The sequence below is a fragment of the Delphinapterus leucas genome, chromosome 10, assembly GCF_059928025.1.
Source record: "Delphinapterus leucas isolate spDelLeu-1000000601 "Yukka" chromosome 10, BTC_Dleu_Yukka2, whole genome shotgun sequence".
Classification (NCBI taxonomy): Eukaryota; Metazoa; Chordata; class Mammalia; order Artiodactyla; family Monodontidae; genus Delphinapterus; species Delphinapterus leucas.
In genome coordinates, this window is record NC_143138.1 from 96,974,747 (window position 1) to 97,118,925 (window position 144,179).

The window sequence follows — 144,179 nt, forward strand, 5'->3', positions numbered from 1 at the left end:
GGGCAACAAGCATCCTGAAACAGCTGTAACACGCGCATCGGCCTCCAGGCCTCACGTGCTCACGCTCACGGAGGACTTGAGTTAGGACATTCTACCTTTCCAGAAACACAGTGGCTCTGAATGCCTCAACCACTCCTTGTGGTAGAGGGGTTAAAGGATCCTTTTCTGAAGTTGGCTTCTCCATGGAAGAGGAGAATGGCTTAAGGACATTCTGAAATTTAGAAACAAAATCAAACAAAACCCTTTTGCCAAAAAGTCTCTGTCCTCTGCAAAGCTGGTGAATGTGTGGATGCCAGTATTTTTAGAGAGAGATGTTTTAGGGGCAGGAGGTAACTGACCAAGTGAGGATGCTTTCTAAGGTTTTTTTTTTTTTTTCCTAGAAAGGCAGAAAAGAATAAAGATCAGTTAAACATAACATTTAGAATGTAACATCTTCACTTGGGCAATTATGAATATGAAATCACCATGGCAACAAAAGTACCATCTTCTGATGACTGCACTGGGAAAGTCAACAAACCCACACTAATTCCTGTTCCGCTTATTTCTTGGCTCGAGCTCAGCACTTTCAGCTGACCTCATTCGACGATTCTGTCTGGGACTTATTTCTGTGTCTTGAAGATCATATCTGAAAATGGAAGAAACAAAATGGCAGCTTAGAAAATGATGATCACTATTATTCCACAGCAGTTTCTAGTTTACAAGCCCCTTCCCGTGTGTTTTTATGTGATCCTCCAAATAGCCTTCTACTCCACTGACAAGTCTGCTATGATAATTATTATGACTTTTATTATTTCCACTGCACAACTGAGAAAACAGGTGACTTAGCAAAGATCACAGATCATAAGTGACAGAGTTAGGAATTGAACTCCTTTCTTCTGAATCAGAATCGAGCAGCTTTACGCTTCTGCTTCAGAGGCAGAAAGCTGCAGAAAATGTGCTTCCATGCTAACAACAAGACGAAGCCAGAGAGACGAACAAAATCATAACTTACCATGATCCTGTCAGACAGCTGAGGTTGTAAGGGAACCAAGGAAACAAAATCCCCTCCCAAGAGAGATGAGCCACACGCATCCTTTCACTTCGGGCAGAGCACTGGGGAAAGGGGCGGCTGCCGCACAAGCAGGTGGGAAGACGGAAGTTGACGTTTTCTGGATTTTGCAGCACAGCCTGGTGCTGCGGGCCCCCGACACTGGAGCCTCGGCAGCGCTCCTTGAGACACTGACAGAGGGCAGGACACTGAAGAGGGCCCACGTGGGGCACAGGGGTAAAGCAGGGGATGGGGAGTGGCAGGGGTCAGGCTCTGCCTGATTTCCCAGGTTTGTCAGTGGAGTAGAAGGCTATTTGGAGGATTAAATGAAAATGCATGGGAAGGCACTTATAAACTAGAAAATGATGTAGAGAATAATAAGAGATGATTTAAAGTATATGGGAGGGGCTCCCCTGGTGGCGCAGTGGTTAAGAATCTGCCTGCCAATGCAGGGGACACAGGTTTGAGCCCTGGTCTGGGAAGATCCTACATGCCATGGAGCAACTAAGCCCATGTGCCACAACCACTGACCCTGCACTCTAAAGCCCACGAGCCTCAAGTACTGAGCCTGTGTGCCACAACTACTGAAGCCTGCACGCCTAGAGCCCGTGCCCCACAAGAGAAGCCACTGCAATGAGAAGCACCGCAACGAAGAGTAGCCCCCGCTCACCGCAACCAGAGAAAGCCTGTGCGCAGCAACAAAGACCCAATGCAGCCAAAAATAAATAAATAAATAAAAATTAAAATAAATAAAGTATATGGGAAGATGTGCATAGGTTAAATGCAAATATTACACCATTTTATATATGGGACTTGAGTATCTATGGATTTTGGTAACTGCAGCAGTGGGGGGCAGGGTCCTGGAACCAACCCTCATGGATTCTGAGGGATAACTGTAATCTCAATATTGAGTCTTCCTTACACCTGCTCAAATCTGTTGTTGAGCCTCTTAGTGAAATTTTCATTTCAGCTATTTTGTTTTTCAACTCCAGAATTTCTATTTTTAAAAAATAATTTCTGGGCTTCCCTGGTGGCGCAGTGGTTGAGAGTCCGCCTGCCGATGAGGGGGACACGGGTTCGTGCCCCGGTCCGGGAGGATCCCACATGCCGCGGAGCGGCTGGGCCCGTGAGCCATGGCTGCTGAGCCTGCGCGTCCGGAGCCTGTGCTCCACAGCGGGAGAGGCCGCAGCAGTGAGAGGCCCGCGTACCACAAAATAAATAATTTCTATTTCTTTATTGGTATCCTCTATTTGGTGAGACACTGTTCTCATACATCCCTTTAGTCCTTTGATCAGGGTCAAAACAGCTGATTTCATTGGTTGCTTCTCCCCCGCCCCGGTGTGTATAGGCCACAGTTTCTTGTTTCTTTATGTCTAATATTTTGTTGAAAACTGGACACTTTTACCAATATACTGTGGCAACTATGGGAATTAGATTTTCCTCCTTCCTCAGCGTCTGTTCATGTTGGTGTCTGCTGCTGTTTGTTAAGTGACTTTCTGAGCTCCTGTAAATATACATTCTTTGCTGTGTGAGACCACTGACGTGTCTGCTACGTGAGCTTAGTGGTCAGCTAATGATTAGACAGAACTTTCCCTAATTGCCTGGAACCAATATAACACAGAAGCCCTTGTCACAATCAGTCTTTGCCAAGGGACTCTGTGTGTTGGGGCATGCATTCAGCACTTGGGGGACAACTCCGCCTTAGCCTCTCCTTTCAGCTTGCATGGAGCCTCATAGTCAGCTCAAGGTGAGAGATTAGGGTCCTCTCAGGTCTCTCCTGCGCACACACAGAGCCCTAAGCATGCGTGTGACCTTCCAGAGCCACAGGAATACATAAGAGCTGGTCAAAGCCCCGATGGAAATCTTATTTTCCAGCCTTTCCTTTAAGCTTTTTGCTTAACATATTGTTTGCCCCAACTGTTATCTACCTCACATGGCTATGAAGTTAATCAATTGTCTCTAATTGTTTTAAACAAACACCTCGGGGGAAAAAGAGGCTTTTCGCACTGGGTGAGCTCCAAGTCAGGTAGACAGTCTTGCAAGTGGGAGTCCTCCAGGAAACCACCAGACAGATCAAATAATAATTCTCTGGGAATGAGGCTGTGAAGGCGCTCCAACTCCGTTCTGCCCTTTCTGCGGGCTGCCAGGCTGCTGGTCCTCATCACGACAGCACACTACTGGCTCCCAAGGCCACTGCCAGGCTAGAGAGAGGGGGGTGGGAACAGGGGAAGTCAAATCACCACAAAGCTCTCTGTTTTAACTAAAATTCAGATATTTTTTCTTGAAGAAATGCTCCTTGGATTGTTGCTGTCTTTAGTTAATTTTCAGTTTTGAAAAAGTTGATTCTGCCAAGTTTTGTCAATTTTGTCATTGCTTTTACGGAGAGAATTTCCAGACGTCCTTATTTCACAACGTCTCCTGAATGTTTTCTCCTTTATCTTTTTAATTTTTTCCCCCCAGCTTTTAACTCATGGTCTTAATATCTCTAAACTTTCACAAGTCAAATTTCTCATCTTTTTTTTCCCTAAATAAATAAATTTATTTTACTTATTTTTGGCTGCGTTGGGTCTTCGTTGCTGCGCATGGGCTTTCTCTAGTTGCAGCGAGCAGAGGCTACCCTTCATTGCGGTACACGGGCTTCTCATTGCGGTGGCTCCTCTTTGTTGCAGAGCACGGGCTCTAGGCGCGTGGGCTCAGTAGTTGTGGCTCGCGGGCTTAGTTGCTCCGCAGCATGTGGGATCTGCCTGGACCAGGGCTTGAACCCGTGTCCCTTGCATCGGCAAGTGGATTCTTAACCACTGCGCCACCAGGGAAGTCCCAAATTTCTCATCTTAATATTTTATTGCCATTTATTTATTTGGCTTCTGGGTTTTTTTTTTAATGGGATGTTCCCCCTTATATTTAACTTCTATAAAAGTACTGTTTCTTTGCTCTCTTACCTTGTTTTTAATTTCCTTCTAAAATTTTAAGTAATGTGTTTCTCCCATATTTCCCCTCTTTGATTTGCCTTCACAATAGCTGGCAACAAACATGGCTATAGTGTTAGTGGAAGAAGCAGCCTCTACCATAAGCATGGGCTTGAAGCAGAGTCCCTAGCAAGCAAGGATCTCAAGGTTCTCCAAGAGTAATTCTCTAAAATACCTCATCCTCAAAGATGCAGGAATCCTAATAGGATAAACCACCTCAAGATTTTTTTCCAAGCATGTAACACACTTATTTACTAGAATGATGACACTTAATAACATGGCCCAAACACAACAGGCTTTTAAATTCTTAGCCTCTGGAAGGTATAATCAATGGATTTTTGAGCAAACTTTGCCAGCTGAATGCTGTTAGCCAATTGGGGATACTCCTGTGGCGGACCATGGTGAGAGGCATCAGGAAGCCCTGAATCTACTGAACACAGAAGCCATACCTGGGAGATGTGGCCATCTATGACCAGCCTGCTTCCAGTATACACTATTACCAGGATGATTTACCTGGGCAGAATAAGGGCCATTTAAAGAGGGAGAAGGTTTCTGATTCTTCTTCTTTTGTTTTTGGTTCTTTTTTTTTGGAAACACCAGATTGGTTGTTTCCCTGCTGTAAGTACTTTCAATTTTTTAAGCACCGTGTGGGGCAAAGGGCCCGTCCAGAATACTAGTGCATAAGCTTGAAGAAGGACCCAAAACGGACAAGTATTACATGGAAGGCAAGTTACAGGCCAGTTTCTCAACATAACAACAAAACATCTTAAACAAAATATTAAGAAACCAAGTCTAGCAACATACAAAAGAGTTAATACACCATCAACAAATTAGGTTTATTTCAAGAATGCAATCTTGATTTAACATGCAAAAGATCAATGTAATTCACCACATTAACAAAATAAAGGAGAAAAATCACATACTCTTCTCAATATATTCAATAGAAAACATAAAACACTTGAAAATATTCATCATCCATTTATGTTAAAAACTAGGAATATAAGGTAAAAATATTGAATGCTTTCCCACTAAGATTGGGAATAAGAAGAGGATATCCTTATTACCACTTCTAGTTAACATCTAAATAGCAGTCCTAAACTGTTCAATTAACAAAGACTTTAGAAAAGGTATTATATTGAGATGACATGGTTATAGATGCTGAAAAAATACACAACCCTATAGGGTATCAGAATTATTAAGTAAATTTATCAAAACTCGTGAATATTGGGTTAATGTAAAAATTTAATTTGCTTCATATGTTAGCAACAAGCAATTAGAGAATAGTAAACAAACAACAAAAGAATACTATTTTTAATAACATAGTTATCAGAGGAATGCAAATTTAAATCACAATGAGACGCCACCAGACCCTATGAAGGAGAATGACTAAAATGAAAAAACTAAGAATGCCCATCATTGATGAGGAAATGGAACTTCTGGGCCGCCCACTGTGGATGGGAGTTTAAACTGGCGTGAGCACTTTGGAAAAGTGTCTGGGAGAAGCTACTGGATACATGCACATCCTAACACCCAGCTATACCACTCCGCAGTATATACTCAAAAGAAACAAAAGCACATGCACCAAAGGACATTTAACAGTTATGTTCCTGACATCCTTATTCATGACAGCCAAAAACTCGAAAAAATATATCTAGCAAAAGTAGTATGGGTAAAAAAATGGTGACTTATTCATACAGTGGAATATTACAGAGCAGAGGTTCTCAAACTTTGGCCTGCAGCAGGATCACCTGAGGGCCTCTTAAAACACAGGTTGATGGGCCCCATCCCCAGAGTTTCTCATTCAGAAGGTCTGGTGTGGGGCTCAAGAATTTCCCTTTCTAATATATTCCCAGGTGATACAAATGCTGCTGGTCAGGAAACCACACTTTGAAAGCCACCGCTCTAGACAAAGCAGTGAAAAATAACAAACTACCGTGATATGCAACCATGGAAAAATCTCACACCTGTAATGCTGTCTCCAAGAGTGCACACTATACGATTCCATTTATAAGCAATTTAAAACCAGGCAAAATTAACCCATGGTGATGGAAGCCAGAACCGTGCTTACCTCTGGGAGGAGGCATGAGACGGCTCTTAGAATGCCAGGAATGTTCCACATCCACATCTGGGTGGTGACCTTGGTGGCCCCCCATGATCCACACCTCCTGCCTTTGTGCAATCCCCTTCCCTAGCGTCTGGGGCTGGCCTTGTGACTTACTTTAACCAACAGGATGTGGCCGAAGTGATACAGCACAAGTTTCAGGACTAAGTCTTAAGAAGGCTAAGAGAATTTTGTATTTGCACCTCTTGGGAGCTGTATCAGTCTGGGTCCAATCAGGACTATGATAACTTGAACAGAAAAGTTTAGTATAAAGAATTACTGACTGTAACAGAGGACTGGAGTAACGAGGGGCTGGCTAGTAAGAAGGAAAGAGAATCCTGAAAAATATATTATAGAAAGAGTAGAAATAAGGAACAGCTGCTACTCAGGGTTGAGATGCAGCACCCCAGGAAGAGCCCTCTCCCCAGACAGATCCAGACACCTGCGTGGAGAGGGCATGGCTGTGGCTAACTGAGTCAGAGCAATGAGCTGCTGGCCAGGGTACACTGTAGGACCAGGCACTGGGGAAGGCCTGCAACCAAGAGGCAAAACCCCTTCTTCCTGCAATGTCTCTCCAGTGCCCTTACTGATAAAACTTAACATCAGGAGAGCCGGCAAAGGAAAACTATTTAAAGGGCCCAATTCAGTTTTCACAGAGCAGGCAAAAAGGATGAATTTGGAGCTGAGGCAGTAAACTGATAACTGGCACAGGGGCCCTGAGCCTCCATATACAAAATCCCAGCTATCCTGCTGGAAAGACCACATGGAGAGACCATGCGGAGAAACCACATGGAGAAGAACAGGCTCCCAGACTACATGGAAAGACAGAGAAGTCCAGACACCTCAGCGGAACATCACCTCCGGCCGCCCTGCCAGTTGGCTACGTGCCACATAAATAACCACCAGCAGCCTGAGGCCAGCCCAGACTGAAGAATCATAAGCAAATGAAGTGGCCGTGGCTTAAGCTCCTAAATTTCCGGGTGACTTGTTACATGGCAATTAAAAACTAAACAGAAACTTTCTGTTCAATTTGTTTTGGTAATCTACTGCTACATTCTCATGAAATAGCACAATCCCTTATTTGGTCATGATTCTAGATCTGGGCAGGGCTCAGAATAGACAGCTTAACTGGGTCTGGAGGATCCACTGTGAGGAAGGCTCACTCACACGGTGGCAAGCTGGAGCTGGCTGCTGACTGGGAGCTCGGCTGGAGGGAGGGCTGGGCCTCCGTTCTCCTCCAGCTGTCCTCTCTCCATGCCCGGGGTGGGCTTCTCAAAGCAGAGGGGCTGGGTCCAAGAAGCATCATCCTAAAAGTGAGTGTTTGGAAAGGACAAGCCCCACTGTGCAAACGCTTACCAAACTTCTTCTCACATCACATGGCCAAACCCAGAATCAACGTGGGCCTCGGGAGTGTGAATACTGGAGGCGCGTGATTCACCGGGGCCACCAAAGTAACCCTAACCTCAGGGGTATTCAGTTGTAAAAATTCATCAAGCTGTACACTTAAGATGTGCATACATTAATAATAGTTATTAATAAGTAATAGTTAATAAAGTTCACTCCTCCAAAGAAGGACAGCCAAATTATTAACAGTCCTCCCTTAGAAAATGCGATGGGGTCATTAGCACACTGCAAATGGCTTCTCATGGGGTTAGGATGAAATGCAGATTATCAATAGAGAAAATGATTCTTCCTTTTCTGGTTTTATAATACTAGAAAAAGCTATTTGCTAAAAAAAGATTTTTAAGGCACTAAGAGAGAAAGGATTAAAAAATATTTGTAAGTGGCAATCCTCATCCATTCACAGATTCCTGAAGCCACGTAAGCCGTGTCACTAACAGCTAGAATCCACCAGGGAGTGTGTTCAGATCCAATGAATACTGACTGCCATATTCAATCCCTCATACGCCTACTGAGTGCCCACCATGGGTCTCCCCAGGCACCATGCGGGGCGTGGGGTATAATGAACATCTGCTCTAGGAAGCACGTCGGGTGGTAAGCGCCCACTGCTGCGGGAGCAGGGGAGGAAGAGCTGGGAAGGAAGGAATGACAACTGCCACCCGAAGAAAGGGGAAAAGGCAACTCAGGCGGAAGCAACAGCAGGTACAAGGCAGCATGACTTTGAAGCCAATGTGAGTAGTTCAGCCAGGCTGCAACAAGGCGGGGCGGGGACGGGAGGAAGGACAGTCCAGGAGCCAGCAGGTAGGCTGGGGCCATGGATGGAAGAGCCTTGGATGCTGGTGAGTCCCTGCAGGACTTTACCACAGAGAGAACACAGCGTATTTTAGGTCTCATGGGCAGAATGAAGCGTACTGACTAGAGGCGGAGAGGCAGCTGGATGGCTGTGGTAGGAAGCCAGAGAGAAGAGCGAAGGGCCTGCGCGGGCCGTGGCACAGAGGGGCCAACAGAGACAGTTCAGGGGTCGTCCACAGCCCCGCTACTCAACGTGGGGCCCCAGAAGCAGCGTCAGCAACACCGGGGAGCATGCTAAAATGTAAACTCCTGAGCCCCAGCCCAAATCTCCTGAATCCTGATCTCAGGATTGAGTGGAGCCCAATAATCCGTGTTTTAACAAGTCCTCCAAGTGATCTTGATGTAAATTTAAGTCTGAGGACCACTTATCTATAGGACCTCGCAAAGGCTGCAGGTGAGAGGTAAGGGACAATGAGAAGTTGAAGATGATTCTTAGGTTTCTGGTGGAACAGTGGGCCAGACGGTGATACCACCATTCACTGAGGGAGGGGACAATGGAAGAGGAGCAGGTCAGGAGAGAAGGGACTCAGACCCTCCGAGGAGACATTCCCCACATTTTATGGATAAGGAAGATGAAATCTGAAAACGTGAAATGATTGACCTGGACCATTTTTCTTCCTATTTTCATTCTGTTCAATGTAAATATATCCTGTAGCTCAAAATGGTAAGATGAACCAATATTCACAGATATAAGAACCCAAGACCAGTCTGCAGAAAACAGGGTTTTGTATTGGGTTTTGTTTTGGGTTTTTTTGCTGCTTATGAAAATACTGCTTTATATGGGGGCATTGTGTTGCTAATAGAACCTCTCAATCATTTATGGAATTAGGAGAACGTGTTGGGGCTGAAGTAGTATGTTCTAGAACTAATATCTCAAATATGCCACTTGTGGTACCACAAAATACCTGTAAGCTTAAGATGGGTATTTGTAGAGCTATCACATTTTGTTGAAAAGTAAAGCTGTGCAGCCTTTTCCTGATTCTGCTCCTAAAGCTACACTGTGGCATAAGCTGGTTTAAACTGCTCTACACTTGGCTGAAACCAGGAAGCCTGAATTCTTACCCCAGCACAGGCCACTAACTAGCTGTGGACCTCAACCTCATCAACTTACCTCTCTGGAGCTCAGCCTCCTTCTCTATAAAATGAAGGGACTGGACTAGATGAGCACTTACGTCCTTCCAGCTTTAACATTTATTATCTGTGAGGATCAAGTGATGGGATTTGTTTTCTAAGTGATTTCTTATAATAATGACTTTAAGAGGTCATCATTGCCAAGAATGGGCTTGGACTCAGGAATTTTGGGCTACAGCTTGTCACAGCCATTGACGTCAGGGTTTAGTTTAGCATAAACAGGGGGATTCCTGGTACAAGAGGAAGTAGTTAGCTAACGAGTGGCCTCCTCTCCTAGAATTCAAAGTTCAATAATGCTTAGGTGAGACTAATGCAGCCACAATCTCAAACTTTCATAAAATGCTACTGTTTGAGCCGCCAAATATCTCATTGGCCTGAAAAACCTACTCATAATGCTTTCCCTGGATACACCACACTTTTCCATTCTCCCAGTGATTCAGCTACAATACTACAAAATGTCAGCACAGGAAACCTCATTCTTGGGAAAGACAATTTAGCTTTAATGGTCCATAGAGCTGAATTTTGACATAGATTAAAATCTCAGCTCCATCGCTTATCACTTATTGCTAAGTGACCTTGGATGGAGATTTACCTCTTTCAGCCTCAGAGAGGCTTTCAGAAAGGTGAAGATGTCAAGAACATCAGATGCTGCTAAGAAGTCAAAGGAGATGAAGTCTAAAAAGTTGTCCTTTGGAGTTAGCCACATAGAGGTCTTCAATGACTTCAATGAAGGCTATTTCAGAAGAAGGATGGGTCTGGCTGAGGATGTTGATGAGTCAGTGGGAGGTGAAGAATGGAAACTGCAAGTAGAGGCCACCTACTGAGAAAGGAAGGAGAGACACGAGAGCAGCTTCAGGATGAGACTGAGTGAGGTGGTAGTTAGTCAGTTGGTTTCAAGATGGAAGAGATTCGGGCTCGCTGAAAACCTAACGAGAGAGAGAGAGAGAGAGAGAGAGGACGGGAGAGGGAGAGATGCCTAAATGAGAGAAGAGAGAACGTGTAACATTCCTGACAAGAGGGTAGGAATGAGGTAGGAGAAACTAGACTCTATAATAAAGAGGCAGCCCTTTATTATAAAATGAAGAAATTATAAAAGGAGGGATAAAATATGTACAAACACAGGCAGATTTATACACTTGGTGTTGGAAAGATGAGGATTCCCATACAATGGCTTCTATTTTCTCTACAAAGGAAGAGAAAAGGTCTTCAGCTAGGCTGGAGCCACTGAAAAGAATTGAGAAGGGTTCAAGTAATCCTTGTGAAGAACAAAACAAAGAAATAATCACAGAAACAGTAAAAGTGCTAGGCAGTTTTGAGGGCCCACTTGTGGTATGTGAGCTTCATGAAATTTTAGTGGAACAAATCTGCCCAGCTGTACTACAGTCTTATGACTGGCGACATTTAGGAAAGGGTTAAAAGTTTTCTAAAGAGTCTAAGCCAGTGCTTAAGGCCTGACTGTTAATTCCTGACTATTAATTGCCCATTGGAACAATTTATCTTTAGAAAAACAACTTCTGACAAGTAACTGGAGTTATTACACTAAGATTCCATTTCTAAGCAGAAATATATAGAAACAAGTAGTGAACTGGAAATCTTTACCTTGATTTTTGTGAATTATTACTTGCTTAAGTCAGTAAGCACAAATATTCTTTGGTTTGAAAATCAACTGTATAGAACTATAATTTATCAGGTCAAAGTACATGCTTATTTCGTGATTATGAGAACTCACTTGTGCGATGCTTCCCAGGCTTCCTCTTCTTCTAGAAGATCTCTTATGATGTCTGAACTGGAACTAAAAGGACATGTACATCAATATTACCAGACAATAAAAAGACTGTGGTTCCATTCATATAAAATTCTAGAAAATGCAAGCTAATCTCTAGTGACAGAAAGCAAACCAGCAGACCAGTGGTTACCTGCAGGGGGCAGGGGGTGGGCAAGGAGGGACTACAGAGTGGCCCAAGGAAACTTGGGTGATGGATAGGTGTGATGGATAGGTCATCACCTTGACTGTGCTGACGACTTCACAGTACACGTGTGACAAAAGTCATCAAATCGTGTGCTTTAAATATTTGCAGTTTATTATACATCAATTTCAATGAAGCTGTAAAAAAAACCTTAATTAATCAGCAATAATAAAGAAAAAAATATCCCTAAAGCTTAAATAAACGCCTCAGTAAAAAAACCTGGATTCAAATGGAATATAATCGTGAGCCTTTTCAATTTCAATTTATGGCAACCAAAGATCAAATCATGTTTTAAAAACTGCAGTTTAGTAATGAAATTCACAAGAGATATTAAGTTCCTAAGTGTCTGTTAGTCCCTCTGTAACCAAATAAAGTAAAATGTAATTAATTTGAACTGTGCTAATGCTGTAATTTGTTATAATGCAACTTAGCTTAAAGTGCTACGTAATCTTTAGCCTATCTGTGCAGGGCAGGGCGGGAGGCAGGGGAGCAGAGTAAATAAGGATAGAGAGGACAGGTATTACTTCTTTAAAAGAAAAATGTTTTAAGGCTTTTAGCATCTTGTTCTTACCCAACTAAATTCCTTATGTGTGTGTGTGTGTGTGTGTGTGTGTGTATATATATATTAGGAAAAAAAGCATTTCTTTAGACATCCAAGACACATAAGACACAGAATGTCATGGGCAGTGTATGGGACAACTCAAATAGTCGTCACAACCCCCAGGATAAAGAAGGCTCAAACAAAGGACTAACTCTCTCTCAGGCAAGAGACAACAGGTTTGGAAATGTTAGTGCCAATCTCATTTCTAGTGATATTCTAAGAGATAACAACAGTTTAAAAATTATGAAGATTTAAAGTGTCAGTGAATCATTCTCAACCACTTCTGAAAAACTACTCTGAAGCAGTGTTTGCCTACAGTGCCTGAACAACAAAAATAAGGGGCAACACTCAATAAACATAGTTCTGTACCAAACATTTTACTCAAGGGATTTCCCCAATTCCCAAGCCCCTCAAGGAGCTACACGCAGGGCGCCCCTGACTGTATGTAGCTTGTGTGTACAATGGCCTATGTGTAAGCGCTCCATTCGCATTGCAATGTAGTGACCCTCCAATACAGTGAGCACAATTCAGGATGAGGTTCCTCAAAGGGTAGAAGCAAAACTCCTCGTATTTGTGGATCGAGAAAACATGTAACAACAGTGAAATATTATAAATTTAGTAATACTGTTAATTTATATTTTATCCATTAGAGAAGCACATAAATACATTTTAAAAATAGTAGTACATACGCCTGTGAGACACTCTCGATTATGTCCATGGATAATTCTTGATATGCATATGCTTTTGCAGACCAGCTGCAATCATTCTTTCAGGTCCCTGGGACAGGAACCATTTACCTAACCTGTCAGGGTACCTAAGCATCTACTACTCTTACACTGAGGATGGCCCCCTGCTCAAATGCAAGTGTCCCTGAAAATAATAACACATTAATTTATCATCAGTCATTTTCACCTTAGTATATACAAGCCTATTATAAGCTTTCCCATTAAACAGCTAGCTAAATATAGTGTTCATTAGGAGAGGAGAGGAAAAAGCAGAAGACCCTCAGGGAGACACAAGGCAGATTTCACCAACTTCATTATTTTCCTAAGAGACAGACCCACCTGGCCACTCGCCGGGGAGGGCTAGCATACACTGCCACCCTTATTCCCATAGAAGAGGTCTAAACCTTTCCGTTCACAAGATCCCAACCTTTGTTAATCCTTACTTTGGTGGTAACTACACCAACTTTATCAAGAAAACTGAAGCTGTTTATGGGAGATTTTCATTTCCTTCTCTCTACGCCAAGTGATACTGAGGCCATCACCTGCTCTTCCCTACCTGAACGGAGATAGGGCAGTGTCTCTCAACCTTTTTCCATGACTGCCCCCACTCCCCACACCTAAGAAGTCCTTTCAGAGCTTTTTTTTTTTTCCCCTAATTGCCCCTCCATGAAATTTTAATACCACAAACATAATGTATATTTGTTTACATACTATGTGTGTGTATACATGCTTTACACGCAGAGTAAGATTTTCTTTTTAACCATCTAGCCGCCTCCCGCAATTCCCACCCCTTGGGGGGTGAAATTGCTCCTACTGAGAACCCATGAGCTAGGGGAATGGGAGAAAGGGGCGGTCATATAGCTCTAGGTCCTGGCAGGTATCACATCACTAGAGAAACAGTAAAGTCGGCTTCCTGCTGACACCCTCCAACACACACATACAATTTTTTTTCAACAGGAAGGTTACAAAGCATCCCTACTCTTCCAGCTAAGTAAGCAGGACGGCCAAGCCTGTCAAATAACCTATTAGTCTGTGATCAATTAACCTCCGGGCTTTCAAATCATCAGTACAAATCACCGATTTGTTGAAGGAAAATACTTGTGGAGCATTAAGGACACAAACCTAAGAGGTTTTTGCTACACTACTTCAGTGAAAACAGATGGTACAGGAGGTTTACAAGACACATCTCAGAAGTGGTCTGCAATCTCCTCTTCGTCTGCAACTTCAATACTACCAACTAGCACGACGCACAGTGCCTCGATTTCCTCAATTCTCATCACCTTTCCTTCTACTCCAGCTCAGTCACTAACCTGATGATAACCAGATCACTAAACTGAATGACAGAAAGTTTGCGAGGCTTGACGTTTACCTAAAATGAAGTTTCAGCATATTTTGCTATGTCTGCTGCTCCAATTCTAGTCCCCACTAAGAAACTGTGAGTTGATGCTGACTAATACAATTAAAATAGCAGACAGAAATGTCCATTCCTTTTTAAGGTAATGTACTTACTATATTCTACTCAAAAGCCACATTCCTGAAATTAAACATACTGTTTCACAAATAGGATTTTACAAAGAGACTACTGGGCAAAACAGGCAGTGTTACTAAAATTATCACTCTCAGATCTCTTCCTTGTGTATAGCAGTAATTAGTATTTTTGAAATCTTAATCATTTTAATATGCCTTGGAGATCAAAAATTCCTTTCACACACTTGCAAGACATCTAAACAATCCTCCACAGGAGAAAATAAATTACTCCCTCCAGTATACCCAGAGTCAGGGCACGCACAAGCCTACACAGCTGTAGCTTTTAATTCTCAGACAAGAAATTTTTTCAGAGTAAACTTCAGGTTCCCTACAATTTGGGTTTGAAACACTCCGGGAGACCATGATTTAAGAAGCCAGATGAGTGTGGAGTCTGGAACTTGAACATTAGAGCTCCCTGTGGGAGGGTGTTCAAATCGTGCTGTCTGATGTCACCATCCAGACCAGGCTAGAGTGGATATTATTATACAAATTAAATACATGAGATAAAGGTTTATGGGCAAAAAAAATATGAATCTTTAATTCTATGGAATTCCCAGCCCCTGTACAGGAAGAGTCTAGTAGCTCTATTTGGAACACCCACACTCAATTTTTCATACCATGTAGACTTCATTTTCAGCTCAAACTTTCCGAAGTGTAAGCTCAAGTGCTTTCTTCTTTGTTTGCTGGGTGCTGGCTGTTCTTTGTCCTAGTTGGTCCTCCTATAATATTTTACTCTTGTCATTCTCTGATCAAAAGTAGTGGCATAACATCTTATCAGGTGAAGGAAAACAGTTTCTTTGCTTATTTCTCTTGAAGCCTTCTATTTCTACCGGTCAAGATTTTACCACCAAAGCTGAAAAGTGACATACCAAGTTCCTCTGGCAAAGGGATGACTGCTCGTACTACCCAGAGGAAAAAAGTCACAGGTTTCAGTGTTGGACAAAGTCAAGGTTTCAGTCTTGTTTCTGCCATTTAGTGTACCCTGGGCAAGCTACTTAATCTTTCCAAGTCTCAATATCCTCACCTGTAAAGTCAGGATAATAAGACATATAGTTCAAAGGAATATTTTAAAGATTAACCAATATAATACACAGAATGTTTAGCATAGAGCTTGGCACACAGTAAGTGTTCAATAAACGCTGCATCCATTTTCATAAACCAGATTTGGGTCTGAATTACCCAAATAACTGCCTCAGCACCATGCTTCACTTTGCCCTAGGAGACCAGATCACTATGTGCTGTTTTAATCTTTAATCTTTGGTTTCTATGACACCAGGGTGCAAATTCATCAGAACTTTTTATTTATCCAGCATGGCAGGTACACAGGGTACTGTGGGGTAGGTAAAATGCAAACATCTGCTATAAAAATCCTGCGGATTAAAGATTACTTACAAGTGGAATTTTTCTGTTATCTACTAGTTACTCTCCACCAATCCCCACCCCACCCCCAAATCTCCCCTCATAATTGTGGCATTAATTTGAGCATGGTTGAGTATATCCAACTTAAAAAAATACTTCTTTAAGGGCTGATCACTGGAAGACTGATGGACAGCATATAAGCCCACTAGACAACGGTACTTAAATAAATGCTACCAGCTCCATGAATCCTTCCTCAGGCCCCTGTTTCAAATACTCTGTTCTACAGGGTGAGCAACAACTTATGTGCCAAGTATTTTAGCAGGTGGCTCACAATAACATTAGAATAGTAAACATCCTAGGTTGAAAAAAAAAAAATCACTCAATGACAAAACAAAAAATTACCATTTTGTTAGCAGTTACTTCTACAAATCACTGTGATGACTAGTTTATATACACTAGCTTTAATTCATATAAGCACCCTAGGTTTTATCCCCAATTGACAGGTAGACAAAAACTCAGAGAAACTAAAGGGAAAAGAGGGATGTTTTCATGCTCTCCACTAGATCTAGAAAAAGATAAAATGAAGAAAGCTCCAGATTCAGATATAAGAAAAATATAATAACAGAACGAACTTATTATCAAGTAATATGTGGAAAATCCTTAATAAGAGCTGAAATGTTCAATTTACAAAGAATTCACAATACACGATCACCTCATTTGCTTTTAGAAGCACCCAGAGAGGTTGGCAGGGCACAGGCACTATCATCCTATTTTATCAACGAGGAAACTGAAGCCCAGGGAAATTAATTCAATAATCTACCACGTGCCAGGCACCCTGCTAGAGGCGCAAATCCATGGCTGAGCTGATGAACAAAGATGAACAAAGATGAACAAAGATGGAAGGCTAGGTACAGGGATCTGATGGACGCATATAAATTTCAAGGACTCGATGTCATAGCATCTTAGGGGAAGATACAATGCCCCATTCATCCAAAGGACTGTAGATCCCAGGTACCACCCAGTTTAAGCTCTTTTGAAAATGCAAAAGATATGGGAACACGACTCCACGTTCCCACATTTTCTCTACAAGCTTTTCAACAATCAAAATTCTCCATCTGAAACAAGATGAACCATTTAGCTTTCAGGGGTATTCCGAAGTCCAGAAATGTTCCCAGAAAGAAAAAAAAAAAAACACAGTCTGTAATAAAATACAAAACAGTAAGGTATATTAGTAGAAAAAGATTTTGTGGCAACTTTAAATTCATTCAATGACATATTCTTAACAGTTAAAAACCAAATTCATTCAATGACACATTCTTAACAGTTAAAAACCAAATGTAATGTGTTAACCTTCCAAAAACGATTAAAAAGATTTTAAAAAATAACAAAGCTATCATTGAATTACAGTAAGATACTTACACCTTAGGTTCAGTTACTTTGACAAGGTTTTCTTTAGATACTGTTTTCTCTTAATTTGACCAGAAACATAAACACCTATTCAGCAATTTTCTTAATAATTCCAGTGCCCCTAAATTACAAAACCCCGTTACTATATCTGTCATACCTTACTGCTGCATCACGAACCTTCACGAACCAATTTATATAATATGACACTGACGAAGACGACGACGATTTCCAAAACTTTATTGTAAAGTACCTACTCTTTTTTTGGCTAAAGTAAATTCATATCTTTACATGGTTCAAAATCAAAATGACATGAGAAGATGGACACTGAGAGGTCTCACTTCCTCCTCTGTCCGCAGGCAGTCCGTTCCCCTCTGACTCCAGCACATAATCACTTACTAGTTTGTTGTTTATTCTTCTGATGTTTCTTTATGCAAAACCAAACAAATAAAAGTATACTCATTTCCTCCCCTTTTAGAAAAGAAACAGAATGCTATCTATGCTGTTCTGAATTTTGGTCTTTTCACTTGCAAACGTATCCTGGAAATCTCTCCCTGTCAGCATGTAGAGATTTTCCTTTTTGAACAATCACATAGCATCTCATTGTGTGGATGTACCAGAGTTTAATCAACCAGCCCCCAAGGATGAATACTCAAAGTAGTTTCCAACCTTCTGTTATGATAAACAATGACTCGATGAGTAACTCCAAGTATAGTCATTTGTACGGGTGGTGTACCTATAGGACAAATTCATGAGAATACTGGGTAAAAGGCCAAACAGTACTTTTGGTTGGTCTCACCAGCTTCCTCTCCTTAGGGACTGTATTATGTAGCACTCCAACCACTAATAAATGAGAGTGTGTGTTTCCTCATACCCTTACTGCAGAGTCTATTAGCAAATGTTAAGATGCTTGCCAACCTAACCGGTGAGAAATAGATGCAATTTGCATTTCTCTCTGGGCAAACCATCTGTTCAGGGCTTTTGCCCATTTTTCTTTTGAGTTTGTGGGTCCTTTCCTTCTCAGTCTCTAGGTGCTCAAAAAGAATATCAAATGTTGAATGTTTTTAAAAAGGTTCTATTAAACCTCTATACATGATAAGAAAATGTATTAGCATGTCTTCTTTCATAGTCAACAACATTTCTAAGTTATATCTGAAAGTAAAACACACTCGAAGTTTTTTCTTAGTGGACGACAAAGAATTCCAAAGCAAGCATCTACTGTATGGGCAATCCTCACTATTGGGTGATCCTACAGAACTTTCCTGGCATGTTCTGTTTCCCATTCTCAAAGGCTCACACCTCAAACTGCCTACCCACCAGCCCACCCCAATCTCAGCTGATGAAACTGCCTTAACTACATTAAGAAGATAAAAGCAGGGGAGCTCCCTGGTGGCCTAGTGCTTAGGATTCTGGGCTTTCAGTGCCAAGGTCCAGGTTCAACCTCTGGTTGGGGAACTGAGATCCTGCAAGCCACGCAGCGCAGTCAAATATTTAAAAACAAAAAAACCGGCAGGAACTTGCTGCCCCTGCAACTGTGCCTAGGTCCTGCCTTCCTTGCTGCTTCTATAGGTCAGTCAACCCCTCTCCTAACAAAGGCCGACCCTTCCACCTGCTCCCACCTCGCTGCCTCCTCGGGACTTCACTCACGCAGCTGGCTCCCCACCCCTCATCAGTGTCCCCTTCTCGACCGCATATTCCCATCAAAGCCCTCCCGCAATCCCGTGTTCCTCCACGTACAGTCCTAACCTCCGCCACCCTTCACAGCAGAAGTTCCCGAGAGCTGGTGAGAGTTGCTCTCTCCTTCGTCCCCTAAGGCTTCCCCTCAGTGCACACCGGTCAGTCTTCCAGGGAACCCCTTCACTCATAGCCACACCTGCTAAAACCTTCATGTTGCCCAAGTCCACACAGTCCCTGCTCCCTAGTCAAACAAGTCTTGTCTCATTTGACTTCTCATCTGTTTTCTTCTGTCAGCTTCCATGGTATCACAATGTCTTAGTTTTCTTCATCCACCACTGGTCTTATTCTTCCTGGATCTCGTTTGCTCAGTCTTTTCTAAATGCTTCTACTTTCTCAATGTTCAAGTGAGAGAGGGTTCAGTCCTAGGTGCCTTTTTCTTCTGCACATCTGCACTACAGGCTCAGAGCCAACACCATGCCTTTAAGTGTATCTCGGGCCCTGATCTCTCTCCTTACTGCCGCCTCCTTGTCTGATATCTCTACTTGGTCATCTCACAAGCCCCAAACAAAACCCCTGATTACAAACACGACCCCCCCCCAACCCTTGGCCAAGCTTTCTACTGCCTCTCTCAGATTTCCCCATCTTACTTAGCAAGTACAACCATGCACCCAGTTGTTAAAGCCAAAATTCACCCACAGGCTGAGCTTTTCCTGTCCTACCACGTCCAAACCACCTGCACATGCTGTCTATCCTACCTCCAAAATATATCCCCAATCCCACCCATTTCCATCTTTACCATGATGGTCTTAATCTGCTCTACCATGACCCCTCGGACGGACGGGACCAAAGCCTAACTGGTCTCCCTGCTGCCACTCGCTTCACCTCTAACCCCCCCGTTCACTCTTCACAGCATCTGGAGTCATCCTTTTAAACCATATAAACCAGACCATACTGTTACCAGATCAACATTGATAAGTCAGTTGGTCCCCAAAGTAATCTATAGATTGAATTTAATCTCATCCAAAATTCCAGTAGACCTTTTCTTTCTTTTTTAGCAACTGACAAGTTAATTTTAAATAGAGATGCAAAAGGACCCAGAATAGCCAAAACAATTTTTAAGCCCATGGCAGCACCTCTGGCCTCGGGCATCAATCATCTCTTTGATGGAAGTGTCTGCCACACAAATGCTATCATTTTTTTAGGTGGCAAGGAAAGGGTTAGGAAATATTGTATTCAAGAGAGAATCATACCTTTTAGGTCAATCATTTTAAATTCTTATAAAAAGTGAAGAAAAGTACTGTGTATTTTTTTTCAAGGAAGAGATAAAAGGACATTAGGTTAATTCCGAACACTGGAATCCTCTTGGCCCTCTGGAAAAAACTCAATTTCAAGGTACAATCAAACATTTGTGCTTATGTTTAACTTATAAATTTAAGGGAAAAAAAGAAAAAAAAGAAGACATTAACTCTGAGAGTCTAATGTAAGGGACAAATTTTTTTAATTAGCAAAATTTTCACCACTACAATTAGATACTGAATCAAAATCTCAAGTTAAGTGGGCAGGGGGACAAAATCACAATGCTTCATTTTGTTCTGACTCAACTATTAGCAGCATAAATGACCAACACAAAAAAACCCCAATACTAGAAGACAACGAGATCACAGTAACAGGTTACAATATTCAGCCCCGTAAGGAGAAAGGAATTACAAGACAAGCAGCATCTCAAGGTGAAAATTTCCTCTACCGCTGAAGAAGCTTTCATTCGAATACAAGTACCCTTGACAACAAGAGGCAGGGTATGAAGCTCGTGATGGGAGCAGCATGTCTTCTGCACAGCCAGGCCCACTTCTATATCATCTGCCCAGCTGCCCATGCCGAGGACGCATGTTCAACTGTACAAATGTGGGATGCCTGGCCAATACCAACCACCAAACCACAGAAACCCAGTATCAAGTCAAGGTTCAGGCCATAAAACTCTAGTCTTACAATCTGTTCAAGGAGGAGGAGAATTTTAAAACTGCCTTATACTGCTGGGTTTTAGGCAGTGGACACTGAACCGCCTTGTGACTCAGTTCCCACAAAAATGAGGCCTTAGACCAAATGATCTAGTGTATGAGAATTATCCCTCCAAAACTATATTGACTCCAAATTTTAATGTTGATACATATTTGTTAATTTTTGATCTGTACTATTACCCATACTCCAGTAGCAAGATGCAAAAGGCTCCAACGAAACGTGCTTACTAGGGCAGGGGCAGCGTAGTAAAGCACCTTCCAGGCTTCCACAAGTGACTTCTGCAGAATTACCTAAAAAATAACAAGCCTCCGCATTTGAGGCCCATCATACTTTAATGCTTGAGCCTCTCTAAGATACAAGAACAATGGGTACTACTTACGTGGTAAAATCAATAGGAGTAAGCAAAATCAGCAATTTAAAATGTACCCATGTTCCAGAATGTGACTATTTGTGTGGGACTAAGAGAACAAAGAAGACGTGAAAATAAACACGGCATGTCCCTCTGACAGGACAACCATATAATCTACCATCTAAACCCAGACACTGGGGAGAGTGATACAGGGTACTACTAATAATGATGCCAAGAGAATAAGTGGGAACCAGCCGATCTCAGAGACACCAGAACATATGGTCATTCTATGTCTAACTGACATTTTAAATAACTCAATTAAAATGCTGTTCTACTCACAAAGGAATCAATGGCACCCAAGATAAAAATTCTGACGCAATTCATGTTATAACGGGGCAAAATCTGGGCTGAGAATTACTGGCTTCAATTCTATTTGGTGAATGACTTGAGAAAAGTCACATCACCTCTCTAGGCCTCCACTTCCTTACCTGTGATATGAAGCTACTACATTCAGTGATTTCTCAAGGTACCTTTGAAATTGAAAATGTTTGTATTCTATCCTAACGTGCCTTCTTCCCAGGTGCTGAAGGTCTCCAAGGAGACCTCAAAACATGTGTTCTTCTGATTTAAAAGCAAAGATAGTATAAACTGAGAGGGCAGGAAAAAAGCTCTGACTTTAACTTTCAAGTTGACTATAACAAATGATAAACTTGAACAATTCACTGAAAATACAAAATTCCAACAGCATGATGTGCAAGTTACATACCATTTCTAGTTCATCCAATTTCATTCACCAGAACAAGACTAAAGGATTCTGATTCTGACAATTTGTGTTAAACTAGAGAAAGCTCTTAACTGCCTGCCTATGTTTGGGGGTCTAGGAGTGCTGATCCAAAATAACGATTGATCCTCTAACATTTAGAAGGAACTGGTAGTTCCTTCAAGGTCTCATACTTACTCTGCTCCAAGCATTCTGAAAAATACGTTCTCGCCTACTCTTTTGTTTTTTTTTTTTAATGAAGAACTAAACTCTGAACCAGTCAAGATTATATCTGTTTTATGAATCAAGCCAAATATACAAAGAAGCACATTGAAACAAGAATTCCTATATGGTTTACAAAATGTCTGAAAAACTAAAAAGGGAAACACATTTTTAAAAACGTCAACCTTATGCAAATAGCAAGTATTACCGCGTCATGCCAACCCAAACTCTCACAACTACAGTCATCGTACCAAAACCTCCGGTGACAATCAGACACTGCTACAAGCTATGACAATGAAGGTATCATGTGACAAGTGTGGAACCTAGAAGGGACTGCCAATTTCAACAAGCATTTTAGATACACAAGTTAGCAACCACTATGGAATTGTAAAACTCTATCCTGATGCAGAAAATTGAAGGGTGCAAAGTAATTTTACAGAGGGTCTTTATATCATGGCAGTTCATGAATTTGGTGAAAACAAAGAAAAATATCTACCACCTAGGGTTGACTCAGAATGCTGAAAAATCATGAATTTATTATAAAACAAAACCAAAAAAAGCTACTATAAAGAAGTCCATCAGATTACCCAGTGAAAATGCATTAAAAAAAAAAATCCCTAAAAGGTGCCAACATGAAGTATCTGAGATTAGAAGAAAGCCTCATTATTTAACAGCAAATACCCTTTGCCAATGAGAACGGGAGAAAAGATAAAAACTATCTGTACTTTCACATTGTTCTGGGAGGATCACTACTCAAACCACTTTTACAAGTATATATTCACTAATGAAAACATGGTAACTGAAGACGATGAGGCCTATCGTAAACGGTGCATGTTTTCTCTTTTGATGAAACGTAAAGGCCGGGTTAGCTACATCCTCTGAGGTAGAATCAGTCTATAAAGTAAAAACATTAGCACAAGAAAGCAAAACTGATAAAACAAGTAAGACAACCGAGAGGAAAACAGAATTCTTCCTTCACGCTTCATTTATGGATTAAATTTTAACATAGTACAAAATAATGCACTTTATGGAATGTACTACACAGGGCTTTATTAATTTATATGACTAAATGTAATATGTACTATTAAATGAAAGAAAAAAAAGAATTCAATAACTAAACTTACTACAACCTAGAAACTGTGCAATTTACCACTGAAGAAAATGTTTCGACGACTTTGGTTTTCCAGTATTCAATACATTCTTTGAATATTTTCATGCCACTATGTCTCCTTATTTTGATGTTGTAATGTACTTAAAAAAAAACTTTAATTTTAGAATAGTTTTATATTTACAGAGAAGTTGCAAAGATAGTACAGAAAGTTCCCATATGCCCCACACCCAGTTTCTTCTATTGCTAACATCCTACATTAGGTCTGATACATTAGTTACAACCAATGAAGCAATATTAATACGTTATTATTACTAAGGTTCATATTTGATTTGTATTTCTTTAGTCTTTACTTAATGTCCTTTTTTGGTTCCAGTGTCCCATTCAGGACACCACATTACATTTAGTAGTCATATCTCCTTAGATGCCTCCAGACAGTGTTGGTTTCTCAGACTTTCCTTGTTTTCGATGACCTTGACAGTTTTGAGGCATGCTGGTCAGGTCATTTTGCAGAATGACCCTCAGCTGGAGTTTGTCTGATGTTTTTCACACAGTCTGACTGAGGTTACTGAGTTTGGAGGAGGAAGACCACAGAGGTAATGTGTCATTTCCAGGGCATCACACCAAGAGCACACACGCCATCAACAGAACACTGCTGTTGATGCTGACCTTGATCTCTTGGCTGAGGTACGTCTGTCAGGTTTTTGTTTTCTCTTCTTCTCCCCTTCTTTTCCCTTTCCTTTCCTCTCACCTTCCTTCCCCCCTTTTCTGTCTCTTTTTCTAGCATTTCCCTGCTTCCTGCCCCAGCCCTGGATTCAGCCATTTCTCCAAGAAGCACTGGTTCCTTCTTCTGGAAAATGTTATTAAATACCAAGATCAGGGTACTAGGTGTGCTCCTTGCAGCTGTGCTGCCCTTGCTTCTGGGCCCTGGCAGCTCACAGAAAAAGGAAACACATGTGTAAAATAACTAGCTCACTTACACACACAGATCTATAAATATTTCTGTATGTATCCATCTGACTCTATATTAAGCTAAACATGAGTTCATTTTAAGGTCTCCAATTCTAATCCACTACCACATGGATAGTTTTAGCCTTATTTGTCTGTAGTCTCCCCTCCAACAGTCAGAAACCTGACTCCCATTTGCCATCCACTTAAGACAAAGACACACAAGTAACATGAAGAAAAAAAATATTACGCTAAGCTACAGATGAAAACGCTAAGCTACCGACGAGCAGAATTAGACAAAATCTTCTGAAATAAGTCAGGGAAAAACCCCAGCAAATACATATTAGAGAAATATTTAAGGTTCACACATCAGCGCAAATCAGAGTACAGAGAAGTGTACTTCAAAATACCTTCTAATTCTTAATTGTGAAGAAGCAATTCTGTGTAAAAAAGTTAAAAATAATTGCTATGAAATGTGCCAAATAAAAGGTTAGCTTTCTCCCCCCCTTTTTGTCCAAGGAGGATTCAAAGGCACACAATATTGTCACCTTTTAATGAGGTACTTCTAAAGACTTTCCCCAGAAAGACCAGCTGGCTTCTTCTGCCACACCCTGGAGAGTCAGGTCCGAAGCGGAGAGGACATCCACAGACATCACAAGGCCCACTAACAGTGCTCTAACTGCTGCCGAGGAGAAACAAACCAGGATAATGAGGAAATATTCCCGACAATCAAAGAACTCCCAGTTCCGTGCTTGTGATTTTCCTGCCTAAGACCCAGAGATTTTTATTTAGTATGTTGGTGAACTTCAGTTTGATAAAAAAAAGATTACTTCATACTTCAGTTCATTATCTATCACACAAGAGGAAAGAGTAAATTGTTTCTCATCAACAAACACATTTTCCTCCAGCAGTTTGTGGACCCATTTGTCTCAGAGCTTTCGAGATTATCTGTCCCTTTCTCTCCCTGGCATCTGCTCGTCTACCACTTATTCAACAGCCCCCAAATACCCTTACGTCTCCCCTTCCGGGCAGCGACGGGCAAGTGAGCTTGGCAAACAGGGGCACAGACGGGCAATGAGCTCTGGGGCTCCCCCCACCCCCGCTCCTGCCTTCTCTTGGGCCCGAGATACAGACAGAAGTCTACAGTACCCCATTTGCATTAATAGAGTCTACAGAAAACCAAACCAGTTTCCTGTCTTCAGTTGGAATCACGGCCTGGGCAGATCCCACTGGTGCCCTGCCCCTATCCCCTTGCCCTCATCCCCTGACGTACTTGATCTCCAAACGTAAGCGCCTTTGCCTGACGTGCTAGAGCCAGCTCTGTCGCATGAAAGGCTAGAAGCAGCAGGGAGCAGCCCCCAACCAAACGACATACCCCTGCCCCTTGCCTTGGGTGGGACAACTCAGGTGTGTGTTTTAAACCAGCTCCCAGTTCCCAGGAGGGATAAACCCCCGTCGCTCACAGGGACGTCTGGTTTGATAATATGCCCCTTAAATGCTATCTTCCCTTTCCTGTCGCACTTCCCCACTCCCTACAGTGTGGTTCTTTCACCTTCTAAATTAACCACTTCCACTCAAATCCTTGTCTCGGGGTCTGCTTCTCAGGAAGCCCAAACATTTCAAGCACTGCATGTTTGCACTCTTTCAAGAATGTGAAGAGCGAGCCGGCTTGGCCATAAGCATTATCAGTCAGGAAAACTTGGGCTCTGACGTCAACGAGACCTCGGCTCAAGTCCTGGTACTGCCATCTACCATGTGTACAACCCTAAGCTGCTTATGTGACCCCTTAGACCTTTCATTTCCACTTCTCTAAAATGGGCTTGCCTGTGGACTAAGTGATATAACACAGAACACTCCTAGCACTCACATATTGTTGAGTCCAAAAACCTCCTACAAAACCCATCAGCTTTTCAATAGCAAGCATCAAGGGACATACCCCCAAGGACTCTTTGAGCTCCTCTCCTCAGGAATCCTCATCTTGCTGTACTCACCAATTCTGAACTATTAGGTTTACCCAATCCTAACCAAGACCCGCACTGAAAGAACTGACTAAACCAAAATCGGAATCTCAACACACAAGTCAGCTTCGCCCCTCTGGCTGAGAGGCCACTTTGATGATAGAGGTAGTGTTTCCCATTCCCTTCAACAAGCAATAAACTCAGCGTGGTCTTATCAACAGGCTGATGGTGCCAGTACTCTACATTCCTCAGATGAGTGTCACAATGGCACTTTTTCTCTTACAATTTCCCCATCGTTCTCCAATTGACTCAGAATTTTAAAAAAGCTGAAATTTAACTACTCCTTAAATTTTCCAACAAATTGTAATCAAGATTTCTTCACATATTTTTGTTTTTTGCTCTCTTGCTCTTAAGAAGTCTGGACAGATAGCTCTTGGAAATATGACTGAAAAGGGAGGAAAAGTTGTACCAAAATCTATGAAATGCACGGCCCACAGTTAATGCGCCTCTTTGTCAAAGTTTCCGGTGTTCTGTGCCTGTCTGCATTGTAACTCCTACAATGATGCTGCTACTGACCTAGCATCAAAAAAGCGGTAATGGTTTGGGCCAGGAAGTGTGAAAAGTTAAAATGTACTCGTTCACACCTTATCTGACCCAGGTTCTTTTATGACCAGCACTTGGCATCTGCAAGAAGGTTCACGCAGGTTACAGGTTACCAAGCAGTGAAATTAGGTGGTCTCTGTGATACCCTTCATTCCTACTGAAATCAAAGTCCCTGCTTCATTAGCCCACACTCTCTAACACACCAAAGCTGAGGTAACCATGTTGGGTCAGTCCTGAACAGACTGACTGAAATAAATATGGTTTCAGCGACTGAAAACAATACTCAGCATCCCATGTAGATCCCAGGCTACCACTTTTTTTAGCCAATAAATCGTAACTATAAATCTTTCCTTTAGAAAATCTTCTGGTATAAACAAGCTTCTCTGATTATGGAAAATGACCCTTTCCAAGAATTTTTTAAAATTTTAACAATTTCACACTTACAAAAAAAATGACTCTTAGGCCCTTCACCCAGATTTTCCAATTGCTAACATTTTGCCACATTTGCTTTCTCACACTTTCTCTCTGTGTGTGTACACTCACACACATACACGTTATTTTTTTAAGCACTGAGAGTTTCAGCCATCATGTCCCTTTAACCCTTCAGCGTGCATTTCTTAAGAACAAGTACATTCACTTACACAGCCATAATAAAATTTTTAAAATCAGGAAATTGAATACTGATATAATATTACCTAATCTATGACATTACTCAATTTTTTCCAGTTACATAAAAAGTTTCTTTTTAACTTATATTGCCTAGAATTAAAGTGCATAAATATTTTTTTAAAATAATGATCTAAAGGTTCTTCCAAAGAACAGCATGACCACTATTCATCTCTACATGAAGATTAAAGCTTCCTCTCTAGGGTCATAATCAAAAGCATCTTTTCTTATAACTTAGCACTCAATAAAAATGGAGTTTTTTCTGCTTGCCAAAACTCAGGGAACAAAAGCCCTCTCTTCTTAAGAAGAACAATAAGTGAATTTACAGAAATTTGGACAAGTCTCTTGAACTCCCGGAAGTCATCTAGGGGGTGTACAAAAATCTAAAATTCTTATCAATTTTTTTATCATCTGTCTTCAAATTGGCAAGAAAGAATCAATATAACATTAATAATTAAAACTCTAAAAGAGGTACTTATTTACGAGTTAAGAAACAAATTAGCAACAAACAATTTCATCCTAGTAATTATTTGGATTAGATACACCTACTGGATCTTAAAGTAAGATTATTCTTAGTTGTCAATCTGGCATATTACATAAACTTAAATACTGCTCTAACACAAAGAAAACCAATAGTGTAATTCAATAAGATCTATAATCTGTATTACAGCATGACTACATGAATTAAAAAAACAACTCACAATTTATTTTCACTCACATTAGACCTAAAACAGCATGACTTGTCTCTTTAAAAGAGAAAAAAAAAGCATAAAAATTTACAAAATAGTATGATGCTTCTGTATTAAAAATGTTCCTCTAAGTATCCACGTACCCATACTGCTGTCTTTAGAAGAATGTACATATGAAAGTGTTAACAGTTCTTTCTTGCTGATAAAATTTTACTGGACTCTTACTTTTTGTTTACCTAAATTTTCTATTTTTCACAATAAGCATGCATAACATCTGAATTAAAAGTTGTTTTGAAAATCTAGGGCTTTACAGTGAAAGCAATAAAACTATCATAAAAAGAAAAAGTGAGAAAATTTTCGTAAAAAATGAACACTTCAATATACAAGGAATAAGCATAATTCTAGTAGGTTGATTCATGGTCTGCAATGGTCAAGCGGTAAAAGAACACAGATAATTTATCAACTATTAACCTGTCAAAAATAACAGGATTACAGAATGTTAGGGTTGGAAAAGATCTGAACAAAGTCACTGAGTGTCATGTCTCATCACCCTTCCATGCGATGTCTGAATTATGGAAAATAAATGTTGGACCAGACAAATAAAGACCACTAATCTCTGAAATGCTTTGATGCCACTAAAGGCATTTGGTTGTGATGGGTCCCTTTTCACTTTGAATGCTTGTCCTGATTTCTAAGGTGTTACTTATCCTAATCAGCTGTGTATCTCTCTTGACCATTTAGACTTTAGAGTCACTAAATCGCACTGGCATTAACCAATGGATCACTATACTTTGTGACAGTCTTCTGCCAGGTTACCACCAACTTTATGAGTGTTATGACCGACTTTATTAGTTTCCAACTAGGTGGTAAAATTATGCTTGAAGTGAGTTAGGGACCTTATTCATATTCAGATACTATATTTCAAAAATCTAAGACAACATTAATGGTAAGAGGAACCATTACTTTTAATGTTTACATATCCAGAGTTCTTTTAAACATATGTAGACATAGGTTTTTATCTTATGCCACTGTTGTACATATATTTTAAAAAAAACTGAAATAAGTTGGTTAAAGTATTCCTAAAACGTATTCAGATTCGGAGCCCTACGCTTCATCGTGTTTTTCTTTGTTTGTTTGTTTTTGTTTTTGTTTTTTTGCAGTACACGGGCCTCTCACTGTTGTGGCCTCTCCCATTGCGAAGCACAGGTTCCAGACGCGCAGGCTCAGCGGCCATGGCTCACGGGCCCAGCCGCTCCACGGCATGTGGGATCTTCCCGGACCGGGGCACGAACCCGCGTCCCCTGTATCGGCAGGCGGACTCTCAACCACTGTGCCACCAGGGAAGCCCTCTTCATCGTGTTTTGACTCAACGTCTACGATGTCTGTTTTTTCCCTCACAAAGTCATCCTCTGTACCACCAAAAGCACTGGAGATAAAGCATTTCTCCAAATTACCTGACAATTGTCTCCAGGCATTTCATCTAAGGCACTGACACCCATTCTGCAAACTAAACTCATAATTTTGTTTTTCTCAATCACATAACCTGTGACTGGAAGATGAGCAGCTTCTGTTCAAAGACAGCAAGAAATGTCTGACAAATCGATACTTGACACCCAAACAATAGTCTTTGCAACAGATGAATCAGTCAGGCTCACTGTTATTACTTTGAAATTTTTCTCATCTATTCCAAGGGATGTGACCATTTCTCCTGCCTTCAGTAGATCATGTAACAAACAAGCAATCCTTTGCACATAGCTCACTAACAAAACATAACAAGTCTTCAGACACTCGTGGGCATCTTTAGGTCTTGTAAATCATTTGACTGTTTTGCAAGAAAATACAGAAATATAGTCGTTCATCCAACAGTGAACACTACCTCGCTAACATCAAACTTTCACCCTGCTGTATTTTGTTACTTTCTTCGTACCCAACTTTTTTCTCATTATTTTGTTGAAGACATTTTAAATGACAAACCAATGTAATGTTAACAATACATGTAACTCAACTGAAACTCACACACTGGCAAGTATATCACAACTACCACCTGGCTGGCAGCAACTGTAAAACACCATTGATCACTGTACCTATCACAATTTCAGACATTAAAATGTAAAACAGAAAATGTACACCTTAGAATCAAGAAATCCTTCACTTAATAATGGTCGGGTAGTGACCCAAGGCAGGAGATATTTTTTTAAATGAGTGACAGACTCAATTCTTAAGGACTTTGATGAGTAATAATAGGAAGGACAAGGATAGTCAAGTAACTATAATACAAGGCAAGATTTGATTTAGACGAACTGCTATGGAATGCAGAGACGCTGCTATAGGAATTCACAGAGGAAGTCAAAATTACTTCCTGCATAGTGGGAAGAATAAGAGAAGAGCTCGGAGGAAGGGCTGCGAAAAAGGGTCATCTGAGAGCAAACTTAAGACATGAGTGATGGAGCAAAGTCTCAGAGGAGGTGGATGAATTCATCTTAAGAAAGAATATGCCTTTAGAAATGTATTAAGAAATATATCTTTCTCTTACAATTAACAGGAAAGAAGTGGTCAGAAATTACAAGAAACCTTAAAATGGAAAGGAAGATCTGGAGACAGGTCAGATTAGCTGCCTTGGTGAACTGGGAGACAAGGTGTTCATTCAAAGTGAGGAAACAGACACAGGCAACTGGGTAGGAAAGGCAATAAGGAGTAAATTAGGTGGTGAGCACCCAGCTGAGGCTGAATTAAATGAATTTTCAATGGAACTAATTAGCCCAGGCTCACAACTTTCTAAAGTTCAGAACGGAAGTAGGAAAAAAAATAATAAATTGTGGGATTTACTCTATGATATAATAGCTTAAGAATTAGAATGAAGGAATAGAGGACTATGAAAGCATTTATGAAATATCCAGTCCTAGAGACCCAAGTTTTCCAGTATTACTGAAGAAAATTCAATTGATTTGGTCTTTATAAAACCAGAATAATAATCATGTATTTATCAAAGACCCTCACATCTATTATCTCATTTCATCTTCCCAACAGACCTGAGACAGAAGATATTTATACATGCTTTTCATAGCTATGGAAACGGACTTCAAAAGATTGACTCCCAAATCACCCAGCAGATCCTGACCCGAAGCCACTCAAATGTAAGCCTGTACTTTCCTGCTGCACCACGGCTGCTCCCCCTGCACACTTCCTCCTCCACAGTCCACTCGGGAATCGGCTGCCCAGTGGTCCGCCCTGGTATCAAAGCAAATGCCACTGTACTCCCACTCTCCCTTTAGCCTGAGTTTCTAGGTCTTATATAAGGAACAGACTCAACATTTTAAACGTAAAAAACCTTAGACTGACAAAATGACAGGGCAAATTAAAAGGAGGGTATAAAAGCGTATTTAATTAAATTAAAATTTTAACATAGTTAATGTTTACTATGTGTGTAACACTTCTTTTTTTTTTTTTTTTTTTTGTAACACTTCTTTATACTTGAGATATGAGTACCAGACACTGACCGATTTCTCAAGGCAAGCCACGCAAATCCTCATATTCGGTCTCTAAAGCTAAGCTTCCAAAGTGTGCAAACAAAGTCAATGATTTTTGTCCTTGTTAAAACTACAATTAGAAACAACCCAAACGTCCATTAACTAATAAATGAATAAATAAAATGTATATCCATACAATGGAATATAATTTAGAAAGAAAGAGGAATATAGTACTGAAACATGATACAAAATGGATAAACCTTGCAGACAGTATACTAAGTAAAAGAAGCCAGTTACAAAAGACCACATATTGTATAATCCTGTTTATATGAAATGTCCAAAACAGGCAAATCAATAGAGACAGAGTAGATCAGTAGTTGCCAGGAGCTAGCAGAGCTGGGAGGAACTGTGGAGTGACTGCTAATGGGGATGAGGTTTCTTTTCGGGGTGATGAAAATGCTCTAAAATTGTGGTGATGGTGGCACAACTTTGGCAACACAGTAAAAACCAATGAACTGTCACTTAAATGAGTGAATTGTATGGTATGTAAATTATATCTCAATAAAGCTGTTAAAAATTCGCAATTAGCAGGTAGTTCCACTGGTCATGGGTGTATTGCGTGTGTGTGTGTGTGTGTAGACATATATACATGCATAACTAATTAAAGTGTGGAAGAATATAAGAGCCTACTTTAAAAGAAATTAAATGGTTTAATAACCCTCTCACAGTTCAGTGATGTCTATAAGTCTGTCTGAGGCGAAGACCTCCAACAAACTCATCCTGTTTCTCACACTCTCACCACAAGATAAAAATACATCTGGCTGCCATGTGCCTCCCCTTTCATTTTCCTCCATTCCACCCTCCACTCCAAATTTATAAAAATGTCCCATTTCATCCTGGCATTCCAGAACATTCGGGCATCTCATGACTATGCTTAAAAACTCACTCTTATTTCCCTGAACTCTGTTTCTCCTCCGTTTCTACCCTGTACTCTGATAAGTTTTGTGTTTAAAAACACACGCTACCCAATGAACTTACAGGAATGGCCTGATCCAGAGTAACTGTGCAGCAGAGCCATAGTCTTGCAGAAACTCAGGCTACCATATGTTCTGCCTTTACCCAACTCTGGATAAAACTGATCCCGATCTGATCTTGAAAATGTTCGGGGCAAAATGAGAAGATTTTCCCTTCCTAATACTTGATTCTGAATAACCTGAAGCTGTTTTCCAAGAACCCTAGGAAAGCAGAGGGTCCTTGGGTATATTCTTCTCAAAAAAAAAATTTCTTCTTAATTTGATATTTTAGACTAGACATTATCATTCTAGAGTACTGTGAACAATTTTTAAATGAACAAATACCAAAGATTAAATAACATGTTGCTGTTAGCATTTGAAATTGGTACAATTCATTCAGAAGGCAACAACACCACCTACCAAGGTCAAAATGATGCTAAAGTTAAGGGAGTAATTCGTTAGAAACAAAAGACTTCCTAGGGGGAGAGCTCTACCACAGCTTTAGGTGTGTAAGTATAAAAAACACTGGGGAAGATGTAGAAATACAATAGAAATTTAAAAGTTTGGTCAATTATGGTACAGAAACCCAACAGAATGCTGCAGCTACTAAAAAAAAGTTATAAAGATGAGGTAGAAACATGGGTAGCATTTATCATATAAAGTGAATGGCAAGAACACAAAATGGTAACTATAACACAACACTATGTCATCTTTCAAAAACACATCATCTTCTTAAATTGTCTTTTAAAAAATTTGGAAAAATGACTCACCTCCAAATCTCTCATTGTAAAAGGTTCCCCATCCATTCTATTTGCTCAATTAAATTTTTCTTTCTTTTGTCTTTCTGGCCACCTCTACTTTCTAGTATAGCTGTGTTTATCTCCTTCACTCATTCTTTTGATAAAAATTTCACTGCCAGTCAGGCTCTCTTTTCTAACTCTAGGAAAAATATCTATATAAAGGCTACATTTGCAGCAACATGGATGGACCAAGACATTGTCATACTGAGTGAAGTAAGTCAGACAGACAAAGACAAATACCGTATGATATTGCTTATATGTGGGATCTAAGAAAAGGGTACAAATGAACTTATCTACAAAAGAGAAAAAGAGTTACAGATGCAGAAAATAAACTTATGGTTACCATGGGATAAGGGGGAGGGGGAAGGGATAAAGTTGGAAGACTGGGATTGACATACGCACACTACTATATATAAAATAGATAACTAATAAGGACCTACTGTATAGCACAAAGAACTCTACCCAATACTCATAATGGCCTATATGGGAAAAGAATCTAAAAAAAGAGTGGATATATGTGTAACAGATTCACTTTGCTGTACAGCAGAAACTAACACAACACTGTAAATCAACTATACTCCAGTAAAAATTTAAAAAAATTAAAAAAAAAAAAGTCTACAGAGCAGAAGACAAAGTCCCCAGTGACTGCTGCACATACTCCCCACATCCTGCCCTGATCCCTCTGTGAACCCTACAAAGCAGCAGGAGACAGTGGAAGGAGATGAGGAATGGCACCAGGCCTCAAAGCTATTTTCTGGTTACTTGTGCTGGTCTCTTAGCATGCAGAGAAAACAGAAATTTAAAATAATAAACTACTGCAAGTTTCTTACCTATTGCATGAATCTGACTCTGGTGAAGAAAGAGCTTCCTCTTGAATATCAGTACAACTGGAAGAATCATCTGGTCTGTCAGGCTCTAGTTTCCCTGGGGAGTCCAGCTTTGACTGAGGGAAGTGGTTTGTTACCGAGGGTATACCTGAGAATTTCATTTTATTATCTTCCTGTCCTAAAAAGGAAAAAAGAAATGAAAGAAAGAAAAAAAAGAAACATTTAAGAGTACCTTAAAATTTACAACCTCTGTGTATTTATTATTTCCACAACATTTAATATTCCTATTTGGTAAAACAGAAGTTTATGGAACACTGATTCCAAAACTCTAGTGACAGCCAGAGAGTAAGAATTAGCACTACATTGGTGCTATCTGGTTATACTGTCCACCCAATGTATTTCCAGATTAATTAATTCAAAAATAAAATGTTCTTTAAAACCAGGAGCAGGGAGAACCTTATAATTCTAATGAGGCTTTTATTTACAGTATTACTAAAGAATTCCCGAATATTTCACAGATCAGAGAATAGTGATAAACATAAGAAACATGACAAAAAAGGATTAAAGATTCAATTAATAAGAGAAGCACAATATTTGTCACTGACTGCTGAATGGTAGTGAATCCATCTGGACATTTTTCTATATTTGTTACATAGAATCTAATATTCACTGGGGAAGAGAAAAACTAATCAGACGTAACCAATATATCTGTTTGATCCAACACATGTCACATTTCTACACATCCCTTGTCATATTCTCACTTTCCGAGGTCTCTTACTGCAGATAAAGATAAAGGCCCAGGAAAGCTGGGGGGATGCAAACACAGTGTTTGCAGGAAGATGACATGCAGATGTGACCAAATATCTGTGAATATGAGTGCAGAAAATCATCTCTGGGCAGGATTCTTCAAGTGTCCAGGCCCCTCCCTCACGATGTGTTTCAGGGCTCTGCTGGGACTTCACTTATGCTGGCTTTAAGATTCAGGGACCGAGTGAGTTCTTGACATGCCTGACACGTGCTACTGGGATACAGCCCCCTTTCATGGGTTTGCTCACAGAGAAGAAGAGCTTTCACACATCACTCGTGCACTTGTGGAGGCAAGTGACCTTTCACAAAGGACACCAACGAGAACTGTCAAGGTTTTGTCATAAAGATAAAGCTTATGGAAAAAGAATAAGACAGATTCTTCAAACAAACAAACAAAAACCTTTCCAACTCCATATAGTCAAGATTTTTCCAGAAACAATTATAAGTTTTTGTTATCCTCGCCAACAGCCTACATCACACAAGAGTACAATTTCTAAAAATAAGCTCCTGATGTTGTCTGGCTTTCGCTAAGCCTGCTCATTACCAAAACAAAACTGTACCCTCTAATGTTTACCTGGAAAAGGGAAACATGCAGTCAACTAAAAGGACCATCCAGGATCTCTAGGATATTCTCTTGTAAACAGACACCTAGGACCAGGTTGAGAGGAATCAATCACCCAGTAAACCCGGTGAACCCAGGCAACTCTATCACTCAACTGGCTGGGAGAATGCAATCAAGCCGGCAAACCACGGAGCAGGAATTCAACATAAAACTACCTTTTATTTTTGCACCTGATTTATATTCTTCTCTTACTTCTTCCTCTCTTATATAAGCTTCTACAGGATAAATTCCCTCTTGCAGACAAATGTCATTCAACAACTGGGGGCAATGGAAGTCAGTTATCCTTCATATCTGCCCATGGATCTCAGGACGGAACTCCAAATAAAGCCGAAAACATGAGGCCCCGACATTAAACCTCCCTAAAGAAACGTAAAGTAACAAAAACAGATGAAGGTTTTACTTAACAGGACACATACCTTGTTCACTAATATTGGCATTTTAATGAGCAAGTTTACTCTAAAGAGCAAAAGTTACACTGGTGGTATGATGCTATAAAAAGCCCAACCTGGGCTCCCCTGGTGGCGCAATGGTTGAGAATCTGCCTGCCGATGCAGGGGACACGGGTTCGTGCCCGGGTCCGGGAAGATCCCACATGCCGCGGGGCGGCTGGGCCCATGAGCCATGGCCGCTGAGCCTGCGCGTCCGGAGCCTGTGCTCCGCAACGGGAGAGGCCACAACAGTGAGAGGCCCGCGTACCGCAAAAAAATAAAAAGCCCAACCTTTCGGTCTGTGCCAGTCTGTCTGCCTCTCTCTCACACTCCCCACCCCTCCCAGACACACGCGTTCATGCGCAGCTATCTACCAGCAGCACTCATCGCTGAACCCCAGACAGAGCAATACTCATGTGCACATACACAAAGAATACACCACCCCTGACTACAAGCAATCAATCATTTTCAAAAGAGATTCAGCCAATAAACAAAAATATTCTCTTAAGCCAAGATATTGAGCCAGATTTTCTCAGGACCTCAACTACTCTCCGACAACGTCCTTTAACAACTGCATGAACAAAGTTAACTTGTTCACAAAGACCATAAAGTACATACTTATACTCAGGCAGCAGCCTACTACGTGACACCAAAAGAACTGAGGACAAAAATAAAGAATGTAATAGCACTGAAAGAATAAAACACTTAGAAATAAATCTAACCAAGGAGGTGAAAGACTTGCATGCTGAAAACTACAAAACATTGTTGAAAGTAATTTTTAAAAAGACAAAAATGAATGACAGATATCCTGTGTTCATGGAACAGAAGACTTAATATTGTTAAGATGTCAACTAACCAAAGCAACTCATCAATGCAATCCCAATGGCACTTTTTGCAGAAATAGAAAAATCCACTGTAACATTCACATGGACTCTCAAGGGAACCAAATGGCCAAAACAACCTTGAAAAGGAAGAATAAAGTTGGAGGACTCATACCCCAAGAGTTGGAGGAGTCCAACTCTTAAATTTGTTACAAAGCTATGGTAATTAAAACAGTATAGCACTGGCGTAAGGATAGACATACAGACCAATTAAATAGAACACAGAGTACAGAAATAAGCCCTCACATACATGGTCAATTGATTTTCAACAAGGATGTCAAAAGCATTCAACAGGGAAAGGACAGTCTTTTTAACAAATGGTGCTCAGAAAACTGGATTATCTACATTCAAAAAGATGAAGATGGACCGTTACTTACACCATATACAAAAATTAACTCAAAGTGGACCACAGACCTAAACATAAGAGCTAAAACTATAAAACTCTTCGGAGAAAACACATAGGAAAACCTTCATGACACTGATTTTGCAACAACTTCATGGCTATAACAGCAAAAGCACAAGCAACAAAAGAAAAAATTGATAAACTGGTTTTCATCAAAATAAAGCACTCTATGCATCAAAAGATACTATCCTGAAAACAAAAAGACAACCCAGAAAAAAGCTGAAAAATATTTGCAAACCATATATATAATGGATTAATATTCAAAACATTTAAAGAACTCTTAAAACTCAACAACAAAAAAACAAACAAGCCAATTAAAAAATGGGCAAAAGACTTGAACAGACATTTCTCCAAAGAAGAAAAACAAATGGCCACTAACCATATAAAAAGATGCTCAACATCATTAGTCATTAGAAAAATACAAATCAAAAAACCACAATGAGATACAAATTGACATCTACCAAGGTGTCTACAGTAAAAAAAAAAAAAAAAAAAAAAGGAAAATAACGAGTGTTGACACACATATAGAGAAATTGGAATCCTCAAGCATTGCTGGTGGGAATGTAAAATGGTGCAGCCACTATGGAAAATAGTTTGGTAGTTTCTGAAAAGGTAAACAAAGAATTACTATGTGAACCAGAAATTCCTTTGCTAGGTACATATCCAAAAGAATGCAAAGCAGAGACTTGAACAGATACATGAACACCAATGCACACAGCAGCATTATTCACAACTACCAAAAGGTGAAAATAACCCATTACAGAAGAATGGATAAACAAAATGTGGTATATAGATACAATGGAATTCAGCCATAAAAAATAATGAAATTTTTTTAAAAAAATAAAAAATAAATAAATAAAAATAATGAAATTTTGATATATGCTACAACATGGGGACCTTGAAAACATTATGCTTAATGAAATAAGCTGACAAAGAAGGACAAATAATATATGATTCCACTTATATGAGGTACCTAGAATAAGCAAATGCATAGACACAGAAAGTAGACCAGAGATTACCAAGAAATGGTGGGGAAAGTGGAAGAGTTATTATTTAATGGGTACAGAGTTTTCACTGGAAATGATGAAAAAGTTTTGGGTGTAATAGTGGTGATGGTGACACAACACCGTGAATGTACTTAATGCCACTGAATTGTACATTTATGAATGGTTAAAATGATAAATATGTTTTGTATATTTTCATCACAATAAAGACAAAATAATAAAGAATTTTCTTGTGCACTTTCCTCCATTATGATTGTTTTTTTGTTCACTGGCCCAAAGTCCTGGCAACATAAATATAATATCAATCTCAAATTTTAAAATGGGTTGAAATTGGAATGTGCTATGTATTAGCCTTAGATATTTTAGCAGAACATTCCATCCAAAGTTATTACCAGTGACCTATAATAAAAATAATTTATTCTCTTTGTAGGATACCTAAGGATCTGCAGCAATAAATCCTATACCTCAAGCTTAAACAACTAAAAAACTTCTGATTTCTCATTAATGGAAAGGAAGACAGATTTTAGAAACTGTGTCTTCAGGACATCTCCACGATCATTCTTCCCAGAGTAATAAACCTAGTTTATATCCAACAACTGCTATATGTCTAAAAGTACTTTTGCCCATTTCAAATACCAATTAAGTCCAAAGTAAATTCCTTTGGTTTTTCCCTTTTGATATTAAAAATTATAAAATTCCATATACTTCTGTTTTTAGTTAAAGTCTCTTACCCACGCATACAGATAATAGTTTTTCTGTAGATTCATCTTCTTCTTTTGTTACTTTTTTTTTTGACATTCCAACAGTTTTCTTATATCCTTTTTTGGCTTGATCCACCAGACGCTGAAATTCATTCTGATGTTTTATACCTGAAATTCAAAAGATCTTCTCAGTAAATCAAGGACTATAAAAGTTACATGTCTACAACCGATGGACTGAACACCAAGAATAACACAAGCTTGCTCAAGAACAGCACCCTTTGGACACACTTACAACGAATTTAAAAGGCCTGGAGAGCTGAGGAAGCATTCTTTTATATCTTCCCCGTTCCTCAGATACAAACTTGAAACATGATATTCCTAGTTCGCAACTGTAGTTTCTTCCCATATCCTGCTCTTTTAAAAAGGCTTTTTTTTTTTTTTTTGCCGTACGCGGGCCTCTCACTGTTGTGGCCTCTCCCGTTGCGGAGCACAGGCTCCGGACACGCAGGCTCAGCAGCCATGGCTCACGGGCCTAGTCGCTCCGCGGCATGTGGGATCTTTCTGGACCGGGGCACGAACCCGTGTCCCCTGCATCGGCAGGCAGACTCTCAACCACTGCGCCACCAGGGAAGCCCTAAAAAGGCTTTTTGATAAGAGCATGAAAGATGCTGTTTTCTTAAATATAACCAAAAGACACCATTCTAACTTCCCAGACACAACCGAGTACTAAGAGGAAGAACATTAACTGAGTATAAAAGCAGAAACTTCTAGGAAAGTTGGATAAAAACATAGGATACCTACTTTAATTTCCCCTTTTTCCTTCACATTTCTTGCCTGTTTCCTATCAGAACCCCTTTAATAATCTAAGATCCCCACCACCACCAATCTACCTTATCTTAGGATATTATAATTAATCAATCTTAATTTACTACTACTTTAACACCTCTGAAGATAATTTAAGCCTGACCTCCAGGTCACCATTATTAGTGTACATTAATTTACTCAATAAAGAGTAGCCGTTCGTCATTCGACCATGGACTTGAACACATCTATTTGTGATTCTGAACCATGGTTCAAACAGCTGAGGCTGTACTTACTTATCTAGCAACCTTAAACACTTAAGTCATGGTCCAAAATAATGTTGTAGATCCTATAAAAATACATTTTAGAAAGAGTCATACTGCAAGAAGTTAACACAAAGTTTTGAGACTGTTTTCCTCCAGTAACCATCATATTCCCTGTAGTTATTCCCATGAATAACTGGGTTTAGGGGAAAATTTGTGCTTCGGTTGAAAACTATGCATTTTCTAGAGCCACACTTCCAGGATTCCAGTCATCCACTGCCCTTGAGCTATGTTACAGTTCTGTAATTTGTAGATAACCAACCACAATGGAAAACAATTCTTGTCTATAGACAAGCAGAATCCTGTCTGGTGAAGGTTCGATGGACTTCCGTCCCCCTCTGGAAAAAGCCAGTTTTCCCTCCATTTGCATATTCATTTCAATATTCCTGATCTATACATGTGACTGTTCTTTGGACATTAGGGACAGAATGCTCCTAATTCCAACATATTTATGTGCACGGTATGTGTATGGAAAACTCCCAGTGAAACTAATGTGTTGGGTTGCAAAGTGTCTGGTAAATTTTAAATAAGAGACTGGTTAAAATTTCAGCAAAATATAAGCTGCCCATAAAGATTACTAGAAAAAATTAGCTCTTCAGAAATAGGTGAGATCTCATGTAGAATACAAGCTAGGTGATTTCTTTTAAGTCCTATTTAACTCTGTACATTTGAGAACAATTACTTCGTACTTGTTCAGCTCTCCGGAATCAATGGGCTACCACCACTGCCATCCTTATGTAGTTTGTCTTAGGCAAGGGTAACACAGCACTATGGGGTCTACATAATTTAAGCAGATCAGCCTGGGCCATTCTGCTAGTAAGGCTTCTCCTGCTAGTAAGGCTCCTCCGTTGTGTACTTATGGATTGTGGATTTAGAAAATGACTCAGGAAACTTGCTAAAGTAATCTCATAACAGCTAAGGAGGCTTAATGACTTTATCTTCTAAAGTAATAAAATCCCAGGTTTAGAAGAGATTTTCTTTTTAAATCTAATTACCCCTACAGCTAGGTTGGAAAGCAAAAAGTAAATGGCAACCACAGCTTTGGCTTTGGCCCAAGAAGTCCAATAACCCCTCAAAAAATGAACAATGCCAAGAGATTATCACTAATAAAATTGTTCCCACTCATTTTAGGAGTTCTGCCATTTGGCAAGGAGAACTTTAGAGTTTAAAGTCTCAGTTCTGCTGGCTCAATGCCCTGAATTTACCTCTTAAAAGTTTTAAGTGGTTCAGACAGTGGTAGGAGCTGACAAATAAGCCCACATTGAACCAAGTCATACTCTTCAAGATTTTTAATACTTGAATCATACCACCCTTTCTGCCTCACCAAGTTGAAATACCATAATCTTTTCTAGTGCCAAGTGAAGCCCTTCATGCCCTCACCACCTCACCTGCTCTTTTTTTAGAGCAGCGTTTACAGCCAGAGTATCTCTGGGTCTGCCCATGAACCCAGGGGTGCACCAAAACCAGGATCCCAAGAGTGGGACAGACTCTAGCCTCTAAAGTGATGTCACTGAGATACATACTCATTTACTTTAAATCACAGAGTGCGTCTGAAGTCAGTGTCTCCCAAAGTAAAATCTCATGTCTTTTTTTCCCCAACTACCTATGACACCCACGCAGCAAACATGGATGAAGAACAGATTAACACTAAAGGCTAACATTCACTCAGGATTCATTCATTTAACCTGAACTGACTAGCCTCACTTTAAATTCATGACCGTAAGTCAAACAAGCACTCAGCACTATCGTACAACATTTCTACATTTCTCAAGTAAACTTTGCTTTACAATTCTCCAAAATGTCGACTTCATACTTTCTCCAAACCTCCAACACTCCCATCTCAGTTGGGCTCACACTACTTTGAAACTACAGAAAACTTCTAACAGGAACTCTGTCGTCTTCCAACTACCACTACTTCATCTGTGCACACATGATCTATCTTCCTGGCAGTTAGCATGAAACGGTGATCCTTGCTGCAATTAAGGGCCAACTGCTAATTTATGCTCTGGATTCCATCACTAAGGCCTTCTCAGTGATACAGTATGTGCAATTATCCTTTACTCTATCATCTATTTCCCCCTCTCTTGTGAATCTTTCCCACTGCATACAAATAAGCCTAGGACGGGACCGTGCTTTTGAAACACAGTGTGGGTTGTGAAAACAACTTAGTAGATCCAGACCAGCATTTTTTTCTTAAAACAATAATAAGAATAGGATGGGGCTTCCCTGGTGGTGCAGTGGTTGAGAGTCCGCCTGCCAATCCAGGGGACACGGGTTCGTGCCCCGGCCCGGGAAGATCCCACATGCCACGGAGTGGCTGGGCCCGTGAGCCATGGCTGCTGAGCCTGCGCGTCTGGAGCCTGTGCTCCGCAACGGGAGAGGCCACGGCAGTGAGAGGCCCGCGTACTGCAAAAAAAAAAAAAGAATAGAATAAAAAGTGCCAGAGTGCATTAAAAATGGAAAGAGGAAACAACCAAGATGTCCTTCGTTAGGTTAATGGATAATAAACTGTGGTACATCCAGAGAGTGGAGTGTCATTCAGCTCGAAAAAGAAGTAAACTACTGGGACTTCCCTAGGGGCTCAGTGGTTAAGAATCCGCCTGCCAATGCAGGGGTCATGGGTTTGAGCCCTGGTCCGGGAAGATTCCACATGCTGTGGAGCAACTAAGCCCGTGCACCACAACTACTGAGCCCGCGTGCCACAACTACCGAAGCCCATGCGCCTGGAGCCCATGCTCCGCAACGAGAAGCCACCACAGTGAGAAGCCCACACGCCGCAATGAAGAGCAGCCCCCGCTCACCGCAACTAGAGAAAGCCCGCACGCAGCAACAAAGACCGAATGCAGCCAAAAATAAATAAATTTATAAAAAATAAATAAATAAAAATCTAGATGTGGACATATGCTTTCACTTCTGCTGGGTAAATAGCTAGGAGTAGAATTACTGGTAGGTAGCTTTATGTTTCCATTTATAACAGACTACTAAACTGTTTATCTAAGTGGCTGTATCATATTACATTCTCACCAGCAATGTATAAGAGTTCCATTAGCTCTACATCCTGGCCAGCACTTGGGATTATCCTTTCTTTCTTTCTTTTTTCTTTTTTGCCATTAAAATAACCGTATCTTTTCATGTGGTTATTTGGTATTTGAGTATCTCCTTCTCTGAAGATGTTTAAATATCTGTGCTTTTAAAAAATACATCCTAGGACTTATTGAATTTTAAGAGTTCTTTATATAATACAGATACTAGCACTTTGTCAAATATAAATTTTACAATATTTTCTCACAATCTGTGACTTGCTTTTTCATTTTCTTTTTTTTTTTGCCACACCATGCAGCATGTGGGATCTTAGTTTCCCTACCAGGAATCGAACCCACGCCCCCTGCAGTGGAAACATGGAGTCTTAACAACTGGACCACCAGGGAAGTCCCTTCATATTTGTCTTCTGAAGTGTAAAAGCTTTTGTTTTAATGAAATATAATTTATCACTTTTTTCTTTTTCTTTTACGATTCATACTACTTGTGAAAGATGATCATGTCAACTGTGAACAAGAAGTCTTATTTCTTCCTTTCAAATCTGAATCTTACTTCTCTTTCTTGCCTTATCACACTGGCAAGGACCCACGGTACAATGCTGAACAAAAGTGGTAAGAACAGACTTCTCTACCCTGTTCCTAGTCAGAAGAGAAGCATTCAATATTTTACCATTAAATATGATGTTAGTTGTAGGTTTTTCAGATATCCTATACCAGAGCGGTCCCCAACCTTTTTGCACCAGGGACTGATTTCATGGAAGACAAGTTTTCCACCGACCGGGGTTGGGGGATGGTTCAGGCGGTAATGGGAGCAATGGGGAGCGGCAGATGAAGCTTCACTCGCTCGCCCGCCGCTCACCTCCTGCTGTGCAGCCCGGTTCCTAACAGGCCGTGGACTGGTACCGGTCCACGGCCCAGGGGTTGGGGATCCCTGCTATACCAGATTAAAAAAATTCTCATTTAGTGAGAGTTTTTATTACTAATGGGTGTTCAACTTTGACATATACTTATTCTGCATCTACTTATAAAATTATAGTGGTTTTTTTTCCAGTCTGTTAATACACTGAATTATATTGATCAATTTTCTAACATTAAACCAATCTTGCATTCTTAGGATAAATTCCACTTGGTTATAATGCATTATCCTTTTTATGTTGTGCTGGATTTGATTTACTAAAATATTGTTAAGAATTTTTGCATCTATGTTCATGAGGAATATTGGTCAGAACTTTTTATTATACTATCCTTGTCTGGTTTTAACTTTCATGGAAACTTTAGCTTCATAAAATGAGGTAGGAAGTATTCCTTCCTTTTCAATTTTTTAGAAAAAATTTTGTAGAATTGGTATTATTTCCTTCCTTATGTGTTTCATAGAATTCACACCAGCGATGCCAACTGGATCTGGAGTTTTCTTCCTGGGGATGCAAATTCAATTCATTAACTAGATATAGGGCTATTCAACCTTATCTATTTCTTCTTGAGTAAGGTTTGGTAATTGTGTCTTTCAAGAAATTTGTCCATTTCATGTATGTTTCCACACTGACTGGCATGAAGTTATTCATAATATTCCCTTACTGTTCTTTTAATATCAATAGGATACTTAGTAATTCTCCCTCTTTTATTGCTGATATTGGCAATTTGTGCTTTCTCTCTTTTTGTCCTAATCAGGCTTGCTAGAGGGTTCCCAATTTTGTTGACCTTTACAAACAGCTTGTGGTTTCATAGATTTTCTCTGTTATTTTTCTGTCTTCAATTTCACTGATTTCTGCTCTTCACTGTTACTTTCCATCTGCTTACTTAGGATGGAATTTGCCCTTCTTTTCCTAGTTTCTTAAGATGAAAGCATAGATAACAAATTTAAAACCTCTTCTCTTTTTTAATATAAGCTTTTAATGCTACACATTTCCTTCTAAGCATTGCTTTAGCTGCAACACACATTGCTATGACGTCCTTTCATTCAGTTCAATTTATTCCCTAATCTGCATTTACCTCAGCCAGAATATTTTTCAATTCAAGTATGTATGTCATCTAAGGAATTCCATTTGTTTTTTTTGTTTTTGTTTTCGTTTTTTGGCCACACTGTGCGCCTTCTGGGATCTAGTTCCCCAACCAGGGATCAAACCCAGGTCAGTGAAAGCAAGGACTCCTAACCACTGGACTGCCAGGGAACTCCCTTTTTGGTCTTTTTTTAATACTGTCCATTTCTCAACTCAGCATGACCCTCCCTCATTCTTCCTTCTTCTAAAGAACATATTTGTAAATGTTGTTTAAACAGTTTTATCTACTAGTTTCATCGTCTCTGTCATTGCTGGGTCTGGTTCTATTAATTGATTTTTCTCTTTTCTAGGATGTTATGTTTTTGCTTCTTTGAATTCCTGGTAATTTCAATAGGATATTGTTAATTTTATATTGTTGTACCTATTTAGTGATTATTTTGAGGTTCCCCCACCTGGGACCTTAAAGCTGCCTGCAAGCTGCTGGACCTGTAGAGCTCACCATCTTATTTGTTTTCTTTCTCTCAGGGGAAACAGTCCTGTGCTACCTTTTTCCAATACCTGAAAATCTACTGATTTATATATTTCATCTGGTTTTCTAGCTTTTAAGGGAGAAAAGTAAATACAGTCTGTTATTCCATCTGGGCTAGGAGTAGAAATCTCCATTTACTTTGATTTTTCTGTGCTGGGAAAGTTATCTTTTTACCAAAATATGCCATTTATGATTTATGTTAATATAATGAATTTATTGTTGTTTTTAAATAAGTTAATAAATATTTTTGAAATTTCTCGGTTTTAATTTTTCTTAGACCCATGTGTTATTTGGAAGTGTATTATTTAGTTTCCAAATATTGGTGGTCTTCCAGAGGGCTTTGTGAACAAACTTTGTGCACTGAATGAACTCACAAGGTGACCTTCTGCAGACCCCCGGGGTTCTCTCTTCAGTGCAACTTTCTCTTCTCCACACTCTGTCTTGCAAACTTCAGCTCCTTCAGTTTCTCTGGTCTTTCTTTCTCCTCAACTCAGAGCCCTCCAAGCTCTGCCTAGGATCTCCCTGCCTGACTAGGAGCCTAGAAACTCTATTATAGGGCTCATATAATAAATTTTTCCATCTCTCAGAGATTCCTGTCCTTTGTTACCTAATGTCTAACGTCTTGAAAACTATTTCATATGTTTTGTCCATTTACAGTGGTTGTTTGTTGTTTTTTGGGGGGGGCGGGGGGGGTTGTTGTATATCAGGTCTCAATTATTCTGCCTTGGCCAGAAGCAGAAGTCCCCCAAGCTTTAATATGTAATATGATACATATCAACAACTATAACCCACATAAATGAAAGCTCTTCGGTGCCCTAGACAAATTTTAAGAGTGTACAGAGGCTTAGAGAACTGAGAATTGTTGCTCTAAAAGTTGGGGTGCCCCAGGGCTTAGCCTTAGGCTCTGTTCCCCACAGAACTCTTCTCCCAGCTAATTGTATCTAAGTATACAATTTTAAAGCACATGTCTTTTTAGTTAGATAGATTCATCCATTCATGCCTAATTCTCTTTTCCACGTGGATATCCACTAAAACCCAAAACTTAACACAGACAAAATAGGAATTTTGATTCCATTTCCCCATCCACAATCCTCACCCTGGTATCCATCTCAGTAAATGGCATCATCACTCTCCAGGTGCTTGAACCAAAAGTGCAGGGGTCATTCTTGATTCCTCTTTTATTCACCCCCTATATTAAATTCATCAGCAAGTACTATTGGTTCTACTTTGAAAGTTTACCTTGAATTGTGTATTTTACTTCTGCTACCACTCTAGAAATGCCACATGCCTGACCTAATTTACTAAAATGGCCTCACTTCATTCAGGTCTCTTCTCAAACATCACATCACCCTTCTTAAAGGAGCCCTTCTGGTCGAGCAGCTCCATCACTTTCTACCCCTACCTTAAGTCTCTTCATAGCATGTATCACTATCTGACACACCTTACTCGTTTGCTTACTGTCTGACTATTCCCAATACAGTGTAAGCTCCATGTGGGCAGAGACTTGGTCTGTTTCTTTAATGTTATATTCCCAATACCTAGAATACTGTCTGGGTGATCCATAAATGTGGCCTGCGTGAAGAGCCTTTCGGTTAGTTTTCTTACTATTTCTTGCCACCTTACAATTTATTCTCTATTCAGCAGATGCCATCTTTTTAGACATAAGTAAAATCGTATTACTTGTCTTTCTAAACTCTCCAATGACTTCCCACTGCAGGAAGAATAAAGCCCAGTACACTCTTACAAGGTCTTTCCTTCCGGGACCTGGCCCTGCCTCCCTGTACACCACTCTTCCGCTTCGCTTACTACACTCTACTCACACCCGCCGACGCTGTGTCTACCTCAGCACCTCTGCCCCTGATGCTCCCTCTGCCTGCAATACTCTTCCTCCGGCTCTGTGAATGGCTGCCTTTATTTTCATTTCAATTTTTTTTTTTTTTTTTTTTGTCTGCGCCTGACCGGGGATCAAACCCAAGCCCCCTGCATTAGGAGCGCGGAGTCTTAACCACTGCGCCACCAGGGAAGTTCCGCTAGCAATATTGTTTTGTTTTGTGTTTTGTAATTTTACGTCATTTTTTATTTATTTAATTTTATTTTTTGGCTGTGTTGGGTCTTCGTTTCTGCACGAGGGCTTTCTCTAGTTGCGGCAAGCAGGGGCCACTCTTCATCGTGGTGCGCGGGCCTCTCACTGTCGCAGAGCACAAGCTCCAGATGCGCAGGCTCAGTAGTTGTGGCTCACGGGCCTAGTTGCTCCGTGGCATGTGGGATCTTCCCAGACCAGGGCTCAAACCCGTGTCCCCTGCATTGGCAGGCAGATTCTCAACCACTGTGCCACCAGGGAAGCCCATTTCGATTTTTTTTTTACTTATGACTCATCTCAAATGTCAACTCCTCAAGAAAAACCTTTTCTTGACTACATTATCTAATGTCCCCATAATTTCTATAAATTACTCTGCTTTATTTTCTTTATAGCATCTGCCACCTAAAACTGTTACAGTCATCTGCTGATTTACTGTTATTTATCCGTCTGCTATTAGAATATAAGCTCCATGACGAGAAATTTATGTGTCTTGCTCACTGCTCTATACTCACTACCTAGAAGAACAGCTAGCACATAGCAGATGCTCAATAAACATTTACTGAATTAGTGAACAACCAAATTAAAAAAACAAAGGAACATATTAAGCTAAAATGCCTTGCCTACTTAACAGGATTAAGCTGGTGCTCTCAGGAAAAGTTACAGGAGGTAATCCCGGAGTGTTCACTGGAGGTTTGTCTTTTTTTTCTTGGCAGCGTATAAAACTATATTTTACCAAGGTGAAGAGCGTGAAGATCCCCAAAATATGTCTGTCATGGCAGTTAGGCAAGTAGAGTAACTTCCTTCAGGCTAAGATTCCGCCTCTTACTGGAGCAATTCAGTCTTAATTAAGACGACCTACCAAAAGCATTTGCAACCTGAAACCCACAGGTAACTCAATAAACTCATTTGATTCAACTCTGTATCAAATACACTTTCTACAGATCTGCAACTAAGCCTCAAATTGATTTCACTGTTTCTCTCCTCTTCTAAAAGAGGGACTCGTGAAGATAAATCTATCCAAAAGACTGCTAAAGAAAATAAGAAAGATATATCATCACAAAACTACCAAAGTAACTCATTCATAAAATTAAGCTTTTTTTTAAGCAAGATAACCTGAAACTAAAGCTTAGCGCACCCCCACCCCCACTCAAAAGAAGTTCTCAACATACAAGCTATTCACTCAGATTCAAAGCATGCTACAGTGCAAAGGGCTTCAAATTGAGCATGGGATGAATGTGGGTTTAATTTCCAGTCCTGCTTTTTACTAGCTATGTGGGCAATTTATCTACGCCAAATAATAAGTCAATAGTAAAAGTAATATTTCCAGCTATGTATGGACTCAAAAAGTATTCCTCCATATACCCTTTTTTTCCCCGAGAGACTTGCCTGGAAAAATGTATTCCACCAAAACAAGGAAAAAGAAGAGGCAGATTTGGATCCTGAAATAGGTGAACTGACACAGGAGGGAGGAGAGAATACCCAGAAGGCTGGTGAAAGGAAATTCCAGGGTAGCTATGAAGGAGGCCCAAAGCACGGTCACAGTAGCCTGGAAAAGGGCTGGGGGCTGCTTCAGGTAAGATGCTCTGGAGAAAACAGTGAGTTGATAAATAATCTATGAGTTTCAATGTAAATAGGAAGTCACTGACATTTCTCATGGAAAGTTTACAGATAAATTAATATCAGATAAATAGAAAACTAAGCAAATAAAATTACTAATTATAGAGAAAACAGAATGTTTTCCTAAAAGGAATTACAACTGTAAGGGCAGAAAAATAATCTCCCTTCTAACCTTCTTAGTTCTTAGCTGGGGCTTTATAACAAAAGACAAATTTACATGAGAAAAACAAACAGATGTTTTTTAACATGTATACCTCATGTATATATGGAAGATACCCAGAGAAAAATAAGTAACTCTAAACCACTTGGAGGTGACTTAGAACACTGGCTTAAATACCATCTTCAGCTAGATTAAAAAAAAAAAAAAAAAAGAAAGGTGTGTGGGAGGCCAGTTATGGGGAGATGGCCAGGAAAAACACAGTAAACAAGAGTGAAGTCTGCTATGCTGATTTAAGTCAGAGCCTTCTCCGTCAACAGGAAAGACTAACTTACTTCTAGGGATAGAGAGGGGAGGAGGGACAGACACCTTTGTAACTGTGTCCTACACTTAGGCAAATGGGGGAAGGCAGAGAGCTTTCCTTTCTGCTGCTTCTCAATTGCCTTCTGCTCAAAGCAACATGTCATGGTGGCATATTCTTGGGTGGTGGCATACTCTGACACACTTCATAACCAGAGTATTGTATGTTGCCCGGTTCAAACTGTATACAATGTCTCTAACTAATACTGACCTTATAAAAAATTATGACAATATTCAGAAATTGGGAGGGAGGAGAAGGTAAGAGTCAGGATGTACAAAAGAGCTAAATTTTCATTTTTCAAATTAGGACTTCAATCAATTGTTAACATGGAAAACTGAAACACTTCAAGAAATAGCAGAAAGAATAATCTTTTATAAACATGAAGGTAATTACTAAAACAAAAGCCAAAAGATTTGACAGTTGTTAATTCTAGGAAATGAAGACGGAGACAAGGAGGTGGCGAGGAGTCAGTTTTTAATAAGCCTTAGAGAAATGTGCTTAAAAACCACATACATGGGCTTCCCTGGTGGCGCAGTGGTTGAGAATCCGCCTGCCAATGCAGGAGACACGGGTTCGAGCCCTGGTCCGGGAAGATCTCACAAGCCACGGAGCAACTAAGCCCGTGCACCACAACTACTGAGCCTGCACTCTAGAGCCCGCGAGCCACAACTACTGAGCCCGTGTGCCACAACTACTGAAGCCCACGTGCCTACAGCCCGTGCTCCACAACAAGAGAAGCCACCAAAATGAGAAGGCCGTGCACCGCAACGAAGAGTAGCCCCTGCTCTCCGCAACTAGAGAAAGCCTGCGTGCAGCAACAAAGACCCCACACAGCCAAAAAGTAAATTAAAAAAATTAAAAACTCACGTACATTAAAACATTAATTAAAAGGTTTAAAAAACAGAAGAACCATCAATGGTATATTTAGATCCTGATACTAAATCAAACTGCAACTACACTATAATGTTAATAATAAGTGCTTGAGCTTTAGGAAGTGCCCAAAAGGTTTAAAAAAAAAAAGTATATACCAAGGTTTATTTTAGAGCTAAATGAATTAATTTAATATGTTGACCTATTTAGTAAAATTAAAGTTTTTAAAGATATTTAAATGGTGGGCAATAGATATTTGTATATTTTCTTGCCTATATCTAACCCACGTTTTCTTTAGTGTAGCATAATTGTTAGATACCACCCTTTAGTGATTTAAATTATTTTTGTTCCATGCAAATTTTCTGGTTTCCTTGTTGTTACAGGCTTTAGCTTTGCCACTTCAGTGATCATCTGATATTCCCTAGCTCCTGTATCAAGAAAAATTACTTTGGCTTCCCAAAGGTTGATCAAAGAGGATCGATCACATCTGTCTGTCTTTAGAGCACCAGCGCTGTAACTTTTGTGGTTCAGCCTCTGGTCCGTGAATCCTCCAGCCTCCTTTCCCTACTCTGAGAAGGCTGGGGCCATCACAACTACATCTAGTGCCTGTGTACTTCATCCTCCCGCCCCACACAGATCACAGCTGTATCTGCCCCTTCAAAGCTTAAGAAGTGAAAAAAGAAAACACAATTCTTTTGGCACAACTAAGGCATATCGTGTGTGGAATATTCTTTCAGCAAATATTAACTATCTACTGTTTGCCAGGCACTTAAATTTAAACTTAAACTAAAAACCAACCAACCAGCCAAAGAATAAGCAGCTATCTAACTGACAAAACAGTAATGTGCTAGCACTGAAAAAGATACATATAAAGGTCATTTAAGGAAAATGAAGCGATAAAGTTGGGAAGCTGGTAATAATGAATAAAATGAAAACCATCTTCAGCATAAATATGCAAGCTACAGAGTGCTGAAATTCTTTACATAAATACTGTCACTGGCCTGAGGACAGGATGGCAAGTCAGGAATGTTTCCATTTTAATCCCATTTTCTTCTCACAGAGATGCTTTGAGAGCAACTAATTAATATTTGCAAAGTGCTTAGTGATAAGCTCAAAGTAGAATGTTAGTCACAAATCAAAGAGCACACACAGTTACAAAAAAAGGTCACTGTCTTGAGTAAACACTCAACCAAAATTCAGTCTCTTAAGTAATATTAACAAGAAAGTTTGTATTAAACATTAATATAAAAATACTTAAGATGAAAAACTGTAACCCAAGTTCTTTGTAAACAAAGAAAACATCACATAACTTACGATAGTTACTGTGAATTTCATCTATTTCCTTTTCTGTTTGGTCCTTTGTAAAAACCATTATCTAAAAAATCCAAAAATTCTTAATTAAAAATTACCAAAAATGACAAAAAATAGAAATTAGTACTATAAACTTTAAAATCTCAAATGGGGATGTTTAAAATAGAGGAAAATAATCTCTCATGTCTGTTTTATATAGACTTAGGAAGATTAACTCCTGTTTACTTCTCTTGAATATTGTAATTAACATACATTTTACTCATTACTTTTTTTCATCAGTAGAAAATGCAACACTGATTCCATTAGAATTTATGAAGTATTAAGACAACAATCAATTAAGTTGCCTACTTTCAATATTTAATTTTCCACATTCATTACTACAATAGGTAACATAAAACTACAAGACTAAAGCGACATTTAGCAGATCATTAACAAGGCAGATCTTCTTGTTTGTCTTCTACCTTTTCCAGCCTAACTTTTCCAAGTCTACACAAAGGTATACAGAGAAAATGCAATAATACAAGACTTCACGTGTGAAATTTCTAATTCACTTTTTAAAATTTTAGACTTAAAAGATCTGAAATGTACTTACACGATTCATTATAGTCTCCATCTTATAGTTAGCACACAGGTAATAGTAAAGTCAATGAAAACCTCATTTTTTTCTACTATCTGATTATAAACTTACTTCCCTAAGGTTGTTGCTTTCCTTACAAACACATTACCGATGGTCTAGAAAAAAAGTCTACTTGGGAGAGCCCAAAACACTTCCTCCAGTGTCAAAGGACACAATGGCTATTTTCTTCTTTGGTATCCTTTCCTCAAGTTTTGGACCATCAAGCTAGAGGAAGGCAACAGTGAAGAAATTTAGGTCTCTGATTCCCTCAGTAAGCTCAATAGATGCTCAATCCTCATCAACTCTTAAAATTACTTAATTTCACCATCAGTATAACCATAGAATTGCAGAATGCCAGAGCTAAAAGGGGATCTTAGAGATGATATAGTTAACCCCCTGAGTTTTACAGATGAAGATCTTAAGGGCCACAGAGGTTAAATGTTAAAGAACTTATTAAATGCAACCACCAGAAAAAGGACCAATACCAAGGTTACCTGATGTACGGGCACATGGTTTTTTCCATAAAACTGTAATTCATCAATAAACTCTACTTTGGATTGATCTTGTGCCAGAAGACTTCTAAATATGATAAAAATGCTAAAATGAGCTGCAAGTAAATCATAATACATTATATGGAAATGTGTTCTAGTACATTTCCCACTGAACAGATTCAACACTGGTTTGCTTTAATTTGTAGGGTATTCGACTTTTCCTTCCTTCATTTCTACCGAGATACTGAAAAAGACCACCAACATACGCTTTCGTTGAGTTTACTAGCTTCAAGACGCATCCTAGTCTTCTCCATATTTTCAATTTCTTGAACTATTTCAGCAGCTGTTAAAATAAGGGCATATAGCCAATATTAATTACATGGTGTTGCTCAATGTACCCTGGTTATATAAACTCTTAACACTGAAGCTGGACGATGGGTATACATGAACTCCCTGTCCTGTCTTTGTAATTTTTCTGTAAGTCTAAAGTCATTTCAAAATAAAAGGGTTAAAAAAAAATCACACAGAGTTAAAACACTTAACTTTTACACATGCAATTACAGTTTAAAATATAACTGGAAGAGTACAGCAAAGTCATTTTGCTCTTTCCTTTGAGGATACAGGTATAAACAAGAGTTCCAATGGAATATGAAAATTAATGTTAGAGTGAATTCTATTCTTAGGGAATATCCACTGAAACTCCAATGTACAAAATGTTACAACAGTCTACTTTGCAAGGAAAGACAAAGGTCTACGAATGCTGGGGGTAGATGGCCTTGACTCCAGAATTTTTGTCAGTAGGTGTATTTACCAATCACATACATCAAAGAGATCTGAAATACACTCCATCTCATATATAAATACCTTTGAATGCAAATAGCATGAAATTTGCCAATGCTATCCTTCTGCCTAATAGGCCAACATATTAAGACTAAAATATACATATAGTATAGGGGGAAAAAACTACAATCCCTTACACACATTTATACATAAAAAGATACTATATCTAGAATTTGCTTCAAAATAATCCATGAAGGGATGTAAATGACAGACAACAGGCGATTAGGCATGAGTTGACAACTGTTTGAGTCAGGTAACAGGTAAATAGGGGAAATCACCATATTCTTCACCGTAAGAATTGAAATTCTATAGAACTTATAAATAATCTCTATTAAAAAGTTTTTTACAAAACTGACAGTCCTCGAGAGGATCATTTAAGAATGCAATTACCTCATTTCAAAGTTTGTTTTTCAAGCACTGAGAGGTACCTCTTGCCTCCCTAATATCATAAGACCAGTAGAAACAATGTAAACAATCTCTCCCTCTGTGAATCACAGTATAACAGGAAAGCAAAGGGACCACTTGCATTCTACCCAGTCCACTAACCCAAGTATCACTCAAGTTAGAGAACATCTGGCATACTCTCTTCTAAGGTATTAAGGAAACTGTACTAGGATTAGATGCAATTTAGGGGCTTAAATCTTTCGGGGAGACTTCTGATTCTGTTTGCGATGTAAAGAGCTGGATATAGTGTCATTTTCACCCTAACAATGAGAAAAGGCTGGATAACCTATAAAACTGTAACTTTACTCGAATCCAACAGAACTAACGTCACAGGGAAACCAACTAGCCTGAAATCTAAGGAAAGTCATGTGCCTTAGAGAAGAGAGGGGTCACAAGTACTGGTTGACATAAGAAAACAAGGATTATCCTACCGCTGGGTAAGAAGGTTTCAGATAAACTTTTTTTTTTTGGCCGCACAGCAAGGCATGCGAGATCTTAGTTCCCAGACCAGGGATCGAACCCGCGCTCCCTGAAGTGGAAGTGCATAGTCTTAACCACTGGACCGCCAGGAAAGTCCCTCAGATAAACTTTTTGATGAATTGCAAAAGGCCAAGGGTGAACCACCATGAAAATATAAAAATCCTGGGAATCTTAGACACAAGGGGACTCACACCTATTCCAAGGTTTTCTATAGACCTTACTGGATACCCTCAAGAACTACTGGGGGAAGGATGAGAAATCAGAAAAAGTATCCCTCCGGATACAGGCTTGGGAAAGAACAGCCCCCAGTGCAGGAAGGACATGAAGCCCCATCAGATCTTTAACCCTAGGAAACAAAAGCATTAAGCCACTGAGGGAAGGTCAGCAAAACTGAAGTCCCCAGAGCACAGGTAAACAGAGAAAATGTAAACAAACAAAACCCTCTACTCCGGCAGAGGGGTCAGGAAACTGCCCTGGGCCCAGACCACCAGAGGACCCTTGCCACCTGGGGAGGCAAAGAACCACTGAGAGAGACCCACCTGTGAGACCCAGAATCAAGGGCCTGCCTAAGACAGAGGCTAAGCTAGAATAACAGAGAACAACCCTCATGTTCCCTACCACGGAGCCAGGACACTCCAAGTGACAGGTAACTGTCATCAGCCACTGGGAGAGAAGTGAGCATGGAAAGACTCCTCAAGGCACAGGTTCACAGGGAAAACCTAAGTGCGAGTGATACAGGTACATTTTAAAAACAAACAAACAAACTTCTGGTAGCTCAGGCACCGACCTAAAAAGCACAAGGAATATGAAAGTGGTGGTCAACCGAGGACAACCACAGCAACAACAAAATCCAAACCAATCAACCACACACAGTGAAGTCCTAGCAGAAGAGGAGACAAGTCCATTTTTTAGTCATTCATACTATTTACTTCAGCATTTAGAGTCTCACGTATTAAGTCTGGTTTTCAACCAAAATTTACAAGATACATGAACAAGCAGGCAAACAAACAACAATAACAAAACCAAACTCAGATATCAGTTGCCCAGATGTTACAACTACCAGACATGGAATTTAAAATAACTACGATTAATATGCTACATCTAGTGGAAAAGATGAACAACATGCAGGAACAGATGGGGCATTTCACGAGAGAGATGAAATCATCAAGAAAAATAAAACAGAAGTGTTAGAAATAAAAAAACGTTAGCAGAGATAACTTGACCCAGCTAAGGAAAGAATAGGTGAACTTAAAAATGGGATCGATGGTATTACCCAAACAGAAATAGAGAAAAAGGGGGAAAAAAACCACAAAAAAACCAGAATAGAGCAACTAAGAGCTGTGAGACAATATCAAAAGCCCTAACATACACGTAATAGAAATCCCAGAAGAAGAAAAAAGGGAGAGAAAATATTTGAAGATCTAATGGCCAGAATTTACTAAATATAATGAAAGATGTCAAACCACAAATGCAAGAAGCTTGAAGAATATCAAGCAGAATAAATAACAAAACAAAAACGCAATAATATACCTACACATAGACACACAAAGAAAATCTTGAAGCCAGTGAGAAAAAGGGGTATATACCACTCCAATAAAAGTCATGTATTACATCACTGCTCATCAAAAACTAGTCAATCCAGAAGACAACAGAATGAAGAATTTAAAGTGTTGGGGAAAAAACCTACCAACCCAGAATTCTATATCAAGGGCAATATTTTTCAAAAGTGAAAGAGAAATGAAGACTTTCTGAGACAAACAAAAACTGACAGAAGATATTATTAGCAGATCTGTACCAAAAAAAGTGTTAAAGGAATTTCTTCAAGCAAAAGAAATTTAAAACCAGAAATTCATCTCTGTAAGAAGAAACAAAGTGTTAGAAATGGTAAAAATGAAGGTAAATATGAAATATACTTTTCTTATTTTTAACTACTATAAAAGATAATTGTCTGTTTAAAGGAAAAACAATAGCAATGCATTGTGTTAACAGCATGACAACAACAGCACAAAGAATTAGGGACTGGGAGTAAACTGTTGTATAAGGTTCTTATACTACAAGCAAAGCAGTTTATTATCTGAAGGTAGACTGTGACTAATTAAAGGTGTATACTGTAAACCCTAAGGCAAACACTAAAATTTTGAAAAAGAGGTACAATAATAAGTCAATAGTAGAAATGAAATATAATTTTTAAAATACTCAATTAATCCAAGATATTTTAAAAAAAAGGCTAGAAGGAACAAAAAGCAGATGGAACAAACAAAACAACTAGCAAGATGTTAAGTCAAAAGCCAACTACATCAAATGTAAATGGTCTAAAGGCACTAATAAGAGACAGAGAATGCAGACTGGATTAAAAAAGAAAAACCAAACAATATACTGTCAACAAATAACCCATTTTAAATAAAAGACATAGATTCAAAATAGGTTCAAAACAAAGAACGGAAAGCGATGTATCCTGTAAATACCAATGAAAAGAAATCTGAAATAGCTATATTAATATGAGGCGCAAGAGACTCCAGAGCAATGAATGTTTTCAGGGACAAAGAGGGAAATTACAGAAAGCGGTCAAGTCACCAAGAAGACTTAACAATCCTAATGTGTTTGCACCTAAAACAGAAATCAAAAATACATGCATGAACAAGCACTTCTGTTTCCAAACAAGATGGCCTAGACTCATGTCTCTTCTCATTTCTCATAATCTTACCTGCAAAGTATAACTACAAACCCTGGATATAACAGACAAGGTTAAGAGAATTCTGAAAAGTGGAAGGAGGAAAATGGACTGGCTAAGGACCTCAGAATTTGAGGAACAACTCTGTGGTACGTTCCCCGGGTTTTCTTTTTATCTTCACAATATCCCACACTCGTCTCTGGTGAAGCCTGCAATCCAGAACCACCAACACTCACAGAAGAAAGAAAAAAAAAGTCTCAAGAAAAACCTATTTTAAGCAAAGGTCAGTGAAAGGGAGAGATCAGAAACCTTTCTGACAATATCGGACCTACTCCCTACTCCAGCTAAACACTGCTGATGCTCCCAGCCTGCCACACAAACTTCCCCCCACACTTAGTTAATTTAAAGGTCTGTAAAATTAAAACACAGGTACTATATTTACTGAAAAAACTCTGCATATAATCTGCAGTTCAAACCCATGTTGTTCAAGGGTCAACTGTATATCTCTTTAAAGCAGTTTACATGATATATCTGTTATTAATTTCTCATACTTAGAGGAGGAAACTAAATAACAACAATAAAAATTGGAAACAAAGGGCTTCCCTGGTGGCACAGTGGTTAAGAATCTGCCTGCCAATGCAGGGGACACGGATTCGAGCCCTGGCCCAGGAAGATCTCATATGCTATGGAGCAACTGAGCCCGCGAGCCACAACTACTGAAGCCCGTGCGCCTAGAGCCCATGCTCTGCAACAAGAGAAGCCAGTGCAATGAGAAGCCCGCGCACTGTAACGAAGAGTAGCCCCCACTCACCACAACTAGAGAAAGCCCGCACACAGCAATGAAAACCCAACACAGCCAAAAATAAAAACAAATAAATAAATTTATTTTTTTAATTGGAAACAAAGTGAAACAAATGAACTGTCACTGTATTACTTCAAATAACATAACCACAATAAAGGGAAAAAATAACTTATGAACACAGTAAATGACTATGTACCCTTAGTGCAGGTGATGGGGGAGGGGAGAGGGAAGACTGGGTAGAGAGAACTAAAAAAAAACCTGGAATTCTTTCTCTGGTTGCAGAGAGGTGTAGTAGTACAGATGAAGCAATTCTGAAACGATTTTAGATATATTACAGAACTGAACAAATTAGTAAACGTGCTGATGCCACTAAGAGGGAAGATTCTCCCTGTCGAAAAAGGGAAATACAAATATGAAATAGAGAAAGGTAAAGAAGACCCCTGTGGGGCTGGATTGAAAGTAAAGGTATTGGTATGTTCTCATGATTTCTAATATGTATAAGTGGATTTACATGCATACATATACATGTAGTATACAGGCATATATGCATGTGTATGTATACACATATCCATGTATGCATATGTATATGTGTGTATATATTCCTGAGCTCCACCTGCTGAAAGAGTCTAGAAGCAAAGGTACCAGGTAGCAATGAGCATAGCTGGTAGCCTTATCTTGTTTTCCCCCCAAAAGAACCAAAGCTTCTCAGGGAAATGGCTGATTCCAGGGCTGGGACAGGGAATCACTACCTTGTTATGCTAGAAATAAGGAAATGGTAAAAAATAATAATGATAATAATGAATCTATGGCATGAGGACCAAGGATCAGCATGGAGAAGCTCCCACTGGCCAAATCTAGAAACATAAACACCAAAATAATTAAGGATGGAAATAAGCTATAAATCTGTGAACCCATATTGATGATAGACAAATTAAATACAAGAAAGGAAGGCTCCTGTTTTCAGAACCATGGCAGGTGTCAACTGGCAAATGTGGAAGGAAGGCTAAAATTAGAAAATCAACATTGTGCAACTACACAGAAAAGACTAGTTCAGGTAAAAATTACCAAAGAATGCTAAATACAGGCGTGAGATTTTAATGAGGTATAGAATATTTAGATCGTATGAAAGTGTCTCTCTGCAGATTTCTTACTAGGAATAATGAGGAAACTACACAGTGAAGAAATCGACAAGGTGATCAAACCTGCCATCACAAATGAAGGGCACAAAGATGTCAAATACCTCCAGAGGTGATATTCTGAGAAGGACAAAACATCACTTATATAGTATTCTGGACACGAATATGCACAACCTGAACATAATTATAAGGAAACATAGGACAAAGCCAAAATGAGGAATATTCTATTTGGGGAAAAAACCCAACAACAACAAAGACTGTATTCTTTTAAAATGCCAATGTCAATGTCATAGAAGACAAAGAAAGGCTGAGGAATTGTTCCAGACTGAAAGAGACTGAGAGGATATTACAACTAAATTTAATAATGTGATCCAAAACTGGATCATGTAATGGAGGGGGAAAAAAAAATCCATAAAGGCCATTATGGGGTCAACTGCTGAAACTGGAATAGAGATGATAGATTAAAGAACTATTTAACAAAGATGAATTTACTAAAGTTGATAACTGTACTGCAGCAATAAAAGAGAATATCTCTTTTCTTAGGAAATACACAATAAAGTATTCAGGAGACAAGATTATACGCCTTATTCTCAGATAGTTTAAGAAAAATATATGTGTATATAAAGATGTACACACACACAAACACATATACATTAATAAAGAGAGAGAAACAGTAATTCATAAACCAAATGGGGGAAAATGTTAACAGGTGAATCTGTGTAAAGGGTACATGTGTTATGATAATGTTTCAACCTTCCCATAAGTTCAAAATTATTTCCAAATAAAGGTTTTTTTTTAAAGAATGCAAAGCTAAGACTTTTTCAGACAAATAAAAGTGGAAAGAACTTGTCTCAACACATGTGCACTACAAGAAACATTAAATGAAGATTTCCAGACCAAAAGAAAATGACATCAGACGGAAACCTGGATCTAAGCAAAGAAATAAGGAATACTATAAATGGTGAATGTGTAGGCACACAGAGACTTTCCTTTTCAATTTTTAAAATTTCTTTAAAGGAAAATTGACAGTTTAAAGCAAAAATGGTAACAAAGTATTATGAGGTTTATAACACATAGAAGAAAAATCTATGACAATAAAACCAAGGATGGAAAGGATAAGGTCCTTATGTTAAACACGTAGTACAATAATATCTGAAGGTAGACTGTGATAAGTTTAAGATGCACGTGGTAAACTCTAGAACAACTGCTAAAAGAAATTAAACAGAGGTACAGCTAATAAGCCAACAGTGGAGATAGAATAGAGAACTAAAATATAATCTAAAAGAAAGCAAGAAAAGAAAAAAAAACAAAGAATGGACAGGACAAAGAGAAAATAAAGAGCAAGATGGTAGACTTAAACCCAACCAAATAGATTAAATGAAAAAGTTTTAAAGTCTACAATTTAATGGTATATCTTGTCAAATTAAGTTTAAAAATCAAATCCAAACCACATACTGCTTACCAAAAAACAGTTTAAATATAATGACACGGTATGTTTAAAGAAAAAAGTGAAATAAGATTATTATTTATGGAATATTACCAGAGACTAAAACAAATATGTCATAATAATGAATAGGTTAATTCATCAAGACATAGCAATACTAAATGCACATACACCTCATTACTGAGATTCAAAATGTAAAGAAAACAGAGCATACTGAAAGGAAAAATAAAAAATCCACAAATACCCTTGGAGATTTCAATAATCCTCTCAGTACTGACAGAATCAGTAAACATAGCATAAGTAAGGATGTAGAATACTTGAACATACTACCTAGCAACTTTACATAACTAACACTACAGATCATTGAACCAAAAAACCCAAAATTTTCAAGTACTTAAGGAACACTCACCAAGGAAGACCTAATGCTGAGTTATAAAACAAGTCTCAATAAAGGTAAAAGGTCCGAAATCATACAGAACTGCTTCAATGGAATCAAATTAGAAATGATTTTAAAAAAAGATATCTGGGAAATACTCAAATATTTGGAAATTGAAAACACTTCCAAATAACCCATGGGTAAAAGAAGAGATCACAACAAAAATTAGAAAATATTTTAACTGAATGAAAAGGAAAATACCAGAGAAGTGAAAGCACATGGCTACATAAAAATCTATAAGCCCATGTTTATAGTAGCTTTATCCAGAATAGCCAAAAATTGGAGACAAGCCCAGTTGCCTATTAATAGTCATTTACTCATCATTTCAGCCAAAATCTAGAACATTTCCTTCACCCCCAGAAATTCTTCTGCCCCACTGCAGTAAACTCCCTCCCTCTTACCCTCAGGCCCTGGGACATACTGATCTCTTCTATGTCCCTATAGTTTTGCCTTTTCTAAAATGCTAAATAAATGGAGTTTTAAAATTATACAGTGTGTTGTCTTTTGTATCTGGCTTCTTTCACTTAGCACAATGCTTTTGAGATTTATCCATGTTGTTGCATTTATCAGTAGTTCATTTTTATTGCTAAGCAGTGTTCCACTGTATGGCTGTACCACGATTTGTATACCCATTCACATATAAATAGACAATCTCAATAAACAACAAAGCTGGAGGAGCTACATTACCAGACAGCAAGATCTATTACAAATTACTCATAAACTAATTAAGACAGTGCACTACTGGCACAAGGATAAATAAATGACCCAATGGAACAAAACAATGTCCAGACCCACACATATACGGTTAGCTGATTCTCAACCAAGCTGTACCAACAATTCAATGTGTAAAGGATGGTTTTTCAATAAATGGTGTGACATCAATCACCTATCCATATGGAAACAACAAAAGAATCTCGCCCCTTAACCTCGCAACGTATGCTAAAACCAATTCCAGATAAACTGTAGATTGAAATGTAGAAGCAAAAAGAATAATGCTCTTAGAAGAAAACATGATCTTGCGATAGGCAAAGACAAAAAAGTACTAACCAATGGGAAAATGCAACGAATTGGATATAAAATTTTAAACTTCTACCTCTCAAATGAAGCCATTAAGAGAGGGAAAAGATGAAATTAAAGGAGAAACATATATACACCCAGCAAGATGTGTATCCAGAAAAATTCACGTACCCCCACAAGTAAATCAGGAAACAACAGATCCACAGCACAGAAAAATCGGGCACAAGACTTAAATGGGTATTTCACCAAAGAGAATATCCAGGTGGCCAATAACAATATAAAAATATGCTGAACACTACAAGCCATTAGGGAAACAAAAATTAAAACCATAATGAGACACTACTGTGGACCCACCAGAATGGCCAAAACGGAAAATTGACAATATTGATGTTGTTAAGGATGTGGAAAAACTGGAATCTCGTACCCTCCTGATGAGAGCATACATTGGCACTGAGTTTTTGCCTGCACCCATGAAAGCTGAACATCTGCCAAAACATAATTTGGGGGATACGTATACGTATCCCCCAAACATGTGTGCCTACGAGCACCAAGAGACCTGCAAAAGGTTACTCATAGCAGCATTATTCTTAAAAGCCAAAGAGTGGAAAAATCCAAATGTCCATCATCCACCGAATGGACAGTGTAATATATTTATATAATAGAATATGCTACAGCAACAAAAAAATTTTAAAAATCACACTGTACACAAAAATATGGATAAACCTTATAAACATAATCTTGTAAAAAAATGAAATCAGACTGAGAAGAATGCATAAGCTACTTATTATTTCATTTATATAAAGATAAAATATAGGCAAAAATAGGCAAATGAATATATGGTTTGAGAAGTCAAGAAGGTGGTCATCTGTGAGAATGAAGGTAGTAGTGATTGGGAGGGGGCTTCTGTGATGCTGGTAGTGATCTGAGTAGTGGTTTCAAAGGCACTTTCCCTTTGCTTTGTGATAATTCACTGAACAATATATTTACAATTTGTGTAAGTTCCTATTTGCATATTATACTTTAGTTTTTTTTTAATTAGGTAATTCCATCCATATGCTAATAACTGAAAGAACTCCAAAATTTGTGTGTGGTTAAATGGAAAGAACAAACTATTAAGCAGTATGTATGTAAAATTAACATTTTTATAACAATAATGATCAAGGATATATTTTTGTGTATAACAATCTTAATAATCTAATAGTAACATTTATTCAATGCTGACTACTTGCTAAGGTATTATGCTAGGACTTTACATGCATTGTATCATTTATTCTGCTCAAAAACACTATGAAGTAGGTAGTATTATAACTCTTACTTTATGGGTGAGAAAACCGAGGTCAGATATAATAAGTAATTTGCCCAGAGTCAACCCAGTCATAAAGTTGCAAAACTAGGATTATAGGCCACGCTCTCTAGATCAACCTTCATATTCATGAGAAGCTGGCAGCAGTGGTTGCCTCTGAGAAGGGAAGGGGAACGGAGAGACGAGCTGAGAGAAAGGCTGGCTTATCACAGGACACTCTAGGTACCTTCGGAAGGAGTACATTTGCATACCTTACCTATTATCAAAAATGTATTAAAAATTTTTTCTGTGCTTTATAACCACTAAGCCACACAAAACTGCTTTATCCAGAGGATAAACACAACTCATTGTTTAATTACTTTACCTGATTTAGGATGCAAAGCATCACACTGGGCATTGTACATGTGTACAAATTCTTGGTGCCTTTTAATGAGCTGTTGTTTATTTCCTTGAACAGATAATCCATGCTGTTTTAGCTTTTTCTTTAAATCTCTATCTGAGAGCAAGTTATATACAGTTTTAGGCAGTGGTTTCCTCTTGTGAACAGAGCTGAAAAGGGAGAAAAGAGATCACTGAGGTTTACTGTGAATTATCCAGTGCTTTTCATGTAAAACAGTAATTTACCTTCTGACTCAATACCAAGGCGACTGGAAGAACAGCAGAACCATTAAGACAAAAACAGGAAAGAGAAGAAGGATTAAATTTACAAATAAAGTTGACAGTATTTTTCTGACAGTGATGCATCTAAAGTGGCAGTGGGACATTCCGATAGAGGGGTCTAGGTGGCAGCCAAAACTTAGACAAAGTTAGTTTAGGTCTCAGAGAGAGGCCTGGCCTAAAGACGCAGACCTGGGACTCATACAGAAGGCTTGTGGACTAAATCCTATGAGAAATTAGGGTCATTCTTACGTGAACTTATTCACTACCTCTTTAAAGCATGATTTTCCTAAAATTTGCCCATGGTTTCCACACAAATCTCTATAAAACCAGCTATCTCAGGTGATTAGAGTACAAATGCTATCGCGGGTCAGGCTATGGATTTAAGAATATCATCATATACAGCTTCTTTAAAAAAATTTCTGATGCATAGCCAAAAATGCCCACTTAGGCCCAAGGCAATCACTTTGCAAAAGCACTAGATGAAATAAAAGAAGACTTGTTGGGATGGTTAGCTTTACCCAACTCATTACACCAATGGAAAAAGAATTCAGACAGCTGATGGGTAGGTAGTATTTATGGGATCATCTTCAAAAGAACACAACTGAAAACAACAGCAAGAAACACAGCACTGTTTTTTTTTCCTCCAACTTCAATTAATTATATTAACAAATATATAAGGCATTAAGAAGTGTCCTGGCAAAATCCCCACCTGGCTCTTCACTGTATTTACATAACGAATACAATGATAAGCACTAAGCTACAATTTTAAATATGACAAAGCTCTATCGAATGACTTTCTTATACTCCCTCTAAACACCAATTAAGAAACATTATTTCTTTAAATAGAATATGTAGAAGTCAAGCTACCTAAGGGTATCAATGACTTGAGACAATTATTTAAACAGGAACCCAGAGTGAATTTTAATCTATTTAATCTGATTATACCTGGTTCTCTAAGTACATCACCTGGCTCAACACTATAGCAATAAGGTGCTTAATAAACATGTATTCAAGGTAGTCACTACAACTGCAATCATCTTTAGATAAAATATCAAAACTTCAGGTAAGAATTAATAGGAACTTGAAAGTAATAGGTTTATCCAGAAAAACAAGATTTTACAAAAGACTTGCATATAACTAGCTGGCACAAGGCCATGCTGCTCAAACTTGAGTGCATCTCAGAACCACCTGGAGAGCTTATTTAAAATGCAGTTCTCAGTCGCATGGAGACACCACCCACCAATTCTGACTCAGCTCTTTAAGTGGAAACCTAAAATCTCTATTAACAAGGTTTCACGTGGAAATCTAATGCAAATGGTCCAGAGACCACACTGAGAGGGAGAGAGTACAGTTGAATACAGACTGAAAACAACCAAACATTCCTCTATTAACCAACAGTACCATTCCCTGGCTAGGTTATTTCTTTTATGCTCTATCAATATGGTCTAAAAGCCAGAAATAACTATATAACTGCAGAAAGACCTGTAAACCCTCAACAGATTACATTTTTCTGAAAATTACTCTTATAATGACAGACAGCCTATTGGACTCTACAACACGGATAAGATTACGGCTAAATAAAATCACAGAAGGTAGCAAGAGCTGAAAAACCTTTTGTAGGAGTTTATACAAGAACACTGTGAGGGATAATTCAGTAAGTCTGTACCTAAAACATTTTTTAATTTTATTAGGATAGATGATAAAACTTACAACCGTGAATTTCTAATGGAAAACTCTACTGTTCACTGGCATTTACAATGAAAAGCACCAGCAGAAATCAACAATTTCTGTCATGAATTTTAAAATACGAAGCCTGATAAATGTTTCCCAAAACACGAAAATGCTACTTTACCTTTCTTCCATGATTTGGTGAAACAGTAATGCATTTAAGGGTCCTAAGAATCTGAGGACCTCAAAAGGAAGAGTATTCTTTGAATCAACTCTGATATGAATCTACACGGAATGGGTTAAGGGCTGTATCCAAATTAAAGAAGTGGCCTGTTGGGGTGTTGTGGAGAAAATTTTTTAAATGTCAGAGATTCTTTTATGTGACCAGACCCCAGGACCGAGGATGTAACTAAAGAGAAAGGTGGTTCAATGTCTCCCTAAGTGTATCTTCACAAACACTAGCTTTGCAAGATGAGTTATAAGGACAAAAAGGTTTTAAGATCAAATAAATTTAGGAATTACTGGATTAAACAAAATCCAACAATTATGTTTGACGAAGGAATTCTCAGAGCCTTCAATACACTAACTTACACAGTGACTCTTTCCCTAAGAGAGAGAGAAAGAGGGAGTGAAAACAGTGCTTCTAAATTGCGCTACAGAGTAATCGGCAGGATTATAGTATTCCACAGAGCCTGTTTGGAACCACTACTGGAATTTGAACTTAATTACACACAGAGGACTACGTCTTTGGATAAACTGACAGAGCTAAGAGTGTTAGAAGAAATACAATGGATGCATCTAGAGAAAGAGCAGTCCAAGCAAGATTATCAGTGCTGATTCCTTACTCTTCAAGGAGAAAATGCCCAGCTTCTATATTCCCAACTCACTCTTCAGGAAAAAACATTTCTAAAGAGAAAGGCAGGTCATTAGATTCTCACGGCTTATGAGAAATAATCCTCGTGATGATCCAGCTTTATTCCAAATTTCGACTAACTAGGCAACCTAAAAATCTAAATTTTATTCTCGTCAACAAACGTACCCACTAGGAGTGAGTACTGGGCACGCAGGACCGCACAAGCATCTGTCGCAGGGACCTGTGGAGGGATCTTGGGGCCTCAAGGCCACTGTGGATACGAGGCAGGGACACAGAGGGAGGTCAGAGAGAGGAGCACAGTCCCCAAGCCCTCCACCTCCACTTTAATGGAATAGGGCCAATTTTCTCTGTTTTATATGTTATGGTTCACTGTGCATTTTCACTTGAAGAAAAGGTCCTGCTCAGGGAAAGAAGTTAACTATCAAGCTAAGAACACGACAGTAAGGACTGGCAACTGGTGCCCCCTGCTGTAAACTAATAAGGCATCACTGTGCCTTATATGTTAACTTTTGTAAATTATAACAGCCAGAGTTTGTCCCTCGGAACCTGCATTCACTCTAGACTTACTCATAAAATCTAGTGACACCATTTTAGCTTTACTCACAAAAGAACAATAAAATAGTCCTGTCTTAGCGGCACGGTTTCTGGCACTCTTCCAAGTTCTTCCAAACAGACCAAACCTAAGAGCTAATCATTCTGTTCATTCCCACCTCCCGGATACGATTAATTTCTTCAGTTTCCGCCGTCTCCTTTCCAGATCTCGGAATTATCACCTATTCTCTCCCTCTTCCATCCTAGAGGAAGGGTTCCTTCTGCATGTCAAGGATAACTTCATTACTGGACTTTTGATCTCCTGTTCTTTATATCACCTGCTCTCTCCCTGGAGATAGCAGGAGGCTAAAGGCTTATATAATTTTGCTATTTTAAAAAATAAAATCTTCCCTGATCTTGCTCCTTAATCCTTCCCCAAACTACCATCTCATCTCTCCTCTTCCCTTTATCACCAGACTCATCTAATTTGCGGCTTCTGCTTCCTTATTATCTTCATTATCACTGATTCTTTAACACCCTACAGGTTAACTTTGACTACAATTTGATTCCTAACTTACAACTTACATGTGTAACAACAGTGGCCTAGTTTAATAAACTATTAATAAACTATTGTGACTTTGATGTATAAGGCGAGGCAGAATAGTGTGAGTTTAGGTGCAGATACTGGGTCGACAACTGAGTTATCTCACCTGGGTAGCTGGCCGGGACACACACACACACACACACACACACACACACACACACACACTCTACATTTCAAACACACCCTTTTGAGTCTGCCACACACACACACACACACACACACACACACACACACACACACACTCTACATTTCAAACACACCCTTTTGAGTCTGCCCCACAGACAAACTATACAACTGCAAGCTTCTACATATGCAATAACAGAGAAAACCACTGCCTTCAAAATGCAAGCCTACTGGTTGCATCCTTCCAGAACAAAAGGGTGTTAAGAGCAGAGAATTTGACTTTCATTCACCAGTGATTCACCAATGCTTTGTAGAATGCCTGGTGCACGGTTATGTGCTTAACTATTTGTTGAATGAATAAGTGATGCCATATTTTCTAAAGCAACAAAAAAAAGGCAAAAAAAATACCCTTTTGTACCTTTTTTCTTTTTAATTTTTATTGGAGTACAGTTGATTTACAATGTTGTGTTACTTTCAGGTTTCGTTTGTACCTTTTACTGTCATGTGTATATAGTATGTCATGTGTATATAGTAATTAACTATTCAGAATTTTTGAAAAAGCTAGATTTTACAAATTTAAACTTCTGAGCTTCCTAAGAGCCAAAAACAGATTTGATGTGTTCTATATTCAGAGTCTAACCTTGCTTTCTTGGGCCAAGGGCTTTATGGTAGTTCTAAAATTCTAAGAGAAGAAAACAAGTTTAAAAAGAACTGAATTCTAAATCACTAGTTTCTTGTTAAGTCAAATTTTATTAGCATATAATAAAGTTACTTATATGTGGCAAGGTGGGAGTTGAGGAAAGAACAAGGAGAGAGTGGACAAGGAGGGCCAGTGGAGTTGGCTCACATTTTATAAACCACAGGAGGCAACAAGCTAAAGTAGCTCAACGGTTATGCTTAACTTTCTTACCTTCTGAGGCTTTCTTTCTTCTCTTCACGTGATAAACAGCTGTCTAAGTGCTTGTTAATGTGATTTTCTGGAATATGAACCCCACAAACAGGACAATCCACTGTATTTTTCAAAAAGAGAAAGAGATTTTATTATTTGTGGAAAGAGCAAAAATAATATAACCCAACACCTTTCAGCAACTAAGATAAAAAAAGGAATCCAACCTTAACATGCACTTGGAAAAGCAAAAGAGAAAAAGGACACCTCAGGGCAGCAGGAGTAGAATAGACTGCTTACTGGGTAAGGGCTACATGGTGGAAAGTCACATAATTAGAATCCTGGGCCTAGAGGAAGAGACTGCGAAGAAGTTTGGAAATCCGTTTTTTAGAAAATGCTTTAGTTAAATCTTTTCTAACAAGGCGTGACAAAGCTATAAAACTAATATTAAGTTTTCCCGTCTTAGGACCCATTCATGTTTAGCACCGAAGCAATCTTAACCACCTGAGTAAGATATACCTGCCACAGGAGGAAGGTGAGGTGAGGGTATGTACAGCTAGGGGCATGTGGGATCTTAGTTCCCTGACCAGGGATTGAACCCAGACCCTCGGCAGTGAGAGCACGGAGTCCTAACCACTGGACCACCAGGGAAGTCCCAGCATTTTTTTTTAACTGAAGTAGAGTTGATTCGCAATGTTGTGTTAGTTTCTTGTGTACAACAAAGTGATTCACTTATACATATATATAGATACATATATCTATTCTTTTTCATATTCTTCATTATGGTTTATTACAGGATATTGAATATAGTTCCCCGTGCTATATAGTAGGACCTTGTCGTTTATCTATTTTATATACAGCAGCTTGTATCTGCTAATCCCACACTCTAATCTATCCCCCTCCCACTCCCTTTCCCCTTTGGTACACATAAGTTTATTTTCTAAGTCTGTGAGTCTGTTTCTGTTTCGTAGATATGTTCGTGTTGTATTTTAGATTTCATATACAAGTGACATCATATGGTATCTGTCTTTCTCTTTCTGACTTGCTTTGCTTAGTATGATCATCTCTAGGTCTATGCCTGTTGCTGCAAATGGTATTCTTTCATTCTTTTTTATTGCGGAGTAATATTCCGTTGTATATATGCACCACATCTTCTTTATCCATTCATCTGTCAATGAACATTTAGGCTGTTTCAATGTCTTGGCTATTGTAAATAGTGCTGCTATGAACATAGGGGTGCATGTATCTTTTCGAATTATAGTTTTGTCTGGATATATGCCCAGGAGTGGGATTGTTGGATCATACGGTAACCCTATTTTGAGTTATTAAAGGAACCTCCATACTGTTTTCCTCAGTGGCTGCACCAATTTACATTTCTACCAACAATGTAGCAGGGTTCCCTCTTCTCCACACCCTCTCCAGCATTTGTTATTTGCAGCCTTTTTGATGGCCATCTGACCAGTGTGAGGTGGTACCTCATTGTAGTTTTGATTTGCATTTCACTACTAATTAGCAATGTTGAGCATCTTTTCATGTGCCTGTTGGCCATCTGTACGTCTTCTTTGGAGAAATGTCTGTTTAGGTCTTCTGTCCATTTTTTGATTAGGTTTTGTTTTTTTATTATTGAGCTGCATGAGCTGTTCGTATACTTTGAAATTAAGCCCTTGTCAGTCACATCATTTGCAAAAATTTTCTCCCAATCCATAGGTTGTCTTTTTGCTTTGTTTATGGTTTCCTTTGCTGTACAAAAGCTTTTAGGTTTGATTAGGCCCCATTTGTTTATTTTTGCTTTCATTTTATTCTATTTTGGGCCGCACCAGGCAGCTTGTGGGATCTTAGCTCCCCGACCAGGGACTGAACCCAGGCCCTCAGCAGTGGAAGTTCTGTGTCCTAACAATTGGACTGCCAGGAAATTCCCCTATGTTTGCTTTTATTTCTATTGCCTTGGGAGACTAACCTAAGAAAACACTGGTATGATTTATGTCAGAGAATGTTTTGCCTGTGTTCTCTTCTAAAAGTTTCATGGTGTCATGTCTTATATTTAAATCTTTAAGCCATTTTGAATTTATTTTTGTGTATTGTGTGAGGGTGTGTTCTAACTTCATTGATTTACATGCAGCTGTCTAGCTTTCCCAACACCACTTGCTGAAGACACTGTCTTTTCTCCATTTTATATTCCTGTTTCCTTTGTTGACGATTAATTGAGACTGTCAGCATTTTTAAGCAATAAACTGTTGTTTTTTTTTTTTTTGCGGTATGCAGTCCTCTCACTGTTGTGGCCTCTCCTGTTGCGGAGCACAGGCTCCGGATGCGCAGGCCCAGCAGCCATGGCCCACGGGCCCAGCCACTCCGTGGCATGTGGGATCTTCCCGGACCGAGGCACGAACCCGTGTCCCCTGCATCGGCAGGTGGACTCCCAACCACCGTGCCACCAGGGAAGCCCCAATAAACCATTTTTTAATCAAGGTGTGTATATTGTTTTTGTAGACATAATGCTATAGCACACTTAACAGACTACAGTATAGTGTAAATATAACTTTTATATGTACTGGGAAACAAAAAAATTCATGACTCACTTTATTGTGATTATTTGCTTTACTGCAATGGTTTGGAACCAAACCCGCAATTTCTTTGAGGTATGCCTATACAAGTGTAGCGTTAAAAAGTGGAAACACAATCATTCTGAAACTGTTTGATGAAATTAAGGGACCTGTGGAGGTATCTCAGGGCCTAGAGGCCACCATGGCTAACAGGCAGGGATGCAGGGGGAGCTCACGTGGAGAGCACAATCCCCAGACCCTCCAAATCCACTTTAATGGAGCAAGGCCAATTTTATCCACTTTGTATGCTATGGTTCACTGCAAGATTTCGCTTGGAAAAAAGGTTCTGCTACAGGGAAAATGTTATCAACTTAAAAACATATAATAAGAAGTGGCAATTAATAAAAAAAAATTGAAAAAGATAAGATATCCTAGGAAATGTAAGTAAAAAATTCACATAGCCATATGAAATTTAAACACTTGAGTACTAATAAACTAATTTCAACCTAAGTTTAGTAACCACTAACAGCCCTGCACTGTGCGTGGTATGGGCGTACCAAAAATATCTAATACAGAGTTTCTACCTAAAAGGTGCTCTGAACTTCACTGGCAAGAAGATATGGAAACAAGAGAATAAACAAGCTGACCTAATCATCAAAAAGTTAAGCCAACTATACACAAAACAGTCCAGAAAACAAGTGCTGTAGTACTTTAGTAATGTGAGAAATCAATACTATGTAACATAACCAAAGAATGGTTAGATCTGGATAGAGTCTGGAAAGGTGGAACAGGGTTGGCAGACATTTTTAGCAAAGGGGCAGGTAGTAAAGATTTTAGGCTTTGGGGGCCAGATGGTCTCTGTCACAGCCAATAAACCATGGCAGGTAGCATGAAAGCAGCCATAGACAACAGGTAAACAAATGGACATGGCTGTGTTCCAGTGAAGCCTTGTTTACAAAAACGGGTGACAAGCCAAATCTGGCCTGCACGTTGTACTTTTCCGATGCCCGAGTGTTTTCAAGGAATAGTGGGGAGATCAGCTTGGCTATGGCAGAAGGATTTTGAGAGGGAGAGGTGAGAAATAAGGTCAGACAGCTAAGGGAGTGGTCAAACTGTCTAAGGCTATAAATGCCACTCAGAACAGCTTAGAAGTGTTCAAGTGCTGATACCTTAAGATAAAATGAGCTCTTTAAGGTTAAACTGGAACTGATATAAAGGATGAGGGGGGAATGAAAAGCTGAAAAACAGAAAGGTACGTCATACGTGAAGTACGAACTAATTAAAACGGCTTCACTTTTCCAGCCGTCAGCCTGAATTCCTATTCTATGAGGCAGAAAGAGAACACATCTGGAAGCACTGCCTACATCCATCTCTGAGGCTGTTACAAGATGAAAGCGGGTCTGCCCTTTCCCATTCCTTCCCCCTCAAAAATGCTGCTTATATATTAAGTCATGTGGGATGAGAAGGTTTCTCTTAAGTAAGAAAACAAACATGTGAAAATAATTTCCTACCTTTAGTAACTTCTTTCAAGGCCGATGTAGAGGGTGTCTCAGGAACACTAGCCTCTGAGAAACCTGGAGCTGACTTTTCTACGGACGGTGTCCCTCTGGTCTTTGCAGAAGAGCTCAGCTCTTTTTGAGGGCTGAATTTGCTTTCATTCTCTTTTATCAGCAACTCTGACACAGAACCACCAGCTTCTCTAATCAAGAAGTTCTCCATTAGCCTGCTTCCTTGCTTTAATGAATGTCTGAAGGCTACAGAAGTGTGCACTTTGGCAGCAAGGTTCTTTGAAGAGGAGGAAGCAGAAGAGATGGGTGGTGACTCTAAGGCAAACTGCAACAGATGATTCCTTGAAGCAGAGAAAACATAACAGTTAATTAAGACCTCAACTTCTGTATACATAATAACCTAACTGACATAAGCTGTGCTCTCAACACTTGTTTCTACGAAATATAGAACTTACTCTACAATGACAACAAAACCAGTGTTTCTTCTAGACTAAACTACAAAGCAATAAATCTGATTTTAAAAGCAGTTCACCTGTCTATAAAAGATAATGGGAGGACTTCAGATTCTGGTCACAAAGAATAGCTCATATGAGACTTACTCTCCAACCATAAATAATTTTAAATCTAAACAGAACATATAAAACTGTCTGTAAGCATGGACTATAGTCAACACAGTGGAAGGAACAGAGATTAGAGCTCTGGGCAAAGATCACTAGGACTGGAGGGACAGGGTGCTGGGCAGGGAGGAGCCACAGAATACCCTAAAAGTCTGCTGAGAAATGCTCATCAATTCCTGATCATCTCCAGGGCTGGAGAAGCATAAGACGAAGCCATAGGAGGCCCGGCAGGAAGCAGATGCCGGGAAGCTGAGATTCTAAAGGTCAATGCTGGAAAGCTGTTAGAGTTTGAGCCCAGCCAAAGCTGAGAGATTTTGGTAAAGACCCTAGACGTTCAGCTGAAACCCCACAAAGGCCAGGGAAGGACCACACTCTAGAAATAGAAACAAAAGTGAAATAGCCCAAATCTAACAAAAAACTAATCCAAACCTTGACAGAATGAAAGTGAAGAGCTAGTAATTTAACTGCATGTCAGAACAAAATTCAACATTTTTCAAAGGAAGGTAATTCACAGCCTCTATAACATTACATCCACATTCAACAAACATTCAAAAATTACTAGACATGCAGAGAAATAAGCTACTAATCAAGAGATAAAATAGTCATTAGAAGCAGATCCAGGTGATCCGAGTGGCATTAGAAGAACTTCAAAAGAACTATGATTGAGACATGATGAATAAAGAAAAAAGAAGAAAATAATAGACAAATGAATTTTTAAAATTCTATGCTGTAAGAGGGAATTAAAACCCATCCCAAAAAAGGATAAAACAAACAAAATGAAACCTAGGCACATGATAATCAAACTGCTGAAAAATGAAAGAATAAAGAGTAAATCTTGTAAACAACCAGAGAAAAATAAGACACACTACCTCTAAGGCACAGTTCCCCAACCTTGGCACTACTGACACTGTGAGTCAAATAATTTTTTGCTGTAAGAGACTGTTCTGTGCCTTGTAGGAATATCAATAGCATAACACCCCTGCCCCAGGTTGGGACAACCAAAACATAAACAGATATCACCAAATGTTCCCTGGGGGAAGAAGTAAAGAGAAAGCAAAACCACTCTCAGTTAAGAACCATGGCTCTAAGGAAATAACAGTAAGAAATATCATTGACTTGTCAACAAAACCTATGGAAGCAAGAAGATAACAGAATGACATCTTAAAAGTACAGGAGGGCTTCCCTGGTGGCACAGTGGTTACGAATCTGCCTGCCAGTGCAGGGGACACGGGTTCAAACTCTGGTCGGGGAAGGTCCCACATGCCCCGGAGCAACTAAGCCCATGCGCCACAACTACTGAGCCTGTGCTCTAGAGCCCTCAAGCCACAACTACTGACCCCACATGCCACAACTATTGAAGCCTGTGTGCCTAGAGCCTGTGCTCCTCAACAAGAGAAGCCACCACAATGAGAAGCCCGCGCACCACAACAAAGAGTAGCCCCCACTCGCCATAACTAGAGGAAGTCCGCGTGCAGCAACAAAGACCCAATGCAGCCAAAAATAAACAAATAAATAAATTTATTTTAAAATTTAGTTTTAAAAAAGTACAGGAAAAAAAACACAGATGAATTCTATTCCTATTGAAAATATTCTTCCAAAATGAAAGCAAAATACATTCTTAAGCAAACAAATGCTAAGAGAATTCCTCACCAAGAGACAAGAATTACTACAAGAACTGTTCTTCAGCTTAAGGAAAATAATCGTAGATGTAAGCACAAAAAAATGTCAGCAAGGCTCGAGAAAAGGTAAATATGTGGTTAAATTCAAGAGTATTGACTTTTAAAAAGCACTAGCAATGGCTTGTGGAATTCATAACATACATGGAAGTAAAATAACTCTAACATAGCAAAAAAGAGACATTAAGATAATGCAAAAATATTATAAAATTCTTGCATTGTTCAGGACATGATAAAAGTACTAATTTATGGTTAGTACTATAATACGTTAAGGATGTATTTTGTAATTTGTTCAGTAAAAACTAAAAAGAGCAACACTAAGAAGTATAATGCCAAAACTTGAGATAAAATAATAAAAATAGTCAAAAAAAGGACAGGAAAGGAATAATTTTTTTAAAAAGAACAAATGGACAAAGAGAAAACAGAGAGCAAGTAATCAATTAAATGTAATGGATACAGACTCCAGTTAAAACACAAAGCTTATCAGACTGGATTAAAAAATAAGATGCAACTATATACTGTTTAAAAGAAAACACTTTAAATATAAAGACCCAGGAAGATTGGGGAAAAAACGGTGGGAAAAGATGTACCATGCAAACACTAACCAAAAGAAAACTGATGTGGTAATATAGTGAGTCTTTTTAATAAATGGGGCTGGAGCAAATGAATATCTGCTGAGAAAAAAATGAATCCTGACGCTTACCTCCATCATACCTAAAAATTAACTTGAATAGGTTCATAGGCCTACCTATAAAAGCTAAAACCACAATTCTAAGAAAACATATGAAAAAATCTTTATGACCTGAGGTAGGCAAAGATTTCTTAGGCAGGATTAAAAAAAAGTTATAATCATTTTATAAAAAAGAGAAAGAGACACAGAAAGAGAGAAAGAAAGAAAGAAAAAGAGAGAGACAATAGACTGGACTTCAAAATTAAAATGTCTGTTCATCAAATGACACCCTTAGAAAATGAAAAGGCAAGCTACAGACAGGAAGGAAAATATATTTGACCAAAATACATAAAGAACCACTAATCAATAAGAAAAAGACAAACAATGCAATTTTTTTAAATTGGCTAAGAAACCAGGACACTTCACCAAAGATAAAAAGAAGAGTCAATAAGCACATGAAAAGGTACACTAGTCATCAGGAAATGTAAATTAAACCACCATGAGTTACCATTTCACACCCAATAGAATGCTTACAAATAAAAGGACTAACAGTACCAAATATTAACCAGGATGTGGAGCAACTGAAATTCACTGTGGTCCAATCCAACCGGAAAACTGTTTGCCAATTCCTTATAAAGTTCAATATACATCTGCCCTATAAGCCTGCAATTCCATTCCTGGATATATACCCAAAAGAATGAAAATAGACGCCTACACAAAGACTGCACACAAATGTTCACAGGAGCTTTTACAATACTAGCCATAAATTGGAAACAATTCAAATTCATCAATAGAGGTATAGATAAGCACATTGTGCATATTCATACAATGGATACTCTTCAGCAGTAAAAAAGAAAATACCGACACAAGCAACAACATAGGCGAATAACAGAAATAGTATGTGAAGCAAAACAAAAGAATAAACGTATACTGTATGATTCCACTTACATGAAGTTTAAGAACAATCTATGATGATAGAAACCCAAATGGTCTATGGGGGTGGGACTGACTAGAAGCAGAATAAAGAAGTCATGGTATGGAAATGTTCCGTATCTTGACTATGATGGTAATGACATAGATGTATGATTATCAAAATTCAATGATCAAAATTCAGACTTTATGTATTTCATTATATGTAAATTTTACCACAGTGTTAAAAAATCAAGAAAAAATAAAAACAGTAACAATAATTTTTAAAAATCTCACTGATATACTAATGAGAAAGGCTACAACTAGAAAGACCAGGAATAGCAACTGTTGGTGAGGCTATGGAGCAACTGGAACTCTCATACTTCACGGTCGAAATGTAATTGTTTTAACCATTTGGAAACTAGCTTTAAAGATACCAGCAAATAAATGAATGCCTAGTCTCTGACCTAGCAACTACACTTCTAGATATATGCCAAAAGAAATACATGCCAAAAGATATGTACCAGAATGTTCACAGCAGCAGTATTCATAATAGACAAAAGCCAGAAACAGCCCAAATGTCTATCAATATGGAAACAGGGAAAAAATAATCCATATACTATCATTTGAATTCAAAAGATTCAGAAAAAGACCAAATGCTTACCACAACGACATATATTTTTATGGAATTTCCCTTTCTCTGTTGGCCTGAAGTCAATAAAACTACTCTATTAACACTCATACCACCTCGGGGTTAGTTACTTCACTGGGCAGGAAATAATACAAAAAGAAAAAAGCAGTACATATCTTATTCTGCTTTACAGTTTTACAGAAACCCACAAAAACTCTATTTACAACAAGATATCCTGCTGTATATCATATTTAATTGCCAGTCATACTCTGAATGCTTTGATCGTTTTAAATATGTCCTTAGATTAACAGGCATATCTACTATTTTCAACATTACTATTAAATATTTTTAAATGAATAATCAGGGTTGAAAGAGGGTGAGTAGATGTGTAGAAGATCAAGAACGTCCATAAGCTGATAAATGTTTAAGGAAGGTGATGTGTACCTGAGGGTCATTACACCATGTTCTCTATTTTTATATATATTTGAACTTTTCCACAATAAAAAGTTTGAAAGTGAATAAATAAAAGCTACAGTGGGAGGTTAAAAAAAAAATTCAGGATCTTCGTCTTTGCGAGGAAAGAGAAATAAAGTAAAAGTAGAGAACCACAATCATTAAGTCTCTTTTTCTTCTAGGATGTGGATTTGGTACAAAGAAGGTTCTAAGAAAAGCTTTCATCTCATTATGACAAAGTAAAAGACACACTCTCCAACTAATGGATAAAACGATCACTGATAAATCACTTCCATGCTGCTACACAAGTATACCTTTTCAGCTAAGTGTCTACCCTAGAGATAACTCCTTTTTGCTTTTACTCACAATTGAGACGAATTTTAGTCTTCCAATTTGATCTCTTACTTCAACACGTGCCAATGAAGAACGTGGCAGACAGCTGCACCACTGCAATAATAAAATTATGCCCCATGCTAAAATTAAAATTCATTAACTTCTTCAGGTGCCTGCTAATCTCAGCAGTGGAAATACAATAGAGAACAAAATAGTTTCTGTCCTCATGAAGTTTACACTATAGTAAGGGAAGAGAGAATAGACAGCCACAACATATGTGAAAATTACTATGAGAAAAAGGAAGCCGATGAAGCCATGAATTCGGAGAGGATAAGCTTGATACTCTTTACAGGATGGTCACAGAAGACCTCACTGAGAAGATGCCTATGAAAAACACAGCCCAAGAAAGTAGAGGATTAAACTGTGTGGACATCTAGGGAAACACTTTCACTCAGAAATAACAGTAAGCAGAGTCTCTAAGGTCAGAGTGTGATTAACATGTTTGAGAAACAGGGAGAAGGCCAGTGTGACTGGAGCTAATTGACCTGGCGGAGAGAAGCAGGCAAGGAAGTCAGGGAGCCTACTCTGCAGGGCCCAGAGGACTGCCATCGACACGACTTGGGGTTCTGCTCCAAATGAGATGGGAAACCACATCTGAGTGACATGCAGTATGACCTACTTTTTATTTTCAAGGATCGGTTTGGTTGCTGCCCTCAGAAGGACTGTAAGAGGACAAAAGCAGAGGTAAGGCCACTAAGAAGTAATCACCGTATCTGGGCTGACGCTGGCTTGAACAGGGTTGGCATGGTGAGGGAAAGTTGTCAGATTCTGGAAGGAGAGCAGAGATAGAACCAATGGGACTTACTGATGGAATGACAGACCAAGTGTGAAAGAGTGGGGTCAAGGATGACCCCAAGGTTTTTTGGCCTTGAGGGAGAGAGGCGGGAGCTGCCATTTACTGAGATGAGCGAGACTGTGGGAGCAGCAGATTGGGAGTGGGGCCTGGGGGGCAGCAGAGGGAATCAGTTTAGTTCTGGTTTTAAGGGGTCCAAGCAGTGGTGTGAGATAAGCAGTTGGATATGTGACGATGATGTCCTGGAGACAGATCTAGCTGATATATAAATCTGGAAGCCATGAACGTACAACTGGTATTTAAAACCATGAGACTGTTTACGGCAATTCACATACCTTAAAAATGAGCTGTGTGAAAATATTAATTCCAAAGTTGATACTCAGACTGAATTGCTAATTTTTCCTTCACTTTCCATCACTCCTGTATACTAAAGTGAGTTGGCATTGTAACGCCTAACAGCATTCCTCACAGACATTCAAATTGGATGAATTATGGACTTTCAGAATAACTGTGACAATAAAATACAGGAAAATCTTCCCCATTTGTTAACTATACAATAACTTTATCTCTTCAGAATGTGGCTAAGAATCAAAAGTGAAAACAGGCCTCTGGGTAGACATGGGCAGTCATAAAATCCATGCAATCAAGTCCATGGACTTTGGCAACTAGTAAATGTCCCTGAAAATATCTGTTCTAATCTGGAACATGCAAACGGCAGTCTAGGACCATTTGGTCAAACAGGCAGAGGACCACCAAAGCACAAGGTCTCATTAGCTCCTTAGGGCACGCACATATGTATAACAGGGCACCACAATATAAATAGATAAAATATATAGATAGTAATGACAGGAATCTTTTCTTAGGTTCCTTTGTTCCAGATACAGTACTATGCTATATATCTTTTAATATACCTCTTCATTTCTAATCCTTACAATTCCTCAAAGTGTCAACAATATTATTCCCATTGTTCAGATGTGGAATAGAAGCCGAAAAGGATTAATATCTTGATCACACTCATATCAAAACTAGTAGGGTCGAGACTGGAACCTAATTCTGCCTGAACCCAAACCCAGTATGCTTTAAACTATACCATAAGGAAAGGTGAAATTATACTCTACATACTCTTGTGAGATGCTAAGGGAATTATCCATTATCATCTGTTTAAATTTATTTATTTATTTATTCATTCATTCATTCATTTATTGGCTGCATTGGGTCTTCACTGCTGCACGCGAGCTTTCTCTAGTTGCGGCGAGAGGGGGCTACTCTTCGTTGTGGTGCACGGGCTTCTCATTTCAGTGGCTCCTCCTGTTGTGGAACACGGACTCCAGGCACACGGCCTTCAGTAGTTGTGGCACGTGGGCTCAGTATTTGTGGCACACGGGCTTAGTTGCTCCGTGGCATGTGGGATCTTCCCGGACCAGGGCTCAAACCCGTGTCCCCTGCACTGGCAGGCGGATTCTTAACCACTGTGCCACCAGGGATGTCTCTGTTTAAATTTTTAAACTTGGATAAAGTACCTGGAGAAAAATTCATACCTTGATGGTGGATAAACCAAAGCAATAAATAATGCTCTATACTCTCAATTTCTAAAAAAATATAATATACATGCAAAGCAATAAATAATGCTCTATACTCTCAATTTGTAAAAACATATAATATACATGTAGACTGGCTGCTATGCAAAAATACAAAAACAACATTTTCTTGCTTAGGTCAAGAATGATATTCCAGGGACTTCCTTGGTGGCGCAGTGGTCAAGAATCTGCCTGCCAATGCAGGGACACGGGTTCGAGCCCTGGTCGGGGAAGATCCCACATGCCACGGAGCAACTAAGTCCGTGCGCCACAACTACCGAGACTGTGCTCTAGAGCCCGCACCACACGCCTAGAGCCCATGCTCTGCAACAAGAGAAGCCACCACAGTAAGAAGCCCGCGCACCGTAACGAAGAGTAGCCCCTGCTCACCACAAGTAGAGAAAGCCCGCGCACAGCAACGAAGACCCAACGCAGCCAAAAATAAATAAATAAATTCATTTAAAATAAAAAAAGAATGATGTTCCACTTGGACAACAATAATCTAAATAAATTTTGTTCAATACAACAGTTTCTTAAGAACATTATTTTAAATAAAAATGACTCAAGGGGGGCTTCCCTGGTAGCGCAGTGGTTGAGAGTCCGCCTGCCGATGCAGGGGACGCGGGTGCGTGCCCTGGTTCGGGAGGATCCCACATGCCGCAGAGCGGCTGCGCCCGTGGGCCGTGGCTGCTGGGCCTGCGCGTCCGGAGCCTGTTGCTCTGTGGCGGGAGAGGCCACAGCAGTGAGAGGCCCGCGTACCGCCAAAAAAAAAAAAAAAAAAGAGTCAAGGGAAAAAAGAACACAAAACACTTGTTTCCTGAAAATAAAGGCCAAAAGTTAGAAGAAAATGTAAGATCCGCATGTCAGCCTTGTGCCTGAAAACCTCTGGAATTATTTCCAATACTCCTTTGTTATTCAGTTTAGAATATTAAATTTTTAAAAATCATAATATCATAAAATGGCAATGACAGATGGGAAGCACAGGAAGAAATAAAATCAATAAACAATATAAATAACTTACATTTTACTCATAAAATTAAACTTCCTCCCTCACTGATCTAAACCAAATTTCAAACAAGTAATGAAACCGATTACGTTGAATTTCAACCCTACTAATTTTGCAAATGAAGTACCACAGCACTCTAGATATGACAAATGTCCAAGAAATGTTCCCCATAAAGCAATTCCAAGAAGGCAAACAGAGGGAGAAACAAATGATAAAATCCGTCCCAAATCTACAAAGAATGCTTCCTACCCCGCCACACCCACTACAAAGAATATTTAAATAGCCTATTTCTTTGGCGAGGGAGGAGAGAAGGAGAGAGCGCAATCATTCCAAGGCCTCCCTTTAAGTTACCAAAGGGTCTATGAACTCAAAGATGCTGATCATTTATCTTCAACAAACAGATGCAGTTCTTCATAACAGTCCCTTTTTCCTAGCAGGGAGGCTGTTATGCTTTCAATACCAGCTGAGGAAAAAATAAGCTATGAGATACAATTTTGCTGCCTCAGAGAAAAGCAAACAGCCGATCAATTCCTTTTTAAATGCATGTCTCCATCTTTTCCTGCCAACTTCAATATCTAACTGGTGAAGGACTTTAAAATAAGAAAAGCAATCACTTTATTTATGAGCACCAGAGAATCTCAGAGTGTCTTAATCTAGGAAAGTATACCACCTTCTTATGACTCTGCCTAGGGAAATAACCAACCAGCTGATTTCTAAAATGCCTTACTAGGCGAGTTCAGAGTACTAAATCTGATCATTTTTAGTATGCAAACCAATGAAAAAATGTGCAATTCTACTGGAAGAAATCTCTTTACATTTTTAGAAGTAATGTGATGAACCTCCAAGAATGTCCCAACAAGCTTGGAATTCATGTACTTAAGTATGTGGGCACCTAACCATTAACTAAACACAATATATTCCTAATAAAAACTCCAAAAACTCCTGCTTGGCTTGCATGATTAAAACTAAAAATAATTCAAGATATTGTCTGATAATACATGCCTTTTTAAATCCCTCTGGGTGAGCAATGACTATCACCATCATACATTTGACAGTTAAGAAGTAAAGCTACACTTTATAAAGCACCAGCGATTACACATTTCATGTTACACATCATTTTATACATGCTGAGCAAATTGGATTAAGAATTAATGGATTAATATATGACACAGAAACTATTATACATATATGTGTGTACACATACACATGCATATGCTACCCAGCTCTGTCCACTGAGAGGGTTTAGAAGCAATGACACCCCAGTAACAATGAGCATACCCAGCTCCAGATCCTGATTTCTAAATGCCATTCTCCAATAAAAGGACCCAGGGCTCCTTGGGAAAATGGTTGATTCTAATGTTGGGGCAGGGAAAATAAAAGATAAAGCTGAAGTATTTCTGAAATACTCAAAAGTAAGTGCCCAAATCTACATTTTAACTCTTGTTTTTCACAACAGGAGACTTTCTGTTAGGTAAAGGAAGAAAATCCTATTATGATTAGATTGTCCGTATGTGATTAATGACTGTTGTTGCATCCCTTCTTTTACCCCCAAATATGCAGCCCTGCATTCCCTAATCCCGAAAAGTGCACAGAGTAAAGGGACGGACACATATAAAAGGCAAAAGCAGTTAGGGATTAGTCACAAAAGAAAATCATACCGTGCAAAATTCAAGCTTTTTACCAGTTCATCTAATACGCGGTTGTTTTTCAGGTCCGGCTCTGTGACTGTCTGGAAAAGAAAAACAACAGATAGAAAAAGGTCAGAAACAATAATTAACTTGTCATAATCTTGTTTTTGAAAACGTATGTCTCATCCTCCTGAGATTCCCCATCCCACTAAGGCTTCCAGGAAAACCTCAAAATAAAGTTCATTCATCTCATACTAACACGGAATTTTAAAACAGTGAATCACTCTCTGCTGACTGGAAGTCTGTTTAAAAACTCTCCAAAGCATCTGGTAAAAACACATGTACTCTGTACTAAGACAAAACCTAACATGAGCAAGAATCCTTCTTCAAAATGCCAGCACTCAGCTTTCCCAAAAATGTCTCCTGAAAAGCAGAACAGAGATGCTCTTTTAAAGTAATAACACAGGAGCCTTAGGTGCTCAAAGAGATTTTAAAAACAAGATTGGTGTTCAAGACTGCAAGAGGAAAACGATAAACCCAGTAGCTATCTAGCGTAAACGGCATACACTTTATCTCTGTGATGATACCATCTTGATGACAGCAGCATCCCTAGTTGGAAAGAGCTTAGACTTGGGAGCCAAACAAGTTCAGTGACATCCTGACACGATGCACCTACCAGAGGCACCAAACTAGAACCCAAACCCTTTAATTAGCCCCGGTGTCCTTTCTATCAGACCTTACTATCTCTTTTCCTTCTTTCTTTATTCCTACTTATGTTTACCTTCCCTTTTTACATACCTTTTCACCTATTTCCACTACATAAAATGCTTCAGAAACTTTAACAAGTTTCTTGGTGTTTTCCCTGAAGGCCTGGTTTGGGAAAAAGGTAAGGGGCCAGTTAAGCTGAATCTTTACCTTCTGCACAAATACTTAAACATCAATCCTTTGCAAATAAATGATCCTACCATCAGATTTTCTACCCAAGTTGAGAAATTATAAAAAGTGAGGAGCCATAAAAACACAGTTCATAAGAATTAAAGTGTGCTATGTCCTGATCTTAAAATTAGTTTTTTCTTCCTAAAATACATGTAGGTTATCAGAAATCTTTATGAAAAGTTGAACAAAGCCCAGTTCTCCATATATGTATTTTATAAGTCCTTTCTGAAACTGTCTTTGATATAGCTTAATTCAATAATTATACATCTTCCCTGGGCTTTTGTGTATACATGAAGCAGAAATATCTGCACGACTTAGTTTAAAGGAAAAAAAGAAAAGAAAAACTCACCACACAGCAAGTTGGACATTGTGTTTTATAGGACAGAAATTTTCTTATACAAAGAGAACAGTCTGCAAAAACACAAATGCAACATAATAAATTACTTAAGCTGTATAAGACTATTGGATTCTGACTTCTAACAAAACCTGACTTAAACCCTAGAATATTTCCATCATCTAAGGTATATCATTATAATCTCAAAATTCTAGTACCTCTACTCTATCTCTACACATTTGCAAATATGATTAAATAGCATTTTTAGAAAAGGGAAACATATCAAATAATAATAATTGAGTCCCTAGCATATCACAACTCTATAAGCAACATGTATCACTCTCTGTATCTTCCATCTGTAAAATGAAGGAAACATACACGTAAGACCTAGGATGAATTTGTATAAACATGTCAGATATCTCCACTGCCTAACATTCTAAAATATAAATTTTGAAATAAGATCTATACATGTGTTAAGAAATAATATATACCTGGATTATCAAATTAGGGATTTCTACATCCTAACTCTGTAAATGATACCCTTCATCCCACACTTTACAAATACTTTTGTGGCAGACACTAAGGAAAGAGGGAAGATTCTTGACCTCAAGGAGTTAAAAAAGCGTGAGGCAATTACAGTACAATTCAGTGTATTAAGGACAATGTATTAAGTCTTAACAATTTAAGTGGAAATTGGCATGAACTAATTCTTCACACCCAAAGCAGCATAAAATGATCTCCCCAAATGTGACTAATACAATGGTACCTTACTGGTACCATTTGCTATTGGCACAAATTCACCTTAGTGAGGGGGCCTCATTAAAGGATTCAGTTTAGTTAAGGAGAAGGAGGCAGTAGGATTTCGGGTACAGACATCCTGGAAGTGAACAAGTCATGCCAGCCTCAGTAAGAGCACCCAGGAACAATGAAACACATTATGAAAAAGAAAAATCAGGCAACAAGTGAAGTTCTTTGGGGAAGCAAAGAAAAATAAACGAGGACTTCCAGTTTGGCACATAAGGAGCTTGGAAGTCATCACTCCCTCTAATAACCCGTAAAAAGCTGAACAAACTAAAAAATCAATAATCCTTCCGAGATCCATCAGAGAAGTGACCTTATGAGGTAAACTGCTGCCTCCAAAACTGAAGAGACAGACAGGATGGATACAAAGAAATATAACGTACCAGACCAGAAACTTCCATGGGAACCAGAGAAAGAGGTTCTGCTGGAACCACTGTTGGCATAGGAAAATCTGAACTGTAATTGACCAATTGCTGGAGGCTCAGTGTGGACAAGTCTGAGAGTTAAAAACTCAATGGGGACCCAGGCATTGGGGAGGGGAGGCCACACAGTTATGTGAGTTTTTGCTCCAAGGGTTCTACCAGGTTCTCACAGTGACTATAAGAAAAAAATTCCCTAGTTCTTCTGCAGGGAGAGGGGGAAAAGTAAATCATTTTGAAATACACAAGAGCACTCTGTTCTTCTTAACAAGGCCTAACTTCAAGAGAAACAGTTTTACTGGAGCCTATTCTATTGGGCTATTACCAGAGCCCAGCTAACCTGGGGGATGGGAAATAACCAACTTCAGCTACCTCTAGCCATCCTGTCCCACCTAAGGGGGTAAAAAATTGAGAACCACTTGTGAAGTTCACAGTCCAGGGCACAGGCTCACTAAGAGACAGACCTAATTGTAGGAATATAGAACACTACCCAGCCCCCACCAATCTCATGACACATTACTACAGGCCTATTTACTACACTTGCTTTTACCCAGTACATCATGTCCCACTATTAGGAAAAAATTATAAGGCATACTAAAAGGCAAAAAGCACAGTTTGAAGAAACTGCAGGCATCATTAGCATAGTTAGATATGGCAGGAATGTTGGAATTATCAGACCAGAAACTTAAAACAACTATGATTAAGATGCTAAGGGCTCTACTGGACAAAGTAGACAACATGCAAGAAGAAATGGGTAATGTATACAGAGAGGTGAAAATTCTAAGGAAGAATCAAAAGAAGAAATGCTAGAGATGAGAAACTGTAGAAGAAATGAAAAATGTCTTTCACGTGCTCATTAGTAGACAGGACACAGCTGAGGGAAAAAAAAAATCACTGCACTTGAGGATATCTCAATAAAATCTTCCAAAGCTATAAAGCAAAAAGAAAAAAGATTGGAAAAAAAAACCCCACAGAACAATATTCAAGAACATTTTTTAGCAGGGCAACTATAAAAGGTGTAACATACACGTAATAACAATACCAGAAACAGAAGAAAAAGAGAAAGAAAGCAAGAAATATTTGAAGCATTAATGACTGAGAATTTCCCTCAGATTGTCAGACACCAAACCACAGATCCAAGCAGCTAAAAGAACACCAAGAAGGAAAAATGCCAAAAACCCCACAACTTGGTATATCACATTCAAACTGTGGAAAATCAAAAATAAAGAAAAAATCTTGGAAAAAGCCAGAGGGGAAAGAACACCTTACTTACAGATGAGCAAAGGTAAGAATTAAATCTGATTTCTCAGAAACCATGCAAGCAAGAGAGAAAAAACCCACCAACCTAGAATTTTATATTCTGCAAAATGATCCCTCAAAAGTGAAAGAGAAATAAAAGACTTTCTCAGACAAACAATAATTAAGGAAATGTGCTCCCAGTAGATTGACATTGCCAGAAACGTTAAAAAAAGAAGTTCTTCAGAGAAAAGAAAAATAATATAAGCCAGACACTTGGATCCACATACAGAAAAGAAGAGCAATTCCAGAAGGAATAAGTACAGGTAAAATTAAAACCTTTTTTTCTCATTCTTAATTGATGTAACAGACAATAGTTTGTTCAAAATAATAATAGCAGCAAATTAGATTATTTATGCTTATGTAAATATACATATGCTTATGTGTAAGTAAAATGAATGACAGCAGTGATACAAAGGACTGGAGGGAGGAATTAGGTGTCTTACTCTGCCTGCCGTAAAAAATACCACAGACTGGTTGCTTAAACAACAGGAATTTCTTTTCTCACAGTTCTGGAAGCTAGAAGTTCCAGAAGCTAGAAGGCGCCAGTATCATAGGTTTGTGGTGAGGACTCTCTTCCTGGCTTATATACAGCTGCCTACTCACTGTGTCCTGTCATGGCCAGAGAAGAAAGAACAAGCTTTCTACAGCTCTTCTTTTTTTTAATTTTTCTACATCTCTTCTTATAAGGGCACTAATCCCACTATCAGGGGCATCTCCCAAAGGCACCACCTCCAAATACCATCAAACTGGGGCTGAGGGCTTATGAATTCTGGGGTGGGAGGGAACACACTTCAGTCCATAGCATTTCACCCCTTACCCCCAAAATCCATGTCCTTCTCACATGCAAAACACATTCTCCCCATCCCACCAATCCCAAAAGTCGTAATTCATCCCAACATCAACTCTAAAGTCTGAAGTCCAAACTCTCATCTAAATATCACCTAAACCAGATGTGGATGAGACCTGAAATATGATTCATCCTGAGGCAAAATTCCTCTCTAGACTCATTCTCTTGACTATCAATGTTATTCTCTCCACAGTATATAAACTCTCCTGAGTGATACTGTAAGTCAAGAATTCCCAAACCTGGCTGCTCATCTGAGTCACCTGCAGAGATTATTGTTGGCTTTAGTTTAGTTGCCAGGCTCTATCCCCAGTCTTCAAGAGAAATCCAATGGATTTTGATCAGTAAGCCACATCCATAATATGTGATTCTGATTGAACAACAATTATTTTTTTTAATTAATATGCTTTTGTACTAGATTGAACCATATGAAACTTTTGGTAAGTCAAAAAAGGACAAATATTGGCAATTTCATTCGATTTAACATAACATTGTGTACTTACTGTGCACTCTGTTTTAAGCATGTTAGCTGTATTAACACTTTCAATCCATACAGCAACCCTGAGGTCGGTACTATTAGTCCCATTTTACAAGAAGGAAAATGCAGCATACAGCTTAACCAACTTGCCCAAGATTATGGAATTAATAGGTGGCAAAGGCATGTATCAGAGCCCGAGCTTTTAACATATTTCTAATTAATTATTTAAAATATTTATAATTTGCTTATAAGAAGCACTTATTATATATACCTATGTAATACCAATATGTACTTAATTAATAGGATCACCTGTATCAGAGTATGTAAAATGAGGCTACTGCTTTCTCTTCTGCATAATCTTATACGTGTTTTCTGTTTAAACATGGAGAACCAGACACTAGTCCAAAGTGGATCAAGCCCTTGGCTTAATTTCAACTTACCAGTCTACTACCAAATATGTACTGGTGAACTGCAGACCAGCATAATTTATTCTCTAGTGAGCAACCATGATATTTCAATCAAAGTAGAGCAGTTGAACAACTTTGAACCGTGTATTCCTAGCTGGCTTTATTTAAATCACCTGTGAAGTTTGTTTTTCCACCCAAAAGCCCAACTATGAGCCATGTGTATAGGGTGGGGGAGGGAAGAATAAAACAATGAAATAAAGGGTAGTTTCAAAGAGGCAAGCAAGCCTGGGGAAGGAGGTATTTCTAATCTCAAACAGGATGCAGCCATCTGCTGGCTTTCATATATCAGAAGAGCATAGCATCCTGACAGTAAAAAGCAAGTTTCTAAAACTTAAACCAATCCATTTTGCATGTGATCTTAAGGATTTTATGAGAAAATGAACCATGTCAAAAATAATTCTAAAGTGTCCAATTAAAAAAAGAAAATCCAGGGCTTCCCTGGTGGCGAAGTGGTTGAGAGTCCGCCTGCCGATGCAGGGCACGTGGGCTCGTACCCTGGTCCGGGAAGATCCCACATGCCGCTGAGCGGCTGGGCCCGTGAGCCATGGCCACTGAGCCTGTGTGTCTGGAGCCTGTGCTCCGCAACGGGAGAGGCCACAACAGTGAGAGGCCCGCGTACCACAAAAAAAAAAAAAAAGAAAAAAAGAAAATCCAGTTCCAAGTTTGAAAGGTATAGGAGATGCTTTCGAAGGATCCTTTCAAAGCTGAGAAAGCTGGCCTCTGCCTCTAAGTCCAGTGTTAAGTGACCAGTTAGCTGATAAGAGAATAACATCCCTCCAACAAACAACCAGCACTCCAGCATCTCCATAAGGGCAGTTCTGCATAACTATATGTCCCTTCTGTATGTGTAACTATCTCTTTTCTCCCGTCTTGCTTCACAGTGCTGCCTCATAAGAATGATAAAGAAGAATAATACTGACGATTTGCCTAAAAGCATCTTACATTGCCTCTTAATTTAGAAAAAGTCAGTAAACAGAACATTTCACATTTCACTTTTTTTTTTAGTAAAATTAAATTGCTTTTTTTTGGCTGTGTTGGGTCTTCGTTGCTGTGCATGGGCTTTCTCTAGTTGCTGGGAGCGGGGGCTACTCTTCATTGCGGTGCACGGGCTTCTCATTGCGGTGGCTTCTCTAGTTGTGGAGCACGGGCTCTAGGCACGTAGGCTCAGTAGTTGGGGCACACGGGCTTAGCTGCTCCACAGCATGTGGGATCTTCCCAGACCAGGGCTCGAACCCATGTCCCCTGCATTGGCAGGTGGATTCTTAACCACTGTGCTACCAGGGAAGCCCTAAATTGCTTTTTATTACAACACAAGCCTCAAATAATTTTGTGAGTCAAAAATCCACAAAAGAAAAAGAAAAATGACTGCTGGTCCATCTTTAAAATCGTGGTAATTTAACAGGGCCTAAAAGCCAATGATTTCACCTAGCAGTAAATATTTTGAGCATCTTCAATTATCAAGTCAGAAAAACTTCAAGTGCAAAGTAAATTGGCACTTAAGCAGATGGATCTATTAGTGAGAACATTCTCACTTAATGGTGTTTTATGGATTGGAGTTAAGTCCAGGCCCTCTCCCCCCAAATGTACTCTTTAATAGCATGAATTTGGATCAATTTACCTGTCCTGCATTCTGCCACTGCACCCCACTCAAACCTTAATAGCAGCAGATATGCAAATGCAGTCATTACCTACACCCAAAAAGCTAACATAGGAAAACCGACTAAAGAATTTTAAATGACAAGTCCTGAAATGTTTAAGGAAAGGAACAGCAAAGTGGCTAGGATTCTGGGTCACCAATTCTAGTCAATCCAGGATGATAGCAGAACACGATAGTTAAGTCTGGCTTCTACTAAGCTCTGGGGGCTTTTGTGTCATTAGAACAATTACAGACCCAGAGCAGCTTTTAGTCTTGAGGGAACCTGTGACAACTGGTGATTAGTAGACAATGCCTATTGAATCATGACAGGTAGAGTATGAAAAATAAGTGCTCATAAAATAAATTATCATTATTGCAAGTATTCTCCACTGAATTCCTCTTAGATAAAGAATGACATCAGTGACAACTGTATGTGACAAAGAAACATGAAAAAAAAAGAATGGAAGTAAAGGTTAATTTTTCAGCTGAGTTCACTGATTTCATAAAAAGTCAAGTCTTTCTTCCCTAAAATGACATAATTAAAATATATAGAGTAGACTTCCATCTCTGTCCATGAGAAAGTAACCAATATCCAGAATTACCCTCCTTCTGTAAACAACTAAAATACCAGGGGAAAATATAGAACAACTCTTTCTAAATTTTCAGACTTTGGACCACAGTGCAGGGAGGAAAGCCAAAAGCCCAACAGTCCTGCTAGTTGAAGAAACAAAGATCAGAGTTCAGGGCAATCCAGGTAGCTAGAATTTGTAGGGCAGAGTACCAGAAAGAAAGATGCTACATACAGAAAGACCTCCAGAAATATGAATACAAATCCATTCGATTCTGACTGAAGGCAAGTCTGCACATACACGGGCGTGAAAATCCATAAGGCCAAACAAAGATCAACTTCCAGGGAAAGAACAATAACTGGAGAGGTAACAAAGCGCCAAGAGTTCATGAAATTCCTAGCAGGCAGGTTGGAGGAACCTCACTAAATGCATGGGCATTGAGTAGACACCCCAGAACGTCATACCTTAGTATATGAATAAATTAGCCATAGAGAGTGGGGTGATGTCAGCAAGATGGCAGAACAGGAAGCCAGACCCTACTTTTCCCATGGAAACACAAATCAACAACAATACATAAACCAATTCCCTTTGTGAGAAATCCAGATACTAGTTAAGATGCTCCTATACCCCAAGGCAAGCACAAAACCAGCCACATCAAAGCCAGTAGAAAACTTGTGGCCCTCACTTTCCAGAGTTCCTACCCCTGGCTCAGCACCACATAATCAGAAAGACACTCCGTACTCCGGGGGAGGGAGCAAGAGAAGACTGAAACACATATGAAATGTTCAGCCTTTTCATGCGGCTGCCCCAGGGACTGGTTTCCATCTTGCCTGAATCTAATCACTGACAAGAAAGGGGACCAGGTTGGAGTGGCTGAGAACAAAGGTGACGGTTTGCACGAGTAGTCACTCATTCACCATTACCCCTCCCCTGGGAGCAAGCAGGAGAAATTCCCACCTCTCAGCTTCTCTTGGGGAAGAACGTGCATCCAACGTTCCAGCTTTTCAGGGGGCTGCCCAAGGGACTTGTGTCTATCTCACCCAATTCACAGTACTGAAGAGACCTGTCATACTCTAAATGCCTGGAGACTAACGAGAACAAAAAAGAGCTGGGACACTGCTCCAGAAGACCCACAATACAGATGCAGGCCGATATAACTCAATGGCTTCTCATTTGGAGAGAAAGAGAAGACAGAAGGATGCAACCAGTATTTCAGCTTTCCAAGGGGCTGCCCCAGGGACTGCTTCTACCTTGCCTGACTTGGAGTTCTGATGGGACCTGGCATACTCTAGTGCCTGGGGGCCGCTAGGAACAAAAAAGAGCTGGGCAGTTTGCTGCAATTCCAAATACTCTGAAGTACCACAGATACAAGAAGCAGCAAAAGATTACACAGTAATGAAAAAAGAAACCAGCAAAACATCTCTAACTATACTCATAAGTCTAGAGAAGATCCATCCACAGAAAAGTTTTAAGAGGTCCCCAGAATCTCTAGCTGGGCTGGCTGGTGAGTTAGTGCAGGAACATCTGGCTTTCCCTATATGAAGCTTGTCTGTAAATCCTGTACAAGGTGACTGTTTTTTCAAATGCATGGATCCCAACAGAGTAACAAGGCATACAAAGAAACAGGAAAACATGGCCAATCTCCAGAAACTAATCCTAAAAAAACAGATGTGTATGAATTACCTGACAAAAAATTTTAAATAACCATCATAAAGATGCTCAATGAACTAAGGAAAATGATGCATGAACAAAACGAAAGTATCAGCACAGACATAAAACACAAAAGAGAACCAAACAGAAATTCTGGAGATGAAGAATATAATACAGGTTTCCCCCACCATCTGAAAGTTGACTGGTCCTGTGAAAACTTTCATAAGCCAAAATGGCATAAAGTGAAAAAGTGAAGATGCACGAAATAAAGCAAGATGAAACACAGATACTCACAGACACAGTTCAAAGCTAAGGCGGCTTGATGCTGTGATGCTGACTGTAGTTGCCAGGGGTGCCACTCTCGCTGTTCAGGGTGCACACCACTTCTATTACAGTTCATTCAAAAAAAATACTGAAGGCTATTTTCACCTTTTGCCTTTTTTTTGTAGAAGTGAAAATCCTCTTCAGATTTCTTTTGGTTAATGGAAATTGGTCCTAATGTAGGTCTTTCATAAAAGGGAAGTGTTATAAAGCAAACTTTTGAAAAGCAGGGGATACTTGAAACTGAAATGAAAAATTTACCAGAAGAGCTCAGCAGTGGACTTGATCAAGCAGAAGAATCAATGCACTTAAAGACAAGTCATTTGAAATTATTCATTCATAGGCACAAAAAGGAAAAAGAAAGAAGAAGCCTAAGGGACTTATAGGACACCATAAAAGAGCACCCAAACACACAAAGCAAACACCAACAGAACTAGAGAAACACATAGCAAAACAATAATAGTAGAAGGTTTCAATGCCTCAACTTTCAATGATGGATAGGACAGAAGATCAATAAGGAAACAGAGGATTTAAACAATACAATAAACCAAAGGCATCTAACAGACATATACCGAACATCAGCAGAGCACACATTCTTTTCAAGTGCACACAGACCACTGTCCAGGAGAGATTACATGTTGAGTCAGAAAATAATCACATCAAGTATCTTTTCTGACCATAAGAGAATGAAACTAGAAATCAATAGCAGAAGAAAAAAATGGAAAATTCACAAATATGTGGAAATTAACACACTCCCGAACAGGCAATAGGTCAAAGAAGAAATGAAAAGGGAAATCAGAAAATGTTTTAAAAAGTGAAATCACAACACACCAAAACTTAAGGGATGCTGCAAAAGCACCACTGAGAGGGACGTTTATAGAAGTAAATGGCTACACTAAGAACAAGAAAAAAAAATCTCAAATAAAAACCTAACTTTACATACCAAGGAACTAGAGAAAGAACTAACTAAGCCCAAAGTTACTGAAAGAAAGGAAATAGTAAAGATTAGAGCAGAAATAAACAAAAGAGAATAGAAAAAAAAAATCAATGGAATTAAGAGTTGGTTCCTGAAAAGACTGACAAAGCTGACAAACCCTTAACCAGACTAAGAAAAAATGAAGACTCAAGTAAATAAAATCAGAAATGATAGAGGAGACATCAAAACTGATGCCACAGAAATAAAGAGTTAAAAGAGACTAGTGTGAACAATATATACCAACAAGTTGAACATACCAAGACTGATTCATGAAGAAATAGAAAATACGAACTGACTTGAAACTAGTGCATAGACTGAACCAGTAATCAAACATCTCCCAACAAAGAAAAGCCTACAACCAGATGGCTTCACCGCAGAATTCTACCAAACACTAAAAGAATTAACACCAATCTCTCTCAAACATTTCATAAAAATTGAGAAGGAAACACTTCCAAACTTATTTTATGAGGCAAGCATTATTCTGATACCAAAGACATTATAAGAAAACTACAGACCAAAATCCCTGATGAAAAATCATCAACAAATATTAGCAAACTGAATTCAACCACACATTAAAAGCATCATCACCATGACCCAGTGGGATTCATTCCTGGTATGCAAGGATAGGTTGACATACAAAAATCAATGTGCTACACCACTAACAGAACAAGGATAAAAATCATATGATCATCTCACAATAGATGCAGAAAAAGCATCTGACAAAATTCAACCCCCTTACATGATAAAAAAAAAAAACTCAACAAAATTAGAAGGAAATTACCTCAACATAATAAAAGCCATTATGAAAAGCACACAGCTAATATCATACCCAAAGATTTCCATTAAGATCAGAAGCATGGCAACAATGCCCACTCTTGCCACTTCTATTCAAAATAGTACTTGAAGTCCTACCTAGAGCAATTAAACGTTAAAAAGAAATAGAGAACATCCAAATCAGAAAGGAAGAAGTAAAATTATGTCAGTTCACAGATGACACAATCTTATATGTAGAAAATTCTAAAGATACCACAAGAAAAATTGTTAGAGCTAATAAATGAATTCAGCGAAGCTGATGGATACGAAATCAAAATGCACAAGTCAGTTTCACTTCTAAAACTAGCAATCCAGAAAAGATATTAAGAAAACAATCGCATTTACAATAGCATCACAAAGAATAACATAATTAGGAACAAACTTAACCAAGGCGGCAAAAGACAAGTACACTGAAAACTATAAAACACTGCTGAAAGAAACTGCAGAAGACACTTCCATGTTCACTGACTGGATAACTTAACACTGTTAAAATGCTCATACTAACAAAAGCAATCCACAGATTCAATGCAATCCTTATCAAAATACCAATGGTATTTTTTGCAGAAACAGGTAAGTCAATTCTAAAATTTATATGGAACCACAAAGGACCTTGAATAGCCAAAATAATGTGAAAGGCAAAGCTAGAGGTCTCACATTTCCAGACTTCAAAACATATTACAAATCTACAGTAATCAAAATAATATGGTATTAGCATAAAGACAGGAATGTACACCAATGGAATAGAGAACCCAGAAATAAACCCACACATAGGCAGTCAAATGGTCCTTGAAAAGGGTGCCAGGAGTACACAATGGGGAAAGGACAGTCTCTTCAACAAATAGTGCTGGGAAAACTGGATTTCCACTGCAAGAGAATAAAGACTTGAAACTATAAAGCTGCCTGGAGAAAATAAAGGGAAAAAGCCTCATAACGGTCTTAGGAATGATTTCCTGGATATGATACCAAAAGCACAGGCAATAAAAGCAAAAATAGACAAGTAGGACTTCATCAAACTAAAAAGCTTCTGCAATCAACAGAATAAAAGAACAACTTATGAAACATAAGAAAATATTTGCTAACCATATACCTGATGAGTTAGTATCCAAAAATATCAAAATATACAACAAACGCCTGTAACTCAATAACAAAAAAACATGTAACCTGATTAAAAATGGGCAAAGAACTTGAAAAGGCATTTCTCCAAAGACATACAAATGGCAAACAGGTATATGAAAAGATCGTCGCCATCACTAATCATCCTGGAAATGCAAATCAAAACCATAATGACATCATCTGTTAGGATAGCCACTATCAAAAAAAAGAAAAAGAAGAAAAGAAAATAACAAGCGTTGGTGATGGCATGGAGAAATCAGAACCCTTGTGCACTGTTGATGGGAATGTAAAATGGTGCAGTCACTATGGAAAAAAGTATGGAGGCATTTCAAAAAATTAAAAATACAGTTACCATATGATCCAACAACTCACTTCTGGGTATTGATCAAAAAGAAGTGAAAACAGAATTTCAAAGAGATATTTGCACTCCTGTGTTCATAGCAGCATTATTCACAAGAGCCAAAAGGAGGGAGCAACCCAAGTGTCCACCAGTGGATGAACAGATTAAAAAAATATATGCTCTCTATAGACATAAAATGGAATATTATTCAGCCTTAAAAAAGAAGGAAATTCTGTCATATGCCACAACATGGATGAACCTCGAGGATATTAAGCTAGGTGAAATAGGCCATTCACAGAAGGAAAAATACTGCATGATTATATTTATATGCGGTATCTAAATGAACTCATACAAGCAGAAAATAGAATGGTTGTTGCCAGGGCCAGGGGGAGGGAGAAAAGGGTAGCTGCTGTGCAATGGGTACAGAATTTTAGTCATACAAGATGAAAAAGTTCTAAAGACATGCTGTACAACAATGCACATATAGTTAACAATACTATACTATACACTTACCAACTTGTTAATGGAGAAGGTTTTATGTTATGTGTTTCTCACCCTTCCCCCACTATAGTCCTATAAAAAAGGTTACTCTAGATTCATCATGACAAAGCTTAGAAACAAAACTTGACAGAACCAATCTGATCCTTCCACAACAAAAAAAGAATCCTTCCACAACAAAACCCAACACTCCAATAAAGTATACAACAAAATCTAAACACTCAAAAATGTGAAAACTACAATGGAAAGCATCCAATCAAAAATTACCAGAAATGCAAAGAAGCAAAAAAAAAAAATGTGCTCTATAACCAGAAGTGTGGGGGGGGGGGCGGGAGGGATGGAATCAATTAACAGATAGTTTTAGAAACAACAAAGATAATGAATTAGCAGACAGTGAGGTTAAACTAGCTATTAGAATATGTTCAATATATTCAAGGATTAAAATAGACACACACACGAACCTAATAAGGAAAGAAATGGAAGATACTAAAAAAGTAAAATTTCTAGAGAGGAACAATACAATATCCAAAATGAAAATTTCAGACAGTGCAGAATAAAAGATCAATAAACTTGAAATCATAACAATATAAATTATCCAAAATTAAGCACAAAAAGGATGGGGGTGGGGAGAGATTACCAAAGAGGAAAAGAAAAAAAAAACAGAGCCTCAATGTCTATAGATTAACATAAAGTAGTGGAATAAAGTTAATAAAGGTCTAACAAAGTGTAATCTGAATTGGAGCTCGGGTGTGGAGGTGGGTGTGTAAACAGAAAAATACTCAAAGAAAAAGTGTTAAATTTTTTCCAAATATAAACCCATAAACTGAAGCAGTTCAATGGACCACAAGCAGTACAAACACAAAGTAAATCACACTAAAGCACATTACAAATTTCTAAAATCTGGTAATAAAGAGAAAATCTGAAAAGCAGCCAGAAGAAAAAAGGCACATCATATACAGAAACCTATAAAAAAAAAAAACCTAACATACCTGGTTTCATCTGAAACTAGTCAAGCCATAAAATTGTAGAATGACATTCAGAAAGGAGAAAAATTTTTAATTTGAACTGCACACCCACTGAAAACACCTTTCAAAAAGCAATGAAATAATTTTTTCAGGGAAACAAAAGCTGAGAGAATTCTTTAGCAGCATGCTGGTGCTACAAGAAATGCAACAGAGAAAATATAAACGACATAAGAAGAAAACGTTGATGTATACAAAGGAGAGTATAAGAAATGATAAATGTGCCTAAATAGAAAAGACTACTTTTCCATTTTTAAATTTGTCTTAAAAGATAATGAGCTGTCTAAGGCAAATACAGGGACTTCCCTGCTGGTGCAGTGGTTAAGAATCCACCTGCCAATGCAGGGGACACAGGTTTGAGCCCTGATCCGGGAAGATTCCACATGCCGCGGAGCAACTGAGCCTGAGCTCTACAGCCCACAAGCCACAACTACTGGGCCCATGTGCCACAACTACTGAAGGCTGCGCACCTAGAGCCTGTGTTCTGCAACAAAGAGAAGCCACCGCAATGAGAAGCCCGCACGCCGCAATGAAGAGTAGCCCCCACTCACTGCAACTAGAGAAAGCCCGTGCTCAGCAACAAAGATCCAACGCAGCCAACAGTAAATAAATAAATAAATTTATAGAAAGTAAATAAATAAAGCAAATATAATAACAATGTATTGTGTCTGTAGTATATGTGCACATCATAAAAGGAAAGACAACAACAGGATGACAGAAGGGGGGGAACAGAAGCACACAGTTGTATACCCATGGCATTTTCACAGAAATAGAACGAACAATCCTAAAATTTATATGGAATCATAAAAGACCCCAAGTAGCCTAAGCAGTCTTAAGAAAAAAGACCAAAGCTGGATGTATCATGCTACCTGACCTTGGAGTATACTACAATGCTACAGCAATCAAAACAGCATGGTACTGGCACAAAAAGAGACACATAGATCAGTGGAACAGAAAAGAGAGACCAGAAATAAACCCATACACTTATCATCAATTAATCTATGATAAAGAAGCCAAAAATATATAATGGGGAAAACACATTATCTTCAAAAAAAGTGGTGCTGGAAAAACTGGATAGTTACATGTAAAAGAATGAAATTAGAAGGCAGAGTCAAGGTGGTGGTGTGGGAAGACGCGGAGTTAGCATCTCCCCACAACTAGGGCACCCACCAGCCACTGGTGGGGGACTCTGACGCCCAAGGAGATGGGAAGAACCCCAAAGTGAACCAGTAGGACATAGGGGGACTGAGGGAGGAGGAGAAGCGAAGGCCAGACAGGATCAGCACCCCTGAGGCAGGAAAGATCAGGAGAGGCAGGCAGAAGGGGCCCTCCAGGAGGAGCGAGAGAGGAGCAGAGGGCAACTGCCCCACCCACTCAGGCCCAGGGAGCCTGTTGAGCTCCCAGGCCAATCCCCTGCCCTCCAAACCCCGCTCCGGGCCATGTGGGTCCTTGGGGGCATAGGAGGGAGACCGGGGAGATCAGGAGAGGCAGGTGGGAGGGGCCCTCACAGACCAGAAGAACAGGAGAGGAAAGGAGAGGAGGGCATTTGCCCTGCCCACTTGAGCCCAGGAAGCCTGCTGGGCTCCCAGGTGAGGTCCCCTGCCCTCCGAGACCAGGGGTGGGGGACACACCTGGGCCCCTTCTGTTCCTTGAGCCTAAGCCCCAGCCCCCAAAGCCCCCAGGGCCTTTTCCAGCCCTGTGGGACCTGAGCATTGGCCCCGTCCATCGCCCAAAGGACACCCTTGCTTAGACCCCGCCCTCCACAGCCAAGGCCTCCCCCGCGCCCTTTTTTCCCCCTCCTCCTCTTTTTCACTGTTATGGTACAACTGTGCATTCTTGTTGTTGATTCATCTAAATTTTTATTTTTATATTCTTCCTAACAGATATGTTAGTTTCCTAGTCTAATTTTATTTTTTACTTTGTTATCATTGTTTTTGTTTGTTTGTTTGTTTTGCGCCCCAGGCGGCTTGCAGGATCTTGGTTCACAAGTCCGGGGTCGGGCCGAAGCTCCTGCAGTGGGAGCTCCGAGTCCGAACCACTGGACTAACAGAGAACCTCAGACCGAGGGAATATTCATCAGAGTGACGTCTCACAGAGTTCCTCCTCTCAGCACCAAGACCCAGCTCTACCCAACAGCCTACAAACCCCAATGTTAGAAGCCTCAGGCCAAACAACCAGTAAAACAGGAACACAATCCCACTCATTAAAGAAAAACAAATGAGACGGCAAAAAAAATATGTCACAGATGAAGGAGCAAGGTAAAAATCTACAAGACCAAATAAATGAAGAGGAAACAGGCAATGTGCCTGAAAAAGAATTTAGAGTAATGATAGTAAGGATGATCCAGAATCTTGGAAATAGAATGGAGGCATGGATCGAGAAAATACAAGAAATGTTTAAGAAAGATCTAGAAGAACTAAAGAACAAACAGAGATGAACAACACAATAACTGAAATGAAACACACACTAGAAGGAATCAATAACAGAATAACAGAGGCAGAAGAACAAATAAGTGAGCTAGAAGACAAAATGGTGGAAATAACTGCCAAGAAGCAGAATAAAGAAAAAAAGAATGAAAAGAACTGAAGACAATCTCAGAGACCTATGGGACAACACTAAACTCACCAACATTCGAATTATAGAGATCCCAGAAGAAGAGAAAAAGAAACGGTCTGAGAAAATATCTGAAAAGATTATAGTTGAAAACTTCCCTAACATAGCAAAGTCCAAGAAGCACAGAGAGTCCCATACAGGATAAACCCTAGGAAAAACACACCAAGACAAATATTAATCAAACTAACAAAAATTAAATTCAAAGACAAAAATATTAACAGCAGCACGGGAACAACAAAAAATAACAGACAAAAGAATCCCCATAAGGTTATCAACTGATTTTTCAGTGGAAACTCTTCAGGTCAGAAGGGAATGGCAGGATATACTTAAAGTGATGAAAGAGAAAAACCTACAACCAAGATTACTCTACCCAGCAAGGATCTCATTCAGATTTGATGGAGAAGTCAAAAACTTTTCAGACAAGCAAAAGCTAAGAGAATTCAGCACCACCAAACCAGCTTTACAACGAATGCTAAAGAAACTTCTCTAAGAGGGAAACACAAGAAAAGAACCAACAAAAACAAACCCAAAACAATTAAGAAAATGGTAATAGGAACATAAATATCAATAATATCCTTGAATGTAAATGGATTGGATGTCCCAACCAAAAGACAGACTGGCTGAATGGATACAAAAACAAGACCCGTATATATGCTGTCTACAAGAGACCTACTTCAGACCTAACAACACATACAGACTGAAAGTGAAGGGATGGAAAAAGATATTCCATGCAAATGGAAATCAAATGAAAGCTGGAGTGGCAATACTCGTATCAGATAAAATATACTTTAAAATAAAGACTGTTATAAAAGATAAGGAGGGATACTACATAATGATCAAAGGATCAATCCAAAAAGAAAATATAACAATTACACATGTTTATGCACCCAACATAGGAGCACCTGAATACATAAGGCAAATGCTAACAACCATGAAAGGAGAAATCAAGAGTAACACAATAATAGTAGGGGACTTTAACACCCCACTTACAACAATGGACAGATCATCCAAACAGAAAACAAGTAAGGAAATACAAGCTTTAAATGACACAACAGGCCAGATAGCTCTAATTGATAATTATAGAACATTACACCTGAAAGTGGCAGAATACACTTTCTTCTCAAGTGCACATGGAACATTCTCCAGAATAGATCACATCCTGGGTCACAAATCAAGCCTCGGAAAATTTAAGAAAATTGAAACTGTATCAAGTATCTTTTCTGACCACAACGTGATGAGACTGGATATCAATTACAGGAAAAAAACTGTAAAAACACAAGTACATGGAGGCTAAACAGTGAGCTACCAGATAACCAAGAGATCACTGAAAAAATCAAAGAAGAAATAAAAAAATACACAGAAACAAATGATAACGAGAACACGACGACCCAAAACCCACGGGACGCAGCAAAAGCAGTTCTAAGAGGGAAGTTTATAGCAATACAATCTCACTTCAAGAAACAAGAAAAATCTCAAATAAACAATCTAATCCTACACTTAAAACAACTAGAAAAAGAAGAACAAAGATATCCCAAAGTCAGTAGAAGGAAAGAAATCATAAAGATCAGGGCAGAAATAAATGAAATAGAAATGAAGAAAACGATAGCAAAGATCAATAAAACTAAAAGCTGGCTCTTTGAGAAGAAAAGCAAAATTGATAAACCCTTAGCCAGACTCATCAAGAAAAAAAGGGAGAGGACACAAATCAATAAAATTAGAAATGAAAAAGGAGGAATCATAACTGACACTGCAGAAATACAAAGGATTATAAGAAACTACTACAAACAACTCTATGCCAATAAAACAGACAACCACGAAGAAACGGACAAATTATCGGAAAGGCACAATTTTCCAAGACTGAACCAGGAAGAATTAGAAAATATAAACAGACCTATCATAAGTAATGAAATTGAAACCATAATTAAAAATCTTCCAACAAACACAAGTCTAGGACCAGATGGTTTCACAGGCAAATTCTATCAAACATTCAGAAAAGAGCTAACATCGATCCTTCTAAAACTCTTCCAAAACATTGCAGAGGAAGAAACACTCCCTAATTCATTCTATGAGGCCACCATCACCCTGATACCAAAACCAGAAAAAGATATCACAAATAAAGAAAATTATAGACCAATATCACTGATGAACACAGATACAAAAATCCTCAACAAAATACTAGCAAACAGAATACAACAGCACATTAAAAGGATCATACACCATGATCAAGTGGGATTTATCCCAGGGATGCAAGGATTCTTCAATATATGCAAATCAATCCATGTGATACACCACATTAACAAATTAAGGAATAAAAACCACATGATCATCTCAATAGATGCAGAAAAAGCTTTTGACAAAATTCAACACCCATTTAAGAAAAAAACTCTCCAGAAAATGGGCATAGAGGGAACCTACCTCAACATGATAAAGGCCATATATGACAAACCCACAGCAAACATCACACTCAACGTGAAAAAGTGAAAGCATTTCCACTAAGATCTGGAACAAGAAAAGGATGTCCACTCCTGCCACTCTTATTCAACATAGTTTTGGAAGTCCTAGCCACAGCAATCAGAGAAGAAGAAATAAAAGGAATAAAAATAGGAAAAGAAGAAGTAAAACTGTCACTGTTTGCAGATGACATGATACTATACATAGAAAATCCTAAAGATGCCACCAGACAACTATTAGAACTAATCAATGAATTTGGTAAGGCTGCAGGATACAAAATTAATGCACAGAAATCTCTGGCACTTCTACACACCAACAATGAAAAATCAGAAAGAGAAATTAAGGAAACACTCCCATTTACCATTACAACAAAAAGAATAAAATACAAGGAATAAACCTGAATAAGGAGGTGAAAGACTTGTACTCAGAAAACTATAAAACACTGATGAAAGAAATCAAAGATGACATAAACAGATGGAGAAATATACCATGTTCTTGGATTGGAAGAATCAATATTGTGAAAATGACCATACTACCCAAAGCAATCTACAGATTCAATGCAATCCCTATCAAACCACCAATGGCATTTCCTCACAGAATTAGAACAAAAAATTTTACAATTCATATGGAAACACAAAAGACCCCGAATAGCCAAAGCAACCTTGAGAAAGAAAAAGAGTTGGGAGGAATCAGGCTCCCCCACTTCAAACTTTACCACAAAGCTACAAGTAATCGAGACAGTATAGTACTAGCACAAAAACAGAAATACAGATCAATGGTACAGGATAGAATGCCCAAAGATATACCCATGCACATACAGACACCTAATTTACGACAAAGGAGGCAAGAACATACAATGGAGAAAAGACAGCCTCTTCAGTAAGTGGTGCTGGGAAAACTGGACAGCTACATGTAAAAGAACAAAATTAGAACACTCCCTAACACCATACACAAAAATAAACTCCGAATGGATTAAAGACTTAAATGTAAGACCAGACACTATATAACTCTTAGAGGAAAACATAGGAAAAACACTCTTTGACATAAACCACAGCAAGATCTTTTTTGACCCACCTCCTAGAGTAATGGAAATAAAAACAAAAATAAACAAATGGGACTTAATTAAACTAAAAAGCTTTTGCACAGCAAAGGAAACCATAAACAAGACAAAAAGACAACCCTCAGAATGGGAGAAAATATTTGCAAATGAAACAGACAAAAAGATTAATCTCCAAAATATACAAACAGCTCATCGAACTCAATATCAAAAAAACAAACAATCCAGTTAAAAAATGGGCGGAAGACCTAAACAGACATTTCACCAAGGAAGACATACAGATGGCCAAGAGGCACATGAAAAGATGCCCAACATCACTAATTATTAGAGAAATGCAAATCAAAACTACAATGAGGTATCACCTCACGCCGGTGAGAATGGCCATCATCAAAAATCTACAAACAATAAATGCTGGAGAGGGTGTGATGAAAAGAGAACCCTGCTGCACTTCTGGTGGGAATGTAAATTGATACAACCACTATGGAGAACAGTATGGAGGTTCCTTAAAAAACTAAAAATAGAACTACCATATGACCCAGGAATCCCACTACTGGGCATATACCCTGAGAAAACCATAATTCAAAAAGTGACATGCACCACAATGTTCACTGCAGCACTATTTACAATAGCCAGGACATGGAACCAACCTAAATGTCCATCGACAGATGAATGGATAAAGAAGACATGGCACATATATACAATGGAATATTACTCAGCCATAAAAGGAAACAAAATTGAGTTATTTGTAGTGAGGTGGATGGACCTAGAATCTGTCATACAGAGTGAAGTAAGTCAGAAAGAGAAGAACAACCAATAAGAACCTGCTGTATAAATAAATTTATTAAATTAAATTTAAAAAAAAAAGAATGGATGAAGACACGGAAAGACAAAAAAAAAAAAGAAAGAGAAAAACAAATACCGTATGCTAACACATAAATATATGGAATCTAAAAAGGAAAAAAAAATGGTACTGATGAACCTAGTTGCAAGGCAGGAATAAAGAGGTAGACATAGAAAACGTACTTGAGGACATGGGGTGGGAGGGCGAAGCTGGGGCAAAGTGAGAGTAGCATCAACATATACACACTACCAAATGTAAAATAGTTGGCTGGTGGGAAGCAGCACGATAGCCCAGGGAGATCAGCTCGGTGCTTTGCAATGACCTAGAGGGGTGGGATAGGGAGGATGGGAGTGAGGCTCAAGAGGGAGGGGATATGGGGACGTGTGTATGCATATGGCTGATTTGCTTTGTTGTGCAACAGAAGCTAACACAGTATTGTGAAGCAATTATACTCCAATAAAGATCTATTAAAAAATAAAAAAAGAATAAAGGCAGTTAGTGAAAAAGAAAGAAATTAGAACATTTTCACACGATATACAAAAAGAAAATCAAAAGATCTAAATATAAGACTGAAACCATAAACCTCCTGAAAGAAAACACAGGCAGAACACTCTTTGACATAAATCGTAGCAATAGTTTTTTGGATCTGTCTTCTGTGAAAAAGGAAATAAAAGCAAAAATAAACAAATGAAACCTAATTAAACGTAAAAGCTTTTGCACAGCAAAAGAAACCATCAACAAAACAAAAAGACAACCTACTGAATGGGAGAAATACTTGCAAATGATATGACCAAATAGGAGTTAATATTCAAAATATATAAACAGCTCATACAACTCAAGTGTCAAAAAAAAAAACCCAGTTAAAAAATGGGCAGAGGACCTGAATAGACATTTTTCCAAAGAAGACATATAGATGGCCAACAGCCACGTGAAAAGATGCTCAACATCACTCACCATCAGAGAAATGCAAATCAAAACCACAATGAGAGCTCATCTCACACCTGTCAGTATGACTGGAATCACAAAGACCACAAATTTCAAATGCTGGTGAAGATGTTGAGAAAAGGGAAGCCTAGTACACTGCTGGGGAATGTAAGTTGGTGCAACCTCTATGGAAGACAGTGGAGGTTCCTCAAAAAACTAAAAACAGAACTACCATATGATCCAGCAATTCCACTCTTGGGTATATACCTCAAAAAAACCAAAAACACTAATTTGAAAAGATACATGCATCCCAATGTTCACAGGAGCATTATTTAACAACAGTCAAGATATGGAAGCAACTTAGTGTCTATCACTTAAAGATGATGAATGGATAAAGAACAGGTGGTACATACACAATAGAATATTACTCAGCCACAATAAAGAATGAAATTTTGCCATTTGCAACAACATGGATGTACCTGGAGATTATTATGCTTAGTGAAATAAGTCAGAGAAAGACAAATACTATATGCTATCTCTCATATGTGGAAACTAAAAAATGAAACAAATGAATACAACAAAATAGAAACAGACTCACAGATAGAGAGAACTAGTGGGGAAAGGAAATGGGGGGAGGGGAAAGGAAATGAGGGAGGGGCAAGATAGGGGTAGAGGATTGAGAAGTACAAACTACTATGTATTTATAAAATAAGTAAGCTACAAGGATATATTGTACAGCAGGGGTGCCGAAGCAGGGGAACCAGGCTGCAGAGCAGGAGGTGAGAGGCGGGCGAGCGAGCAAAGCTTCATCTGCTGCTCCCCATCACCCCCCATCGCTCACATTACCACCTGAACCGTCCCCCACCCCCCGCATCCATGGAAAAATTGTCTTCCACAAAACCAGTCCCTGGTGCCAAAAAGGTTGGGGACCGCTGTTGTACAGCACAGAGAAGATAGCCAATATTTGATAATAACTTTAAATGTAGTACAATCTATAAAAATATTGAATCACTATGTTATACACCTGAAACTAATATAATATTGTAAATCAACTATATTTCAATTTAAAAAAGGAAGAAGTGCACAGTTGTAACAGTTTTACACTAGTCAAGTGGTATAATATCGTTCAAAGGGAGACTGTAATAACTTAAAGATGCCTATTTTAAACAGCCGCTAAAATAATAAAACAAAGAAGTAGCACTAATAAGTCAACTGTGGAAAAGATTTAATATTTTTTAAATGTTCAATTTTTTTTTAAAGGCTGGAAGAGAAGAAAAATAGATGAGTAAATAAAAAACAGAAAGCAAGGTAGTATATCTAGATCCAGCCTTACCAATAATTAACTTTCTGCAATGATGGAAATGTTCTATATCTGCACTATCCAAGACAGCAGCCACTAGCCACATGTGCTATTCAACACTTGAAATGAGGCTAGTGGAACTGGGAATCTAAAGTTTTAATTTTATTTAAGTTTAATTAATTTTAACTGAAATATAAATAGCCACATGAGGCTAGCAGCTACTATATTATACAGTGTATGTCTACATATTCCAAGTAAAAATAGATATTTTCAGACTAGATTGAATGGGAAGACCCAAAATACATACTGTCTAAAAAAGTCCAATATAAATATCAAGACACAGGTAGATGAGAAGTAAAAGGATGGAAAAAGACAAACCATGAAAATGCTAATCTTAAAGAAGTGGGAGTGACTATATTAATATCAAAAAAAGAAGACTTTAGAACAAAGAACATTACCAGGGATAAAGAGGGCCATTTCACAATCACAAAACAGCCAATTCATCAGGAAGACAAAATAATCATAAATGTGTATGTACCTAATAAAAATGCTTCAAAAATACATAAAGCACAAAATTACATTAGTAAAAAGAAAAACCAGATAAATCCACAATTATATTTGGAGATTTCGACACTCCTCTCTCAGTACTGATAAAATAATACACAGAGAACCAGCAGAGATACAGAAGATTTAAAAAGTAGTATCAACCAACTTGATCTAATTGACATTCACAGAACACTCCGCCCAACTAGAATAGACGTTCTTTTAAAGTATATGTGAAACATTAACCAAGAATGACCACATTGTGGGCCATAAAACAAGTCTCAGTTTGATTCAAAAACTGAAATCGGACATAATTGTTTGAGTTTTGAAAAGAACATAATTAAATTAGACATTAATAACAGGAAGATAGCAGGAAAACTCCCAAATTTTTAGAAATTAAACTAAAGACTTCTAAATAACTCATGGGTCAAAAAATAAATCAAAAAGGACATTAGCATACACTTTGAACTAAACAAAAATGAAAACTCACATATCAAAATTTGTGGGATGTAGCTAAAGCAGGGCTTAAAGGAAAATTTATAGCTTTAAACGTTTATATTAGAAAAGAAGGTCTAATATCGATCTCATCTTCTACCTTAGAAAGCTAGAAATATAAGAGCAAATTAAACTCATATAAGTAAAAGAAAGGAAATAATAAAGATTCTGAAAGCGTAAATCAATAAAATAGAAAAAAGATAAAATACAGAAAACAATGAACCAAAAGTTGGTTCTTTGAAAACAGCAATAAAATTGATAAACCTTTAGCTAGATTAATCAAGGAAAAAAAAAGAAAACACACCTTTCTAGCATATGGATAAAAGGGAATATCACTACATATCCTCCAGACAAGAGAAGGACAGTAGGGAGTAGGTTGTTTTGTTTTGTTTTGTTTTTTTCTGGGCCGTTGCAGCACGACATGTGGGAACTTCTTTTCCTGACCAGGGATCAAACCCGCACCCCCTGCAGTGTAAGGGAAGAGTCTTAACCACTGGACTGCCAGGGAAGTCCCTAGGGAGTAGCATTTTTCAAACTCTATGCTGATAAACTCAACAGCTTAGATTAAATGGACAAATTTATTGAAAGGAATTCAAGGGTGTTGTAACATTTAAAAACAAATCAGTGTAATTAATCATATTCTAAAATAAAGGAATTAAATCATATCAGCATCTCTATACACGCAAAAAAACAAACTTGACAAAATTCAGTAACCATTCATGATTAAAAAAAAAAAACTCTCAGCTAATTCAGAGCATAGACGAATTGCCTCAACCTGATAAATTTATGAAAATGTATTAAGAATACGATAAAACTGACAGCTAACATTTTGCCTGAAAGACTGAAAGCTTTCCCCATAAAACTGGGAATAAAGAAAGGATATTCAGCTACACCACTTCTTTTTAACATTCTACTAGAGGTACTTAGCCTGTCTAACAACTAGAAATATGAGGCATGCAGATTAAGGAAGGAAGAAGTAAAACTGCTTTTATTCACAGATGACATGATTGTGTATATAAAAATTCCTAAGGAATCAACAAAAAAGATGCTGGAATTAAAAAGTGAATTTAGCAAGATCACAGGATAAAAAGTCAATACAAAAAATTTATTTCTATGTGCAAGGCCTGTGCACTGAAAACTAACAGCACTGTGGAGAGAAATTAAAGAAGAGCTAAAGAATGGAGGAACACACCGTGTTCATATAAAAATAAAATCCCCTAAGGAAAAGTAAAAATAAGAGGAATCCCTGTGTAAGGAACTTAGAAAATGGGCCCAGTGTGGCTAACAGGGACTCAAAATAAAACGGAGCCAGGCAGTCATGACAGACCGGATTCAGTTACGTACTCTATGTTCTCATTAAAACCAAGAACAGAAAACTATGACTTCTGATTCTGCTAACGGTCCTACCTGGAAACGTCCCCAACTAGAAGCTCTGATGACCAAGCCAATCATCAAAAACTATAGTCAAGCTTCAAGGACTTGTGGTCAGGCTGCAGGGGCCAGCCAATCCTCTTTGCAAGTCTCCCAACTGTGACTTCTACAGTTTGCTTTTAAAAATCCCTCTCTCTTTACCCCCTACACCCAAAGGCACTTTAGGTTACAGCCAAAGGCTGCATATCCCCTGTTTGCAAACCTTGTAAGCAATAAAGCTGCCCTTTTGCTTTAAGATAATCCTGACTATTTTCTGGGATTTATTTCTAATTTAGGACAACATTTTAACATTGAAGACAACACTGTTAAGATGTCATAGGGACTTCGCTGGTGGTACAGTGGTAAAGAATCTGCCTTACAATGCAGGGGACGCAAGTTCAATCCCTAGTCAGGGAACGAAGATCCCACATGCCGCAGGGTAACTAAGCCCAAGTGCCACAACTACTGAGCTTGCGCGCCTCAACTAGAGCCTGAGTGCCACACACTACAGAGCCCATGCGTCCTGGAACCTGCACCCCACAACTACAGAGCCCATGCGCCCTGAAGCCTGTGCGCCACAACTAGAGAGAGAAAACCCGCACACCACAACTAGAGAGAAGCCCACACGCTGCAACGAAAGATCCCACATGCCTCAACAAAGATCCCACGTGCTGCAACTAAAACCCGATGCACCCAAAAATAAATAAAAAATAAGTAAATCTCAAAAAAAAAAAGTCATATATCCTCAGATAGATCTCTAGATTTAGTGCAATCCCAAGGAACATCCCAGCAGGCTTTTCTTGGTAGAAACTGACAACCTGATTCTAAAATTTATATTGAAATGCATATAAAATGCAAAGATCCTAAAAGAACCAAAACAATCTTGATAAAGAAAAACAACGTTGGAGTAGTTACAATACTTGACTTGAAGACTTACTAGAAGGCTACTGTAATTAAGACAGTGTAGTACTGGCACAAGGATAGACATAAAAATCAATGAAATAGAAGAGAATCCAGAAACAGACCCACATATAATTCCCTGGGGCCATACTGACTGATAATGGGGAGAACTCTATCAAGTGATAGAAATGTTTAATATTTTAATTGTAGTCATTACCTGGTATAAACATTTGTTGAAACTCGTTGACACTTGTACATTTTACTGCGCACTTAAAATGGACGCCTTTTACTACATATAAATCATACCTAAATAAAGGTGATTTTAACACATATTTAGAAACAATCCCCAAAACTTATCTTGGTTCCTAATATGAATCTAGCCTAGAAGGAAACTAAGATTTATTAAGGCCCTATAACGTGCCAGACACTGGACTCTGTACATTTAATTCTCACAACCGTCTCCTAAGGCAGAAACTACTTACCAGGGTTTCACATCTGAAGAAATGTTGAGCGTTTGCAATCTCACCCATCTAATAAGTGGAGAGCTAACAGTCAAGCCTAAGTTTATCTCTAATGCCCATGTTGCTACCACCACCATCCTCTTATTATGTCTTCCCTATGGAAACTTTTTCACCAAAGCTACTACTATCCACTAAAACCATTTTTTAAGCCTAACTTTTTTTTTAACTTTCCAAGGCAAATCAACTCGAAAGTAGAGAATAAGAACGATTGCAAGCCTAGATAATCCATAAACTGATGGCTAAATCCAGAACAATGACAAGTGCACCCCATGCACTAAATACGTCAAACTACAGTGTAAAAAATATGTACATACTAGACTCACGAAGAGAAGTACAAGCACATTTCAATATATGAGTCTTCCCACCATCACACAGCAAGTTAAGTGATAAAACTGCCTGCAATACTCTTCAGCTGTAGAATTCTCCCAGTGGAATTTTTAAACTTTAAAATTCTATGCCAAGGACTACTTGGTTGAACCACCTATCTCCTATCCTGCTAAAAATGAAAAATCTGAAATTTATCATCTAAAAGTGCCGGGCAAATAACAATATATAGTGATCAAAATCTTTATGCCTGTGAATGTTATAAAAGGCATAAAAGTATCCAAGAGGGAGGTGGTAGAAAATATAGGAGCCTTGTAAAAAATATTCAGTATTTAAGAGGGAGGTCATGGAAAAGACCATGCTAAAACTTCAAGATAGAGGAGCTAAAGGTGAGAAATAAATAATAAATGTGTACTTATCTTTGGTGTTAAAATAATACTACATTATATAAAAAACCACATTTTTGTGACTCAGAGAAACAATACATACTTACAATTATGTGAACACTGAGGAATCATCATTGCAATGTTGAAATATTCGAAGCAAATTCCACAGCGCAGCAAATCATCTATTGTCTGAAATGCATAAATACATACACACCTATCAGAAAGCCACCAAGGCTGGAACATCTGCCACAGAGCTCCTTCTCCATCCCCTAAAAAAATAATTTAATAATACTTCTTTGTCAAATATTCAAACTCAAAAGCTAAGTCCACATAAACTGCAGGGGAGAGAAAACCTCCCCCATAGGACTTATTCAAATCTTAGGTTATAGAGAACACTTCAGAAAGATAAAGCTGACACTGTACAGAATCCCACTCCATGTTGCCAGCCCGTCACAAAAGGGCTACTCTATTTCTCTTCTACTTGCCATGTATTTCCAGTTCCTCCTCCAAGCCTCCTCCTCTTCAGACCCCATTCCCTGGCCCACTGTCACTGCGGGGGTGAAAGGTACCAGCAGCCATTCACCACACAGGGTAAGAACCAGATCAGAGAACACCAAAGAGAAACACTAGAAATTATCTAGTTAAAACCCTTACTTCACAAATGAGTAAACTTGTATCCAGGGCAGGCTCACAGCACATGAGTCAAGCCAGGACAAAACTTCCTGTCTACCGGCCATCAGTCCAGTGCTTTCTGCTCAGTACTGTACAGTACTACAGGGTGGAGCCAGATGAGGAAGCCCTGGAAAGAGCTGGCGCCAGTGACAGCAGAAGGAGGGGAAGAGGCAGGCAATCTGCAAAGTCAGATAGATGTGCGTCCATCTGGAATGAAACCCAAACAGGAAAGGATCTCTCTCGCAACCTAAAATCTTCTAAATCATTTAAAATGTTCTTTTCTTTTTATAAATTTATTTATTTAATTTATTTATTATTTTTGGCTGCATTGGGTCTTCGTTGCTGCACGCAGGCTTTCTCTAGTTGTGGCGAGCGGGGGCTACTCTTCGTTGCAGTGCGCGGGCTTCTCGTTGTGGTGGCCTCTCCTGTTGCGGAGCACAGGCTCTAGGCGCGCAGGCTTCAGTAGTCGTGGCACGCGGTCTTCAGTAGCTGTGGCTCGCGGGCTCTAAAGTGCAGCCTCAGTAGTTATGGCGCACGGGCCTAGTTGCTCCGCAGCATGTGGGATCTTCCCCGACCAGGTCTCGAACCCGTGTCCCCTGCATTGGCAGGCAGACTCTTAACCACTGCTCCACCAGGGAAGCCCTAAAATGTTATTTCATTCAAAAGAATACTGAGCAGATATTTAAGAGGAAGAAGAGAGAGAGAGAGAGAGAGAGAGAGAGAGAGAGCGCGTGCTCTCTTATGTACTGGTACGGAAAGACTGCCAAGAAAAGTGAAAAAAGGAAGTAAGGTACAGGCAGTACACACTGTCTGTGACCTTTTGTTAAAAAGGGAGGAGGGAATAAGAATATAAATCTGAATGCAAATCTGAACACAAGAACGTAACAAATAATGGTCAAAGGGGTCAGGAAACTAGACAGATGAGGGACAAGTTTGGAGGAAGACTTTTACTTTTTATTTCGCGTACTTTCTGAACCATGTGTATGACCTAAATTTTAAAAATGCAAACAAACAAAAAGACTAATGTTCTAATAGTTCACATATGAAATATTGTTGCCATTAAAGGAAACATGCTTTCAAAGAATAATTAATGCATGGAAAAATGTTCATGTTTTAATGCAAACAAAAAAAAATCAGAGAACAAACCTACAACAATAATACATAACAACAGAACTATGTAGTTTAATCTCCTTAACAATCTTAGGAGGTCTATAGCATCTATATGCCAATTTTTTAGATGAAGCCTATAGAGCTTATAAGGCGATGGATCAAATCCGAGAGGTTGACTCCAAGATGACCCCAAATTTTAAATGCATATACACATTGTGGGTATATGCATGATCACACATGAGAAAAACTGAAGAACAATAAGAGAAAATGTTAAACAGTGGTCCTCTCTAGATGGTAGGATGCTAGGTAACTTTCATTTCCTCCTTTATCTTACTGTAAATTTTAATTTTTTTCTACTATATACACATTCTACATTTATAATCTGTCAAAAACAAATTTTTGTTACAGTAAAACCAGGGAAATAAACATTCAAATGCCCAAATCTTCCATTACTTTGGATGGTAAGCTACCACTGACACAAAAAGCTAGAGGATTGTGTTGAAAATCAATCAAGAGCAGAGGCAAGACCAGGAGCCAAAGCCCTGACACCTGGTCTATTTGCTTTCTTCTCTATCACTGTCCTCTCCTGGAGGAGTGGTTCTGACAGATGTGCTGAGCAGGATCTGTGGAAGTGATACCGCATCCGATGAGCTATAACATTCTTGCACGGATGTTCAGTCCAGTGGATGCCCTGGGATTTCCTCAACTTAGAGAAAGTGGAAGGGGGAAGCTTTCACTTCCCTTATCCAATTCATAATCTTCATGACAACAAATAAAAAGCAGGAGGAGAAATACTTAACACATGTTAAGCATTAATAATAATAATAAAGATATATTGATTTAATGCTTACTACCTTCTAGATACCTTCAATCAATTAGCAAATAATTTTTGAGCACCCACTATGTGCCAGGCATTGTGTTAGGCACAGTGAATAAGCCAGACAGGATCCCTATCCACATACATCAACTCATTTAACCAACCTTATAAACTATTTCTGTCTCCAGTTTATAGTTGAGGCAACCCAGGCTCAGAGAGGTTAAGTAACTGAATCAAGGTCACACAGTTAAATAGAAGGCAGAGACTAAATTTAAGCCAGAACCATTGGAACTCAAATCTATGCTCTTCTCCACTGCTCACTGGAGCCAAAGCCACCACAACTGCAAAACCACGGCTTTCCCAGATCCTTCCACAATGTCAGCTCTTCAACATGGGGAGATCTTCAGTCACCAAGCCCTGTAGATGACACTGATGATGGCAGGTAGAACAATAAGTAAGGCCTTATGCTTACTTTAACCTCTCCCAAGTCCCTTCACTTAATTCTCAAAGTCACCTTATGAGTCTGTGGGGCAGATACCATAATCCGTAGTTTACAAAACTGAGCAACAGAAGGAGAACATGATTTTGCTCAGTCACAAACGGAAATAATCACAGAACAAGAAGAAAAACCAAGCAACTGATTTTAGCTAGTACAGAATGGTGTGTTTGCTCTTGACCAAACATAGTAGGAATCCAGGACTCACCACTACCGTCCATGGAAACAGGAATGCATTGCCAAAAACAAAGTAGCCACAAAAATCAATGTTATTTGAGTGAAAGACTTCAATAAAATGAAAGGCTAGGGCTTCCCTGGTGGTGCAGTGGTTGAGAGTCCGCCTGCCGATGCAGGGGACACGGGTTCGTGCCCCGCCCCGGTCCGGGAAGATCCCACATGCCGCGGAGCGGCTGGGCCCGTGAGCCATGGCCGCTGAGCCTGCGCGTCCGGAGCCTGTGCTCCGCAACGGGAGAGGCCACAACAGTGAGAGGCCCGCGTGCCGAAAAAAAAAAGAAAGGCTAGTGCTAAACGTGAGTCCTGCCTTCTTTGCTTAAAAGAGAAGATGCACAACTATCAAGAGTTAGGACACGTTAGGGAGGAATTAGGGCAAAGTAGCACTAGGCTTCTTGAGGGTAATTAGAAGAAATGAATGAGAATGTAAAGGAGACTGCCCGCTTTGCTAGGTGATTAAATACATGTTTTCTGATGCAAGCTCCACTCCAAACCGTGCCCGGTGTCACTGTGGGAGACTCTTCACTAAAGTACTGGGAGAGTTTACATAATGCTTGGCACGCAGTAAGCTCTAAGAAAGGATTAGGTATCACTGTCGTTTCCACCGTTTAGAGTAAGTGTTTCTTTCCACATCATTGTGATTGTTGTGACTGAACGGCAGAATACCCCGTCCCATACGACAGCCAACCTAGGCTCACCATAAGGGACCAAGGCCTGTCCCCGGTACTTCCCAGGAGAGGAAGAAACTGAGGCCCAGATCCACGCGGTGGCAAATGGCAACGCAGAGCCGGGTATCCTGGCCCAATTCGGCGCTGGCGCCTCGTCCTTTCTCCTCCTCAAGGCGGGGCTGGCCTTCCGCGGACGTCGTACACCCCCGACCTCCCCGAAGCACTCACCTTCATGACTGCCAGGCCCGGAGGCCACCGAGGCTCTACTAGGGAGTCCATGGCCTCCCCTAAAGAAGGTGGGGGGTCCGCGACCCACTGGTCTCCAGCGCTCCACTGCCACTCGAAATTCCCCGCGCTACAGAGCTACGTCAGCAGTCGGCGACGCGCCCGACGCGTGTGCGGAGCATGCTGGGAGTTGTAGGACGTGGCCAAAGCGCAACCGAAGGTGCTCTCTTTGCGCACGCGCCAGGCTTCCGCTACGCCTCCTTGCGCAGATGTGTGGTTAAAAAACCCACTTGGGGGTTTTGTACTGTACCATTAATAAGTGAATACCTGTTGAATGTTAGGAAGAGACAGCCTAAAATCAAACCAAATCCAGGCCTTGCCAAACCTTTCAAGGCCTGGGCTCCTGCCTCTTCCTTCCGGTCGCCCTCCCTGATTGCTATAATGAGCTGTCTCTGCTCAGAGCCGGGGTTTTCACATCCATTATTTCATCTCACCCCATCACAATACTGAGAGGTAAATATCATTATTCGTTTACACAAGAGAAAGCTTTGGCTCAAAAAAGTGAATAGAGTTTCTCTGAGTCACGCAATTTCTTTGACCAGACTACACATAGGGCCTCTGGCCTTAAAATAGGAGCTCTTTTATCAAATAGGATGGTTAATTTAATTTAATCATCTTAACTTTGGCGTGTAGCCTTCCAGGTATTTCCTGTACAGATACATAGATACAGGTTTTTTTGCCCACAAATGTTGATATATTAAATGCATACCTCTGTCAACTTGAGGTTTTCTGTGGGTTTATTTACATACATCCTGAGACCTCTCCATGTTAATACATAGAGATTTACTTCATTCTTTTTAATAGCTACATAGTCCATAATACAGATATACCACAATTTACTTATTTACACCCATACTGAGGACCATTTAGGTTGTTTCCAGTTTTTCCTTATTGCAAACAGTTGCAATGAACACACTATCTATATAAATCTTGGCACACTTGAACCAGAATATTTGGGGGATGATTTCCTATAAATGGAACTGCTAGGTGAATTTGTGTGCTCTTTAAACACTGTGATAGCTAGCACTATGTGATTTTCCAAAAGGGCTGTACCGATACATTTATACTCTCACCAAGTGAGTACGAGTGCCCTTTACCCAGATGTGAAGCGTTGACCATTGCACCACTCAGTCTGTCTGCTCAACTCAGCACTCATCGATGGGCTGCCTGATGTGGGCCTCCTTCACATCAAGTCTCGTGGGCAGCACGTCAGCATACAGGAAGTCAGTTACTCAGGGAAGACCCCTGCAGCTTGCCACTGCTTCCCCCTGTGGCCCATGTGTTCATTCCTTCGTAATTTTTTTTTTAAGTGCTTACCATTGGCCAGTCAGAGCTTCCCTGTGAAGTAGGCAGAAGTGAGGCTGCTATTGCCATTTTACAGATGAAGACAAGGAGGCTCAGAGAGGTTAAGGCTTCACTCTTTTGGGCTCTCTTCATAAGGAACTCTGGCCCCTGAGTCAGGGATATATTAAATTGATTTTTCCCAGCCTGTGCCCAAAGACTCATTGGGCAATAATGATATTAACAGCATTTGGACAAAGGACTTTAATATCCATCACAACAATAGCTGACATTTATTAGGCACTTCGTATGCAAAGCACTGTTCTAGATGTTTTTATGTATGTTGACTTATTTCAGACTCACTCCAACCAAATGAGGAAAGAGAAATAAATAGATAACTGGCATAGTGCGTTCTGCTAGTAAGTGGAAGAGGAAGGATTTGACTTGGGCAGTCTGGCTTGCGTCCATATTAAGCCCTACAGAATATTCTTATAAGGACCCCATCATGAGAATTATTCCCATTTTATAGATGTAGGAACTGAGTCTCAGAGAGGCAAAAGGACTCATTCAAGATCACACAGCTTGTCAGTGGCAAAGTCCGACGTTGAATCTAGATCTTTTAACCCCAAACCAGAAGGGATCACCCACTGCCATTTTATGGAGAAATAACTGAGCAGACAAGGCCGCAGGGCAGAGGTCTAAGGATCGCAGGATGCTAGACCTAGTGGGGCTCCTACAGGAAGGTGGGGAGTGGCAGGTTAGGCGAGGCAGTGGGTTTCTATCAGCCAATTAGAAAGGGGCATGTAAATGAACTCCAGGCTGCGCTGGATGTATTGGATCCAGGCTGTGCTGGATGCATTGCCTAGTCCTGGATGCAGGGAGATGGGGTAGGCTTGGGAAGACAAAGGAAATGAGACCAAGACCAGATCCCAAGCCTGAGTGCACCAGTAATTGTTCTTTTATGGTACTAGTTGGCTACAAGGTTTAAGGTGGCAAAGCTCTGGGGAGTTGAGAAAAGGATAGAGAGGAGATGAGAAAAGAGAAAAGGAATGGGGAAGGAAGGGGAGAGAGAGACAAGACAGGGAAAGAAACGCACGCTTCCTATTCAACTATGAAGACAGGTTTGGAAGCAGGCATCACTCGTTGGCCTTGGGGTCCAAACCCATCTCCCCGTCTCTGGAGAGCCTCCAGGGCAGCACCCGGTACCATTCATCTCTGACTTCCTGCCACCAGCTGCTTGGTGGGACTGAATGAATGAGTGAATCTCTGGAATAAGCCCACATACCCATAAATCTCCTCCCTGGCCAAGCAGTTCCCTTCCTGCCCTCTTCAATAGCACCCACTCAAGCCCACCTCTGGGCCACGGAAGGAAAGTCCACACAAGGGCACAGGCAGGTTCTGAAAGCCACTTTGAGCTCAGGACAAAGCATCTGCCTTGCCCTCCCCACAGTATCTATCCACCCGCAGGAGCCAGTCTCCTCTAACAAGCTGCTGGTTCCACAGACATTCTCCTTCTGTTAGATCAATAAAGAGATTGCACTTCCTTATTCAGGAGTAAAAACAAAACGTTCCATACAGAAAAAGCCAGTGCTCAGTAGAATCTCTTGTTGCACTAGCGCAAAGAGAGGATCCGGGATAGGGTGGCCAGGTAAAATACAGGATGTCCAGCAAATTTGAATTTCAGATCAACAGCAAACAGTTTTTTAATATACGTATATCCTAAATATTGCACATGACATACTTAAACTAAAGATTTATTCACTGTGTATCTGAAATTCAAATTTAACTGAGCATCTTGTATTTTATTTGCCAAATCTGACAACCCTAATCAGGAGAACATTCTCCCAGCTGAGTGTGGAGCCTGGTCTGGCTGTATCTTGAGGGGTCCCAGGCCCCCGAGTTCCTTGCCGGGGTCTCTCGTAATCACACTCCTCTTTGTCCTCCATTCTTCCTCCAGGACCCAGCCTCATTCTAGGCATGGGAGGGGAATGTTGAAGGAGGCTTTATCCCTTCTTTCTTCCCTCTCTCCCTCCCTCTTTTCCTCCCTCGATTCTAACAAATGTTTATTGAGCCGGTACCCACCTCTTCCACGTGCTGGAATTCAGAGGTGAACAAGAGTCGTGGTCCCTGCTCTCAGGAGCTGACACCTTGGCAGAGGATGGGGCCAGGACAGAAACAAGGGAGAATGTAAGAAAAGGAGTAGATAAGCTCATTTAATAAAATGGGAAGTGATGTGAAAACAAGAGAGGATGGTGTGGTAGAGAGTGGGGAGACGCTATAAACTGGCTGATCTGGGAAGCTCTCTCTGAGAAGATGACATCTGTTAAGCTAGAGGCAGCCATGTAAAGACCGGGGCTGTGGAGAGTTCCAGGTCTTGAGAAAAGAGTTTGGGTTTTAATCCATGTTAACTTGGACAAATTATTTAACCTCTCTGTGCCTCAGTTTTCTCATCTGTAAAATGGGGTGATAATAGTAGTATTTGCTTTATAGGGATGTTGTGAGAATTAAATAAGTTATTGTAATTTAAGTGCCTAGAGCAGCACCTGGCACCTAATAAGCAAGTGCCGTGTGAGTGTCAGATGCCAGGGTTATTATGTTTCTATAACCCCCATGGGGAGCTCTTGGAGGGTTTTAGGCAGGGAAGTGATGTGATCTGATTTACATTTTCAAAAGATTTACATTTTTAAAAGATTTAGAATCATTCACACTTTCATCTACATTTCATTTCTAGCTGCTGGGTGACGAAAGGATTTTAGTGGGAAAAGCGTAGATGTACCCGTCAGGGGATGTGACGGGGCTGGACCAGGTGGCAGCAGTTGGAGGAGGTGAAGGTGCTTTGGGCTCTGTGCTTACTGGGGACTCTATCCCTATGACAAGGCCACCCTCTAACTCCTCCTAGATGTAGACCTGCCTTGTTCTCACCAGCCACTCCCACCCTGGAGACCCAGCCCCAGGGCCGGCATGTGAACAAACCCTAAGAATCCTCCTGCATGTTGAGGGACAGTGGCCAAGTCATCATGGAGTCACCTGCCAGACACGTGGGTGAGGCCATCCCAGGCCATCCAACCCCAGGCAAGCCACCTGCTTACCGCAAAGAGCAGCCCAGCCAGCCCTGCCCATAAAACTGCTCAATATATCCACAGGATCGTGGTAAATAAAAAATGTCTATTGTCTTAAGCCACTAAGTTTGGGGGTGTGTTTGTTACACAGCAATGGCTAACTGCTATAGTGAGCAAAAACCAAAGTGACCCTCCCCGGGAGTCTTTTGCCTGCCTGGAGCCTAGTTTGGGAGACCCCAGGTACAGCCCCAGTCCTACTGGTCCCTCCTCTTTCCAGAGCCATCTCCTGCTCTCTTTGATCCCGATACTTATCTGTACTCTTCTTCCAATCTGGTGCTGGATTTTACAGGTGCCAGAGCAAGACAATTCTTCTATGCAACAATTCCTGTCTCCACAGGCTCCAAGCCATTCCTCCTATAAGGAGGCAGCCCTCTACCTGGAACTAATTCGGGGGTGTGTAGCTGAGTCCTGCGCCAGAAAATCTCCACCATCTGTCATGATGTCTGGAAACACTCCCCCTCCCCCATTCAAGCTCCAATTCTTTGACTCTTAAAGGCTGTTTAGATTCCCAGAGCCCCCTTGGGAGCGTTGAGTGCCCTCTGGGGGTGCTAAAGCAGGTTGCCCCTCTCATGCTATAGCACAAATACACCACATGGCAACTACTTCATCTCCCCGACTAGACCAGCTGTGCCCCAGCCCCAGCTGTGAGTGCAGGGGGCGCCCAACAAATGCTCCCTGGGTGGATCACCTGGCCCAGGGGCTCTGGGGCCCTGGGATACAGGGAGTGCCTGGGGCTAAGGGAGAAAAGCGGGGGACCACTGAAAGGACGCAGGGTGGGAATCACACAGGACAGAAGTCTCTTTGGTGACTAGGGGAACAAGATTTAGGGTCACACAGACTTCAGTTTGCATCTATGCTCTTCTGCTGACCCGGTGACCTTGGATGAGTCACTCACCTTTCAGAGCCTCAGTTTCCTCTTTTCTAGGATAAGAGTAACAATGCCTATCTCAGAGGGTTGTTAGAATAACTTTGTTTTTTAAATCTTGGGAAGCACCTACCAAGGTATCTGATACGTAGTGAGTGGCCAGTTATAGCAGTAGGAGTAATAGTTAAAATTATTACTAATACCTGTTGTTAACCAGAGGTCAGAGAGGTTAACAGCACCAGCTCTGAAGTCAGACTGCCTGAGTTCAAATCTCAGCCCCACCACTTACTAGTGCACAGATTGGGGTCCCTAAATACTGTCCCCATGAAGAGAAATCAGGGCTCCTTGGAGACATGGCTGATTTTAGGTCTGGGGCAGAGTAGGTGGAAGAGGAGCCTGGAAAATCGTATTGTGCCCAAATGAGGGAGTTGCCCAAAACTAATGGAGCCATCCTGAAGCTAACCCTGCAGACTTAAGCCACGGAAAGAATATGGATTGCAACGGATTGGAACGCAATGAATATTTGAAAATCCAGGAATTTATAATGAGTCTCAGCAGAAGAAAAGAAAGCCCTCATTTGCTACCATTGGAGGTTGAGATTGTATTGGCTTCTTACTCTGAAGGTTGATAGATAAGGAGGAAGAATTAAGCATTTATTCTTCTCCTCCAGAATGAACTGTATTTTAGGGAAATACTAGCCCCTGTTGACGAGAATTTTAGCTGATAAGTATAGAAGAAATGAAATTAGAAAATCATTGTAAGACCATTGGGTGGGAGGTCCTTGAGGGACAGGATACTTAGGTTCCAAATGATCAGGCCATGGTGGGAGGCTGAGGGTGAACCCACCTGAACCCACTAACCCATCTCATCAATCCTGAAAGGGGGCACCAAACAGCACACAGCCCCTGATGTGACATGATGTGGAGTACTCACCCTCCAGGAAGCATTCCTGCCTGAAATGGTGAAACTGAACCTAATCAAACATTTAGATCCAGTTCCCAGGTTATGAGACTGAATCAGATAAACTCAGTTCTTCTGTGTAGGGAACGCTCCCTAATGCGTCTCTCTTCCCGTGAGTCTCCATCGCTAGCCACATGTGACACTTGGCACACTTCTGGTCCCCAAATGCATGGTGTTTCCCCACAACAAGCAATTCTCTGCGACCCAGCTGGCTGTCCTACAACTGAACTCAGTTCTGACACTGTCTACCCAGAGATGGTGTCAGACCCCGCAGGTCAAGTCAAGGGCTCAGTCTCACAGGCCTGCCTCCCCGACCCCGTTCAAATGCCAATCAGAAACTCATGTTATCGCCTGGCTTCTGAACAACAGCTGTAGATCAGAGGCTCTAATGACCCCTCCTTGAGTTCGATTAATTTGCTAAAGTGGCTCACAGAACTCAGGGAAACACACTTACCAGTTCATTAAAGGCTATGACAAAGGACTCAGATGAACCGTCAGATGAAGAGACACACAGGGTGAGGTCTGGGAGCATGCCGGGCACAGGAACTTCTGTCCCGGTGGAGTTGGGGTGCATCACCCTCCCAGTGTGGGTGTGTTTGTCCCCCTGGAAGATCTCTGAACCCCCTACTTTGGGAGTTTATGGAGGCTCCCTCAAGTAGGCATGATCAATTATGAACCTCATTTTCAGCCCCTCTCCCCTCTCTGGAGAAGGCTGGGGCGGGCTGAAAATTCCAAGCTTCTAATGATGGCTTGACTTTTCTGGTGACCAGACTGCATCCCGGAGTCATCCAGGAGCCCACCAGAGTCCTCTCGTTAGAACAAAAGGTGCCCCTAGTGATCTTATCACTTAGGAAATTACAAGGGCTTTAGGGGCTCTGTGCCAGGAACTGGGGCAGAGAGCAGTGCACATATTTTCTATTACCTCACAAACATACATGGAGGGCAGCCACAGGGAACTGACAGCTCATGGAAGCAATCAAAGAAATCCAGACCATGGGGCATTCTACCAGAAAGCAAGCCAGAGTTCTTCCCAAGTCATGCCCAGAGGTTAGTTTTGTTTTAAAATAAAAAAGACTTGAGATGTAACCCCACTATGCCCTTGTTGGGCTCCTGATTTGAGCAAACCAAACTTTAAAAGACGTTTTGGGGAACAATCGTTAAAACTTGAGTATGAATTAGGTATTAAATTATACTGAGACATTATTGTTAATTTGATTAGCTGTAAACATGCGACTGTCATTAGGTAGAAAAATGTCATGTTTAGAGATGATGCTGATGTATCTCAGGGTAAAATATCATGATGGTGATTTATTTGAAATTTTAAAAATATAAAACAAACTTGGAAAAATTTAAATAATTGTTAAATCTAAATGATAGACATAATAGGTTACACTATCCTCTGTATTCTCGAAGTTTGAAATTTTTCACAGTAAAAATTGGAGACCACAGATCCCACCTGCCATTTTACAAACAGCCACATGATGGCAGTAGAGTATCGGGCTGGACGTGAGCCCAAGCTTTGAGGAAGAAATGCAGAAGAGCAATCACCCCACGCATTCCTTATGCATTTTTTTTTGAATCTCATCCTTGCATTTAATCGACCTTTCACTAAAGTGCCTGTGTTGGGCCTATAGGGGACAAAGAGTCAAATTCAGCCCTACCCCTGCCCTCCTGCAGCCACTTTGTCTAAGTAGCGTCTGTATATCTGGGGGCCAGGAAGGAGCTGTCACCAGGAGTCTTGGTGGGCCTGAGCAGTCACGGGTGTCTATATGATTGCCATCAGTGGAATGGAGACCTAGGCCGGGCACGTTGAAAACAAAGAAATTAATATGAGGGCAGGGATGGGGGGCAGGGGGGAAGTCAGCCACCTATGTTTTGAGTTGACCTCTTCCACAGGTATTCAAGTTTACCACTTATCAACTGTGTGATCTTCAGAAAGTTACTTTACTTCTCTGAACCTGATGGAGCTCAGTAATGGTTCATACGTTATAGTCTCTCTGTTGGAAGAGAATGAGATAGTCCATGTAAGTCGCTTAGAACAGTGCCTGGCACACAGTAGATGCTCAATACAGATGTATTTATACACCTATATGTTCCCATTTGGGGTTCTCGGACAGAGGCAGGCGGTGAGCTACTTGATTTACACAAAGGCCCCAAGGCCCATTGGGGAAAACAACAAATCTGGCTTTGGGACTGGGGCACTGGAATTAGGGCTTTCCAGAAGGCAAGATCATCATTATAACAGCTACATTTATTGAGGGTTTTCTCTGCGCCAGGCGCGGTCCCAAGCATGTTCTATGTACTAACTTATCTACTTCTCACGACAAGCCTCTGAGGCAGGTACTATTACTATCCCTGCTTTAGAGGTGACAAAACTGAGGGGCAGAGCTGTAGAGAATTTTCCTGAGCCTTCTCTGCTGGTAAGGAGGGGAGGCCAGGGTTCAAACCCAGGCAGTCTGGCCTTGCAGTCATTCACATCCACGAGGGTGGCTGTACTCCTCTTAGGCAATGGGTGCTGTGGGAAGACAAAGCACTTACCTAGAGATGGGGGCAGGGGTCACAGGAGGGGACCAGAGCAGGTATGGAATCCTGGGCTTAAAGCCCCTGCACATCACCTTCCTCATGTGTCAAATAGGGATGCTAACAGAATTTACCCCTGTGGATGGTCTTAAGGTTTCAGTGAGGTGAAGTATGTGAAGTAGTCTGCACTGTGTTCTTGGAAGAACACCCAGCATGTGCTTGATGAATATTAGTTTTATTATTGTTAAGTTAACCTGGAGTCCAGGGATAAGTGCAAAGTTGGAGTATATCTGCATGAGCATTTTTCTAGCCTATCAGTTAGCTATTGCTGCGTAACTAACCACCCTACAACTCAGTGACCATTTAGTATTTATCATGGTCTACAGCACAAGGACAGCCCCCAGGATCTCCTTTGGGCAACTATTCATTCCTGAGAGAAGGTGTGGGTGGGGTTGACACCACCCTTGACACCAGGGGTTGTTTAGACCCTCTGGCTGCTTCAGGGATGACCTGCAGCGTAATTCTGACCAAGGTGAATCAAACTTAAGACTTTCCTTGTGTTGAAGCTGAGGAGGTGCAGGCAGGGGGAGCTTCCGCAGCCATCGGGCAATCGCAAGATATCAGAGAGCCCTGTGAGCATAAAGTTAACAGGCAGAGCTGAGTAGAGCCAGCCTGAGAAGAGGGGACTGCGGCCAGGAGACCACGCCACTCTCAGACCATCCGTGCTTAGAGCCCGTCCTCGCCTGGAGTTCCCAGCTATGTGAGCAAGTAAATTCTCTTTCCTTAAGGCTATGTGGGTTGGATAGCTCGTCCCTCGCAGAGTCCTAAACAGATATGCCCAGAAGTGGGCAGTCCAGCAATGGACTGCTTTGGGGCTGGCAAAGCTGTCAGGCAGCTAAAATGTGTCCTTTCTTTGTGCCTCTGTGGGTCGGAGATGCTGTCCTTTGCATCGTTGCCTTAATGAGTCAAAGTTGATTTCAGGATTCTGGAGGGATCGTCTTGTGCAATTAGACTGCAAGCAACTTGCGGGTAGGAACTGGGTCTCGTCCATCTGTCTCCCCAGCCGCCAACTTGGGGCAAGGCTCACACCAAGGTGCTTACCACACGCTTGTTGAATGACAGGCTTCTTTTTCAGGGTTCTCAAGCAAGCACGGTTGCTTTGAGCCAGATAACAGATTATGGAATGCACCCAAAATCTAGACCCTCAGCAGGCTGCACCGCATTGGAGCCTGGAATTAGCGAAAGGCCGCCACTGAGTGGTGAGTGGCTATGGGGGGACTCATGGATTCCCTGAGGCTGGCAGAAGACCTGGTTCTCTTCTGCAAAGGCCCCTGTGTGAAGGTCCACCAGAGGGCTCACTGGAAAGGAAAGGCCCGGAGTATTCCTTGACTACGGCCCGCAGGGAGCTACCTTCATCACGGGATCCTGCCGCCAATCCCACTATGATGAGCTTGCTTGAGGGCAGGCAAGACAATGAATGTGTAAACAGCACGGCTGCTGGGTCAGATGGGCTGAATTCAGATTCGGGCTCCTTCACTTCCTAGCCTGAGCTCGGACAAGTTGCTTAGCCTCTCAGAGCCTCCATTTCATCTTCTGCAGAATGGGGTTTAAGAAGGGTACTTACCTTCAGTAGCTGTTTTGAGAATTTGATGAGAAATGCATACTTAATCTAGTGTCTGGGACAGAAATAAGCGATCAACAAACACTTCACACGTGCACACACACACACACACACAGTTCCAAGGGGCTGTATCACACGTGTGTAGACAACAGGTGCTAAAATGCTGCATATGCAGTCACACTGGCGATAGTATCCTGTGGCCTCCACTGATGCGTCATAAGCTCAGGAAGGCCTCTCCTCAGATGACGGCTCCCCCTCCCCCTTGCCTTTGCTCTGACCGTCCTGGTTCTCGCTTTCCCAGCGGGCACCCCACACTTACCTCCTTCAGTTAGCTCTGCAGCGGACGCAGTCCTCTTTGGAAACTTGGCCTTCACAATGTTCGACCTGAGCTAAAGGACATTTCAGGGATGCTTCCCGGGGGAAGCACACTGACCGTGGACTGGAGGGTAGGAACACCCCCCCTGGGGCCTCCCCATCCCCAGCGGGCGACCTCACCCTTCCAAAAAGCCACCGGAGCACGTTTGAGAAAAGTTAAGCTGTTTTATTTCACAGGATAGCTCCACGTCAAACCAGCAGGCACCATCAGAATACGCGACAGAGGATCCAGTCAGACACTCTACAGCACGGGCGCTGGGTTGTAAGGTAGAGAAATGATGTCCGGGAGAGGGCAACACTTATCGCCACACGGGGACAGGCAACCAGCAATCTCCTAGGGTGATTTCGGTTTGATTTTCCTGACAGTTTGGGGAGGAAGGAAACCAAAGGAAACGAAATAGACCAGCCACTCTGAAGCAATCAGAACCAAACCTATTGCCAAACCGAGTAAACAGTCACACTGCCGGGGACTAGAGCCTGAGCAGAAACTCTGGCCAGAAGCTACTTCCATTCGAGGGAAGCAAAACGCACTCTGGCTGCTCTGGTTCAAGGTTGTCGTTTGCCTGTCATTTGTCCTTTCACACAGAAAGGAGGTGTCGGCAAGGGGCAGTCCCAGAGGATGAGACGGCGGGACCCTGGCAGATCAACCTCAGAGAGGCAAGGAGGACGCAGACCTGGCAGCAAAGCCCCTGCCCTCAGCTCCCCCAGCAGCTTTAGGTATGTGCGGAATTCTCCACACGGCTGCTCAGAGGAGCAGGGACCCCAGAGAACTGGGGAAGTTGCCATGAAACATCACCATTAGCTCTGCACAGCAGAAAATCATCTTAGCAACACCTCGGCTCACCCGCTTCCTGCCTGTTCCTCCAGGCCTCCCTCCCTGAACCCAGCAGCCCCTAACCCCCATGGTTGTGAGCCAGCCGTCCTTCTTTCTGGGTTTCTCAGGAGGATGAGGCATTTGCTCTAGTATGAAAAGTTAGGGACAGAGAGACTGAGAGGAAGAACCATTCCATTAGGCCTCATGGTTTGCCATCAGCTGTGTACGTGCGCTGAGCGCCAGGTAATGACCAGGTCCCAGGAAGTCCTCTGCATCCGTGCCTCCTGAATGAGAAAGAAATCCCCCTAACAAGGCACTCCGAGGGCCTCCAACAGGGAAGCAAGCCCCATGCCAGGCCCTTCCCTGTGCTGGCCCCCTGGGGGTACCACCAGCCAGTTCTGGAGTGTTTGTTTATAAGGCAGATCGCTGAGCTGCTAGTTCCGCCGGCAGCCGAGGGATGACTCCACTTCCCTGCATCTCTTCCCACTTGGATTTCTTCATGGAATAGGAACCTTTCGACCCTCGGGAATCCGTTTCTCTCCTGCCCCTGGGCCCAGTGACCTCAGAGAAAAGACTCCCAAGTCTAATTCCCAAGCTGACAATTCCCTCCAGTTGTGCGCTCTGTCTGGGGTTCAAAAGGCGCTTCAAGGTGAGAAATCGTTAGCACTGAAAACAAGGAAAGGCAAGAATTTTTCACAGAATCCCACAGCTCAGAGCAGCTCTTTAAGAGGAAAGGGGACTAAAGGGAGAGAGTGAGAGAGGGGTAGGAAGCACGGCTCATTCTCCGTTTTATCCAAGAAAGGTCCTTAGTGGCCGGAGGCTGGGCCCCAGGCCCAGGAAACTAGACCAGGAATGAATTGTCTTTGGTCAGTTTTAAATGAACATCTTGCTGGTTCATTCCTAAAAGAGACTGAACACCGGTAACACATAAAGACAAAAGGCTTGACCTCAGGGTAAGTTGAAGGTTAAGAAACTGTTCTGTGAAGAAAAAAAAAAAAAAAAAAAAATTGCCCGTTATCAATGAACTGGTCAGTACAGCTTTCGGTAATCGTGATGGACAAGCAGGTAAACACCACTTCCCCTTGTACAACTGGTTATACTGAGGACTACTAACTAGGTTACTACGTTTCCCCCCCACGCTCACTGTACAGTTAGGTTTCTGGTACTTGTTTTTTACACTGATCTATCTACTAGGTGCAAAGATTTGGTGAGTGGCATTGGCTGTGATTTCATTGTAGCCTTTTTAAGAATTACAGTTTCACATTTTAACAGTTACTTTCCAGCATTTAAGCAAATACAGCAATATATAGTGGACTAACACAGGCAGGAGTCAGGACGAGAATGCCAATGCTCGTGACAGTGGGCGGGCCTGGATGCCCGTGGAGGGGGCCTGAGACATGCAGGGCGCCAGATGGGTGGGGCAGGGGGAAGTACTTTTCCACGTGGTTCTGCGTCAAGGCTCAGATTTGGAGCTGGATGAGTGGGGTGTGAGCTTCCCTAAATGTGAACTCACCAGCCATTTCCCAATGGAAGAATAGGTCCCTAAAGAAAACGGCAAAGGCTCTGCCCTCAGGTAATTCAGTGAAAGGCAGGCCTGTTTTCAATAAGGAAAGATGAAGTTAGTCATTTCAGAGGAAAATCCACATGATCTGACTGGTGTTATGTATTTCAGGCAACAGACCTGTCAGCTCAGGTTTTCACTTTCCGTCTGGCAGTCATGGCAGAGGGTGTGGCATTTTGCACAGGGGGCCACTGCATTTAAGGTCTGCGAGTCTCTCTGGGGTGGACACGAGAAGTCTCTTATCCCACTGAACAGCACAGCATCCTTGCAAATAAATGACTTTACGAGCTGGACCCAGCCCCACTCTCAGCCATCTATTAAATCTTGGACAAGTCACAGCCATCCTAAGGCCTTGCTTCCTCTCCTAACCTGTAACATGGGGGTATGTTTATGTGCTAAAAAGACAGAGGGCTCCTAGCTCATTCTGAGGCTCTTTCATTTCCAGGAGTTATAGGCAAAACAAGGAAGGTCAAATTGGTCACTGGCCTCTCCCTGGCATTCTCTTTTTGTGCCCTTTCTTATTCTTTCCTCCACTGTGTGCTCTCAAGGCCAGTGCTTCAGGCAAGGCAGCGTGGCTCACCACCCCTATACACCTAGGTAACGTGGCTTCATAGGCCCCCCCGTCTGGGGACCAGAGGAGAGGATGAAACTTAATCCAATGGGCTGAAATGGTAATGATGGAATGTCAAGAGGTGATGTACCTGCAGGACCGGGCTTCATGGCCCTTATGAAGCTGGCAGGAAAATTCCACTGCCCACTTCTCAAATGCCATTAGGAGGTTTCAAAAGGATGGCACTGGATGGTTTTCACCTTAGTGATGACCGTGAAGAGAGCAATTGTGTTGGCACAATGCTTTCTAGGTTGCATGGCTTGCTCGCTTACATTTTTATGGAGCAGGAGACAGAGGTTCAGTGAGGTGAGTGACACGCCCCCCAAACCTAACCCCATATTTTCAATTGAGTTAAATGTGCTGGAGGAGGTGGGCAAAAGGGAAGGGAAAGGGGAGAGGGAAGCTTATTTCATTGCATAAAGTCCACCGAAGCGTTCTCTAGGACGGCAAGTGCCAAGCACTCCCTCCCCGGCCCTGGTCTGAGATGGGCACTTACGGTCCCGTGTGGTTCATGCAAGAGGCCACCAGCCAGAGCGTGTCACAGCCTGATTTCAAATTAAAATGATGGGACTCAAAGTCTCCTTGCCTGTTTAGTTCCAGATTTTGACACAGTATAATTAGTAGAAAGAGGAAAAGACAAAATTAAATATTTTGAAAATGGTATAAGTTAAACCTCTATAGTTACCACAGATTTATTCCTACAGCGTTTCTAGGTTTTGAAGTGTTCCACACCGCTGTTTGGGTTTTCTTTTTCTTTTTTCCCAACCACACATAATACTGCGCTACGATGGGGCTCAGGCTCTCACCATCCCCTCTTCTACGGTCGAACACAGGCCGCTGCAGTCAGGGCTCTTCTCGCCAACGTCCTCCATGCCTTTGGGGTGCAGTTGGTCTTGGCCTCCGTGTGGAAAGGCAGGGTCTCTGGGGTGGACGGGGGGGGGGGGCTCTGTGAAGGGTTCCCCACCTCTGGGAGCAGCCTGCCCGGGGTACCGCCTGCCCCACCCTTCCCTTAGGGGCAGACTGTTCTGGAAGGCCACAACTTCTGGAGACAGGGGGAGACTGGTTTTGTTTTTCTGCAGGTTAGTGCTATATTGCTTCATTCGCAGTTACTGTGGGCCTTAAATTCTCCCAGAAAAGTCCCTGCAAATCCCACCAAATAACTCAGCGGGAGATGTTTGGTGGCATGGGTCTGAGGTAAATCTAAGTTTCGTAAAAAGAAAAAGGAGATCCTATATACATTTCATATGTGTGTCCAGATCTAGTATATGTATATAGATGCATAAATATATATATACACACACACACACTCCTACAGACACATACGTACATATATACGTGTACATATGCACATACACATACATACACACGTATGGATGCATGTAGAGAGAATGTCGAGAGAATAACTTTCCAGTGACGATACGCAGGTGAAGCCATTTAACATTTGCCATGACCTTGGGAAAGGCTCCGGCTGGGGCGGCAGCTCCTCTCCGCTTGGCCGTCTGTGTGCATACGGGAGGGAGGCCTGTGGATTCACGTGGCTGAAGGCGAGCTGTGGCTCGGGCCTGGGCCTCAGCTCCACACAGACCCGCTCCCAGGCTGACCTTCCGGGCTCTGCCCGACAAGGCCAGGAGCACCGGGAGGACGTGGGAGTCACAGAGGCCTCCCTCGGCCACGGCGGGCCACGGAGGGCCGGGGCGGTGCCCGCCACCCCGCAGGTCACATGGTGCCCGACTTGTCGGCCGAGCTGTTGGGGAACATCTTCTCGGTGGGCGTCACGGCCGGGCTGCCCACGCCCGAGCTGCTGCTGCTGCTGGACCGATGCTGGACCACGGGCCGCACCGGCCGCATGGGGGGCGGGCGCAGCTGGGCGCCGGCCAGGCGGGCGGACAGGGCTGGCTTGAAGGTGGTCATCATCTCGGTGGAGGAACTGCTGCTGCGACGCATGGCGGCGTCGGGGTCGCGGATGACGATGGTGTGCAGGGGGCTGGCCGGCTCTGAGCTGATGGGGCCTGGCGGGTTCTTCAGGGGCTCCAGGGTGTCCAGCACCACATCTGGCGCCTGCTTGACTGTGTTCTGCCTCTCCAGTTCCCGCAGCTCGTGCAGAGCTGTGCTCATGGTCTTCTCGATGTCCTGGGGACAGGGAGAGCGCTCGTCAGCACAGAGTCTGGAGGGCTGGGATCTAACCCTTCTGGAGCTGCTACCCAGCTTGTAGGCTTCTTAGGGAGGCTTCCCCACAAATCTCATGGAAGGGATGGAGATTGGATCCCAGGGACTCTTATAACCATAAGGAAAATCAGTGTGAGTATCGCAGACCTAGTGGTGGCAGGCTCTGCAGTCAGACAGACCTGGGTTCAAATCCTATTTCTGTGACTTCCCTGCTGTGTGACTGTGGGCAAGCCACCTTACCTCTCTGAGTCACAGAATCCTCATTTGTAGATTACAGACACGTATAATACTGACCTCAAGGGGTTGATGAGTGTATTTAATGATACGGTCCCTGCGAAGAGCATGGCATGGCACCTGGTACCTAGTGAGTATTTCCAAATAATGACAATAACAATGACAATAACAGCTAAAACCGAGCACCAATTCAAGCCCCTTCCCCTAACAATTCATTTAAGCCTCTCACTTATCTGGTAGGAACTACCATTACGCTTACGTCACACGTGAGGAAATGGAAGCTCAGACTGGTTAAGTAACTTGTCCAAGGTCACACAGCTACTTAGCAGCATAGTAGTTCTGGCTCCAGCGCTCATGCCCCTAACTATTATTATTAAAAAATATATCTCTCCTTTGTCCATAGGAAATTTGTGTGGAGGTTGTATATCAGAATGTTTGCAATGCTCACCCCAGGATGATAGGACTGTTACTTTCTTCTCTGTATTATAATCAGAACAATTTTTTTAAAAATGGAAAATTTAAAAAGCAACAAAAATCTTCATCGGCCGACACAATTCCCAGGGATATTGTGATATTTAAGAGCTCATCAGCATGAGAGCACTTTGAATGACACAGAGAGAGATTCTGGCAGCCCAGAGGGCCGACCTGGGGCTCAGCATTCCAGGAGTGAGCACTGGAGCTGGATGACAGCATTTAACCCAGGAGCCCTGGGCCTGGATGCAGAGCCCAGGTTTGGGAGGGAAAAAGGTTCCTCTGCTACCGCTGCTGGGCAACCTTGGGCAAGTCTCAGTGGCTCCGCACCACACTCGGTCCAGGTGCTGAAAGCCCCCTGCTGGCCGTGAAGATGGGATGAGACAGTGGACGTGATGACACTTTGTGAACTGCTGGATGGTGGTTTTCACACTCCCTTCAGCCAGAGTCCTCGGTTCCCGTGGGGTTTCCCAGGGATGCCTCCACACAGAGGCAGGGGGAGCTGCTCAGGCTGAGCTGGGCCACCGAGAGGCCAAGGAGGGACAGAACCGCTGCTGGAAGGTGCTGACCCACCTCAGGCTCCGGGATGACTATTGAGACACACTAGCTTTTCTGCCCTGGGGCAGCTCTGGGAAAACTGAAAGTCTGGTCAGACTGATGGGGCTGGTGCCCACAGGTGTCCTGCCGGCCCCTTCCCCGTGCACATCTTCTTTCACCTCCTCTCCTCCCCTGTCCTCAGGCGGCTCCTGCCCGCTGGGCCTCCACGACAGGCTCCAGTCTGGCCTCCATCAGGGTCCCAGCCTATCATCTTGTTTGGTGAAGAGACTACTGATGATTGGCTAATATTAGCATTTATGCTTCCCCAGGACATTTTATCCTTTGCACTTAACACTGCCTACTTTAAAGAAGATGCTGTTTGTGCCTTTACCTACAAGGAATAACTGTGGGGCTGTGACGGGGGTCCCGCCTGACAGGAGAGAAGGCAGTCCTGTCCCAACCTTTGCTACATCCCAACCCTGCAGTGATCAAGCCCGCCTTCTGCGTCCCAGTCTGCTTAAAGTCCCCCACTGACATCACTACTCTGTCTGCTCTACTCCAGCAGGAGCCAAAAGGCAAAACTAATAAATAAAATATAATTAATGGCCCTCCACCACCATCCCCACCACCACCACTCCACCCTAGCAGAGTGTGAGCCAGGAAGACAGCGAGTCCAGAGAAAGATCAGCTGGGGGGTTTAGGCATGAGCCTTGCGTTAGTCTGAGAGGTGATGCCGTGATCTCAGAGTGGAGCTGCAGAGAGGCGCTGGGGAGCACGGACAGCGGGGGAAAATGATCCCTTTTCACCTCCTCCTGAACGAGATCTTCCCACCTTGGATGGCGGTGCTGCCAGATCCCCAAAATGCCTCTTTAACTGGGCTCCAATCTAAATCCTAAAAGACATTTTGAGACCAGAGGATTTCAGGTAACTCCACCTACTACTACACAGCTGCCCTCTGCAGCCTGCAATGTCAAGGGCTCATCAGAGCCAATGCTGAGCAGGCTGGAGGCCATCCAGGGTGCCCTTGGCTATTTACATACCGTTTCCCATGCTCTGCTATCGAATGGCAGCTATCAAATTAGCGTGTGTAGATATGTCTGCAGACGGAAAATGCGAGCGGCATGCCCCACGTGTATTCTTTAGGCCGCTCTTGCAAAATGCTCTGTGACTAAAGGTCAAAGAAGTCTGGGAGATGGGTGTGCCCTGCTCTCTTTCTTGAAGATTCACAATCCACATCAACATACTTAATAATGTTTGTTGCAGACAACCTATTCAAATTTGCAAGACCAGCATTCCCCAAACTTTCTTGACCATAGAACACCTTTTTCCCCTCCACTAATACCCCATGGAACCAGTCTGCTGTGGGACCTACTTTGGAAACAGTGGCGTAGACTTCATTTGATTCTCCGTGTAAAGGGCTCTGGGCCAGGCCTCAGGTGGCCTGACCTTCCAGGTGACGGCGGATGCTAGGGCAATGCTTCCCAAGAGAATGGCCTCCAACAATGGAGGGACCAGCAGGCTGCCCGGCTGCTCTGCTGGACCCATGCCAAGATGCTGATACCTTGGGAGTGGGCATTGGGACCTGGGGCCAAACTAGATCCTGCGAGGTGTTTCACTTGCTGTGTTGATATCCCTGAGAACCTTTCCTGGCCTCCTCTCGAGCACAGCCCCCAAGCTCTCAGATTTCCACTTCCCCTTGTGAACAGGGATTCAAGGCCACTCTTCACAATACAATCCTAACCGACCCCAAGGTTCTAACTGTCTCTCTTTTCTAAACTGGGAGAAAACACTGGGAAGGGGATACATAATGGGCACCCTGCCAAGTTCCAGAGGGAAAAATGGAAACTTCTGAACTATGATAAAACTATCAAAAACACAGGAAAGTAGCTATGCAAATTATTAAACAACCTAAACAAACTGTCTCATAACAATTTCTTAAATGGATTTGTTTGGTTTGCTTGACAAGTGTAAAAATCACACAGGTTTCTCATCCAGATTTTTTAAAAGTTATTTAAAAAAACACAAAACTCTAAGAGCACTCTTGAAACGCAGAGTCCCCTCCTTCAAGACTCCTGACCCAGCTGCCATTTCACAGCTGTGTGTGTTACTGGTTGGCATCTCTCTCTTCTCTAAACCATAAGCTCCATGTGGGCAGGGCCTGCATCCATTTTAGGTCAATTATACTCTCAGTGCCAGCCAGTGATTGCCACACAACAGATGCTCAATCAGTATTTCTCAATAAATGAATGAACAAATGAATGCATGAATGACAAGATGAACGAATGAAAACATGAAGAGCACAATCTTGCCATGTTATGGAGACGTCTGCCATTACCACATCCCCACATCCGGGAATCCCACCTCTGGCCCTGGAGACTGGGCCCTTGGGTCTTCACAGGAGCCCCAGCCAGCAGTTGCACCCATCCAGCTTCCGCTCCCACAGGGGGGCCAGCTCATTATCTACCTCACGTCTGGCTTAGCCTGAGCCTGGCCTGAAGGGCGAAGGGGCTCCCCAGTCTGCAGGTGCCCACCCCCTGCCCCTCTGGGTGTCGGCTGGTGCAGCCTGCCTTCCCGCCGGCCCTTACTTCTGCCAGGGCCTCGGCCTCCAGGGACTTGTGGTCCCCCAGGCTGCTGTGCCTGGTGGAGCCGCACGTCGACCGGATGCAGTGCCCTTCGGAGAGCACCTTCTTGTCGGGGTAGTTGATGCTGCCGGCGCTCCCAAACGTCGCCATCCTCCGCTTCTCGGGGCTCTCGATCCGCCCCCGGGAGAGGGGGATTTTGTGGGGACTGCTGGGGCAGGCGGCGGCCCGGGGTGGCGTGTCTATGCTGGGGCCCAGGCCCCGGGGCGGGCTGTGTGTGTCTCCCCCGCTTCGGCGCCTGGGGATGGCTGCTCCATCAGATCGTAACCGCACTCTGCAAAGGAGCCAGGGGGTGGGGGCGTGGGGCAGAGGTCAACCCTGGCCAGTGTCACACGGGTCAGCCAACCCCCAGGCCACACGCTACACACTAGTCTAGGGAGTGGGTATAGTAAAGCCTCGTTCAGCCAGACTCTGCGGTTCTGCAGGGAAGGCACTGTCTGAGCACGTGACTCAGGCCCCCGGGTTTCATCTGCACACACAAAGGAGTCGGGGGCGTTCCAAGCTCCAGCCGGGGGTGGTGCCAATTACATAGTGAATCTCGTCTACACGTTAGGTCAGGGCCAGGAGGATTTCAACCTGGGAACACTTTGCTCCCGGTTAGGTGGGCTCATGGTATGTTCTTATGCGGTTTAGAGGTCTCCATGATTCCAAAGGGCCTCTGACTGGTCTGAGGCATTGAGGCTTGACTATACCAAAGAGTTACCAGCTCCCTGCAAGCTCCCTGAAAGATGGCCCTGGTTTCCGTGGGGCAGCACAGACAACAAGCCTGGTGAAAACAGCGTGGGCTGGGGCTCAGGACACTCGGTTCTAGGCTCAGGAGGCGCCCCTGGGAACTGACCACAGCCCAGTGTTGTCACCAAAGGCTGTTCCTATGAGGCTTTTCCAGACCTTGGACAACTAGTCATTAAGAGTAAAATGTGCATCACTGGAACGCCTTTCGTGCACCTGGATACCTTTCACCCCTCAGGGAGGCTGCGGTGGAGTGAAAAGGGGACTAGAGTGTCTATCAGGAAGGCGAATTCTTGTCCTGTCTCTGTCACAGACTTTCCAGTGACCTCTTTCAGACCCACTTTATTAATCTGTTAAATGGGCATAATATTCCTTGCCCACCTTCTGAGGGAGGTTCAGTGGGTGGGAAAGCACTTTGAAGAGGTTCTACCCACAGGAGATTTTGCTGTGTCCCATGGAGGGCACTGAAGACTCAAAGGCACTGGTGAGGGGAGGGAAGGCTGGAAGTGGCAAGGGGGTGGGGAAGAGGGGCAGAGTGCGGGAATGGATTGTGACGGGGACCAAGCTCAGTGTGGTCAGCAGCGCTTTAGACCCTGTGCCACCAGCCAAGCTAAGCACCGCCTGTGGGCACCCCAACAGCACCAAAACATTGGTGTTCGAGAGGAAGAGTACTGGGAAAGAAAGAACGAGAAGAAGGTAGGTGAGAGAGGACAGAGGGAGAGGGAAATTGAGGCAGGAGAAGATACGGCCCCCCTGGAAGTCAAGGGACCATGACTCTGTCATCTACCTACCCCAACCGTCCATCTCCCCTGATTCTATCACTTATCAGCACCCTGAACTGAACAGAATACACTGAAAAGAGGCACTGGGACTTTTGCTGAAATAACTTCATAAACATATGTTCCTATTGTGGTTGATTTCTCTGGCTTTATCTGCAAGTGCCCCATGTGTGGGTTGATCCCATGACCTCTCCACCAGAAAAACAAAGAATATGACATTTTGAGAATTCGATTAAGAAAGCAGTGACACACTGCCAGCTTTCCTTTCCAGCGTCACATCTTGTGGGGAAGAAGGGGCCACGACAGCCTCCCTCTCTCCCTCCTTCTCTTTTCCTTATTGTATTTTTTTCTTTAAACAACCACGTGCTTTGGACTATACCTGTAGAGGGAGTGAGGAGCCCAGCTCCATACCTGGCGGAAAGATCATGTGACAGCCCCGCCCACACGCAGGAGTGAAGAAACTGGCAAATCTGCTCCCACCAAATATGTGCGTGGAGCCGAGTGTCAATTTGCCCCCACGAAGTGGGTGTGAGGCTTCTGTTTCTGCAGTGCACTTCAGGGACTAAGTGAGCTTTACATTTTTAAATATAACAACTTAGGTCTTCAACAGAAAGTGGGGAGGAGGTGTAAGAACTGGAGACAGAGAGGAAAAATACTTGCCAACTTGCAACTCTCTCTTTCCCGTTTATTATTATTTTAAATAAAAAGCATTGGTTGCCAATATGTCTTTCCTCCTCTTTCTCCACCTCTGCCCCAAGCTGGATCACTTTCTACCTGACATTCTAGGCCAGTTCCAGCCAGCCCACCAGGTGTGCCGCATGTCATATCTCGTGGGGAAGAAGGGGCCACAACAGCCTCCCTCTTTCCCTCCTGTGCCCTTGCTTCTCCCCAGTCAGACACAAACCGGCACTGTACTAGCCGCAAAGAATGAATCCGCGTTTCCTACCGGCCCATCACCCCCCCAAAGCCGTAATCCGAGATGTGCTCCGTGGGGGACTGGAGGTCGTTTTTGGAGGAGGCCTTGTCGTCCAGCAGTGGCCCACTGCTGGCCTCGCTGTCGGCCTTTTGGCTCAGGCTGTCCGAGAAGGCATCGTCCCTGGGGAGAAGGACAGACGTGAATTGGGAGGGATTCGCTCCAGAGAACCGACATGTGCTGAGACCTGAGGGGCTGGATCCACACACACCTCGTGGTTGAGCCGCTGCTGCTTCTCCAGCAGGAGGCCCTCTGTGGCACCGCCCGTGCCTACCTTCTCCTCCCCTCATCTAGGCTCTTCTCTCCCAGCTGCTCGAGACTGGGATAAGCTAAAGGGGAGGGTGTGCTAGAGAAATGGGGGAGGGGGCCTGCAAGCTGAGCCCTGGGCGATGAGCAGCAGTTTGGGGGTCCAGCAAGGGAGAAGGAAGGCATCTCCATCCCTCTCCGCACCCGGGGCTTTGAACAGGTGTGAGGGGCCTGGAGCTTGTTGGGGTGCCCTGCCCGCCTCCCCCCCATGCCCTCTCCCTGCCCTCAGAGGCCTGGGGACGTCAGAGAGCTGCTTTGGATCGTCTTGTTGTTTGCCGAGCTCTGGACTTTTCTCTGTCTCCAGACCGTCCCCTCTGCCATCAAGACGTATGCCTTTGGCCACCTCCCCTTGAGGCCCAGCTTGGTGGCTGCTTCCTTGGTAAATCAGTTCCACCTGAGGCAGACTGGAGCTCGGAGGGAGTGTGTGCAGGAACCTTCAAAGGCTTTCAAAGAATGGAAGGTGTAGACTTTCTGGGCATTATGGTGGGGCTAGGTATTTGGGGTGTAGGGCTTTTTTTTAATGCCTAAAATTCTTTTCTAAAAAATAGTACCCTCTTAGCTGGAAATGAGGGGATGATTGTTTCTGCCCATCTCCTGAGACAGCCACCTCAGGGTAGAGAATGGTGGGCTATTAAGAGGGGAGTGGGATGGCCACTGGCTACAGGGAAGGCCCAGGAGGGTGGAGGTATATGGCAAGATCCACTGGACACCGAGAACCATAGTGGGTGATAAACGCCCTGGAGGCTGTCAGGTGGGCCGGGATGGTGAGCCAAGGGCACCAAACATTGTCCCTGTGGACTCTGAAGGATGAGCAATTTGCTTATTTGTTAAGTGGGTCGCCATTCAAAGGGAGGTTAGACATAATCCATTCTTACGGAAGACCAAGTGTGTCATACCAGGGAGAGCAAAGTGCTGTCATACAATCCATACTCCCATTCCTGTGCCCATTCCAGACATCACTAATCAATCATGGCATTCTTCACAGAAGATCCCAATTCCCACTCACATGTCCTGTACAACTATGTACTGATGTGGGATGAGCCCATCCACGCCGTTGTGACGACCCTCCCACCAGTCCTCGGAGGCGCGGTGGTACAGTAGCAGTGAGGCTCCCTTCTTGAAGGACAGCTCACGCGGGGACCGCCCCACGTAGTCAAACTTGGCGATGGCCTCGATCTGCTCCACTTCTAGAAGGAAAACAAGGGGAAGAGCATCTATGAGGTCAGCAGAAGAGCAGCCCAGGAGCCTCACTCAGATGGCCCTGGCTTCTGTGGGGCAGCACAGACAACAAGCCTGGTGAAAACAGCGTGGGCTGGGGCTCAGGATACTGGGTTCTAGGCTCAGATCCACTCTCCATGCTGTGATCTCAGGCAGGCCATCTAACTTCCCCAAATGGAAAATGGGGCTGAAATATTACATCCTTACCTTCCACTGCCCCTCTTGTTCTCCACTTTTTAACACTTATTAAAACAATATTATAAGAAATTTCTTTTTCTTCTATCCCTTAATGCCAGCTCTGTTTCCATTTTTCCATGGACCCTTTCCCTCTTTGTTCACTTATAATACCACCAGTGGTTCTTACCTTTTGGGAAGTCAAACAGATGTTATATATGGATTCCTTTCCATGCAAAATATTGTACACAATTTTTAAGGGTTCTCAGAAGCTTCTCTTCAGAGCTCATTGTTATGGACTGAATTCTGTCTTCCCTCAAATCCAAATGTTGCAGCCCTCACTTCCAATGTAATGGTATTTGGAGATGAGGTGTTTAGGAAGTAATTAAGCTTAAGTGAGGTCATAAGGGTGGGGCCCTAATCTGATAGAACTGGTGTCACTCGGAGAAGAGGAAGAGATGTCGGAGATCTCTCTTTCTGTCTCTTCACGTGCACAGTGGAAAGGCATTGTGAGGACACAGTGAGAAGGCAGCTGTCTACAAGCCAGGAAGAGAGACAACAGCAGAACCCAACACTAATGGCACCTTGATCTTGGACTTCTAGCCTCCTGAACTGTGAGGAAATATATTTCTGTTGTTTAAGCCCCTCAGTCTGTGGTATTCTATTATGGCAGCCTGAGCTGACTAACACACTCGTCCATGAACTTAATTTGGGGAGCGGAAGAATTCTTATGGGGGCTATAGATCAAGCATATCTCTTTGCACACGCACATTTACCCATCAAAGCTTTATTCTTCTCTGGTCAGTGACAGGCCCTGCCTGAGTTAAGCAATGAGAACATAGCTCTTGCCCTTGAGACACTTCTACTGCCCAGCTCTGTCACCTCTTGTTTGTGTGACCACAGGCAGGTTACATAATTTCTGTACATTTCAGTTGCCTTTAGGAGGCTTAAACGATAATCCATGAAAGAAGACAAAAAGATGGCCAACAGGTGCATGAAAAGATGCTCAACATCATTAATCATCAGGAAAATGCAAATCAAAAATCAAAACCATGAGATATCACCTCATACCTGTTAGAATGGCTATTATGAGAAAGACAAGAAACGACAAGAGTTGGCGAGGATGTGGAGAAAAGGAAACCCTTATGCACTGCTGGTGGGAAATAAATTGGTGCAGCCCCTACAGAAAACGGTATGGAGTTTCCTCCAAAAACTAAAAATAGAACTACCATGTGATCCAGCAATTCCACTTCTGGGTATTTATCCACAGGAAATGAAAACACTTAACTTGAAAGGATATCTGCACCCCCAAGTTCATTGCAGCACTATTTACAATAGCCAAGACATGGAAGCAACCAAAATGTCCATCGACAGATGAATGGATAAAGAAGGTTGGTGTATATAAACAATGGAAAATTATTCAGCCATAAAAAAGGAAGGAAATCCTGCCATTTGCAACAACATGAATGGACCTTGAGGGCGTTATCCTAAGTAAAATAAGTCAGACAGAAGAAGACAAATAGTGTATGATCTCACTTGTATGTGGAATCTGAAATCAAAAACAAACCAAGCTCACTGATACAGAGAACAGACTGGTGGTTGCCAGAGGTGGGGGTGGACGAAATGGGTGAAGGGAGTCAAAAGGTACAAACTCCCAGTGATAAGATCAGTAAATCATAGGATGTAATATACAGCACAGTGACTATAAATTGTGCTATATATTTGAAACTTACTAAGAGAGTAGGTCTTAAAAGTTCTCATCATAAGAAAAAAAAAGTAACTATGTGTGGTGATGAATGTTAAACCTGACTTATTGTGGTGATCATTTCATAACATATACATATATCGAATCTTCATGCTATACACCCGATACTAATAAACTGTTATATATCAATTATATCTAAAAGAAGAAAGACACGAGACTTCAATACATTAAAAAAAAAGAGAGAGCGATACGGAAAGTGCTCAGCATAGCACAGACATACAATACATTAGGTATTCAGCTGATCGTGGCTCTCGTGATTATGATCATAATTACTAATGGCTTTAGCTTACGGGGTGGGTCTACACAAAGAAATCTCAGGTGCAGAGAATTTAAGTGTTTTGCTCAAGACCATGCAGCTAGTGATCTTTGGGTAGGAGACTTTTGGGGGAGCAGGACAGTTAAGCCTATGATTTATTTAACCTGTGTTGTAGCTTGTACCCTGAGAAGTGAAAATGGGTAGAAAATGGTAGAAAATGGGTAATGTATAAGTGTCAATGTATTTGTATTTTAAAGCAAGCACAAAGATGTTTAATATTATAAAGAGAATACATATATATATATATATATATATATACACATACCTATATAGGCAGACAGATCTTATTAAATTCTAATAAACAAAAGAGTAACAAAGGTGGCCCCTGCTCTCTCTATCCTGCAGATACCTTCCCTGTGCCGAGCATCCATGGGACTGTCTCTTCTCCTGTCCTCATGGATTATCTTGATTCTGTCCACGCAGCCTGTCCACCTGTCCATCATGGAGTTTTACACAGGTAAAAAGTGGCAAAGCCACGATACCTGGCTTTGCCACTTTTTACCTGTGTGACCTTGAACAACTTAGTTCTCTTTTCTAAGCCTCCATTTCCTCATCTGTAAAATGGGAATGATAATAATAGTACGTACCTCATAGGGCTGTCATAGGATTAAACAAGTTATTACACATGAAGTGCTTGTAACGGTGCCTGGCACACAATTAGCTTCATATGAGAGTTAGTTGTTGTTGTTACCAGAGCTAATGACTCCTAAGGGCCATGAGCAGCATGGAAATCATCCCTCCCTGTTAATCCCCGACCCATGCATGCACACTAGGACTCCTCTCTGTGAGCAGGTGGCTCAAGAAGACTGGGCCAGTGCCCCCATGAGATGCAGTGGCCTCTTGGTGGACCCAGCCCTCAGTGCCTGGGACAGCCTTCTGCAGACAGCAGGCCTCTGACAGCTAAGTCAGCTTTCCCCAGATGGCTACCTGACAAATGTCTTTACATGCTGTTCTGACATAGTTGATGCAAAATGACAGCCCGGCTAAATGGGTCAAATGAACTCAGATCTGGACTCAGAGTCACCTTCTCAGTAAAATGGAGAGATCTCTGTACTTCTTTCTGCTGCGTCTTTGAATCTCACGCCAGCCATGTGCTAGCACCACCTGGTGACCTGTGTGTCTGCCTAGCTACAGAGACAGAAGGGCTGGAGGGTTTTGCAAGCCCATGAGCTGAACCCCACGGTCTGCGTGCTCTCAGGTTTGACCCCAAGGGCTTCCTCTGATCCCACCCCTTGTAATGCTGAAGGAGCCGACCCGGGCTGAGGCTTGCTCATTTCCAGAGGCTCCAGCAGTCACTGGTGGTGGTCTGGAGTGGCGGGTGGAGGAGCGAGGAAAAGTGGAAAATGTAAGGGGGAGAAAAGAAGAAAAGATGAGTAAAGCTGAGCTGCAAGCTAAGAGAGAGCTCGTGTGTTTGCAGAGGTCACTATGTAATCGTGTGGGGTAGAAACAGTGATAATAGCTACCATTTATTAGGAAGTCTATTATTTGTTTTTTTCACACCTAAAATAGAACATGTGATTCTCCCTCTTACCACTCTCCCACACACCTCTCCCCAAACTTACTTCATTCCCTCATCTTCCCCATCTTAGGAAACAGAACCACCATCTGCCCTGCTGAGGCCAAAGCCCTGCTCTCGGGCAATGCATATCTAATCCATCAGCAGCTCCTTCAAATTGGCCCCTGAATCTGACCAGCCTCACCACCTCCACTGCCACCCCCCTGGTCCAGACCACCACTGTCCCTCTACCTGGCCTCCTTGCTTTCATTCTTGCTTGCATTTCTCCCCACAGCAGCCAGAGGGATCTTTTAAAGTCATAAATTAGATCATGAAACTCTCTTGTTCAAATCCCTCTGAAGGCTTCCCATTGTGCTTAGAAAAAAACACAAATGTCTCCTCACAGCTTATGAGGCCTTCCATGCTCTGGGCCCTGGAGACCTCGGTGGCCTTCTCTCTGACTACTCTCTCCTTCCCTCAGTCTGCTCCAGCCTCACTAGACTTCCTGATGTTTCTCTGCCAACACTGCATTATGATACTTTTCAAACACAAAGTAAAGTTGAAAGAATT

The 144,179-nt window shown here is 41.0% G+C and overlaps 2 protein-coding genes across 7 annotated transcripts in view; both read right to left on the minus strand.

Moving 5' to 3' along the window:
• Positions 1-480: 480 nt before the first annotated feature.
• On the minus strand, positions 481-116,189 carry RAD18 (RAD18 E3 ubiquitin protein ligase). 5 transcript variants are annotated; one of them, XR_016394755.1, is made up of 15 exons: positions 116,025-116,189; positions 111,910-111,991; positions 84,807-84,868; positions 84,320-84,391; positions 83,552-83,622; positions 73,172-73,509; positions 69,145-69,244; positions 64,139-64,323; positions 53,468-53,544; positions 52,098-52,158; positions 39,041-39,178; positions 34,168-34,342; positions 11,208-11,270; positions 3,008-3,228; positions 521-625 (listed from the first exon to the last, which is right to left on the minus strand). XR_016394755.1 is itself a non-coding variant. In XM_089919586.1 (14 exons), exons 1-14 carry the CDS (start codon positions 116,073-116,075, stop codon positions 523-525), a joined length of 1,578 nt encoding a protein of 525 aa, XP_089775712.1. In that variant the 5' UTR covers positions 116,076-116,188; the 3' UTR covers positions 481-522. The 5 variants fall into 5 exon arrangements, 4 of the variants coding, with proteins under 4 accessions (XP_089775712.1, XP_089775713.1, XP_022420403.1 ...); XM_089919586.1 differs by lacking the exon at positions 3,008-3,228 and having other exon boundaries at positions 481-625; positions 116,025-116,188; XM_089919587.1 differs by lacking the exons at positions 3,008-3,228; positions 116,025-116,189 and adding an exon at positions 112,457-113,144 and having other exon boundaries at positions 481-625.
• A 10,595-nt stretch (positions 116,190-126,784) lies between these two features.
• SRGAP3 (SLIT-ROBO Rho GTPase activating protein 3) overlaps positions 126,785-144,179 on the minus strand; it is a 259,740-nt gene continuing 242,345 nt past the window's right edge. Inside the window, exons 20-23 of one of the 2 annotated variants that reach the window (XM_089919663.1) lie at positions 139,648-139,828; positions 138,309-138,458; positions 135,801-136,128; positions 126,785-131,937 (exon numbers count right to left, since the gene is read on the minus strand). In XM_089919663.1, coding sequence (XP_089775789.1) covers positions 131,524-131,937; positions 135,801-136,128; positions 138,309-138,458; positions 139,648-139,828 — 1,073 coding nt within the window. In that variant the 3' untranslated portion in view covers positions 126,785-131,523. The remainder of the gene's footprint in view (positions 131,938-135,800; positions 136,129-138,308; positions 138,459-139,647; positions 139,829-144,179) is intronic. The other variant, XM_022564631.3, reaches the window with a different exon arrangement.

Coding starts and splice junctions, on each gene's coding strand:
- RAD18 (XM_089919586.1), bottom strand. CDS start 116,075: ATGGACTCCCTAGTAGAGCCTCGGTGGCCTCCGGGCCTGGCAGTCATG. Junction 69,245..73,171: donor CTTGAAAGAAGTTACTAAAG/GTAGGAAATTAT, acceptor TGAAAAATACAG/TGGATTGTCCTGTTTGTGGG. Junction 64,324..69,144: donor AAGAAAGAAAGCCTCAGAAG/GTAAGAAAGTTA, acceptor CTCCCTTTTCAG/CTCTGTTCACAAGAGGAAAC.